The sequence below is a fragment of the Denticeps clupeoides genome, chromosome 20 (genome assembly GCF_900700375.1).
Source record: "Denticeps clupeoides chromosome 20, fDenClu1.1, whole genome shotgun sequence".
Classification (NCBI taxonomy): domain Eukaryota; kingdom Metazoa; phylum Chordata; class Actinopteri; order Clupeiformes; family Denticipitidae; genus Denticeps; species Denticeps clupeoides.
This window is the reverse complement of record NC_041726.1, coordinates 15,371,598-15,515,776: the sequence shown is the minus strand read 5'-3', so window position 1 is coordinate 15,515,776 and position 144,179 is coordinate 15,371,598. Positions and strand designations below refer to the sequence as shown.

The 144,179-nt window shown below is 41.6% G+C and overlaps 1 protein-coding gene across 2 annotated transcripts; it reads right to left on the bottom strand.

Annotated features, from left to right (window-relative positions):
* Positions 1–24,414: 24,414 nt before the first annotated feature.
* khdrbs3 (KH domain containing, RNA binding, signal transduction associated 3) lies at positions 24,415–138,728 on the bottom strand. Of its 2 annotated transcripts, XR_003743374.1 has the most exons (11): positions 138,319–138,728; positions 87,802–87,920; positions 75,188–75,304; positions 62,342–62,488; positions 61,191–61,330; positions 59,930–60,116; positions 46,204–46,286; positions 35,086–35,144; positions 30,797–30,916; positions 28,612–28,669; positions 24,415–26,355 (listed from the first exon to the last, which is right to left on the bottom strand). XR_003743374.1 is itself a non-coding variant. In XM_028964780.1 (9 exons), the coding sequence occupies exons 1-9, from the start codon at positions 138,407–138,409 to the stop codon at positions 30,825–30,827; spliced, it is 1,035 nt and encodes a 344-aa protein (XP_028820613.1). In that variant the 5' UTR covers positions 138,410–138,727; the 3' UTR covers positions 29,930–30,824. The 2 variants fall into 2 exon arrangements, 1 of the variants encoding a protein (XP_028820613.1); XM_028964780.1 differs by lacking the exons at positions 24,415–26,355; positions 28,612–28,669 and having other exon boundaries at positions 29,930–30,916; positions 138,319–138,727.
* Positions 138,729–144,179: the final 5,451 nt, after the last annotated feature.

The following is a 144,179-nucleotide window of genomic DNA, read 5'->3' as shown; positions in this document are numbered from 1 at the left end:
GACCTGCTGCCAGGAACCACTCCCCCGAAAGGACATCTCTACTCCCTCTGGAAGGCAGAGCAATTGGCCATGGAGCGGTTTGTGGCAGAGGCTCTTCAAAACGGCACCATCTGCCCATCGACTTCCCCGGCCGCGGCAGGGTTCTTCTTTGTGACCAAGAAGGATGGTGGCCTGCGACCGTGTGTGGACTATCGTGGACTCAATAAAATCACAGTCAAAAATCGAACACCTTTACCTCTAACCAACACCGCCCTTGACGCCCTCTCAGGAGCCAAATACTTCACGAAGTTGGATCTCAGGTCGGCCTACAATCTGATTCGTATCCGAGAGGGCGACGAGTGGAAAACCGCCTTCATCACCCCCACTGGTCATTTTGAATCCCTTGTCATTCCATTCGGTCTATACAACGCACCCGCCGTCTTCCAGCAGTTCATCAATGATACTCTCCAGGACATGCTGGGACGGTGGGTGTATGCCTACCTGGACGACGTACTCATTTACTCACCCACTCTGGAATCCCATATTCAACAGTACTAAAGAGCAGTACTAAAGAGATTGCTCACCCACCGACTGTACTGTAAGCTGGAGAAATGCGCCTTCCACCAGCGCTCCACCACGTTCCTGGGTTTTACCATCTCGTCCCAGGGTGTGGCCATGGAGCCCAAGAAGCTGGAAGCAGTGGCGTCGTGGGTAGGGGCCACGACGCCACTGCTTCCAGCTTCTTGGGCTCCATGAAGCAACTGCAACGGTTTCTTGGGTTTGCAAATTTCTATCGTCGCTTCATCCGTGGCTACATTTCGGTCGCAGCACCCCTCACTGCTCTCACCAAACCTTCACCACGTCCGTTCCGCCTAAGCCCGGAGGCCATTCAAGCGTTTAAATCTTTGTGTCGTCATTTCACCACCGCCCCCATTCTTCAACACCCAGATCCTACCCTTCCGTTTGTTGTAGAAGTGGACGCGTCAGAGGTGGGTGCTGGCGCCGTCCTCTCTCAACGCGGTCCGGACCGGAAATTGCACCCGTGTTGCGTCTTCTCGCGGAAGTTCACCCCTGCACAGCGGCGATACGGGGTGGGGGACCGTGAGCTGCTGGCAGTCAGGTGGGCCCTCGAGGAGTGGCGGCACTGGCTACAAGGCAGTGACACACCCTTTCTGGTCTGGACCGATCACCAAAACCTCATATCAATCAAAGCTACCAAACAACTGAATCCCCGCCAGGCGAGGTGGGCATTATTTTTCGAGCAATTCAACTTTCAACTCTCCTACCGTCCCGGGTCCAAAAATCAAAAAGCCGATGCTCTTTCCCGTCAACACGCCCCAGACTCACCATCCTCTGACCCCGAACCCGTTCTTCCTCCTCATCGCATCCTAGGCCCTCTCCGGTGGTCCCTCGAGACGAAGGTCCGGGCGGCCCAGGCATCCGACCCTGGCCCAGACAACACCCCACCCGGGTGCCTGTACGTCCCAAATACCTGCCGGCCCGATGTACTGCATTGGGGCCATTCCTCCGTCCTCTCAGGCCATCCAGGACGCCAACGGACCCTCTCCTTCATTCGCCGAGCATTCTGGTGGCCTTCAGTATGGCGGGACGTACAGGCCTACGTGGATGCCTGTGACGTCTGTGCCCGGGCCAAGACTCCCAACACTCCGGCTGCTGGGCCCCTGCATCCCCTTCCCATTCCTCATCACCCCTGGACCCACCTCGTCTTGGACTTCATCACCGGCCTCCCTGAATCTAGTGGTATGACCACCATCCTGACCATAGTGGATCGTTTCTCCAAAGCGGTCCACTTGGTCGCCCTGCCCGGCCTACCGTCCTCTGCCACGACCGCTGACCTCGTGCTTCAACATGTGGTCCGCCTCCATGGGTTCCCCCAGGACATCGTCTCTGATCGGGGACCCCAATTCGTCTCAGCTGTGTGGAAGGCGTTCTGTTGCTTTATTGGATTGACCTGCAGCCTCTCCTCTGGCTACCATCCCCAGACCAACGGTCAGGTGGAGAGGGCCAAACAACAGCTGGGACGATACCTGCGGTGCTTTGCGTCAGAACACCAACGCACCTGGCCCGGGTTTCTCCTGTGGGCGGAGCTGGCCCACAACCTGCAAGTCTCCTCTGCCACCGGCCATATTCCCTTTGAGATCTGCCATGGATATCAGCTCCCCATCTTCACGCACCAGGTGCCTGCAGGTGGGGTCCCCTCGGCCCGTCAGATGATCCGCGGTTGCCGAAAGGCCTGGAAATCTGCGCGGTCGGCCCTCCTCATCGCCTCCCGAAGGATGTCCACCCAGCACGATCGCCGGCACCCCCGTCGACTGCACTTCCGAGTGGGACAGAGGGTGTGGCTGTCCACCAAAGACCTACGTCTCAGGACTGAGTCACACACACTGTCCCCTCGATACATCGGACCATTCCGGATCCTCAGTCGGATCAACCCCCTCACATACCGTCTCCAACTCCCTCCTGCCATCCGTGTCCATCCGGTCTTCCATGTCAGTAAACTCAAACTCTTTGTCCGATCCTCGCTTCATCCTCCGGCTCCGGATCTGCCACCGCCACGCATCGTTGACGGGGGACCCGCCTACACTGTGGAGCGCATTATTGCCTCTCGCCGCAGAGGTCAGGGGGTCCAGTACCTGGTGCATTGGACCGGCTATGGACCAGAAGAACGGTCTTGGATCTCGAGTCGTTTCATCCTGGACCCTTCTCTGGTGGCTGAGTACCGGCAGCGTACCGCCGCCGCTCCGGGGCCATCGGGGGTCGGCCCTGGAGGAGGGGGTACTGTCACATGATTCCATCATGTGACCGGGAGTAACACGGAAACGAGGTAACGTGACTCCTATATATTAGGCTGGAGAGCAGCTGCCAATTGCTCGTCATTGAATGACGCACACCATTCGACTCGGCCCCGAAAACCTTCAACCCAGTAAGACTGTACCTGTCCTCTCTGTTCTCCTGATCCACGAACTCCTTCCTGTCGCCCTGTCCTGCCCTGTCTTGTGTCTTAATACGCGAACGACAACATCAGTGTTGTGTTGCGGCTCGCACCGTCCACGTTCGCAGATAAACACGGAGGAACTTACCTGCCTCCCTGCGTCCCGCCGCACCGAGGTCTCTCGTTTCCTCCTACACGTCTCTCTCGTTCTGGTCCCGGTTTGTGTTACATGGATCTCGATTTGAACCGGCATCCTTTTGATTAAGGTTCCAAGTTCAGTCAGCAGTCCTTGGAGAGAATTGTGGGGAAGATGCCAAGGCAGATTTCAGTCTGACCAGCAAACAGGTGCATATTAAACTTTTTTAAATTTTATTTCATTAATAAGAAAACTTGTTAGAGCTAATCAGTATGAAATGTAGTGTAAGAATGAGAGAATGACTGATGCTTCTCTGCTTTAAATTAAAAACAAAAATGACAATTAAATTGACTCCATGTCTATGAAGTGGTTTCAAAGGACACTAAAAAAACAACATCTCTTCTCCTCCAACAAATATTTTGTTGGAGGAGGAATAAATTGCGGAAGTGACAGAACCATTAGCAGCTCTTGTCACTTCTTAACAAGTTGGGTATGGCTGCACACTGCGTTATGTGGGTGGCCCATTTCTTTGGCATACCCAGGCGCCGTATCGTCTCCAAATCCGCCAGGCACACAATGGGAATCAGGGGATGCAGGGTGGAGGGTGAGGGGGTGGAGTTTCTCCCACTGAAGGATGAACCAATGTGGCATGAAGAGAATTTCCAGCCCATTTCCCCCCCTGATTACTCCACCACACAGTGCTTTAATAGCTTGTTGTGTGCCATAAATCTCCCATTACTGCCCTGGCATTGCAGATGTGTTTCGGTGTGTGTCTTACATATGAAACCCCTCTGCGGCTCCCATCAGAAAGAGAGGTGAAGGGAGAAGAGGGCAGGCAGAGGGCTGTGGAAAGTTCAAGGATTCAATGGTGATGTCTTCTTTTGATGCAGGGGATTCACATAAACTGCCTACATTAACCTTTAAGATTTGACCTATTAGGTTGGCTCTGTGACCTCTGTGCTGTCTCAGCATTCCTTGATTTCAGTGAAAATTCTCACTCGTCATTAATCTTTGACTGTTGACTGCGGAAATTCTGAACTAAATACCCACCCAGACCCTATTGTTGATGTTTAATTATTTCTGACACCCAGAAGATTAATTTTGATAACGTGTATATGAGCAAAATTGTAAATGGAAAGACCCAATGGGCATGACTGACAGCTCTCCAGCACCTCACTTCCTCATTCTGTAGTAACAGCATCACTTGAATGGTGCATTCATTTTTTTTAAATGAAACAAACAGCAAGCAGGTGTTGTAAAAAATTCTGTGATGGTATAATTAATTTTGATTTTCTTTTTTCCATGTGTTTCATATTCCTTAGATTTATTTTAGTATAAAGACATTTGTCAAGAGCAACTTCCAATCACTAATTACAGGGCCAGAGCCCTTAGAGCGGCATAGTGGGTACTATATAGTAGTGTCAGAGGTAATAATGGTAATAATTGGGACTTGGCTGTGGATCGGCTGGTTGATTAGAGAATTTTAATTTTATTTTACATTATTCTCATGTGCTGTCTCTGATGCCTAAGGGCCACTGAGTCCTGGGTCCTGATCACCTCAACCTGAAGCCAAATATGCACAAGTGGTCAGGACCCACTAAAAGAGAGCAAGCATCACTCAGTAGGTGCTGCAACATTAACGTGGACCAAGACATTGTTCCTTCAGTGTTTTCAGCTTCTTCGGGTTGGTCTAAGTTTATTTGCGTTTCCTTTTGGCCCTTGTGCCTTGTTTATTTTGTGTTCAATAAGTATCCCAACCTCCAAATGACAAGCTTCTGAACCCCCTTTCCTACCTGGAGTTGAGACAGTCTCATATGTAAATTTCTCTAAAGAGCACAGTGTGTGTCAAACATACTTACTGGCTATCTGTACACACATTTGCTATTTGATTTCAAGAGCGTTTTAAAATGTACATTAGCAAATCATATTTTAACCGTTCTTTACCAAGGGTGTAGCGTACCGGAGGCTTGGTTTAGGACTACTGGAGGAACCGTCACAATCCACCCCTGGGCTGTGGCTGTCATTGTCACTCTTGTAAAGAGGGATCGCATGATGCCCCCATCCCTGAAACAGTATGCTGCCATTCACGATTACACTGACACCGTGTTCATTCACGAGGCAATCTCCGGCATGCTCTGCTTGTGATGTTCTGGAAAAACTGTATTTGAAGACCATGCAGCCTCCTCCAAGGACTCCATCGAGCCAGCAGTGTCAAGAGCTCTTTTCCTCGGTAACAGACTCAGCAATCTGGGCAGAAGAAAGTTCAAAGAGAATCCCCTGAAGCACATGAAAAGACTAGTGATGACATTCTTCTGGACATTCTATGTGCTGCATGCATAATTATTTAACAGTAAGTCCTTCAATTAGGCTTTTAGGGTCTGTTTGCCCTGAATTAACTAAAGATAGAATCAACTGATGCCACGCCACATATTTGGCCTCACATTGTAGTAGGTCTGTGACCTGACATGAACATCCCATTGTAATCCAGTGCTGACCAGGGGAGGATATGTTCTCCTTGCTCAGCCTTTGTTTCCTCTCAAGGTTTCTTCAAAATCTTGCTTAGGGACATTTTCCTTCCTGCTCTATGGCTGATCACTAGGGGCTTTGAACACTGTTGTTAAATGCAAGACATTTTGTGCCAATGTACATTGTAAAAAGCGCCATATAAATAAATATTCATTGATTGATGATTTGAGATGTTAAGCATGTTTCTTAATATTGAATTAAATAAAACAATTATTACATTTTCAGATTAAGAAGAGAGATAAATACATTCCAAAATGTATTTATCCCTTAAACTCTAACAGAGGTCTTTGCATTACTTGCAACATACCTGACAGTGTATTAACGTATTTTAATCTTGTTTATTAACTGGTTATTCCACTGCTGCTCCCTTTCATCTTAAAAGAAATGTAGAATTTGTTGATCTTTGTCTGATGTAATAAATATAATCATGAAAGGATGGGTGCAGGAAAGCAATAATGACTGGAGAGAGCCATGGTACACTGTCACTGGATCTTGGCTGGTCAATAACAAATGAGCTGTATTAGATTAAAGTGGCCTCTCACATATATCATCATCTAGGCCTCCTCTCAAAATAAAAAAACATAAATTGTTTAGCAGGGTAGCCTATCAGATCTCAAATTTGTGTTTGCAGTACAACTCTAGACTTACCTAAAGACTAAGAAAAGCAGAAATGTTAAATCAGAAAATATATACGTATGGTATCAAGTCAAAGTCAACCGTAATACACAGAGGTACATATGGAGGTATATATTTTCTGTCCCGCAGTGACGGACTCCAGAACGTGGAGTCCGTGGCGAAGGAAACTATGAAGACTAAGGGGGAAATGACCAAACCAGAGACCACTTCAGTAGAAACAGTCCAGTGGAAAAGGTAATGAAAAGGCATGGAAGATCAGCAGCAGCACAACCCAGACGCTGGTGATACAGGTGACAGTGTATTTCTGGGTAAATAGGTAGGGTTACATCAGGAACGGCATCTGGCGTAAAACTTTTGCCGTGTCAATTGTGCAGACAATCACACAAATGGCCGTGGCGACCCCGAATGGGACCAGCCGAGGAAGAAGAACACAAGTAAGATCATATATATTATCAATATTTAACATTAACTGGTTTATTGGCATGACAGAATTTTCTTGTGTGAATGGAGGGTTCTTTTACTGGACAATAATACTAATAAATACACATTTTTATGTTCAAGCCGGTCCATTTTGTTTTTGTTGTTTTCCATTTCATCCTTGAAAACCCCCAAGTCGGCGCATCAAGACAAAAAAAAAAGTCCAGAGACATACTCCTCCTGACTGTCCACAGCAAGGAGTCAGATATTGACTGATGGATTATGGGGGAAGGCTCCTTTAAGTTAGGTGTAAACATGTCACTAGTGATACAGAAACTAATAAATGACGAGGTGACTGGACTGTTTGTCCAACTGCAGTGGGAAAAGTAGAGAAGAGGGGAGGACACCCTGGGGAGAAGGTTTTCTCCTGCACACTTTACACTGTCACCACTGAACTCCAGTTCACCCCGGCTGCATACAATCTGAAATCAGTTCTGACTTTCCTTCCATCAAGAGAAATAGACAAACAAAATAATCGGACAGTTTTTTTTTTTCTGTCAATAGGTTTTTTGTGAGATTGGTTTGGATTTTTAAGCATTTGCATTTCATGAATTCTGAAACGGGGTGGTGAAAGCTGCCAGATCAATTTGGCCACTGCTCGGGTACATTTCCAAATGGCTGTGCAAATGTGATTCACTCAGTTTACATTACAGATGATGGAAAAGGGGGGGTTTCAAACACCTTCAAGAAACCAAAATGCCACAGATTCAATAATCATGGTGTAGGTCATTTCTAGTTAGTTTATTCCGGCATGACCCTTTTTATGATACCTTGACCCTTTCTGCACAAAAGGAAAAACTCATAAAAACCCCTAAGAACTCATGGAAAGAATGTGAAAAACCTTGGGATGGAGTAAAACAAAGAAGGACCCCCATTCCGGTGTAGAGTGAAATGAGTGTGCTGTATTTCAAAATAGAATGACTGCAATAATTTATTTCCAGGTTGTTGGTTCAAATCCCAAACCGCCAAGGTGCCACTGAGGTGCCACTGAGCAAAGCACTGTCCCCACACACTGCTCCCTGCGGCGCCTGTCATGGCTGCCCACTGCTCACCAAGGGTGATGCAGGGTGTCACTGTGTGCTGTTTCACAATCACTTCACTTTCCCTTTTCACCTTCAAATGAAAAGACTGAAATATTTCAACATTTGACACATATGACACATTAATCAATTAAAAGTTTTTATTTTCAGTATATAAGTATATAGATGCGTTTAAACTGCTGCAGTTAAATAGGAGGAAGATTTTTGGATAGTGCAAAGGGGCACGTTGTGTTGGAAACTAATGATCCTTATTCCTCTCACTTTTGTGATGTGAATGCGGGGGGTGGGGGAGGTTCTGGCAGAGTAAAATGCTGAAGCCGGCGTCTCTGTGCCAGAAACGCTCCCTGGGTTACGCAAGGCAAACATCTCCACATGCTTCCATTCTGCTTGCTGTGGACCCAGGCGCACTACTGCCACGTGACTGGAAGCACAGCTGCTTTTACCCAGCATGCTCTGTTGATGTTAAACCCTTAACTCTTTTTTTTCTTCTGTCTTTTGGTTCGAGCCAACATGCAAACATGTGAAAATCTGCATATTTTAGTCCCAGCTGCTTCTTTTCATCCTCAAATCTGAACTATGGGGAAACAGGGGAAATTATGGAAACTTCAACATCAGATGTACCCTAGTAATCTTGAAGCTAGTAATCTACCATCCCAAAGGAATTAAGGTGTAGCCAGGGCTCCGGCCGATCATTATGTTTTGCAGGTTTTATGAATACCAGTTTCCTCCCATAAAACAAAAAAAAAAAGGTCTCCCAATCTGAGCAAAGAAAGTCAATAAGGAGTCATTTGGCTGCAGAGTTTAAATGACTTCGTCTTGCAAGAGCCATGTTTCAATTATTTCCGAGGATGTCTCAATTGGGCTGTATTTTGATACCCATAATCCTTTTAAAAAGTATAATACCCATACACACGTGTGAAATCCAAGAGAGGAGAAAACTCTATTTTGGAATAAGAATATAATCTCCAATTTACATATTTGTCATTTATTTACCCGTTTCATTCCATCTTTTTTGACCTGTGGGCAGTACGTTTATAATGCAGCCTCAGGAGCAGACTAGTTTATTCATTTAATCTCCGCCTTGGCCACTGTTTCTCCCCGGACGCTAATGCTTGCCCAGTATCATTGGGAGAGATTAAATATCGTTCAGTCTGAAATGTGCTTTTGGCTCTGGGATGTTGCGTCTTGCCTGCTGACTCTGTCCTTGGGTTTCAAATGTCAGCTGTAAAAAACAGGATTTCTTCCTTCTCCTTTTTAGTGAAAATAAAAAGCCTTGTTCAAAGACAGATGAAAAGTGCACTATTACATCAAAGTCTGTAAGTAACTTATTTTGTCTCAGGCCTTTAGGTGTTGATATAAAATATGAGAGGATGGAAGAACCTGAGTGCACTAAAATTTCATTTATTCCACATATAGCTTTTCATCTAATATTTTTGTACAGTCCAATAAAAACACTTCTTACGAGTCCACATTGTAGGACATCAGATACAGTATGTCTTCTGGATTTGCAGAAATTGTAATCTGCAACTTGTAGAGGGGGAACTAAATACCCTACCCACTTACTACCACGGTGTACACCATTGAGCAAGACACTTAACCCTGAGTGTCTCCAGGGGGACTGTCCCTTTGGATTACGGCTTCTGATTAATGTAAATGAAAAATGTAAACAGGGTGGAGCCCATAGTGATGACTGACAGTTCTCTTACACCCACACTTCGCATCTGTAACTAGACCTATTAAACCAAAACCTTCCAACTCAATTTTATATGACATAAGAAGCGACACAACCCAACAGTAATCTAATATTGCTAATTTCAGTTTTAATGGCTGGTTGTATAGTTACTCAGGATGTAATAAAACATTTTGCCCATAGGGTCATTTAAAATCTACCGCATAACATATTCCTTGAGACATTGTCAATGGGATTTCATATTTTCATAATCATATTTAAGACAATCATCATATGCATGTGTTGCTGAATCTGAGTCTAGAAAGATGCTGTCTTCTGCAAATGGGATGAAATGTTTTTTTTTATGTTATTCAAATGCATAATTTTTTTTATGAAGATAAGAAATAAGCATTACATTTATCTGGAAATGAGACTGGTGCCTCAATGGGATTGCATGGTAAAAAATCATGTTCTCCATGATCTGGCCCTACAGCTGAGAAACACATAGATGTGATTTCAGTCAACACAGTGATTGGGCGTTGTGCAGATTTTCACCTCACTTCAGTATTGTTATATTACAAGGTTGTATGAAAAATTTGAAATGTTGATTATTTAACATATCATGCTTATTTGAATTGGTCCAGTAGCTAAACATAGCATTTTTTCTGCCAATGAGGCCCAAATGTCCTGGCTGTATGAATGTGAATGTTACCCAACGCATCTTTGTTCCACCCCATGGAAGCGGTCATTTATGTAGAGTTCAACTGTAGTGCAAAGATGGCAGTCTTACAACTGTATTTATTTAACTTTCTTTGGTGTTTTATAAATCCACAGGAATAAGACTGACTGGATTCAAATCCCACCCAATTCAATAATACATTGAACCAGAAAGTCATAATTATAATCCTGCAAGTTAATTTGACCAGGGACAACCCAGCTATGCCAAGCTCAGCAAAAAAAAAAAAAAGAAGCACAGTAGAGCGCACTGCCTGATATGTCTCCCCCCCCCAAAACTAACTTATTTAGGATAAAAAGAAAAATGTAACAAAATTTAACATTGATTCCTGATATAAATAATAGTATAATAGCATATAGTAGTATTTTTTTTTACCTGTCTGGGACCGCAATCCTTTTTTCAGACCACTTGAAAAATTATGGCTTTGCAAACCCATTCCGTGGTAATGTGTTCTGTAAAAACATTGAAGCTGTTAGGTGGTGGTGGGGGGTGGGGGGTTAGGGATTTCTTTAGCCACTGACTGTCAGGTTTGACTGCAGCTGTGCTAATCACCGGTGGCCAATCCTGACAGCGCTTAAATACCCTAGTTTTCCGCCCCTTCGGAAGGGACGGCATTTTCGTGGACGTTAGTGCACGTATGTGAATGTGTATTTTCAGTTCTGGCAATCGCCACACGCCTGCGGGCTTGTTTACGTTCTTTATTCTAGTTAAATTGTTTTCGGCCACCGCGCCATTCTTTATTTGTGTTTATTGTTTGTTTTATAATAAACCCCATTCCCAGCATGTCAGACCTCTGCGCTTCCTTCCCCCGTAAGTCCGTCGTCGTGACACTGGCTCAACCCCGACTGACTACGGTTGTGCAGCCAACACTGTTTCCACTGACGTTTGTCAGAAATGGCCATCCAGTGTATTACCAGGCAGAGCTGCCATTGGATTAGTGCATTACCACATCCTTATTGTCTTCAATACTGTGTGAAAAAGTAGAATCATTGAATACTTATTTTTTTAGTCATTTATTTAATGAAAGTGTAATTTTACTGTCTCTATGCCCCAAATGAGTCTTGTAGCCCTCAGGATGGAAAAGTTGGAGGGAGACCAAATCCAGCAGCTCTTCTGTATTCGGAAAAAAAAAAAAAAAAAAAAAAATCTAATTTTACAATAAAAAGAACATAAATTATATAATTTGTTTGAAAGTGATATCATTCCACATTGCAAATGGTGAGAATTTCTTCCATTAATGAATGCTTTAATCACTGTGATTCATTTATTGATAAAATGCACTCCGTTTTGTTTACTTCCCATCTTTGACACTGATCAAATTCATGCTAGCCAGGCACAATCCCAATATAAAGATGGAGTTTAAGGTGATGCATCTTTTGTGTATGCATCTATGCTATTTTGAAACAGACGGCTGCCGAGTCGCTCATCAAAAAACGTCATCAAAACTCCAGATGCTGCACATGGCAGGTTTCCCCGAACACGACGTCCCCTGATGGGCTCAGGCTGTGTTGTAGAGGTTTTATACACATTTACCGGTAGGGAGGCTTTGGAACACAATATTTTTATAACATATTGAAGTGAAGATCCCTAAACTCCAAGCCCATGGCTCCTGAGACCTGAGGACAACTGTGCACTTCTGAGTCCACACCCCATGCAAAGGCGGGTGGGGGGGGGTGGGGGGTTTGGGGGGTGTGGTTTGCGATTGGCCTGTCCATCGCCCACAAGCTATGCAGCTGCAGCAATGGCGTGTAACGCTAGCATCCTGGCATCCTGGCATCCTCGGGCACCAATTAGAAATTGGGAGCGGCGGTAGTGAGACCACAGCCCCAGAGAGCGTGTCCCCGGGGGTGATGGTCGCCATGACGCTGATGTGGGCCAGCAGCTGCTGACGGGGAGGGCAGGAGGAGCTGTAACCTTTGAGGCGATGCCAATAAGTGTTTTAAAAATGACAGCCACCCTTTCTTTCCCTGCTACCTCTCTCTCTCAACTGCCATGGCAACAGAGTGCTGTCTGGTGGCAGTGTCCAGAAAAATATCACTCCATGGGTTAAACTAGTCTCGATCTTTTCTCTGTCCTGTTTCTCCACGTTCCGTTTCACTCATCCAGTAGCCTGGTTGGCCTTTCTCTTACAGCAGGAACACGTGCTGCCTCTCCAGGCCCAGATATTTCTGCTTTATGTTAATCAGGGTCTACCATGGTGGCTAGCAGGTTGACAGCGCTGGCAGCCGAAGAGCGGGTGTCAGTGTTCACAGAAATAAAGCGCTTGTCTGCCCAGCTGTTAGACCTACGGCTGCGATCCGTTTCCCGACAGATATCGACCAATTTTTACATGCCACCTTTCCTCGGAATTTCAGAAATTTCTTAAGCAAATTTCCATTCTTTTTTAACAACCATTGTTCTCTGTGTCTCAAATACAGCTGGTCTGGGGTATCATAGTTGAAGTAGCTACTCCAAAAAGTATTCCCTTACATATTACTATATCACTGCTTTAGGCTATTCATGGTTAGTAATGGATTTTAAATTTTGTAATAATTAGACTAGTCATAAAGAGCAAATGTACTAAATGAGCATTAGTAGATTTTTGACATGAATAAAAAGTAAACGTCCTGGATTTTTAGGGATCGGTTTGTAAAAGTTGTGTGTAAAACAGTGTTTTTTCAGTTGAAATTTCATAAAGATGCACCTTTCATAAAGAACACCGGAAAGGGGGCTTATATAGACCAACCAAATTACCATTTAATTGTTGAGTCAACAGAGAATGCGAGAAAGGGATGCATTAAACAATAGATCTGATATTTCATGCCTTATTATTACTATTACTGCTTTGGGAATGTAGTTAGCTACTAATTACTTGTTATTCTCTTGGATCCTTATAATTTGATTCTTAGTCACTCACAAGCCTAAAGAAACAATAATTAGCTGCAGCCCCATTATACTTGTAAATGAGATTTATTTTGTTTTGGTACAGTCAGCCAATGTTCGAGTGAACAATTAATGAAGAAATGCACACACCCTGCCCTGAACATACAGTCTAACCTGAAAACACCATTTCAGATTCCTGGCTCAGTCTGAAAACCACTGAAACAACAACATAAAATCAATTTGAAATGTATAGCGATGTGGTTTTATTCTAGAACTAGACCATGTTTGTGGCTGACATAATTATTGAAAAAAATATGATCAATATTTTGAAATAATATGTGACATTTTCACACAGTTTTGGAAATGTTAGTTGGCTGGTTAATTCCAGTTTCAGAGTTAGCATAAAATACATAATCCATATTAGTGTTGCTATGATTACCAAGTATACAGATCTGAAAAACAATGATCACTAAATATTGTTTTGGAATGTGTGGTGGAAGTGACAATGAAACCCATTGGCAGTGGTCAGATATTTCAGTGCTTGATTTGCATTTTAATTAACCCTAAAATTAAACTGAAGGTCCAAAGTTTGACCATAAGCATAATAAAATCATACATAATAGATAGATTATTACATAATAAATATAAGAATGATAATTGTTTTCTCCTATTATTTGACAATAATAAAAAAATATAGACTATAATAAAAAATGTTTTTCAGGGTAAAAAATATTCAGTAACTCACAGAGGTGAGTATACCCCAAAGTGGTCCATGTTCAAACAGATCTTTGTGACAAATATTTAATATGTTGTATTTATGAGATTCATACATGGGTTTCAATTGTCACAGTTTACATTCATGTACCATTCTGACATATGACCTCAGACATCATCCAATGGGGTACATGGGTGGTTCTGTAATCCATTCATGATGGATCCTCTTGGTGGTCCTGTATATTATCAGTTATGGCTGATCAGTTTAATCAGATCATTATTAGACCTATCATTAGTTGGGCTGTGTCTCGTGTAACTGTGCAGGATAATTCTTCACCGGGAAGCACTATTATAGATGAGTTAATCAGACCTTAACACCCCCCCAAAAACAAAAATATGTGCTCAGTTTTAAAAAATAAACTAATTAGTTAAATCTGGTCCAAACAGCTTGTGTTTATGCAGAAATATGTATCCACATTGCCAAGAACAGCCCCACAGAGATTTAGATGAGGCCAAGAAACCCCCTCATGCACACTTTACCTTCTTTCACCGAGACTCTTTCGGGCTTATTGTCACTTTTAATTATATTTGAAGAGGGTGGGGGTGGATGGGTGGGTTAGAAACTAATTGTTTTTAGGCTGTTCGGATTATAACACTTTTTTTGAGACTCCAATTACGTACATTTTCATGCTCTGGGTGAGCACCTTAAAGGACAAAATACTACTGACAAAAGCCTTCTTTTGATAAACGTTTTACACTGATTGATTCTCAATTATGAGTGCTTGATTAATACCTCATCATTGGGAGTACTGTTTGACTTATTTTATTGGCATAGGACCATTCAAATGCCCCAGTTTTCCAGACATCATGATAGGAGTAGCATAACTTTGCCATGAAAGTGAAATAACAAGGTATCTGTAAGGTTCCTTTATTTAAACCCAACAATCAGTCATGTAGATACTAATGTAGCAGCTCTTTTTAAGCTGATGACCTTTCACAGAGACCACCGTGTGATCTGAAGTTGCCATCCTGCCTTGAAGATATTAGATTTTCTCCCAAGTGAATTATTAAAGCAAGGGTGTTACCATATACAACTGGGCGGGCTGTATGGGGGAGGGGTGTCATCTTCTCTCCTTCCCAGGATGTGTGTCTGCGGTGCCAAGCGCTCCCTGGGACTTGCTTCTGTGTGTTGGATAAAGAGCCCCTCTCAGGAATTTCATTAGATATATAGAATCCAAAAAAACTCTGAGAAAATTGCTGTAATGACTGCAAGTCACCCTGCACGTGCATAATCACCTTTAAATGAAATGTTTCCATTCAGATGACTCAAATTTTGTGTCTGTTTACAGAAAGAGTTGCAGAAACGTGGGAGCAATGCAGTTGTGGTGTGTCCTGATGCGCCTTTGATCTGGAGGTGTCTTTTTTCAAGTGTGGAGAGTGGAAATCCAACAAGTACCACGTGACAAGTGGTTGACAGTGTTTTGGTTATGTAATCTGAATCATCTGTAAGCTTTTATTTCCATTTTTTAAATCTCAGGAGTTATTTAAAAAGAATAAAGATTTTTCTTGCCGTTTATCATATCCATAGGTTTTCATTTTGATTATACGTCTTAAGAATTTACTACAAATCAAGATTTAATTTACTGACAAGCTAAGTTTAGGGTTGTAAAACATTTATGCTCTATTGATTAACTAATGGTTTGTCTGCATTCAGCTATTTCCAAGCATTTCCGGAAAGGATGACTGATATGAGACATGTGCTGCTGTGATGAAGGCAGTAAAGGGTAAATTTGTAATACGTAATTCAAAATGTGTCATCACCACCTCAACCTATACAGACTGAACAGAGGAAATAGTGTTCAGCAGCAGGCCTGTGTGTCAATCAACTATGATGCCTTTAATGAGAATCTTAAAGGGTACCTGCGGGTGCCTGCGGGATGCATTCACACAGGCCATCCAAGCTGGCTCCACTGACCTCAAAAAATTTTGAATGGCTCAGGTTTCCATTTGGTTGTGTTTTCATGAATACATATCGAGTTCCCAGTATGGATGTATGGAGCCTAGCCGGTGGACCTGTCACATAGAGGAGGATTTATGCTCAATTCAATACAGTTCAATTCTATTTGTAAAGAACGAGCTTTAAATAAATGACTTGGCCCCAGTGTGCCTTTACAGACAACATGTAGTCTACCTCTGAATGCCATCCGGCCTCTACATCTAATACAGGATGCAGCACCATGACTAGTTTTCAACCTTCCCAGAATCTCCCACACCACTGGCTCCCAGTAGCTGCCAACTGCATCAAATTCAAAATACTGATGCTGGCCTACAAAGCCGAACATGGGGTAACACCATCCAATCTCAGAGCCTGTATTAAACCTCATACTGCACCTCGTATTCTCCGAGCCTCCAGTACAGCTCCCCTGGTTCCTCCTCTGCTGAAGGTACAAGCGAGAAACTCATCTAGACTCTTCTCTGTCTTGGCCCATTAGGTAGTGGAATGAACTTGCCCTCGAGGTGAGAACAGTACAGTCGCTGAGTATTTTCAAGCAGCATCTTAACACCTTCCTCTTTAGAAAATACTTAGACTAACTTCTAACTTACATAGAGTCTGACTTATGCAAGAAAACACGAAAGCACATTGTAAGTAGCACTGGATAAGGGTATCTGCCAAATGTAAATGTAAATGCAGACACGCACAGACTGGAATATGGGACTGTGGTGAAATCAGATAGCTTTAGATCTATGTGGTCTTTTGTTAAAGTGAAATGTCTTTGTCGTTGTCTTCCTCCACTTATCCGGGTCCAGGTTATGGGGGCAGCATCCCAAGTAGGGAATCTCAGACAACCCTCTCCCCAGCCACCTCCACCAGCTCCTCAGGCAGGACATCGATGCGTTCCCAGACCAGATTGGAGATATTTTTTCTTCAGCGTGTCCTGGGTCGACCCGGGGCCTCCTGCCAGCAGGACATGCCTGAAACACCTGCCCAGGGAGGCGTCCAGGAGACATCCTGACCAGATGCCTGAACCACCTCAACTGGCTCCTTTCAATGTGGATAAGCAGCAGTTCTACTCTGAGTCCCTCCCGAATGTCCTAGCTCCTTACCCTATCTCTATGGCTGCGCCCGACTGACTTAATGCCGGCCATGCGGACCAAGTTCACTTTCCTCATGCCCACATTACTCCTCTAGTACTCCCCTCTTCTCCAGTACGTTGGAGTAGACCTTTCCAGGGAGCTTGAGGAGTGTGATCCCCCTATAGTTGGAACACACCCTCTGGTCCCCCTTCTTAAAAACCACCACCCCAGTCTGCCACTCCACCGGAACTGGCCACAATGTCCACGCAATGTTGCAGAGACGTGTGAACCACGAAAGCCCTACAACATCCAGAGCTATGAGAACGGATCTCATCCACCCCGGGGCTCCGCTGCTGTGTAGCTGTTTGTCTACCTCAGCAACTTCTGCCCCTGAGATTGGACAGTCCATACCCAGGTATCCCAGACACTTGTTCCTCCTTGGAATGCCCGTCAGTGGGATTGAGAAGTTCCTCAAAGTATTCCTTCCACCACCCAACTATAGGCCCAGTCGATGTCAGCAGCTCCCCATCCCCACTGTAAACGGTGTAAGCTAGTTGCTGCCTTCCTCTCCAAAGGCATTGGATGGTTTGCCAGAACCTCTTTGTAGCCGACGGTAGTCTTTCTCCATGGCCCAAACTCCTCCCACGCCCAAGATTTTGCCTTGGCGACTGCCACTGCTGCAACCCTCTTGGCCATCCGGTACGCTTCTTCTGCTTCTAGAGACCCTGTAGGGCTCCTTCTTCAGCCTGACGGCACCCCCTTATTTAGCGCAAAAAGTGCCCCAGACAACATGGGCTCTCAAACTCCTCCACCACGATAAGGTGACGGCTCAAGGAGGAGTGAAGTGAAATGTATTTAAAAAAATTTAATACCATGTTCTCTGTCATGCCAAAATCTGGTCCCAAGTTTGGAAGGGCATCCAATGCAAAACTTTTGAATTGTCAACTGTAGATACAACCAGACTGGCAACCCCTATCGAGAAGAAGAAGAAGATAACACAGTGTGTTTTTACCTGTGTGTCTCGTGTAAGGCCTTTGTGCTGATTAAAAACAATCATAAAACATATTACCCAGGAGAGGTACAATAAGGTCTGTATTTGGAAACAAGGTCCAGAAATGTATTGCTAAGTCACCAGGCTAACTTAAGAACAAGGTCACATGCACTTTGGATAGACTACTGTGGAACTATTGTTGACCTTAGAGCTTGGAGTAATCTGTGATTTTTGTTCTACGTATTCTGTGAGTGTTCTAAGATCAACATTTTACCATGAAACACTGTGGTGAAGCAGCCCAGGAAGTAAATTGTGTGTGAGAGAACAGGAAAGTTTTGAAATGTCAGCCTAACTCCATCTGCCTTGTGGCAAATGTCAGCAGGAGGAACAACAGGTGAGAGGGGAACCCATGCACTTATGCTTTATTGAGCCATTGTTCCCTTCAATTATTCAAGGACATCTTCCATTAACATGTATTTGAAAACGTCAATGCCAGTGGAGAAGCACAAAAAAGAAATTGCACTTTGACGATTTTACACATTTTCCTATCTTGAAAAGTTCCATACACCATGATATCACACAAAATCTTTAAGCATCTGCATGAATTAAGATGCTTTAAAAAGATGGCAAATTTAAATGAAATTAGCAAATTCTTCTGAAGACCACCATTCCCACAATCTTGGAAACATATCCAGCTCTCTATGAATTGCAGGCTCTGCGGGCAACACTCTCAGGGTCCCACCAGAGCCAGCATCATTTCATCAGGCCCCTGTTGGTCATGAGGTGGGACCTGGTGGAAGCCACACGTCGCATTCATGCTGTATGCCCTGGCTACCCTTCTTGGTGTCCTGTCTCTGCTTCCGTCATTGTCATCTCCAGCAGCAGTTGTTTGTGCTGATCGGCCCTTTCAATGGCCAGCAGACGTTAAGATTTAAAACTTTGCAGGCATTACTTCAGATGTAGCAGATTGAATTTGTTCAGAGTAAAGATGTATGAGCCGAGCCTTTTCTCTCCATGATAATCTATCTACACGTTTGGATTTGTAGTAAGAGTGGTCCTGAGATCATGTTTCTGATATCTGCTGAAGGACAGAACCTGGAAGAGAATATTCAGCTCAGTGTAACCAGATTGTGTACATTTAACATTTTAGTATGAATACGTATTGAGGGACTCATGTGTTAAGTAGTTGCTGTAGTTAATGAAGTATTGGATAGTTTGACCATTTTTGTGTAAAATTTTGACAAATTTGGGGCTGAAATGCACTCATCCAAACTGACAAATATTTACAAACAAACAAACAAACAAGCAAACAAACAGGGAGGTTGGTTTCATCCAATCAAAAGACGTTTTTTTTTTACATTTTTTTGAAAAATGGAAACAGTGGGGATAACCTTTCCAAAGGCCATCAGACAACTGAACACTCCTATTTGGACTGACACATACACACACACCCACGCGCACACACACATTAGCTCTGTTACATTAAGTAATATTATTTATTATTTCACTGCCCATTTTTGCACAGCGGTATTTGCACTATTTTGCACATTTATTCTTCATTTCACTAGTTTAACGCTGTCTGTCTCATTGTTGTCTACACATTTTTGTTAAATGTTATTCTTGCACTGATGGTGTCCCCTGTTTGCATGTAGCCCAGTTTGTTTATGTCGCACACATGCAGTTTATGTCAGTATGTAACTTTGTTTAAATGTTACATGTAGCACCAGGTTCCAGAGAAACGTTGTTTCATTTCACTATGTATGTAACACGTATATAGCTGAAATTGAACATGTCCCATGCATTACATCTTCGACTAACATATATTTTCAATAGAGTCTATGAATGAAAAACTGTCTCTCAAAATCAACATTTGGTGTTTTTTTTTCTTTAGAGCACTGTGAATTTCTTTTGGTTTGCCTTCCAGTTTATTAGCCAAATAGAACTGATGTTGGCAGTAGCCAAGGACACACACCATATGCTTGTGAAACCTCCCGACATTTTACTCACTATCAGTCATTTGTTGGTATGATGCTGTATGGCATGGGATTTCGATTGCACTTCTACAGTGTCAATAGAGCTGTTTTCTTATGTAAACCATGAGAAGCCTTAGATCTTACACTGGAAAGCAAGCAAAATAGGAACTTGGGGCTGTACGGTGCCACAATGGTGACAATGATCAAAACAACATAATTTCAAGTTTAAGTTTGTTCTGTAATCATGGAGTCTTCAGCACTTGTCCTCAATTTCATCCTGATCCTTCTTGTCCTCCTTGCTCAACAGAGAGACATATCAGGCTGGAAGTTAGACAGGCACCAGGACTCATTACCAGCTCTGTTGCCAGGAGCTGTCTGCTGAAAAGGCCAGGTTGACTGCACAGCTCAAGCACAAATCACCCAGAGAGCCTGACTGGCCCAAATCCCGACACTCTGCTTTACTGAAAAACACAGAGTCTTCAAGAACAAAGAATCTTCACCCAAAAAATGAAGCAAATTCCGGTTGTGAATATTTCAAATCATTTAGACCTGGGTGCATATTGGTCACTGTAGTTGAAAATAAAGACCACATCAGTAATGACTGCTGCATGGTCCAGTTTCAGCACCATTAAACCACTTACTGTTTACGACACACACCCAGGAACACAATGTGGTTGGTTGTTTTGCCATGTCAACTGCATTCAAATTTGTGATGGCTGAACTGAAATTTCAGTTCATACAAATAAAAATTTGTGTGTGTGTGTGTGTGTGTGACACAACACAATCAATGACTATATTAATGAATATATTTAATTATGGCAGAGTACAATAGTTGAGAGGGCAGTGTAACAATATTTTGGCATAATTTGGTACCTGTATCCAAAACATGGCGCAAATTCCTTCAATCAGATAACCCAGAGGCTCATAATTATACAGCAAGTTCAATAGCTCAGAATTTATCTTTTAATTCTACATGAAAAATAATGCCAGACACTTGAGAAAAAAATATTTACTGTAAAGGCCTATGGTTAAAACACAACAAATCTTGACTCAATAATCAGCACTTTGTTACACTGCCACCCTACAGAGAGGCATTTAATAATGACCATTAAAGTGACTTCATCCAGTACTTAGCCCACCAGTCATGAAGAGTGTCAGAAAGCATTCATCAAAATTTATTGAGTCTGACTGAATTCAACCTTGGGGTAGGGTGTATTTTACTACTGCGGGGGTGAATAGGGCCCTGTAACACAGAGCCCAGTCAGCAGGAATCACCTCTTCACTTCCCCTCTTCTAACAACATGAACAGACAGACTTTTAGCTGGAACTGCAGCCAATGGATGCAACTATAAACACTGTCATATGTGAAATGATGGGCTTTAAGATGAAAGAAGACATATTTTCATTCTGAGAAAAAACAATATATATATATATATATATATATATTCATTGGATGCCATGGGTAAGGAACATGCAATATTAAAACAGCCCTGGAAAGAATCTGTTTGATCTGCAGATATTGTTTCAAGGGCACAGTGGAGTAAATAGTGCTGTAGAATTATGGACACTTTCACAGAGCGGTGTAGATCCACCGTGCATTTACCTAAGCTGCACTTCGCACAGCCCTCATTATGGAGCCCCTGTCCACTGCAGGTTAGAGGCCAACGTACGACACACCACGGTCACATTGCATCTGAAGTCAGTAACAGGTTGCAGACACAAGCTGTCTTCGGAAGGTTTAGTTCATTAAAACCGTCCAGAGGAAATGTAAATTAGGCCCAGAAGACTAATTAAGTTGCAGATTGCATTTACTGTCAAATATTCAATCTTTTACTCATTTGTCAGAGGAATGAGAGAGTAAATGACTGATTCCAGTTTGCCTTGGCAGTGGCAGATCAGGTCTATTTTCAAGAAATCTAATATATCTTCCTGTGTGGAGCTCTGATTGCACATTAAAAAGAATTTGTTTATTGGCTCGGTTGTCTTGCAAGTGGAGGGGGGATGCAGTTCTCATGGAGATGTCTGTTTTAAGTCATTGAATAATGGAAAAGCACAGGTATGTCTGCGTCCCCAGCGAGAGCCGGGCACTTATTAAAATGTCATGTGTATGGATTTACCAATAAGGAGCTCATGAAATAATCATAAATAGCATCATTTATTTGCTCAGACATGGAAGTGCTAACAACGGCACATAAACACAGACAAAGCAGGGACACTGTAGATCGAAAAATAAACAGAGAAGAGATTTTATTCCCATTTTAAACTTAGCTGCAATCAGACGTTTTATTGAGGCCTGTGACAACTTGACCTTTCTTCTAAGCAGAGAGGCATTTTCTAATTGATCACAGTGTTTTAATCAAGAATAGCTCAAGAAGCACACAAGGTAATTACCAAATGAAAGGCAGGTAGGGTACCTGCAAGCTCTTTGGCTTAATTAAAAGGCACTCGAAGCAATCAAATAAGCCCATGATCCACCTTAAAGTTCATTTATTACTTGGAAGACCTCTTGAAGACCTGGTGAGCATTATGAACCGTCTTTTATTGTTTTAAGACCATTGACTACACCCGCTATTTCAATATATATCACATATATCCTGCCTTTATAAACTGCATGTGCTGCCTCTGTGGTGCTACCTCAGGCTACTGACCACAGTTCCCATCCTTCATGCCAGCCTCTGGCAAGGAGGTCATACCAGGATGTGGAGATGTAAAGCACACCTCTCGCTGCTGCCGTCTCCAGAGTGCAGTCCCGGGAGCCAAAACTGGAATCACTTTCCCTAATGGAAAACTATTGTCTGCCGCAGAGGACATTAAACTGTTAGGAGCTGCTCTATCAAAAGGCTTTCTCTGGAGGACCAGAGGGCAACAGTCTCTTTAAAAGCAAAGATGATGGAGGATGAGAAAAGAGTGGAGATGGGGGAGATGCATTTGATGGCTGAATGAGAGTAGTATTCAAACCTGGGTGATTCAGGAAGGGAAATTAACAGGACTGACCATGTCATATAACCTTAACACATCTATTAAGTGTAAGTTTACAGTTTTGGGGATGGGTAATCACAACACATTACGTAGCAGAAACGCAGTTTCTGGGATGGATGAACATATTGCTATAATATCTCCTCTAAAAGTATTCATTTGGGATCTGATTGGTCAATGAAGGCCTTAGAATATGATTGACAATTTTCACACTGATCAGCAACTCCTCTACAGGCAGCCAGCCTGTCAGACCCACAAAGACATTCATTCCCTTGTTTATACAGTCTTAAGATCTGGTGGGCCATCAAAATCACATTTCCTGTATTCGATTCACCTACAATAATCCGAGTTAGAACTGATCTGATGTAAAATAAAAATAAGGATGACATTTGCATATTTTTTTTCAAACATCCAGTCTGCTTAACATGTTAAATAAGAGTTGAGAAGGTTTTACATTTCTGCATTGTGCAGAGTATATGATGACTGGGCTTTCTTTGACATCTCTCTTTGAGCAGTCCAGAGTCTCCTCTCACACAGGCCAAGACTTGTGATTCATTCACTGGAGAAGATTAGAGAGTCCACAATGAGCAAAATAAAATGTAATTAGAGGTCTGTCATTTCCAGCAATACACTGTCACGCCCGCAGCTTAGTGCAATATTAATCTGGTGGCTGGGTTGAGCCCCCGCAGCGAGCTCTGCCTCTCTGCCTGGCTGGGAAGGAAACGGCATTTACAGGCACACAGGAGATGTCTGGTTGTGGCTGTTGCAAAACGCAAAGAAAATCTATAAAATAATTGTATAGAAAACAAGTAATAGGTCACAGTGGTGGGTCACAGACATATGAAGTGACAGAAAGAGGTACTGAGGTTTCTATGCAACAGAAAGTCTTGATGAAGGAGTACTAATGGCACCTCGAAGTGCTTCCTGTAAGATCCTACTTCCCAGTCTGGGAATTACATTAATTACATTTTGCATTCAATGCATTCAAGTGCTTAACAGGGAAATTCTCTGAAATGAAGAAAAAAACTGGATGGACTTTTATGGTCAATCTTTAGCTGGCTAGCCAGTTAGCCATGCTAAACCAAATTCCCTGACATGTAAATGTCACTTTTGTGAGATTATATAACATAAATACGAGGTCCCCTAGCCTGCCGATAGGTCTAAAGAGTGCTTTGGTTATTCTGCTTCACCATTCAGAGAGCAACAGATGGGCGGATCTGGAATTTGTCCCCTTATTACGTCATAAGGGGAAAGGTTACCTGCCATTTCATATGCTTTTTCGCCCAGAGAATTTCCCACCCCTCCCCTAAAATGTTATCACCACTGACCATCAAGGCTTCCAACCGTGTAAATCATTGCAGTTGCTTGGTGATTGCATGTAAAAAATTATTATTATTATTTTTTAGTTTTGTCACGTGAGACTCTGAAGAACCAATGGGTACATTTTAAAGCTGACAAGACGCCGTTTCTGCGCCAAACGATGTTGCTGGTGAATCGGGTTGACATAATTTCCGTGAATGCCTCCTCACTTTTATAGGCCGCTCCCGTCCTTGTCCCGCCTCTCTCCTCTTCATTAGCATTTAAAGCTACAGACACCGAAATGGGGAAATCTGATTATGGGACTGGATCAAAGAGGCTGTAATTCTGCACCAAGGCTGAATTTCTGAAAGAGACTTCAGATACAGTATTAGGGGACCACTAAAAGCAAAGTTCAGGTCAGGGGACCTTTAATATATTTTAAGAAAATAAGCATGAAGAAAAATGTATTCGCTTATATACTCTTCTGTATATGAAACTGAATTAATAGTACTAGATAGGTGTGTTATAATTACCAATTTACAATCTACTTATCTACTGAAGATGTGAATCTTTACTGGCCAATCAAAATCAATAACCTCCTGAAGTCAAGGCCTGGATTTGGATTCAAGGTCCAGAGACAGTGTCAAAGATTTCTCTTTCGCCAAGTAAGTTTCAGTCATCTCCTTACCAGTACTCTTCATACTGACAGCATTTTGAACTCTCAGTTTAAAATGCATGGGAACCATTGAGTTGCCATAGGAATGACATTACCTGTCACTGAAGATCAGCAGCCCACGTTTCCATTGTTACTGTCTGTAAGTTACTGCTGATTTTCTTCTAATAGGATATTGGATTTGTGGACAGTTCTCAAATTTTTTAAGGTTCCATATATCAATGCCAGGCTTTTGCCAGGAAACACTACCTTTTAGGGAAAATGTCTAATCTGCCCCCCTAGATGCCATCAGATTTCTTTATAGAGATGGTAAAAAGCACCATTTTTGTCAAATATGTCAAGGGTGGATTTATTAAAATGTAAGAAGTCTCTTCTCAGCTTCCTGCCACTCGTCCAGTTAAGCCCCTACATCAGTAGGCGGAAACTGCCCAGTGGCATAACTCTCTCCATCTGGGTTGTCCAAATAATCCCAGACACGGCTCAGCAGGGAAGCACACATTTCATCCAGACACGCTGTGGCCCTGCAACTGTCCACCACCTTCCGCAGTTGGCTGCCCAGCTTTATATAAAATGGCCCTATAGGGACAAAACTAACACAAAAGAGCAATATTAAGACCTAATTAAAGTGACTTTACATGTATTCACATTTCAAACATGAAATGAAGTCACTGCTGTTGGTAACATTGCTTGCATTAAATGTTGTTTACAGAATACAAGCATCATAATGATTTATGCCAGAGTGGTTTAGTTGAAGTGAGTGATTAGCTATGTGGATTGTGTAAAGTTCTTCAGTGTTGTGTTCTACGTCGATTATCATTGAATTGAAGAGGGTGAGATTGGTGATGAAATCAAAACTGTTGGAAGGATAATTGGTCTCTATTCAAATGTGCAGAAATTTGCAGGTTGGGACATTTGTTCGAATTGTCCAGAATAGTGGACACGGTTTCTCAGAAGAAAACATGCATGATCTCAAAACCAACTTGTGCTCCAAGCTTTTTTTTGCAATTTACTTGTTTTTTCAACGTGTTCACCTGTCAACTTGTCCACTGTCCATTGTCTCCTCTTTTCATTTTATGCCCCAAATTCAAGAAATATCCACTGCGTTCCATAAGTCACATGGAAGTACGGTTTGTTGTGCGACTTTAAAATGCAAAATGATTCTCTGTAGGAACTAATTTTGTGTCTGCACTTCTGTAATAAAATGAAACCATCATTCATCTTCTGTAAACTCCCAAACTCACTCTGAAGTTTTCTCTAAAATGCTTAATGAAGTGTGGAACATTTCTCAAGTTTAAATGGGGTACCAGATTCCTTTTTCAAAACGGCTCTACCTCATTTATGCTTGATACAAGCTCATTCATTCTTCCCAGAACAACATCAGAGTGAGAACCGAGTCCTTTTCAGCATACTTGTTGGTCAGTCTTTGCTGAGAAGTTGCGAAAGAGGCATTGAAAAGAGAGACAGGAGAAAAAAAGTGTATTGGGGAAATCCTGAGGAGCGTCCAAAATTTTTTTTTCAGATAGTCTCCAGACGTCTTCCGGGTTTCTCAGCATGTCTCGTTTTGTGGTTATTGCTGTTGTGTTGACTGTCCTTGTCACTTTGGCCCTGGGTAATAGCATCTCATACCTGTCTCTTTTTTTCTGAAAAAGATAAGGAGGGGGGAGAAGAGAGGAAAAAAAAAAAAAAAACAGCATGAGGGGGTTCAGCAATAACAACAAACAACAGCCGCCACAGTGACAGCCACATAAAAGGGCCAGTCTTTAATCACTTATAACATATGTTCCTCTTGGAGATACATTTAGTCGACCATTCTGTGAAGCTAATGGATTTTTGTCAAAAACAATCAATAAGTCATTATCTCGTTGGGTTTTAAAAAGGCACCCGGCTCTCTCTCTTTCTCTCTCGAGCTCTCATTTGGCCTGAAAGGCTTCCTATCTGGGCTTAGATGACACAAAAAGCTGGTCCTCAGAGGCCGAAGGCAGACACTAATCACCGGGGCACAAAGGGGTGGCACTGCCCCCACTTGGCACTGAGGGGTGCGTTGGGCCTGTATTAGACTAAAGTGATTAGCAGGGGTCTTGTAATGAAGGGCCCAGTAGGGGGTCTGTCTATAGGATGTTGTCTGGCCTTTTTAATGGTGTTTCCTTTAGTTCCCTTTTTCCCTGTTCCAGCTATTCCTCATGAATAAAACATGACTTTTGTGTGTGTGTGTGTGTGTGTAGATGGGTTTGCGAGAGTGTTTTAGGGCTTTTGCTTCTGTGCATAGTCTATGCACATCTGTGCACATTTATATCTAAGCAGTTTGTCTTAAATGTGTATATTTGAATCATTCTTACTGCATGTATGAAGATTAACCAGTTCCTTAAAGAATCTTTTTTAATTCACATTTAGTCTAACTAATGAAACACAACTTTGACCTAAGAGAAAAAAACAGCATTGCTCTGAATGTTCGAAGAAACTTTTCCAAACAGCCCAAGAAATAGAAATATGCTAAATAAAAATATATAGAAATATTTCTTAATAAAATGCACATTAAAGCAACAAAGTTGTTTTGTCAATAAAATTACTAAAAGAACTGCTGACAAAATTATAAAATGGAATTAGAAACCAAAAATCCAGGAAATATTTTTAAAGGGCCCGTCTGGGCTTGGTTGCAGGAGTCATAAGGCGGTCATAATAAAGTGGCCGAAGGAGCAGATGGTCGTAATAAAGTGGTCGAAGGAGCAGGCGGTCGTAAGAAAGTGGTCGAAGAATCATGCATCTTAATGAAGTCTCAGGTTTTGATTGTGTTGAAGGTCAGTGTTGGTAATGACTCTGTAGTAATGTATGTAATGTAATGTAATTGGGGTGTTTTTAAAATGCTACCAATGCTAAAATTAGCATTCAAATCCTTCCTGTGGGAAATTGTCTCTGTTTGAACGTTAATAACTTCGCCACACCCACTCGGATCATTATAAAAGTAATAGCACGCATTAAAGAGGACACATTTAGAGAGGCTAGATCCAAATTGTTGTGCATTTCAGTCAAAGCGTCTATAAGCAGGGCATGTTTTCATAATGCTACCAATGCTTTGCTTTGCTTTACTGTACTTTACTTTTTAATTTGCTTTACATAGCAGACACTTTTATCCAAAACGACTTACAAGAGGAAGACACCAGCAATTCTCATTCAGTTTCTATAGATTTTGAGCCCTGATAAGGCCTAACTTGTCAAGAATAGAACATGCTAGGGTATTGTTAATTTTTTTTTTTTGGTGCAGTGTGTGTGCATGTGTGTGTTAGTGTTAGTGTTAGACTCGTCTGAAACAAGTCAGTTTTCAACTGTGTCTTAAAGCTGGTAGTAGTCTCGGCTAGTAGAATAAATGCTAAAATTAGCATTTAAGGCCTCTCTGTTGTTTCTGTGCATTTCAAAAGCTTAGTGTGGCGGCATTGAACGCAAGACATGTTTTCCTTTGCTTTTTCCCTGGCTTTACGTGTATTTTCGTGTTTTTCTGAATGTTCCCGACAGCCTGTCATACTGACAGGCCCAAATAAATATGAGTCTAATTAACTTAATAATTAATTAATTAATTAAATGTTAAAATCCATAGAATCTCACAGTAACTCCAGTATAAAAGCTGATTTAAGAGCACAGCAACAGTTTTTCTTATTTCTATAGTCAAATTTGCAGAAGGGTTGCCCTGATTGACCAAAATTTGTGGAGAATTCTTGAGGGTTGGTTGAAATGATACTGTTGATCCCTGCCATCCCCACTGCTCACTTTGGCCGATGGGTTAAAAGCAGAAGACACATTTTGTTGTGTGCACTGTGTGCTGTACTGCAGTGTATCACAATAACAATCACTTAACTTCCATCACTTTCATCAATCATAAGTCAAATGAGCACCTTTTTTCCTACCTGTGAAAAGTCCATGAAGAGCAGTCTTCTGATTTCATGGCCCGTACGTTCCAGTCCCCTGAAAAAGCATAGGCAGCACGATTTAAACAGAAACAGTGAACATGTTAAACATAGCAACAGATAGCATTAGAAGCAAGACAGCCTCTGACACCTCATGTACGTTCATGTTCATTTCACACAAAAAATTATTGCTGTCTTATAATAAAGTTAGTGCATACGAATTTTTATAATGTTTTGTTACAAGTTTAATTACATCTAATTATATTAAGCAGTGTAATTTTGAAAGTTTTCTTTTCTGTTCTGGTTTCTTTCTTTTTTGTGTGTGTTTTAATCAAAGAACACATCATAATTACACAACATTAATTTTCAGGCCTTGCGATTGGGTTTAAAAACAGGTTTATGTCAGTCTATTAGGGTATGGTTAAATGGCTTGGGTTTGATTACCTTGAGCAATGGAGGGTCTTTTTTAACAGCTACTGCCATCCTCGCTGTACGGAGGCCATCGGACACTTTTAGAGGAGCACGCTGTTTAGTCGACTGGGAGATGGTAACATGACCAGAGGTCGGGAGAGAGAGTAAAACAACAACAGAAATAAGCCCCACCCCACCTCCAACCAATTGTTAAAAGAAGTCCACCCTAGAAATTTGCCATTTTCTTTACATTAGATTCAATCTCTAGTATGTCACATTAAAAAATATATATTTTATATATTGTCATATCATACAGCTGTCTCTAATGCATTATCGAAGCATCTGTAATTTCTTGACAAATTCATATATCACTGGTGTAAGTGGAATTTCACCTGCATGACTTATTGGGCCCTCTGTAGCGAATGGCAGCTTGCACTGACTCTGCACTCTCAACACAGCATGAATGTGGTACAAATACCCGGATAATGCATTATGCATACACAGCTGGGACTTGACTTTTCCATTAGCTACAAGTATTGTTCAAACTGACGCTCAGGCAACTGCAATACATTAAAAAGCCTGATGTTCCAACTGGATGAAGAGCTTTAGTTTGAATTATACTGTATAGTAAAATTTTGAAGAATTAGGTGACTTGTTTTTTTTTTTACAAAGCAACTTCAACATAAAGTACATAGCATAGAAGTATATGTTTTCACCATTACTTGTATTAGAAATTAAATTGGTTAATTGTTTTAATACCATTTTAAGCAATTTTACATGTTTATTTTAAGTTTTCTTTAACTTTGTTAAAAAAAATCAATTCAACAAAAAATGGAATTCAACAACATTAAATATTAGTTTAGATTATTTATCTCTTCTTCAGTAGACAATCTCTCAAACACAAGGATTTTCTTTCAAAAATTTTATTGTAGAACTGGGCTTAAAGGGCTTACACAAGCAGACAGTGATAATATGTTTACATCTCTGGGCTTTTTGGCTTTTTGTTTTTATGAGGAGATTAGGAGATTATCTGAATGTATTTCAGTTTTTTTATATATATATATACATAGAGTCAGCCATTCTACTCTATGAACCAGTTTAATCTGCATCTGTCTGAGGAAAGGAGAAACAGTACTGCAACACTTCTTAACGACAGATCAATTAAGGACAAAAAAGTGAGAGATCCTGTTCACGATGAATGAGGAAAGGGAATAACGGCAAACACAAAATCATATACACCTATGCAAACCCCCCACCCGCCCCTTCAGATTAATCAAAAATTCAATTTTAATAACAGCTACACACAAGGAATTTCACAACATGCTTCTATAAGCCCCTTAATACTAAATTACAAAAAAGAAGGATTACAACAATAAGTAGTTCGTTTTTCTTCAATGTCATTTTCATTAAGGTAGAATTTACAAGGGACACACTTAAAACCGGTTGGCCATCAGCAAAAAAGTATCTACAAAGACTTCACCTCTATATCCTAAAGAGCTAACAATGTAATGATACCCTCCCTCAACTGTGTGCTTGCATTAGGAATTTGTAAACCGGGACAATATTTGTGATTATGATTACGTTTAGAATCTGTGTTATATACGCATGTTCCCTGGTACAAACAGTAAATGGCAGGTTGACCTAAAACTCATTTATGGCCCAGATGTCTTTCTCTTCTCGCCTCCTCTGCTCTTCACATAATATGTTATTTTTGTCTGTTTTGTTAGATATTTTTCTAAAAAAGAAGGGGGGTAGTCCATAGAAAATCCATTACTTGGGGTGACCTGGTGTGGATAAAGAGTTCAGTATCTGCTGTACGGCTGCTCTCTGTAAACGCCTTTAGTGGTCCGGGATGGGGGGGCCTTATTCCGACTGTTGGTCCACTCCTCCTGACCTGGTGAAAGCAAATGATGAGGAATGATGGATAATCCCATTAGGACATATATTAATGTGAGTTGCTTGATTCTAGCAGTGCTGGAAAAAAAAAATGTAAAAAAAACAGGAAATAAACAAGACTTGGCACATTAGGCATATTTAATAACATCATTGTTAAAATGTATGAAAAAATGTGGCAATAATATGCATAAAATAAGCAATAGAGCTTATTAATAAGATGGACAGATCTAGCATCAGCCAAATAAAATTTTTGAGGTGATCAGTGTCATTGGATAGCTCCATAAATGTTGTTTCATAGCATTTTGCTTTTACAAAGATAAACAGTTAATGTAAAAGGTAGTAAAGTTCATATGGGATCAAGAATAGGATATATTCTTGATCCCATTCGACTCCATATCATAATTCATAATCACAGGCACTAATTCCCTCATATGTACACTGACATCGGCCCTGTTCACCCTCACCTGCTGTGTGACTCCTAATATTGAGAGATCACCTGTACCTTGGCCTTTGCAATACCCTGCACCACACTACATAAGGACTCATTTTTGATCACTTTAACATATATCTGAACCTCAGATTCATGACTCTGAATTGGTATTCGTGAGTTCTGTTTTTGTGCTGTTTCGTGTCTACTTCCACCAGGTTTTGAGGAAGCAGCAGTACTTTGAAAGGTGATGGAATAAGCCTGCCACTCTTCATTGTCCTGGAGCTCCTTGGCAGGCCAGACTAGAATGATGAAGAAGAGAAATAGATGTATCCATGGGAGGACTTGTGGTAGCTAGTGGACTGAATATGAGCTGGAACCAGAGGTGGAGTTGGAGAGGACCTGATCAAAATTTTCCCTGAGATCCTGGAAATTCCCCATCAGGGGACATGGAACCCTCCACATTCAGGTTCCTCCTACGTTTTCACCAGTCCAAGCCTGAGGTCAAGGGCACAGGGACATGCCCATGACTCCAACCTGTCCTGTGCCCTTGACCTCAGGCTGTCCCTGTGCCCTTGACTTCAGCCCGTACCTGTGGCCATGACCCTAAGCTGTCCCTGTGTCCATTGACTTTTTTTAAATAAAAAGTTCCTTTTGGCACCTGTGGTGCTAAATCTCTCTTTCGCCCAGTATCCTTAATTTTCTTCTGTGCTTGTGTCTCATTTGATGCTTGAACAAAGAAATTAATGGCTGAAATGCCTGACCTGACTTTCCTTTTAAAATTGCCAATAAATTCATGTGGAGTTTACTGCATATTTCAATCATGCAAATTACTGATTATATAAATTAAATAACAGTTCCTTGCTCAGCCAAGTGAGTTGAAAATTAATTATTTTGTTGTGACTGCATGAGGAACCATGTTTACTTGACAAACCTGACTACCAATAACTTCAACAGCTGTCGACTGCAATGTGTAATTGTCTTAAGTTTTGAAAAAAAAATTTTAAACCAAAAAATAAATGAATAAGGATAGCATAACATATACATTAAAAACAAAATTAGGTTACCAAGAGGCACGATTGCATTTGCAAAATGTATCTTCCCAAACTAACATAAATTTGAGATGACAGTATAACTGTGGCCCTTTTCCATGTTTGGTAATAAAGGCCTCGCAAAATAAAGTATGACCCAAATGAGTTATGCAGCATTTAACTCACACGTGTTGATATGATGTTTATTCCCCGATGCCACCGAGTGGTTTTAGGCTAACGTGCCTCTGAGCTTCAGTTAATGTCAACTGTTTAGCCTTCAGCACACTCACATCACTGTCACTACTGAGGATCAGTCTCGCTTGAAATGGGGATTAAACGGAGTCTCCACACGAAAGGTTACAGGCGCCATTAGCCAAAACCAGTTTCGTTCAGGCAGCCAGTGGCCTTCTTTGTGTTATCCTGAGTCAGCTGAGACTCTTGTTTAGTTAATTTTTTTCCAGACCAATAGCCTTTAATGAAAGCTTCCATCCTTGCAGGGTCTGTCGCATTACAGAAAGGCTTGACCAGCATGGCCTTGTGTTTGCTGAGTGAGGGTGCTCTTGCACCAGCATGGCTAATCTTTTTTTTTTTTTTTTTTTATCTCTAGGCTTAATAAAATTATTGTATATGCATGCATATATTTTAATAATAGCATCTGTAGTTGAGGACAGTGGCACTAACGCAACATAAGCCCATTAAAAGCACACAAGGATGTCACCTGTCCCCTAAATTTTTATTAATTTATCCATTTTGCCAAACGTGCAGTAACGTATGGTGTTCATGTTTCAATATTGCTGTTTCAATACTACTTTATGCATTTTGTAAATGCAGGATTATTAATTGAGATTATAAGAACACATTATAAGCGTGGGGCAGTGGCCTAGCGGGTAAGGAAGTGGACTCGTAACTCAAAGGTCACCGTTGTGATTATTGTGCATTTCGTTTCCAGGAACCCCTCATGTAAATCCTGACTCCACAGCCAACCAGGCTGTCAACTTTGTCCAGGCTGGACTCCCCAGGCACGATAAAGCTCCTCGCTTGCTGGGTTCAGCCTTCTGTCTCTCCCTGATTCCCCCAGAGACTTTATTTTGGTATTGTAAATTAGTTTTAATGCGAGCCTGAGGTGGGGCGGTGGATTTATTTTACTTTGTTATTTGAGGGCGTGTCTGTGTTGTTTTTTGAATACAAACTATGCATGGAGAACCCTGCATCTGCATCCTCAGTACACAGCAAACATGATAGGCTGTTAGTGAAAAAGCAGAGAACAATTGGCTGTCACTGGAAGGCCATTTTTTGTCACTCAGGCACTTTGTTTGAATGCACTACTTTATGTACACAGGGTTCAATACTGAAGCCTTCTTCATGGTGACTGTGTGCATTTTAATCAATCAATCAATCTTTATTTATATAGCACTTTTTAAAAAGTACATTGTCACAAAGCGCCATACAAATAGAGCAGTGCTTAAAGCCCCAGCTGAGCAAGCCAGAGGCAACAGTGGCTCTTCCTCTAACAGGAAGAAAACCTTGAGAGGAACCTAGACTCAGCAAGAAGTACCCATTGTCCTCTGGTCAGCACTGGATTACAATGAAATACATATGCCATATGAAGGCTATTGCAGTTAACTTGTGTATAATTATTATAATCCAGGTAGTGTTTGAACTACAGTGACTGGAATCCTCGCAGATCAGACCAATGTGGCGTCTATCATGGACCCCACTGTTCACGGTACATATTTAAATGGAAAAAAATCTAAAGAACATATTTTATATACAAATGGTATATTGAACATATCACTTAAATGAACTATGATGGGTGTAGCAGTTTGCATTGAACACATAACCTAGGCACTTTAACCACATCACAGCACACCTTTGTTTTTTATAGATGTGCATTTTGTATGTTTAGTTCAGTTTGATTCGTTATTAATTTAGCTGATACTCCAGAGCAACTCACATTGACTAATTACTGCTATCAGGAGCAATTTAGTGTCTTGCTCAGGGACACATGGTATTTGAACCTATGGATCAACTGGCTAATACCAGCTCATTAAGTAAGATTTACATCATCTACATGGAGGGATTTACATGCATCGGTGAATAACTGATCGTTTGTGATGTTTCTTGCTGTTCTTTGTATGATATTTTGAAGACAGATATTTTCTGGCTTCCATTTTTGGAGGGCGTGCATGCTGACACGACAAATTCAATATTAAATTCACCTTCATTACATGATTCCAAATATTCATAACAAACATATATTTTTTAAAGAAATACAAGAAAACACTACTGATTTAAATTGTGATTAAACTTGAATAATCAGAAGCTGGAAGTGTGATTAACCAAATAAATTTTCTATTATTTTATTGACACCAATAAATAAATAATAACTCATAAAAAGATCTAACACATATATCAACAAATCTTCTGCAATTCCTACAGACAAATATATTGCACATTTCCAGCTCAATCTATAGAATTTCTTGCCCAAGAAACCCAAGTATCATTACAGCAGGAGTGTTCAGTGTTAAGACAAATACTAAGACCACCAAATCCTTCTGTCACATAGAAGGGGATATCGGCTATGATCACATTAAATAATGGAATCAGCGGGGAAGATTCAGAACGACAAACTAACGACATGCAAATCCACCCGTAATGTGGACAGGATAATCACCTTCATCCTATTATGAGGAATCTGGAAGAACTCACCGTATGCTTCATAAGACTCGCCGCTGATCCTGTGTCCATATTCGTAGTAGTCATCTGAGCTGCAGAAGAACAGAAAGAAGACGGTGTTAACCAGTGGATGATTCTCGACGTGATGCCTGGGACATTTTGATATTAAAATTTCTTTATCCCCATAACTTGTGGTCAGAACTATTAACAAGTGTGACATGTATGTGGTGCTTGTCGTGCCTTACTACTGGGTAGTTTAATATAAAGTTATGACAAAAGCCATAGAAGCAGTTTGAACTAGTCTCACTTGTTAAAACCAACTTCCACAATATAAATATGTGAACTCTGCAAGCATTCAGACAAAACTATTGCACCAATAAAATAATGTTTATGCAATACTAATATATGCAACTAAAATAACCAAGACGGTGTGATGCACGAGACAACAATGTCACTGTTTTAAAAGCTACACGAGTGCTGGTAGCCAGTACTAAGAGTTAAACTGTGGTGCATAGTGTGAATATTTTAATTAAGCCTGATGTGCTATTCAATATAACATGTATAAACAGAAGTTTGAACGTCTGGGTTATGATATTAATTTGCCTTGAAAATCATTGAAATGAGTAAAAATTTTAGATTGCGAGAGCTAACCATGATTCAAATGTCTGCAGAACATTCCGGGTTTTTTTTCAAACAATGAAATAAAATGATGTTCCACATTATCTAAGTACTCATCTTAAATATTAGGACAGGTAAAAGTGCAAATATTCCAGAAATAGATTTCATTTTCCAGATAATTGCCCCAGTAACTCTACCTTTCCATTTTTAATTAGTATGAAGATGCTAACATTGCACACAGCTAATCTGGTTATTTAGGTAAATGTGAATTTTCTGTAAATCACTGAGGACAAATGCTGCAATATAGCTTCTGGTACATCTTTAGCTTTTGATTTATACTAATGTGTGTCATCATGGTTCTACCCGCTCCATACCATTTCCCTATTCAAATTAAGCTCTGGCTGGAAAGACATATCCAGGGGGTTTCTCCAGTAACAGGGTGGAGAACCCTTGATCTACATACAAAATCTCTGGATTTTGGAGACATGAAATGGATTTTTATTTTTCTTTCCCGACTGATTACCAAATTTCAGAATTATCCCGGTATAATTCCAGAATATCCATGTCTTACTGTTTAGCCTGGAATAAAACTAACCCCATTCCTAACTCTAATCCTTTACAGTATTAATGCAATTCCAGGATTATCAGGAAGGCATGGGAAATTGGATCATTCAGAGGTGGCAACCCAAACTGAAAAGCTAAAAAGGAGGAGGGCATGATGACAAGTGTAAATGAGACTCAGACAGAAGAGTCTTTAGCTTGGAGAGCAACATAATCATTTCCTTGTTGAGATGGAAAACAATTTCCTAGAACAAAGTCTAAACCTTTGCCTGGTTTGCTCAAAGGCCAGAGAGTCAAGTGCATTTTCCTGTCCCCAAAAAATGTACTAATAAACCACCTAATTACCTGATAAGTGGTATTTAGGGACTACCACAAAATCTGAAAACAAGAAGCAGTGAGACATCAATCATTTCAAAGAGAGCCGTCCTACATCTACAATCAAATAGCTTGTGTTTTTAGCAATTTCCTTCTGCAACGTTAGTATTCTTGCATGCATGCATACGAATATATATCAGAAGTGGCAACAGTAATAGGAAATAATAATGATAAAAAAAGTCTGTCCCACATTGTGTTTTCATTTATTTAGCTTCTATTGTTATATGGTTTGTCCCCCTCTGGATGTCCAATCACTTTTTTGACAGGGCAATACAGAAGTGGCGATGTTCAGAATCACTGCCATCACTCAGGCTCCGAGAGGTAACACATCACATGGCTGCCATGGCGATCGGTTGAGGTGTCCCTCACAGCTGAGTCCCCAACCCCCCCTTCATCATTGTGCTGTCAGTCATGGGCACGAGTCTCTGATGGCAATGGACCAGCCTTGGCCAAGCCGGCCCTGATTTCCTGTTTTTTATAAGAACAAACAGCTGATGAGTAAAAGGAAATTTGAGGGGGGGCGAGTTATTCCTGTTCAGGTTTTATATAAGATGTTTTTCTTTCCCTTTATATTCAAAGGCTCCGCTGTATAAGTATGTCATTCGTTTGTCTTAAACCTGCAGTGGCTGAGAAATAAAAGGAGTTGCAACAGACAGGCACTTCTTTGACTTGTCATTGTGTTTGCTTGAGGGGGTTCACTGGGACTGTCTTCCTAAAGACAGGCAGGTATGGGAGCGTTTGCCGTTTTGTTGCTCCATGAAGTGAAGCATCTAATGTCACGTCCATTCATTTGTCAATCAGAATGCTTGAAATAAAGTGTTGAAAATCAGCATTTTGGTTTGGTGGTGGGTGTGGTCCCAAGATGACTAAAACGGAGATCCTGTTTCTGGTGTTCTTTGAAAATGGAACTGTCAGTCATCCTATCCTCACTGGCTCCTCCAATTTTAAACTACTTTATAAAAACATAATTAATGTCTGTCTTCTGGGTGTCAGAACGAGTTGCACAAACAAAAAGGGGCTGGCCAGGTATGTAGTCCCTCCCCTCCCCTTTATCTGTTAATTTCTGTAAATCCTGAACACATTTGTGTCTTATATAATAGAAACTGAGCGTGGAGCATCCTGGTGCTTCCTGTGTTCTGCATGAAGCCTCCCTCTACCACTCACTCCACCTGGGTTTGACCAGGGGGTTGGTAAAGGCAGCATTGCTCACTGGACGAATTCAGGTACTTCCTTTTGGATCATAACAGGACTGATATGTATCAGATTTGCTCTGAAGTCAGTCCGTTTTCTCTGAGCTACGTGCCAAAAAGCCTTTAGGCACCCCTAATTTCCGCTGTGACATTTCGTCGATACTGACGCAGGGCCTTGCTCTCTCCTTCGCGCTTCATCGTCCATCAACCTGCACATTTACTCCAGATCTAGAGCTCGGCTCTCGTCTGGGAAGCTCTGCACTGATTCCCTTTAGCCAAATACGGTCAACCAGCCAACCAACCAATCGCATCACTGCGATTGTTCACACAAGCCAGAAATGGACTTTCCAATACAAACAGCAGCCACGCTTCCTCTAATGAAATCAGAGACATGTTTTCTCTCTGCTGTCACTCAATACCTCAAATGTGTCTCACAAAAAGTGTCTCACAATACCAAAAAGTATCTCACAATATGCAAGTAACTAATTGTAACAGTGGTTTTTAAAGGAGGTGTATGTTCAATTTTCATTATTTTCATTTTTGTTTTTGGACAAGGGACTTTAAGAGGCCCATTGATTTATTTTGCCTCTGTAGTGCTTTGGATCTACTGACACGTGCAGTTTCAAGCTTAGTTTTATTAATTTTTTTGTTCAATGCAAACAAAACAATGTGAATGTGACCTGTGTTTGTGCATACCAAGTCTGAGAAGTAAAATCATAGTGGTTATGATTGATAAAATTGGTTAAAATGGAGTAGAAAATTAAAATCAATCTATACTAACATGTGTTTTCATGTGTTTTGTATAAAGTACAAATACAATTGCTGCAATCTCAACTGGATACATTTTTGGGGGTTTTGATAGCATCTTAACATTTTCTTTACTTGGTCAACATACTGCCAAATTTAAATCATATCAAAATGTATTTTTAGAGCACAAAGACAATGGCGCGTAAATACGTAAAATGCAATACAGACAAACATACAAGGATTTGTCACACATTGTATAAAACATGTTTTATGTCTAGATTTAACAGATTGAATCGAAGGTGCTAATGTAATTTTTGGAGTTAAAGCATTCCATAATTTCTGAGCTAAAAATGTGAAAGCACGATCACCCCTAGTTTTCATGTTTGACTTTCACAGTAACAACAATTTGTCCAGAAGAACAAAGAAAGTGTGAAGGTATGTATGAGACCAGCAGTTCAGACACATAGGATGGTGTATTATTTTCTATATTCTGCCACACTAATGAATCAGACTAATCCGAAACGAAGCAAAATCATTGATATATTAATTAGAGTTCATTAATAAAGTGAGTTACATTAGTTAAGTCACAAACAAATAAAAGCTGGACACATGGTAATCAAATCAGAGTGGGATTGGAATGGCTTAACTCTAACAAGTATTCTTAGTTGGTAAATGCAGCTCTTAACAACTGAGGATATCTGTTTATTGAGGAATCTTTTAAAGCTGGGCTTTAAAAAAAAAATCTCTTCTCTGTCGCCTGACATTTGCTGGATGTCTCTTCTATTCCATCCATCTAAACATGAAGTCCTGGTGGCCACCAGTCATCCTCAACCGGCTGTTATCACGACAATAAACATGAACGGGTCACTCGTTAGTTAACCTTAGGCATAGGCAATGAGACAGGATTCCGGCAGCCATCTACGCTTGTCTTCCAACAGGTACCGTCCCGGCCCGGCCCAACCTCCTTCAGCTGCACAGCATATGTCATCGCCACAAATGACTGGGTTTAAGTACCGATGTGGCTGCACCCGCTGTCGTATAACAGATGGTGATGGTAAATCTGAATGATGTAGTACATGTCCCCAGTGGACGATGTTTGCTTACAAGGCTATTATTCACCCTTTTCTGCGGGACATTTCTATAGGGTTTCTACACTGTCTTGTCAAGTCTGTCTGCTTCATCCCTAGTAGCTACACCCCGAGTAGCTGTAGAATGGGTGGCATTTTTTTATATGAACCAATCCACCTACTTACTGGATGTGCGTACCCTGCCCTTTTCATGCTCACACACACACACACACACACACACACACACACACACACACAGTCCATGTGCTGAGAATGACAGACTATTGAAAGCTACATTTGACCTTTTTATACTATTATTTTTTTAACCACATGGAAATTCTGATTGCTTACTTCTACACTGGACCTATTCAAAGACAGACAGAAGGAAGAAAAAATCCTACTGGGTAACAATGCACCCTATACAAATGGCACAAAAGGCTTTTCTTTTTTTTCCGGTTGCCCTAATGATCGTCAGGCCCCTTGTCCAAAATGAACTCTGCGTGTCCCACTGATTGTATGACTGCTGATTGCATGTCAGTAGCAACAGCTGGACAGTTCATGACATGACAAGAACAGAGAGAGATAAAAATAAATGGGTTTACACACATTCAAGGTGCAAAAAGCAAAGCCATATTCTCGGGGTGAAAACCTGTGACTCCAGGATAAAAAAAGAGCACAAAGCAACCAGCATAAATCACTCAATTGTTTCTATTTTGGCTATAGACAGACAGCCAAATTAACATGGTGTACAGATACATGGATAAAGGTAAAGTAAAATTATGCTGAATATTTAATTTAGAGAAAAGCATCACATTTTGAAAATGGCAGGAAACCTCCCTCGCCTGGAATGACAATAGAATAACCATTTGGTATATGACTGCTTATGCGTTATCATCCATGCATTTTATATGATCTAAAATGTACATTAGATGTGTAAAGTGTGTACTTTCATACCATGTCTGGGTTTATAGATTTCAGAGGGAAATATAAAATCTATAGTCTTAAACAAATTTGCAATGAAGACTGGTGACATATTTTCTTTTCAACTTTATGCATTAGTGCATAAATGCAACAACTTTCCTTTTTGCAAAAAGTAATTACTCTTTTTATTATTTAAGTAATAAAGTACAGACTGCTAGAAACCATTTTAATGCATATAAAAAAAAAACAGGCTGCCATTGTTCTCATGAAGGAGCTCATAGAATTTGAAGAATGTTCTAAAACTATTTGGACCGGTAACACACAAATAAGGAAGTAAGAAAACATTAGCTTGTAGGGAAATGAACAAAATGAGTCCTCAGGCGCATATGCAGACATTAGCGGTCATAGGAAAAGTCAAAGGAGAAGGAGGCCTGGGCACAAAGTGGCTGGAACAGGACACTGCAACTGGGGACGACGGGAGACTGGAGGGCGCAAAGGAGAGAAGTTAGAGGGGTGTGGAGAGAGCGATGCGGTGCAGCACAGGAAGAGGGAGAGTCCAGTTCGGCGGGGGTAGCGTGGGCACTGGGCAAGGAAGGGCATCTGGGACTTACTGGGGCAGGGGACAACACATAGGCAGCGGGATTGATCAAGGTCCGGAGGTGTGGGCCAAACTCGGTAGCGTCAGATGTGTCAGTGGCTGCTGCAGTAGAATTGTCGGGGGCGAAAAAAGGGTTCGGCAACATCCGTTGCGGTTTCCAGAGAGGGCGTTCACAACTCGGTGTCGATAAATAGGCAGGGGTCAAAAAAGTTCTTGTTCCAGAGAGATAACTTGGTCAGAAAGCAAGTGCCGATGTGGAAAAAACTAACAAAGAGTGGGTGGCTCTTACTGTTCCTTTACTCATTTCTGACCCTGGCAACAACATCTTGAGTTTGAACTTCTGTCAAAATAAGTATTGGGATGAGCAGCGTCTAGACCAGGATCATGTCAACCCTTAATCCTGACGCCATCACATTTAATACATTCTGGCAGATGCTGAACTCTGACAACAGACAGGAACTTCCTGCTTTTCAGTGTCTGTCCTTTATTCTGCTCTTTATCTTATTTTCTTTATTGTAGGTTTTTCTGGAAGAGGACAGAGCTGAATCTAACAGACGGCTTATTGGTAATTAGCAAATTTGAAATAAACATTCATGAAATAATAGTGCGATCCAGTCATCAAAAAATATGCTGCATCCTCTATAAATTGCCATTGTCTATGTAAATGTTCTGTTCTCATATGAAATTTCTTTTTTTTCTTTTATACTGTAAGAATATACGTGACAGGAGGCTTTGGCTGAAAGAGGCCGGCTGCAGCGGGGGGCAGGTCTACCAAATGAGAAGGTATCTCATTTCTACTGTGCTGTACTGTTTCCAGGATTGCCTTCTACAGACAGGAAGCCATTAGATCCATGGCCGTGTGTGTTTAAATGACAACGATTCCATTACGCTCCTCCTCCCAAACCCGCACCACTCAACCAGACACTATCTAACTTTTAATACAGTAACAAAATAAATGCTGCTACTTTGCAACTTAACAGAATCAACATGCATCATTTCTATTATCATTAGTAAAACTATTGGTAAAAAATTTGCTCCAATGTAATTTTACTATATGAATGATTACATCACATTTGTTGAGCAGATTCAATGGGCTCTTTTTAACATTATATGGAACCAAGACATGGAATAAACCTAGAACATTTAATCTGACCTGACCACAGCAACGCTCAGGTAAAGCGAGTGTTGTTGGCACAAGGCAGAAATCTTGTAAGCTTGTTGAAACATCACAGCCCAGAGGCTTATTACAAACCCAAGTGCTGAATATTATTTCAGCAGTTCTGCCATGACACATCAAGCGCTGCATTATACTTCCAATGCCTTCCCATGCACTGTACCTATCACCTTTATTAAAAAGCGAGAAATAAGACACTACCTCCCCAACAAACACAAGAGCTTGTTAGGAAAGAGATCGGCTCCCCTCTGTTACACTCACAAGAAAGACAGAAACTGCTGCCCTTGTTATCCTAAAGCTGCTGAGGACTTGCACTGTGTGGACGCAGATCCTCAGGGTGCTACAATGTGCTGATGCGAGATGGGTGAGTCATGTGGAACCCCCCCCCAGCAACTCTTCAAGCCTCTGAGAAAATGTTGTATGCTTTATACGTTCCTCTAAAAGGGCATCCAAAACCAGGGGTATCTTGCTGTGAAAGGGGACAGACAGAATTTTTTTTTTTTTATTTCTTATCGCTCCCTTTTCTTTGTGTGTCATTGAAAGCATTAAAGACTGAATCCAAATGGACAGTTCGAGGGCCACTGCTGTGTAATGGCACTCCAATGGAGCCAGAAGTGTCTTTTTTGTTATTAAATGCATTGTGGCTTTCATCATTGCTAACCAGAAATTCAGAGAAGAAATAGAGGGTTCTGTCCATAGAATATCCAGAGCATATCTAGATTCTCGACATCTAGAATATCACATATCTAGATTAGAATATTTAGATTAGATAGAATATTTCGATTCTAAAAACATTTTTCTAGGTCAGGATCACAGGGTGAATTCACGCACAGATCAATAACAATAAATTAAGCAAGTTGTGTGATTCAGAAGATGCATCTTAAGACTGGATGTGATGTAAGCCCCTGAAAAAGCTTTCTCAATTCAGACAGTCATGTTTTATAGCCAATAAACGTGTCCTACTTTTGAGAAGTAGGAGCCTCTGGTTGAGATGGCCTCTGTAGTCTGACCTGTCATATAAATCATTGTATTATATAAATCAGTGTTTCATTTGTTAACTCTTCTGTTTCCATTATAGCTTATTAAGGCTAAAATCCTCAACACTGTTAACAAATAATTGTTTTTACAGTTTTTATGTTACAGCCTTATTCGGTAATTGATTAAATATTTTTTTCCCTCAGAATTCTGCACACAACACCCCATGATGACTACTTGAATAAAGTTTACTTGAGGTTTTGGCAAATTTATTAAAAATAATAAAATGGAGATATCAGATGTACACAAGTATTCACAGCCTTGGTGCAACAGCTCAAAATTGAGCTCAGGTCCATCCTGTTTCCCCTGATCATCCTTGAGATGTTTCTGTAGCTTAATTGGAGTCTAAGGTACCTTAGTTGTGTAGGAGCACAAACCAAGCATGGAGTCAAAGGAATTGTCTGTAGACCTCCAAGACAGGAGTGTCTCCAGGCACAAATCTGGGGAAGGTTACACATAAATATCTGCTGCTTTGAAGGTCCCAATGAGCACAGTAGCGCCTTAATTTTCCGGAGTGATCTTGGGAGAAGTGCCTTAGTCAGAGAGGTGACCAAGAACCTGATGGTCACTCTGTTTGAGCTCCAGAGGTTTCCAGAGAGCCTTCCAGAAGGACAACTAACTCTGCAGCAATCCACCAATCAGGCATGTATGGTAAAGTGGCCAGACAGAAGCCACTCCTTAGTAAAAGGCACATGGCACCTGAAAGACTCTCTGATCATGAGAAACAAAATTCTCTGGCCTGATGAGACAAAGACCGAACTCTTTTGTGTGAATGCCTCACGTTTGGAGGAAACCAGGAGCCGCTAATAGGAACCAGGCTAATACCATGCTCCAGAACCGGCTTTAGGACTCTGTGAATGTCTTTGGCCCAGCCAGAGTCCAGACTTGAATCCGGTTGAACATCTCTGGAGAGATCTGTGAGGCATGTGCATCCACACTTCCCATTCAACCTGATAGAGCTTGAGAGGTCTTTTTTCCCATTGTCATTATGGGGTGTTGTGTGTAGAATTCTGAGGAAAGTTTTAGAATAAATGGTTTTTCAAGAATTCTACTTTAGACAAGAGTGAAGAACCTTTGTATTTTTGAATGTATTGTACACCCAAGGGTAGAAGGATAGAAAGAGAAAGCAGGGGACAAAGTAAATAAACCGAATCAAGTGCCTCTGGGGGTAGCAACTCCAAAGCCTTAGCCCATTAGCTTCAGTGTCTGGAGCCTGATAACTGATCGTAGCGTTGGCGAGGCCTCTGGATATCAGCGCTTTCATCACGGCCCCCATTTTTCTCCTACCCTAAGCCGCTGTGATTATTCTCAAAGCTGCTTTTAAAACAAATAGTTAGTGCGACCCAGGGCCCAATTCTACATCGTAACTAGCCCTCCCCCCAACCTCCATACACACTCCTCTTTCCAACAGCAAGAACGTGAACATTTTTCGCCACCAGATAGATAGAGGGATGAATAATATTAAATGAAAAAAAAAATGTTAAGCATCCTGCAACAGAAAAGCTTAAGAAAAAGCTAAAACATGTCTCTGTAATTTTCCCTTTCTCTGCCACAACTGCAATTCTTTTTATCTGTTTGTTGAGGCTCCTAATGCAATTTTTGACATCTTAAGTGCAGTAACAACCATGTCCTTTCCCCCCGCTGGTCAACTTCACTATAAAAAGACTTAGAAAAAAAGGTAAAATAAATAAAAACAATAAAAAGTGTGGCATAAAAGGAGAGGGATAAAAGGAGAGAAAAAGATTGATGAAACAGCATGGTTCTGCCAAACAAGCCGACGGGTGAAAACAGAGCCTTTGACAGTGGGTGACATGCAGGGGCCGGTCGCCTTCGGTATGTAAGAAAATCAATAAGCCACATTTAGCACTCGAACAGTCCTCCACAGAAAAAACGGAAGGAAAGGCATGTGGCGTTTTCCTACAAAATGCACTGGTTTTTCCATTTTTAAATTTGATTAAAATGATTTTTCTTTGGATTGGGCAAAAAAAAAATCCACAGATTAATGTTTTATAATCATTCCTAATTATTTACCATTTTTTTTACTATTTTTATACGTACTGTTTTTTTTTTCTTCAGTACAGTGAAAGCAAGTAATAAAATTGCTTTCTCAAAATTTCAGCATATCCTCCTTTTTTTGAGAATCGCAAGAGGTCTCCACACAGCTTTGTTTTCTTGAAGATCTGCTTTACTCCTAAGCCTTCTGCTGACAAGACATCATAAAGCTATTTATAGGCCAATTTCCCAATTGGCCACATCATTTAACAAAAAGGGATACATTAAATTTCATGAATTAATTTAGGTAAAATTTGTAATAGTTTGCATTTGCTCCAATACGGAAATGACCCACTGACCACTGAAACCAGCAACTCCTATTAGACCTCTGCACTCTAGCTGGTAATTCAATAATGAACAGTCTCCCTTCAGTGATGTCATTATGGGAACTCTCAGGCTGATAAATGACCTCTGTCTCAGACTGGTTTTTCCGAATCTAAACCCGAATAAATTTCATATGACTGTTTCCTGCATGTGAACCGCCCATCAGCTTGGCATCTAACAATACACTGTCTCAATATTTACATTAAAACAGATTCGATAACATTAGAATTAAGTGTACAGAAAATTTTACTTACATATTTTAATGATAGGGCAGACAGTTGACCCAAGCATGAGTCAGCATAAGCAAAATACCCTCATACTTGCTGTACTGTAGGGTACTATTATAGAAGTGCTACAATAACGGTCTAATTATTAATAATGAGAATTACATCAGTATTAGAGGATTTTCTTTTGTTTTTTTTCCAGAGGCCATTGAAGTTCAGAAGGACTTCTTGGCTAGGTGAATGCAAGCTGACACAGCTCTCTTACTTTTGTCCTTGACTGCTGTAGTTGTTGTCATAGGAGTCGTATCCCTGGTCGTCGTAAGCTGTTCCGTAGCCATCGTCGTATTCCTGGAGAAAGATGAGAAGGAACAAGATGTTCAAATCAATAAATCTCTTTTCAGATTGACCAGAAGGTCCACGTCAGGAAGGAGGAACACACTGAGCCAGAAGGGTTCTGACATTTTGTCCTACCATTGGTCAGATTCCTGTAAGCATCATGCATTTTGAAAACAACATCAAGGGCAAATGAAAGGTTTTTAAGTTTGGATTTCCACTTATTCAAGATGTTGGAATGCCATCTACGTGAGAAAAAACGAATTCATTACATGATTTCTCACTGTCTCTGTAGGGTGTTATGTCTCTGCCTCTTGTCCCGTGGGAGCCCTGCAGGTGGAGGTGTGCTGCATTGGTTTGACAATGATCACTTCCTGGGGTTTGGGGGTAAAAAGGAGGTGCCATGTAGAGGCTGGGGGAGAAGGAAGGTGGCTGCCACTCTTTGTCTCCAGCACAACAGTAAGCTGATGGCTTTACATGTTCAGTTTTTTTTTTTTTTTTGGTATCTTTAATAAACTTCTTTTGTATTAGTCGTTCATGCGTGGTCTCCATTCCATGTTACTCTTGCTGTGAGCCAGGCAGTTGTAACAAAAGTTTCCAAAGTTTCAGACAGATGCAACAACCATAACAACAAAACTGCTGCAAGCATTCTGCAGCAGTTTGATACTCATGGGTCTTCAAATGAGAAAGTAAGATGGCTGACCCAACGTGTCCCCCTGTTCTGGCCTGGGGGGGTACGCAGCCCAAGAAATGTTTGGGACTATTGTTGTAGGGGCTTGCGGACTCAGTTCCAAGGCCTGAGGCTGGAAGGACAAAATCTATGGATGAGAGCGTGGGGGAATTTGTGTTTTTAATAGGGGGGCAGCGTTTAAAGAAGTGGCCCTCGTTATCATCAGGTTGCCGGTTCGAATCCCGATCCGCCGAGGTGCCACTGAGCAAAGTCCCCTCCCCACACACTGCTCCCCGGGCGCCTGTCATGGCTGCCCACTGCTCACCAAGGGTGGTGGTTAAAAGCAGAGGACACATTTCGTTGTCACTATGTGCTGTGCTGTGTATCACAATGACAATCGCTTCTCTTGCAATAAGAGATGTCATTCATGTGTGCCTCATGCTTATTCTTTCATATTATGTGAATCTTAGTGTGTCCGCCAACGTAAACCCTGTGTACCCTTGATGTCGAGGTTCCATGAAGATTGCTTCTGGTGTGTATTCAGGTGTGTTTGTGTGGTTCAAGAGCAACAGTAAATCCATTAAAATCTATGAACTGTGAGTAATGACATTACAGACTCTTTGCATTTATACCCTCCATTAAATCTGATTGGTACTGTTTGTCTCACCGTGGCACAGAACAGTTTTATTGCATTGCATTAAACAAAGAGCAACCCTTTCCTACAGCAGCGTGTCACTGATCATGCAAATTCATGAGAATCAATAACTTCTTGTGACTACAATGCTCTGAAGATCTACACGTAATGTCAAGCACACTGAAATGTTTGTAAGGATGGGAGTGTGCACTGTGTATGGATGAGACTGAGGACACTCCTGTGTGTGTATAGTCGCGGCTGTAAAAACCCAGTTAATGTACAAAGAATCTCTTGTTTCATATTCCTTCCTGTATTTTACCCACATGAAAATATCAGTATCCTAATTCAGTTTGTGTTCTACAAAAATTAATGCCACATATTTACACTAATTCAATCTAATTCACCCCCACCTCGAGCCAACAAAAGACCCAGCAACATCAAAATAAGCGGAGAATGAAAATCAAATAAATAAATGATTTATGTATTTAAAAAAAATGTAAATAACTATATTTTCAGTTGTTTAATATTTAATTCTGAAAATGTATATTTTCACCAAAGACGCAATCCATAAGAGCCTCAGAAACATATAAAGAATTTTTGTTCTCTTTTTTGAGAGCCATGATCTAAATTATTTTTTAAAAATATAGGGATATACAGTACTGTGGAGGTGTGAATTGTTTTTTTTTAATGTTTAAAACCATTTAAAATAAACTATTAAAGCATTCATTTATTTGGTCCGAAGCATTCGGGAACTCACTGCCAGACAGCTTCATCCCACAGGCCATCAGACACCTGAACACTCAGGGACCTCTGTTATATGGTGTAATATTATTTATTATTGCCTTGTTTCATTTTGCAGAGCAGTTTTTGCACCATTTGTACTTTACTTTACTTTATTTTACTTTATTTTGCCGACGCTTTTATCCAAAGCGACTTACAAGACACCAGCAATTCTCATTTGATTTCTATAGATTTTGAGTTTACAAAAACTAAGAGCCCTGATAAGGCCTAACTTGTCAGCAAAGAGCATGCTCGGAGATTGTTATATATATATATAATTATATATATTTGTATTATTTTGTGCAGTGTGTCTGCATGTGCGTGTTTTAAGTGTTAGACTCGTCTGAAATACTTTTTGAACAAGTGGGTTTTCAACTGCTTCTTAAAGGTGGTAGTAGTCTCGGCTAATCGAATGGAGGAGGGCAAGTTGTTCCACCAGCCAGGGACAACAACGGAGAACAGAGTTGATGGGAATCAGAGACCTCGTGATTCATTAGTTTACTGCTGTCTGTCTCATTGTTGTCTACATGTTTTTGTTAAATGTTATTCTTGCACTGACGGTGTCCCGTTTGCTTGTAGCCCAGTTTGTCTGTGTCGCACACATGCACTTTATGTCAGTCCGTAACTTTGTTTAATTGTTTGAATGGTACATGTAGCACCATGTTCCAGAGAAAGATTGTTTCGTTTCAATATGTACTGTATAACATGTATGTAGCTGAAATTACAAGCAGACTTGAAGTTTGTAAATACAAATGCATCGCTAGTGCTTGTTTTTTTTTTTGCTTTTTTTCTAGCAATGGGTCTGATTGAAACATCTGAATTCAATAACTGTTAATATATTGTCAATATATACAGTACAGGCCAAAAGTTTGTACACACCTTCTGATTCAATGTGTTTTCTTTACTATGAATGAACACATGTATTTATGTTATGTATTTAACAAAAAATTCAGGTGACGACCTCTTGAAGCTCATAGCAAAGCAGTAATCAGAGCAAATGGTGGCTATGTTGAAGAAACTAGAATATAAAACATGTTTTCAGTTATTTCACCTTTTTTTGTTAAGTACATAACTCCACATGTGTTCATTCATAGTTTTGATTCCTTCAGTGAGAACCTTTGGCCTGTACGGTATATACTCAATATATTTTGTATGTCAACTTTTCAAAGACAAGGTAAAATCCAAATACAACAGGCTTGAATTTAAACCTTTGTTAAAATCTTGCAGTCTCAGTGGAACCATAGGCAATCAAGAATAAAACATATATATTAAAAAAAAAAAGGCAATTGAACTGAAAACTTTTAAATAGGCTGTTCACTACACTCTTAAGATCGTAGCGCTAACTCATCACTTCAGTTATATTACCTTTAATGTAACTTTTTTTTTTTTCATTGTGCCAATGTTAAAAAGGGTTGAAATATACATATAAAAGTGGAAAAGCAGATTTCCTCCCCAGACTAAGAAAAAGTTAAATTGTCATCTCACTTGATCATGTATGCACAGCTAGGTGCACTTATCAAATAAATGAGTCTCCTCAAACACGAAACGAAAGCACAAGATTAAATCCAGAGGACAGGGGGAACATAATGTGGAAAGTGTGTGTGTGTGTGTGTCTGCGAGTAGGTCAGTTCCTTGAAGTAGAGAAACTCATTTCCAACTTGTCTTCGAACAGCAGAAGGATGACAACACCAACAGGCTGTTTTGATCAGCTACGTGTCAGTTTGCTTCATGCCTCTGAAATTAGATATGTCTACATCATGAAGCTTTGTTCAAAGAGCATTTTACACTCCGCGTTTGTCATCCCAACACCAAAGCCAAAGGCCTGGACTACTGCCTTCACATGCTAATTGCCTCAGATTCAGTTGTTAATCAGCCTCTTGGAGATGGCAAATACTAATAATAGTCATGTTTTATCAATATAACTTTAATGCTTTGTCCTAAATATACTGTATGTGCCTCTATTGTAAGAAATTTAAAATTAGTGTTGATTGGTCTTGTTCACAAAGGTGTCCTCAGGACTTACTTAAATAGTTAAAACAATAAATAGTATGTTGGTGTGTAATTCATTCTGGCAAAAGTTTAATATGGTATAGGCCAATGTTTGACAACTCTCATGTCAGGATTGCCTGCAGCTGGCCTCCACACCTGACTTTAATCCTGACGCCCCATAAATGCCGGAAGTTTCCGCCCGTTCGGGGTCGCTGGCATTTTCGTGAACTCTATGCACAAACTTGACCTTGTTTAGTTTTATGTGTTTTGAGTTCTGGCAATCGCCACACGCCTACGGGTTTGTTTCAGTTCGTTATTTAAGTTAAATCGTTTTCGGCCACCGCGCCGCTGTTTATTTGTATTTCTTTGTTTGTTATAATAAAACCCCCTTCCCAGCATGTCAAACCTCTGCGCTTCCTTCCCTCGTAAGTCCGTAGTCGTGACAGAATGCCAGCGACCCACCCAAAAGCGCAGAGACGCGCCGCCCGTTCTGGTGGAGGTTTTCTCCCCGAGAAGCCGTGGTACGCGGCGCCGAGTGATGACGTCACCCCCGGGAAACTCCGCGAAACCCGGAAGCGACAACGTCGGCGGGTGAGTGGGCGGAGCGAGGACGTTGGCGTCGGCAGCAGCGAGGAAGTGACGTGGGCAGCGAGCGCAGAAGATGCGACCCCCACGATCTTCGGCATGTCGAGCCAAGAACTCTGCGCTCTGCTGGCAAGGCTCCCCGTGGACTGGGACGACACGGACGACGACGAGAGCACGGGAGACGAGAGTTGGGCTCCGCCCATCGCGCCAGTCTGCGATCGTCGCAAGGTCCGTGGGGACCCACGTCACTTCCAGGGGGGTGAGAAGCGGCAACAACAACGACGGCGTTCCTCCAGCGAGGAGGTGGGCAGCCTCCAGCCCGAATGGCCAGAGTACTGCCCATGGGAGCTTATCGCGCCATGGGTCCAGGATGTCCGCAGGGTGGACGACCCTCGGAGTCACCGGTGGGAGGACACGGATGACGAAAGCGATGATGACGTGGATTTTCGGTGGGCGGTCGGTGCCGGGATGGCTCCGCCCAGCGTGCGCGTCCGAGATCATCGCAGCGTCCGTGATGACCCATGTGACTTCCGGGGGTACGAGGTTGACACGGACGACGACCAGGATCGTCACGAGGTCCGTGGAGACCCACGTCCCTCCCAGCAGTGTGAGGAAAGCTGGTGGAAGAGGGCGACGGGATGTCGCCAGCCAGCAACTGCGCTGCCGGGACTGCCTCGCAGGGAATCCTCCATTCCTGCTCCAGTCGCCGACCCGCCTTCCCTCTGCCCGGACGTTCCCCAGCGAAAAGGCAGCGCAGCACCAGCGTCCACACCTGCTGGAGAAGACTTCCACCCCCCTCCACACCACACACCTACCACCATCTCCAGCAACGTGCCCAGCCCCATGTGGGACAGCCCAATTGTCCCGGGACCCTTCAGTGGGGCAGCAGACACTGATAAGACCACCACCATCCTCTCGTGTCTGCTTGGGTCAGCATGGGGCTGGAGCGCAGCCCTCTGGCAACAGGGAGAGACAGACAGCAGTTTTCGGGACTTCCAGCAGAGACTGAGGGCGGAGTTTGATCGGCCAGAGCCTGAGCCAGGGATCGAACTCTGCCCCTCCACCACGTCCAGCGCCAGTCAGGATCCGGGGCAAGAAGACCAAGCACTGGCGGGCGACGAGAAGGTCGCACCTCCCGAGATCCTGGCTGTGCCCCCTGAGGAGGTCCTGGAGAGCCCAGAGAGGGAGCCAGACGACCCTCTCTTCTGTCTGTCTCTGTCTGTGTGTGTCTGTGTGGCATATGTGTCCGTATGTCGCCCCCACTTCCCCTCTTTGTGTCCACCAGATGGCGACCCAGCCGCGGAGCCGAACCCCAGGGAGGAGGTTCCTGACCCGAATGTGCTGGTCCAAGGCGAGGTGGACAAGCCCCAAGGTACCCCTAAGTCCAGCCGGGGGGGGTGCTCCCCCAAAGAATTTTTTGGGGGGGTGCAGTTCGGGTTGGGGACTCCTCCTGAGGGGAGGGGAGGTGGGGAAGCGATGGAGCTGGGTCCTCCGGTAGCCAGTGAGGAGGGCGGGCCAGGCATGGGCCTGCGTCTGCCTCCAGAGGGGTGGAGCGCCATAGAGCCCCCGGGTAGGCATGAGGACCCAGCTGGGACAGGCAGGAAGAGGGCCTGCTTGTCCCAACGGACGCAGAAGGGGCTAGCCGGATGGTCTGGCAATGCCCCCCCCTTGGCACCAGGGCCGTGCAGCGAGAGGGGCTGCATAGTCCCAGAAGGCACCAGCCTGGGGTGCCTGGAACAGTCGCCGGAGGCTCTGGGACAATCTCCCTGCGCGGTGCAGGGGGTGACACAAGAAGTGTCAGAGGGGACGTGTGGAGACAGGGCCCACATGTACCCAGATGGATCGGCCCTGATTATTGTGTGCAGGCACGGGAGTCCGGGGCCGTCATGCGGGACCACGCCGGGGAGCCAGGCCGAGGGTCCGGGGCCACCATGCGGGACCACGCCGGGGAGCCAGGCCGAGGGTCCGGGGCCGCCAAGCGGGACCACGCCGGGGAGCCAGGCCGAGGGTCCGGGGCCGCCAAGCGGGACCACGCCGGGGAGCCAGGCCGAGGGTCCGGGGCCGCCAAGCGGGACCACGCCGGGGAGCCAGGCCGAGGGTCCGGGGCCGCCAAGCGGGACCACGCCGGAGAGCCAGGCCGAGGGTCCGGGGCCGCCAAGCGGGACCACGCCGGGGAGCCAGGCCGAGGGTCCGGGGCCGCCAAGCGGGACCACGCCGGGGAGCCAGGCCGAGGGTCCGGGGCCGCCAAGCGGGACCACGCCGGGGAGCCAGGCCGAGGGTCCGGGGCCGCCAAGCGGGACCACGCCGGGGAGCCAGGCCGAGGGTCCGGGGCCGCCACGCCTGACCACGCCGGGGAGCCAGGCCGAGGGACCGGGGCCGCCACGCCTGACCACGCCGGGGAGCCAGGCCGAGGGACCGGGGCCGCCACGCCTGACCACGCCGGGGAGCCAGCCCGAGGGACCGGGGCCGCCACGCCTGACCACGCCGGGGAGCCAGCCCGAGGGACCGGGTCCTCCAAGGGGAGGATACAGCAGGGCAGGAGCCCTGTGGTTGCCGCCGTCCACCCCGCCGCCTCCACTGATGGTACTGTTGGGGCTCCGAGGACGTAGCCCTTGGAGGGGGGGCTCTGTCAGGATTGCCTGCAGCTGGCCTCCACACCTGACTTTAATCCTGACGCCCCATAAATGCCGGAAGTTTCCGCCCGTTCGGGGTCGCTGGCATTTTCGTGAACTCTATGCACAAACTTGACCTTGTTTAGTTTTATGTGTTTTGAGTTCTGGCAATCGCCACACGCCTACGGGTTTGTTTCAGTTCGTTATTTAAGTTAAATCGTTTTCGGCCACAAATTTCTTTGTTTGTTATAATAAAACCCCCTTCCCAGCATGTCAAACCTCTGCGCTTCCTTCCCTCGTAAGTCCGTAGTCGTGACATCTCACAAGCTATTTTCTAATTCTGGATGATTTAAATGCGCACCAAGATAAGTCAAGATTGCGTTTCTTTCTGGCCTAATATATTTAATTATGTATATCCTAAAGAAATCTTGGACCTCATGTCTGTAGCATTGTCCTTACCACCATCATGAAAATGGTGCACTATGTACTATGCCGTGGTATAATGCAGGTATTCTCAGCATCCATTCAGGCTGACCCCTGTAATGTAATTGGATTATATAGATCATTTAATGAGTATGGCTCCGAGTGGCAGGGCATTATCCAGACGTTCCTGACGGCTCTGCTCAACGCTCTCGGTGAGACCCCGGCATTGACAGATATGCAACATTAACCGAAGTGACGGCCGAGTTTGTTTCACAAAGAAAGCACTTTGTGTCGAAGAGAGGAGAGGAAGATGGAGTGTAGGGGAGAGGAGATCCGTAATGCAAGTTTAATTCCTTTCCTCTCCCGGCCATTGTTCACTTTATCTGCAGTCTGTCCGCTTGGCATTCAGAGGCTCGTCTCGCTGTGAAGTGCCACATTAAGGCTTAACAAAGCCATGTAATCGCCATTCATCAGACAGCCCCGCTCGGAGTGCGGTAGAAGGAGAGGGACGAGTACTGAAATAGAGACGATGAAGTGGCAAACATGCAAAATGATTCTGTTTCCTTTTTTTTTTTTTTTTCTCGACTGCAATTTAAAATCTAAAAAAGCGCGAATGTGAACAGCCCTGCCGACCCTGGAAAGCTGCAAAACTGCCACTTATTCCTAGAAAGGAAACGAAGCCGAAGAGCTAACCTGCTTCATGATGGTGCCGTTAATGAGCGTGACACCACTCCAGTTAACCGCAGCAAGAGTTAAGGGGGCGCCACGGACACATTTGCACTGTTAAAGAGGTCGGAAAAGCGGGACATCCCTCGCGTGTCTGGATTAGTGGGAGGCGGAGAGTGAAGTCTGTATGAGAGGGAGGGTGTTTTTCGCCCAAGATAGCGCCGAGCTGGATTCGCGAGCGGCGGAGACGCTGGAGGAGTTGCAGAGGGCACGCCGAGGGAGGGGCTGAGCGAGAGTGAGGTTTTCATTAGCATGCAGCGGTATGTCTGAGAGGCGTGTTGTCGAGAGATAAGGGCCCGCCCGCACCTTCGATTTGCCGAGGGCTGGGGCCTGCCGTTCGAAAACAATACTCAGCCCGACGTGGCGGGAGTTGCTACAATACCCTCACAAGTGATATCAGCACACCCCCGAGTCACTGTTCTCACTCCTGACGACACTCCTGATGCCACATGTTGTCATATTCTTGTGGGTCTTGGGCGACTGCAGACTCATCAGGAAGTTAAATACGTGACTTTTTTTTTTTTTTTTAAATCGCAGTAAGAGCAACAGCTCTGTTCTAGGATGCCCTCTGGACCCAGTGGAGGTGGAGAGTGACAGGAGAATGGTGGACAACATCTCCAACCCCATGCAGGAGACCCTGGCAGCACCGAGCAGCTCCTTCAGTGGCGGGCCTGAGAGATTCAGAAGGTCTTTCCTGCCAACCCCTGTCAGGCTCTACAACAGCTGACCACACAAACACACACATCCAGTACACCATCTCTACTTCTCCAAGTGCAATATGTGTATATCTATACATATATAGATATACTGTACATATGTAAAATCTCACAAACATATCTTTCATTACACTCAAATTCACTGTTTGTTTGCTTTTTTTAATTCTATTTATTTGCCTATTTATACATTTAACTTGTATATTATACAGTCAACATAGTGTCTGTGCTATTGTTTTTTGCTGCTCTTATCTTCAATTTCCCACTTGTGGGACTAATAAAAGATAATCTTATCTTATCTTAGTCCTTGGCCATTTCATTTTGAAGTGTCTGCATCAGAAAATTCTCTATTTGGAGAGCCTTCTAATCCTTGTGTTATATGGCATGAGGAATGCAGCTGCAAGTAAACATAAGATTTAATGCATAATAAATGAAAAAAAGGTTCAAGGAGGACATGGCCACAAAAAGCAGAATGCAGAAAGCGCTGTGCAGGTATTCAAACACGTTTAGGGCATGTCTCGATTTAAAAGACAAATCCTCGAGAGACACCATCTGAGGACAAGGCTGTCGCAAATGCAGCTGAGTAGCATGACCTTCATCACCGAAGTTAAATATACTGCATTCTGATCTATCCCACAAGTCCTTTCCACAGCATGGCTTTTGTCAGTTGATGGAAAAATCACATGTTCCTACATGACAGAAGAAAAAAAAAAGTAAAAAAAAAAAGTGATTATAGACAGTATCCTCCAAAGGATTCAGACTCCGAATTGAGAGATACTCTATATACTGTAGGTCAGGAAGAGAAAGAAAGCACACAAAACAGGAACCAAGAATCATACAGGAAGAAAACAACCTACTCAAGAAACCACAAAAGGACTCAAGTCCCATTTATACACACACACACACACACACACACACACACACACTCAGAGACTTTCAGTTGCATCCTTTCCACCCATGTGACACCCATTTCACATGAGTGTTGGGTCCTGGTCACTCACAGCTTCCACGCTCATTAGGACTGGGGGATCAGGACCCTTCAAAAATGCACCAGCGGGACACACACATTGTCCTGCATTGTGTGCCATATGCTTTCTTTGAATTTTATTTTGTCTGTTTTTCAGCCATAAAGCCTTTCCATTTTGTTTATGAAAAATCACCATCCGTTGGCGAGCGTCTGTGCTTTCCCTTCTCGAACTGCAGTGGCATTACATCAGTCAGGGAGTCAGTCACAGATTTTATACTTTTACAGTTTACGGTTAAGAGTAAATTATTAAGCAAATTAGGATCTGACGATATTTAAGAACTTTATTTAAGAGGCATTATTGAAGTGTCTTAAGGGTTAAGGTACAAATCCGTGCCAACAAAGTACATCACATCAGGATACAATAATGTCCAAGGTGCATGGGGACATTTGTTTGGTGACACAGTAGGCTTTATAGCATTTTTTAGCAGTGGAGCTGACTGCACATTGCATGTATAAAGCCAATCTTTTTAAATTGTCACCACTGCTTTTTCACCCACTAACCAGTCCAGATTGTTCAAATGAGCTTGTTTTGGGGATTTAAATAAAATAGATTGATTGAAGCTAAGGAATGGCTTGACAGAAGTGTTGCAATGTTGTATAAATCTTAGGGGCACAGAGGGATTAACTGAGGAATTGAGATTTATGATTCTGTGGATTAACTAATCAATAGTGGAGTTTGTTGACCACTAAACTATTACAACCTCAAATGTGGAGCAAATAGTCAATACTTGAAAAGGTAAGAGTAACAGACGCCTGAGGGTTTCATTCCATGTAACTTTCCAGCACTTCCTAAGCTCCTGATCCCAACATATATGACTGATGCACTACATGTCTGGGTAAACTGGTTCAAGAACTTGATAAAATTCTAGTACACACTAGAGGAAGTATATTTTACAGGGTCTTGTTATAGTGTATTTTTACATGATAAGACCATATACTGTACCTTCTAAGTATACTAATCTTATACATACACTAAATGAATTTTTCGGACTGGCTTCTACAGAAATAATAAATTGAGTGTTCTTGGTAAAACCTAACAAAGACCAGGAAGAACTCCCCCTCTCTTCCTTTGTCTATTAAATCACCGTAATGCTATTTCACCGTAATGTTATTTCCATGCAGCTGTTGCATATTGATACAATAAGATAATAACGTTGTATCTAATCAGTTCTTTCTGACTAGCTGGATCACTGTATGAGCTGTAAATAGCACGTCACATCAGATTATCATACATGTGTATTGCACAAACATGCACAGACTAAAATACGTAATTTATGTCGTGTCTTCAATTTGTATGCATGGCCAGTAGTCCTTACTAAATGGTAATCCAGTTAAATCAGATTTTTAAAGGCAATACCCTTTGGAGCAGACTGCTCCACCTCACCAGTGCCACTAAATCTGTAATCCTCCGATTTGGATGATTATGTCGAATGGAATACAGTGCAAATGCCTGAAGCAGGAGTTCTAGTAAATACAGTGTGTATTATTTCAGATTACAGTATTTTGGCTATAGCTTTTTTCCAGAGTTTGGCTATAGCTTTATACTACTGGGTTAAAAACCATTGACAAATACTGACTATTACAGCGTGTTCAGTCAACAAGTAGGACATCTTTCAGTCCATAAGAATGATAAGATACGCAGAAAAGACACCAAGTGTAATGGATAATTCTAGGTGTTAAAATTAGGAATAAACAGGACTAAGTTAAAGCAATTAATATTCATATAGTGCCGATAAAATTTGTTGAAAGTCACATATACTGACCATTAAAAACCTGACCTTGCCAGGAGGAGTCTGCTTCCATTCTGTGGCAATTAAATGACTCCATGTCACTCTGTGTAACCCGGGACGACTGCTCATCTCCTCGATCTGCCTGGTTTTAATGTTCGGTATGTGTAGTCACTTGTATTGTCGAGTCGCAGTTTGATATCAGTGCCTAATTGGCATATGGTGCACACTGCATCACAGCCTACAAAAGAAAATGATTTCTCCTCTGTTGTGACGGATTTAAAATAGCACTCTTGGGTCTTAACCTCAGTCTGTGCGCTGGAACTGAGTTGGCTAATTACAGCACCGAATCTGGCGCGCAAGGTGAAACTGTTCAAAATAACATCTTCGCTGTCGGCAGCTTGTGCGCCCGGAGGAGACTGATGAGAAAGTGAGTGAGACACACAAACCACGTACATATTTCCCAACGTTTACATCATAAAGAGGGCTGCGAGGGTAATGTACACAGTTTATTGGCTGTTACATTTACATTTACATTTACGGGATTTGGCAGACGCCCTTATCCAGAGCGACTTACAACGTGCTTTCAAGTTACCATCGACGAAGAGATCAATTCCGGTTCACTAGGACCCCCAACTATGAATACAATCTTTTTATTCACTCTGTTCACTAACCCCAATCATCAAAGACCACTGTCTGGCAGACTGGACTCAGGGATCTGGCTACCAAGGAGCAAGTGCTCGAGTTCATGTTGAGCCAGCTGTAAATATAAATGGTTAAGGTGCCTGACATCAGCTGCCACTGGCCCTGTGGACAGGAAAGAGCGACCAGGTACAAATCCACGTCTCTGAAGTTTTCGAAACCTCAGCAGCGACATACATTCTGTCCTAACCGCGTCAGGGATGTCAATGGCTTCAGAAAAAAAAAATATGCTTAACACTTAGAATGCCCATTTGCACATTGGCATCCGTAAGAAAGAGGCTCAGACAGCCTTAACCAGTAACCAAGCCAATTTTTCACGCGTCTGACTGAAATCTCAAGCCATCCAGGGCTTAGCTCTCAAATGGGTTAATGCAGAGCCAGCCTCCTCCACTGGCTAATGTGCAGTGATTCCTTCAGGCTCTTCCTGGGCCGGACGCTGGCTTCTGCTCGGCTCTTCAGCGGACAGGTGCAGCCGTCACGGAGCACCATTTACATGCAGCACAATGATGGGCGACAGCTGATTCAGGAGTTGTTTTGCGCGACCTCTGCGCATTGGCGCGCTGACCTCAGAATAAACCTGTCAGATGCTGTTAGCTATGGGCTAGCAGGGCAATTTTCCCGGCGAGGCCAACACTTCTCACCTTCCACGTCCCGCTAAATATGCAGGCTTTGAGCCAACTTCCCCTGAGACATTCAAGGGAGAGCTATCCTGGCAAACAAACAGAGACACTCTATATCATAGATATGTATATAAAATATATACACGCATCGGCAGAAATGACTGGAGGGGAATAATATTGTTCTAGAATGTTGGAGGGGTTCAATCCGAGGTCAGGCAGGAAGCTTACCATACGCCCCTTTCACAATTAAACGGTCTGCCCAACTCAGGCTACACATGCATAATGAATATTTTAACCAGACTGTAACCTACTGGGAGGCCAGGAGAAGTCTGACCTACATTGTGTGAGAGTGCAGGATCCGACAACTCTTCTTCGCTCTGTGGGGTTTGGGTCAGTGTGTGTGTGTGTGTGTGTGTGTGTGTGTGTGTGTGTGTGTGTGGATACACTTACATATTCTCCATATGAGTCCTGAACGATTGGCGGAGGGGGTCTGTAGCCAGAAAGGGGCGGTGCCCCTCGTGCCCTTGGGGCCGGCACCCCTCTGCCTCTGTTGGAGGGCGCTCTGCTAAGGGGAACCCCTCTGGGTGCCACACTGCGGGGTACAGCCGCTTGAGGAGGTGGCACACCGCCCCGAGTCCTGCAAGGGAACAAATTTCAAGATAATAAGCCTCGCAGGATTTAAACCTTTGGTCTATCAGAATGTTCTTATACTGACTGGGATCAACCCTGCTCCTCAGCTTGGATGTGTTCTATGTAAAAGGGACAAAGTTGTGGATCCCTTGAAAAAGTCTGCAGTCTGCAAGTCTCATTCGGGACAAAGGTCATAGAGAAGTAGGTCACCTTTTAACCAAACTTTCCAGTTTTGGTGCAGGCTTCGATTACAGGCACTAAGATGGATCTGAACACCAGCCAGACATGTTCAGAAGAGCCATGGCAATCGCAGTGGGAATTTTCAGTCTGATTATTATTTTTTTTTTATCCTTGTGAAAAGTCTTCAGAAAATTTTCCAAAGAAGCGTTTAGATGTAATCATTACAGCGAATATATATATATATATAGCTTACATGTACCCAGGAGGAGCCTTTTTCTTATCGCACGCAAATTAGCCACAGTAAATGCTAATTACAGTCTAATTCAAAACAGATCCAATTAAATCCTGACTCAAAGCCACATAAAACAGGCCACAGACAGGGATGTTTCTCAATGTGCACACGCACTAACAGTACACAGCTACACTAACAGAGAGCGAACACATCAGTCACAGTTTAAATAGATAGGCAAGCAATATAGATCTATAATCACAAACATAAAATCACAAATACACAGTAGCATCCACCTTCTCAACAAAAACACACCCTTTAAACATGCATACAAACCAGAACAACATGCAGAGTCAAGTGGACGTATAAACACACAGAGAGTGAGCACTGGCGCACACACACACACACACACACACACACACACATGCTGGAAGAGGCTGACACTCATAGAGTCACTCTGTTTGTTTAATGTATTTTTAATCATGAGCACTTGTGAGATGGTTTTCAGCCTTGCTCTCTCTCTGGTAGTATTTTTAGAAATACTAAATACAATTTTTTTTTTTTTTTTTTGGGAAACATCAACATTATGCTCAAGGTTAGTGAATCTCTATGAAATGAAACTTCTACTGGTTATAATTATTCATTTTTATTATCTTGCAGAATAATAAATACCTGGGTGGACCAGGAGCAGGTGTCCCTCGTGTCCGGGCTGATGGCTTCCCCCTCACCACTGGAACCTTGGCATCCTCGGAGCCACCATTCAGATACGTGAGTTCCTGCAGCTGGGCCTGTCGGATCTCATCATTGTAGTCCTGCTCAGACAAGGACGAACACACGTCGATAAAAAAAAAAATTCTAACCATTCTAATCTGAACCTCTATACTAACCTAAATAATTACACACCTATATACTACACTACTGAAGAAGCCCCATACTTTGAGCACCACTTATCAGTGGTTTGAAAATAGTGCCTTATGACTTGGTTAATGTGTCTGTCATGATCCGGACCGGCAGGGGTTACTCCGGATCCAGAGTTCGGACCAGAGTTTCATGTTAGTCTTGTGTAATGTTCCCTGTTGTATATTTATATAATTGTATAAAGCTATCCTGTTCGTGTCTGTTCGCCGTCGGGTCATTGTGTGTTGATGTTCCCCTGTCTCGTGTTATGTATTAAATCATCTGGATTAATTATGATCCAATCTTATCTGCTAAGTAATGTTTGTGCGTTTTAGGCCCATGACTCTTTATGTCTCCTAGTGAATAAATAGACGTTTTTGTTTTATTACTTGCCCCTGGGGCTGTTGTCCCCTGCCGTGACCCCAGGGATCACACAGGTCACTATTTGCAAGATTGCAACTAGAGATGTTTTACCATCATGCTCCTGGTGCAAATGTAATAAAAAGAGACACAGTTTACAATAGAGTGGTGACAGAAGCAGCTTTTGGAGAGTCTGTTCACCATGTTGATGTCACTGACAGAACTAGAACAGAGACAGGTAAGGCTATATGGCTAAATTAAAAAACAGAATGTATGTGCTGAAAGCCAGAGGATGGAATTGCCATTCCAAAAATGTTTACCTTTATTGGACTTAGTTATAAGTGGGGGTCTTTTTTGTGAGACAAAAAACAGTTGCTCCAGATCAGATGCTCTTATCCAGAGGGACTTACAATCAGTAGTTACAGGGACAGTCCCCACTGGAGACACTCAGGGTTAAGTGTCTTGCTCAGGGACACAATGAAGTTATTCAGTTCTCCAACTGACTTCATATGTTCAACCATTTCATAAAACTATATACACAAACACACACAAAATCAAAGTCATACCGGAATGAGAAACTTCTTGATCTCCTCCAGGGCATGGCCCATCCTGGCATAGGCTTCAGAAGGTGGGGCAAACACCTCTATGAGAACATGTAAGTCCTCGTTGAGGTGATGATATTTGGCCTCTCCACTCTTCCGCAGCTCTTCTTCCTGGCAGACGTAAAACATGTGGCGTCACGACACACAGCAGCTGGTTACCTGCGGCAGGTGTGATTATTTCAATAGTACATCTTCAGCAGACAGCTTCGCCAACAGCATGAGGAACACGCATGCCATCGGTTCAAGTGTCAACTCATGGATAATGAAGCCCTGAAGGACAAAGGAGTGCCAAATTTATGAATAAAAGACTTGTGGAGAAAACACAGACATGCACTTCTCTTCTGTTTGTGGGAACCAGATGTCACATCCTGGGCAACATGCATGCATTGCTGTATTGCAGTGCTATAAAATGCCTTAAGACTGTGCATCCAAAATGAGAAAGAGCTGCTTGTTATGTACCTTTTATAAGACCCAGTCAATGAATGGCTCCCGTATTATAAAGACGTGACAAATCATGGTGAAGCGGCCCGAAACAGAAGATAATAATGTAAAATAATAAGCTCTCATGCAGGCTACCGGCGAAAAAATTGCTAAAAGTAATGTCATCAGACCATATGCGTCCACGTGTTCTTGTCCCTTTATGTGTGGGTCTGTCTCTTTTAGGTTACTTTGATGGGAGGAGATGTAGGCTCACTGGCTCCACCCACTGCTGACTGATTGGATGCCCCAACATATAAAAGGTGACCTCAAAACTGGGTTCAAGAGGTCTGCGTGAGATCTCACCCTGTGGGTGGTCTGTTAGTGCTGTAATGATGCTAGGTATGTAAGATTCGTCACCTCTGTGCTGGTTTGTTGGTAGTTGTCCCCTTTGCTAGGAGTCCATATTGTGTGTGTTTATTTGTGGTAACAGCCTCGTTGGATCCTTAGTTTCACTGTAAATAAATGCCCTTTTGTACAGTTTGTTCGCCTTCGTGTCACAATACCCCTTTACCAAGCCCATCCTGGTCATGGTCCTCTCCACCCCTTGACGAGAACGTGACAATAATGAGAAGAAAGGACAGGGGAAGCACTCATTATATTTGGAGTGGAGTGAAAATGGACATAAACGAGGGGAATGAACATAATAGAGCCCCAGCCCACCTGGTTGCCTTATAGGTAGCAAACATGCTACTTTCATAAGTAGCAAACATGCTAACTGGCTAAGTATCATGTAAATCTACATTTTAATATCTTAAACTTTGTAGCATTTCAGGATTGTGGGGAATCTGGACCGTTTCCAGTGAGCATCAGAGAAGAACCACACCTGCACCAGCACCAATTTAGCTTCACCGACTAATGTAAGATTAAGGGAAAAGGGAATTTTGCCTCCAGCTTACCTAGTAGCCACAGGCAGTGTATCTCTAGCTAAGGCCTTATAAAAAGTGCTCATGCCAAGAGATAAGCGCCCACAGTTCTGAGGTGAAACGTTACGACAAGTAGATACAAGCTCTGGAGATGCGACACAGTCTGATGCCCCTTTACAGAAAGGATTAGAATTATATATCAGTCCTCATCCTGCTGGCTTTATAGTTTCCTGTTTCAGACGCGGTCACCACTGCTTAAGCAAGTGCCTGCAGGCATACACACACACACACACGCGCATGTGAACACACACGTTCTGCCTGCCTAACCATTCTGTTCTGTTTAATGCCATCTCTAGCTCCAAGTATATTGCACACCTGCTGACTGCGATCCACGTTGCACACTTCACTCGCTTGTGTTATCAGTTCACACTCCTTTTTTTTTTCTCTTTTTTTCTTGTAAGGACCAAACGTCTCCAATGGAGAAAAAAAAAAAAAAAAAGTCACCTCAGAACACTTCACTCCCTGGAGACAACCTTTTTTGACCTCCTCCCTCTAAGAGGAGGAGGACAGAGAAGTCTGCACGCCCGAACCAGCCAACATAAAGATTTTTTTCTGCCATGTCATCACTCTCACCACGCTTTAGGTCTGATCACGCATGATAATTGCACTTTTATGATAGATTGCTTTTGTCTTTATTATGTATGTATGGTAATGGATCTTATTTTACAATTGCACTGTTTTCTATTGTGCTGTCCTTTACATTATGTATTGTATTGAGTTGCTGGTGAGACACCGATGGATGGAACCAAAAAAAAAGCGATTCTGATATTTACAGTATTTAAGTGTATTTAACTATATTAGTGAGGGTACCTATACATTTGACAACAGATGTGCAAACACCACCAACACAATTCAATACAGAAGCATATACACTGTAGACAGACACAAGTGTATCATAAAAATAATCTAAAGAATGATCATGCACATAAACACACACACAGAAGACATAAGGTCACAAACCTTCAGCAACACCGACTATCAAAACACATACACCGACACCACTGTGCATCACTGACAGAAATGAACATACAGCATATCCACTCCAATACCATTTCACACAGTACACACACACTATGCACCATTGCATGGAAACAACACACAGCGTCACACACAACAGTGCTAGATAAAACACACACACCTGTCCAGAAGGCCAAAAAAATGAATTAATACCACTGTTCATAATTGTTTTTTTTTTTATTTTTATCAGCACATCAATATCGCCACTGCGCTTTGATAAAAAGGAATGGCACCAGAAAGGCTTTTCAACGCTCTGATGGCACTAGACATCTGAAAATGCCAGCAGACATCAGAGGGACCGCATAAGTACAGATAGGAGATGCCAGATATGGTGTGCATACCAATATTTACACAAGGCCAGTGCCCCTGTCAATCACGCCGAACGGACCACAGGGTGGGCACCTTTTAAATAAACACCCGTCCCATTAGGACAAATAAAGGTGCCAGACAAGTGGTGTTTAACTGGACTGCCAGACCTAAATAAAACAAACACATACACACACACAATAGTGTGTGTGGAGCACACAGGGTATTTGTGTGTGTGTGTGTTGGGTGAGAGGAGTGGGTGTTTATTTGTGTGGGTGAGCATTTATGAGTGTAAACACACACTCGTGCTGGGACACTGGAGGCAGTCCCTGTCATGTCCTATGATTATAAATAGCCCACTTTTAAAGAGTCTTGCGTATGTTAACCAGATGCTAATTTAGCCTATAAATCTCCCTCTTTACAGGCAGAGGTCTGCACTGTGCAGCCCATGCAGCAGACACACACACACACACACACACACACACAAAGGACTATTGGACTATTTGCTGTTAGTGAAATTGTTTGCATAGTATTAGAATATGTTTTTGCTGATGCGCCCATCTGAGATCACATGCTGAAAATCACATGCTATACAGTATGTGTAGTCATACACCGAGGTTAATATTCCATTATTGCCACGGGTTTATACACTACCAGGGTTATAGCCATTTTGATCTTCTCTGAGATTTTCCGCACCATTATACAAAAAAAAAATCTTTAAAAATCATACAATGTGATTTACTGGATTTTTGTTTACATTCTGTCTGTAAGTCATAATATATAGTATAATACATCATACATTAATATATGTATAACAAAGTAATATATATATATTTTTTACTTTGTTATACATATATTAATGTATGATGTATTATACTATATATTATGACTTACAGACAGAATGTAAACAAAAATCCAGTAAATCACATTGTATGATTTTTAAAGATTTTTTTTTTGTATAATGGTGCGGAAAATCTCAGAGAAGATTTACTCCTATATATTTAGGAGTAAATGGCCAACCTGCTACGTACGTGGCTTATCACTCCAAACATTACAGCAGTTGTATAGATTTGATAACGCTTTGTTGAGAGCTTGGATTGTTATTGAGTGTACGTTTGGCATTGTGAAAATATGTTTCAGGTGCTTCGGCAAGTCAAGGTGATACATTTCAGTAGAATACACAGGAAGTTACATTCCGTGTGGCATGTTGCGTTTTACGTAATATTGCCACGGACAACGGACTGCACCAAGGCATTTCAGAGGACACGTTAAAAAGTCAGAGACAGGCTGAAATGCATGGCCAGATAGTGGAGGTGGCCAATCGGAAATGAGGTGAGGAGTAGAAAGGAGTGGCGAGGTACAGGCAATTAAACTTTTTAAAAGCAGATACACAATAAGTGACACTCTCCTGCAGAATGTTTTTGATTCACTAGGAAATTCATCTTCCCCTCAATGATTGCAAGCTGACCAGGTACTAATGGGCAAATCATGATGTTTCCTCCAACATACTTCACGGTTGGCTTCATGTTTTCATGATGATATACAGTGCACGTTTTATGTTGTGTGGTGCTTTTGCTCTTCCCAATGTTCAATCAGTCCATAAAACATTTTGCCAATAGCGATGTGAAGTGTCTTTTTGTGACCTTTTGCAAACTTCAAGCATTTTACATATTGTACTGTAGACACTTGAACACAGATTGAACACAGGCAATTTGAAAAGTGAAAGTGAATCGATTGTCATTGTGAAACACTGCAACACAGCGGAATGTGTGTGTAAACCGTGCCCAGGGAGAACTAGTGGGGACTAGAGCTGTTAGAAAATATCGATACAGCAGTATGGTGATATTGTATTGATCCAGGGACATCAAATATTGATATTTTTGTATACCAAAAAATGGTGCTGAATCAGTCGTCTACAATCATCACACTAGCCCCTCAATAACTGACTGGGCATTTTCAATCTTATGCATCTTATCTTAATGTTTTTGGTGTCCACTATTTCAGTGTGTTAAAATACAAAGACAATACAGTTAAAATTCAGTTCCGAGTTATGTTGTTTTAGCTGAATTATGAATGTAATGTGATCCACCCAGATCGTACACAGAAACTATATTAACTCTGTTAATATAAAAATGTTAAATATCTGTTAAACTGTAGAATATTAAAGTATGTACAGTATCACAATATATCTTGATATAAATCTTGATATATAATATATCTCCATGTATCCTTTCCAACACACACTTCTAGTGGGGACGGTGTTTCCTTACCTGCTAGGCCAACCACTTAACTAAAAGGTTCAAATACCTTTTCTAGTAGCATTATGAGATGAATATGGTTGTTCCCAACAAAGACATGGAAGATCATAATTGTGCTTTTTGTTATTTGTCAATACCCTGGATGTAGATGAAGACCATTTTGGAACGTGAACATGTGTGCATGCTTTTGAGTCTGCTACGCTATGTTTGTGAGCACAACCCCATCATTAAAATCCACTGATAATCCCACCCTCTCTGCCTCTGCCTGTAGCAGTAGATTAGCCAGGCCTCTTCCATTTACAGCCTCCGCCCGCCTGGCAAATGTTCTCATAGAACGCCATTCTTTTCCTCAAAATCACAGAGCCTAGAAAGTGGTACAGACAGCGAGAAAGGAAGGAATCTTAGTTGTAGCAGACACAGAAACCTGCTGACAATAAGGGATCATCCATTCAAACATCCTACTCGTTTGCCAATGAGCAGAAAAGAAAAAGGGTTCTTTTACCTCTTTTTCTTCCACTGGAGGCTTTAGAAATGGAATGAGTTTCTGTGTTTAATACGTTCCAGGGGGTGACATCAAAGACAGCAATTATACCTTCCTGCAGGTTTTTCGGCTGGTTTTAAAATGTCATTGTGAAGCCCAGGAGGTCACACCGCTCAGGCAAGACTTTGGTACAGATTGAGGAAAATGCATCAGTTTTGGGGGTGGGGTGTCTACCTGGGGAGAGGTCATGTTTGGGGTTGAATTTTAGAACTGGAGATGTCAAACACAGACACCAGATGTACACCACAGAAAAACGGAAAACACTTCCACTTTCCAACATGTCGCCTTCCAAAATCATGTCATTACCATAAAGTCGACTGGACTTTATTCTGAATCTTACAATGCCCAACAATAAAAGTACTGCAGATCACTGCCAAAACACCTTCCCATATAAAAATAAGTAACATCTACAAACTTCCATATACTCAAAGATCGGTATGCTGTATAGTGGAAAGACATATTCCCTTTAAATTAGACTGTGAATTTTACGACCTGCATGCTGTCACTCACAAACAAGGCGTGGACAGCAAAATATTTATTTACAGAAGTTAAGAGAAAAGCTTTTTACTCTAAAGCTTTAAATCTTGGCCCGAGGATGACCCGATAAAATGTTAATTTGATTTGCAAATTTTGGCCACAAAATTTTTGGTTGTGTAGTACACAACCAAACATGCAAAAAACTACAAGAAGTTGGCTGAGGAAGAGTAGTTTTAGGGAGTCAAATGCCTTTAAAGTTTAATTTCTTTGATTCACACATGCAATGTACATCTTACAGTACTGGAAAGAAAAACCTGGGTCTCCAGGGCTCCATTCATCCAACTCACTGCGTTGTTCCAGCCTCACCCAGAGCTCACTCTCTAGTCACTGTTATACCAATAAACTCGCATCTGTATCCACATGTGAATATAATAATAATGGTCCTATGGAGTGGCAATAAGTTCTTTTTACCAATATTTTAACTACATATATAACAAAATTTTTTTTTTCATTTTTCCATTTTTCTCGGGAAGTGAGCAGTAACACACTTTTAAAAAATAACTTGTTTCCTCCTGGGAACAGATAAATTAACAGTTCGATATACTGTATAATAACCCTGATTGTGATGGCCATACATGCTGCCCCACAGCCACGTTATGCACCAGACACTCTAGTATTGGTCTACATCTTGGGTGGACCAGGTTAAAAGAGGAGCCTTGAGGTACTAAGTTGTTTTATGGACTACACCATGGGAGGCCACTGATGCACCCATCTGAGATCACATGCTGAAAATCACATGCTGTACAGTATGTGTAGTCATACACTGAGGTTAATAATAGGTTGTTATTTGGTTGAAATAGGGTTGCATTAGCACAATTTGTTCATTTAATTGCAGAATAAATCAACTTTTTTTTTAATTCACCTGTGTCCTAACATTAATTGATTAGTAGTCACTAACTAAAGAACAGTAAAAGTCTAAAGTTTATTCAAAACTATTTGCTATTAAATAAATGATAGAATGTAAATACAAAATAGAAAAAAATAAAATAAAATCGAGATGCTGTGTATAACAAGATAGCTCACATGCTGCCTCGAGATGGACAGATGTGCAAAGGTGAACTTAAACTAGCCATGCAATCTATGATTGAGGGTGAAATATCTGATATGGCAAGCGTAAGGTATCAATTCTTTGGCCAGATCCCGACCTGACAAGTACAGCTTTTAAAAGCATGGCTTTTTAAAAGCCCGCTATAAGAGAAAAAGAAAATATGCATGTTTCATATCCTCTGTTTCACCTCTTCAGTATCCATTTTTGTATCCATCTTTAAGTATCCATCTCTCTCATGATAATTAAAATGCATCACCTGATGACAATGGCCCAGATGTGCAAATCAAATGAACAATGTTACATTTAATAAAATGAATTTACTACTTGCAAAATACTTTCACAATTCACAAAAGAAAAAAATTCAAGCAGCAAATCATACAGAAAGGATAGATACTATAGACCAGAAGGTCGTGCTTAATTACTGCTCTTACTGTGAGCTTGACCCGAACATACCTGACCTAACCAAAATCAATGAGAGAAATTGAGTGTGATCTTGCCGAGAATTACTGCTCCAACATGAGGAGTGTTGCATTGCCTGGACTGCTTTATGACTAGGGCTTCACATCTCAGATATATTTGTTAGAAGAAAATTGTCCTTACAGGCTTTTCTGTTTATGTGAGGTAAAATGTTTTGTTCATAACACAGATGAAATGAGCACTTCCTAGACATGTACTTCAATAATATTGTGTTAATAATCACATTTTTTGGCTGTACTGCATGAGGGCCACAAACCAGGATAGTCCTTTCTGATTTAAGAAAAGTCCCTTCACTTCTGGCTCTCATAAAATGATGAAGTTGAATGAGAGCCTTGGCAGCAGAGCCATGAGGAGTGATCAACATGTAACTATATCATCCTCGGATCAGCTCTTACAAAGGGACCTCTTCATCAAATGATACCTAAAAAAGCGAACATAGTAGGAAACATGCAGAAGAACGTGCTGTTCTTCAGCCCTAATGAACAGCCACAGCTGCTCAGATTTTATAATGAACTGAGAAACAGCCTGCAAGGTCAGTGTTTGGCAGTGTCTATCATGTAAATCAAGTGAAACTAACCACAACTGCTGTATTAAACACATCATTTAAATCAAAGTGAATGAAAGCAAAAGCATAAAATAAACCCCTGCATAAATCACCAATGTACCTGATTCAACCTCAGTTCACAACTCAGTATAGAGTATTTAATATGATGATTAAAAATCTTTCAGGACTGAAAACAGACTAAATTTGGGGATGGCCACATTCAAAAACTGATCATTGATTTCAATTTTAGATAACTGAAATGTATCATTAACATTGCATTTATTATTCATTATAATTTAGGTTTTACTTTGAATTAGCATATGTATATGTAATAAAGTGGAGAAATTGGTTATTTATCAACTGTCCTTACCTTTCAGTAATGCAGACAATTGTTCTTATCTTACCTCCTGCTCACACTGCCCTTAGAGGGCTCATTTTAAACAGTAGATTTAATCCTTTTGAAAACTGCATTAATAATAGTTCTTCAACTGGTTATTAATTAGGTGAGACACTTTGGAGCACTGGACTAGAACAGAAACAAACCAAAATTTGGTTTTAACTCCCCAAGGGTTTATCTCCAACATTGTCGACAAAACTTGACAATTAAATTAGTCCCAAACTCATGGTCCCCTTAAAAGAGCCGGCTCTTTCAGTTCCCAAGTGGCTCTTCAGATTTTCTTTGGTGCTTGAATTAATTTATTCTCAAAATCAAAATTGAAATGAATTAAAAACAAACAAAACATACATTATATATTATCATATTTGTTTATTAATTATGTGGCTTATACAATAATACATTTTATGGTACAAATTGTTTATCTGTGGGTGCGACTTGATGTAGTTGTTTGAAGAACTGGCTGAAAGTAGTGCATTCTGGTCCCAACTCAATGCATCATGGACAAGGGCATTATGTCTGTGATGCAACTTTTGAAAGTGATTTTCCTATCAAATATGACCTGCACGAAAAGGAACTCGATTCTTTCCAAAGCAAACCCGGCTAATATATTTGCTCAAGCTTCTAACTTGTTTCCGGATTCTTCTCCTGCCTAATCTCTTTGTAAATGAGAATCATTTTGCTAGTCATAGTCTTCCTATTTCTGTTATATTTAAAATACCCAGTTCTGTCAAAATCCAAAGAGGTGCATTTCGAAGTTTAACTGGCATCTACCCCAGTGATTTGGTTTTGATTGTATTTGATTTTATTTTGGGGAAACTGATGTTGAAATAATAGATAATTTATTTTATTTTAATGCATTTTTAGTAATGCCTTCTGGGATTCTTTACTGGTTAATCCCCAAACTTCCAGACCTCTAGGACATCTCCTTAAACCATATAAAATCATAATTTAATCGTCAATATTATTTTTCATCAATTATACTTTAATGTATACTGATATTTTTAGTTTACAACTGACATCAACTATTTATTTGTATATTGAACTTTTTAAATTTAAATTAACATGGATGTTTGATGTGAATTGCGAAGAACACTGGCTCTGGTCTTGCCTCAGTAAATCTCTGCAGAGATGGCCCGGCACAGACTGCTTAGACCAGCAACACTTCAATGACAGGCCATCCTTCCAACCGTGGTTAAGGAACGCGTCTTTTTGTCGTGACAATCAAAAAGAAATGCTTCCGTATGAGGAACAGAATGATCGTGGCCATATTTCAAGGCTGCCAAAGACATAGAGAAGACAGTAACATGGAGTATGATGTTTACTGCGGACTGTTCAGTGTCCAGAGCGCCAGTTTCAACTGGCCACTGAACACTCCGCAGTAAATACTGTACTCAGTGCCAGTGGCCCTCTATCCTCTTTATCTCTGTGTCATTTTCTCAAGATTTTTTTCATCTCCTCCTTTTTCTTCTTCTCTTCCTTCATTCCTCACAGCAGCTCATCATCAGGAACCTCATGGAAGAGTGTGGGAATGATGTATGGTTCTAAAAGAGGCATGATTGTCTTCTCCGCATATTTGGCAACTGTGATGTGTGGTCATGATGATTCTCTCCATCATATGGAAGCACTTCTTTTTGACTGTTACGATCAATAGGTGACATGTTCATCGACAGCTGCAGAAGATTCTTCACCTGAATGGAATATTCCAACATTAGAACAAAGCAGCCAGACCAGTTTAGAACCTCTGTGTAACATAATCAATGTGTAATCAATTTTATATATATATATATATATATATATACACACACACACACACACACACACACACACACACACACACACACACACACACTCCCAACCCAACTTTGTGAATAGATTAATGGCGATATTTTTTTTATCGCCCAATAAGAGTGGTGGGCCGTTATCGGCGTTAACGTGCTGTGTTAACGTGAGACTCTTATTGGGCGATAAAAAAAATATCGCCATTAATCTATTCACAAAGTTGGGTTGGGAGCTGGGTCTATACTACGCAAGCTATTGTGCCGGAGTTAAATGGTTACACTAGATTTATAAGTATATTTCTTCTTTCTTGTGTCATTTATTTTCTTATTTTCTAAAGACTTTTATTTTGTTTTTGAGACTTGGTTCTGGTCTCTTGGACACATGGCGGGAGCATGGGGTTATTTCTTTCATTTTAATTTATGTACATATTAGGAATATTTTGCATGTGTGCTATTTTGTGAATATTTTTTTTATGTTCTTTTAATACTGCATATTGTAGAGAGAGGTGCAGAAAGACGCAATGTGTGACGCAACGTTCTGACGTGACCTTGCTTTTTGTACAGGAATGCAGTATTGTAAATTGTGAATGCTTTATGTTAATGTTCAGTTCTCTTGGACACATGGCGTGAGTTGTGAGAGAGAGAGGTGCAGAAAGACGCGATGTGTGATGCGATGTTCTGACGCGATCTTGCTTTTTGTACAGAATACACTTTGCACAGAAAATCTCTTGGGTGTCAGCTCATCATTTGTGGTTCAAGAAACGAAATCAAAAAGTTACACAAAGTTACAGAAGCGCTACACTATGATGACTTTCACCTTGATATTTTAGCGCGGATGTATACCTAGCCGAATTGCACTGTAGGGGGCGAGAACAGTCTGCTAACTGTGAAATGACCACATCAAACGTGACGTGGTAACATGGATGCAGCTATTTAACTGAATAAACCGTCAGTAAACACAAAGTACATCTTATTGAACATAATTTATTTCCATCACCAATTATCATAGTAGAACAGCTTTCTCAAGCAGGTTGTGATGCATTTTGGAAACAGGAGATGAGCCCCTGGTCTAATGCGCCACCTGGCTTGAGAAACCCGTTCTCAAAGTTTTCAGTTCAGTTTATGCATCTAAGAAGATGCTACACCCTATTACTGCTGCAGCAAGTTCAAAACACATCAACATCTATGTAGCCTCATCCACTCCACTTATCAATGCAGTGATGGAGATACAAGTGATCCCTTATCTAAAACACAGCTTCAGCATCATACAACACTCTTTTATGCAACATTCAGCTTTTTTAACTCACTAGCCCTCTTCGAGAAGTGGCATTAATGCCAATTCCTCTAGTTCATTTACCCTAAGTGTTAAATTAAAGGTCTGGTATCAAGATCTGGTATCTGCACGTGTAGTTCTGATATTTACATTTAAGGCATTTGGCAGACGCCCTTACCCAGAGCAACTTAAAACGACTTTACCATTGATGAAGTGATCAATTCTGGTTCACTAGGACCACCAACTATGAATACAATCTTTTTATTCACTCTGTTGTAGTTTCTATACATAAATCAGACAATTAGAAAGTTACAAGTTAATCTAAATGTTCTCCAAAGAGGAAGGTCTTGAGCTGCTGTTTGAATGTGTTCAGTGACTGAGCTGTTCTGACCTCAAGGGGAAGTTCATTCCACCACCGAGGGGCCAAGACAGAGAAGAGTCTAGATGAGTATCTTCCTTGTACCTTCAGAGATGGAGGGACCAAGCGAGTAGTACTGGAGGCTCGGAGTATACAAGGTGCAGTGTGAGGTGTAATAAGGGCTGTGAGGTAGGATGGTGCTACTCCATGTTTGGTTTTGCAGGTCAGTATCAGTATTTCGTACCGGATGCGTGCAGCTACTGGGAACCAGTGGAGGGGTGGTGTGGGAGAATTTGGGAAGGTTGAAGATCAGATTCAGACAAGGACATTACTAGAACAGCTGACATTGCATTTACAAGTGTAATTATGAGCAAAGGAAATAACTCAACTGTCAATTGCTTTTATTAGAACATACCAAAAAATCTGCTCACCACAACTGACACATACACAGTCCCTCCCCCTCTGAATGCAAATAACTAGCTAGCGGTACTTCCTTGTCTGAATCTGTTTATTCCTGTAAATCCTGAAGACTTAATTTATGTCGCAATGCACTCCAAGTGCTGTCTATTATTGCACCGAGAAAACTGGGCTCTCAGTTTTTGACATCCAACTTGCTGTGTAAATCTTCAAACTTGTATGTCATGTCTGCATCTGTTTAAGCAGTTGTGGTGTGTAATACACCGTTCCACCCTTGAGCCTGACTTGAGCCACAGTTTCTCTCATTCACATTAATGGAAAGACGGTAAATATAGAGGAAGGCCCGGCTGAGGGATACACAATTGGGTGAAAATATATAAAGAGAAAATGGAAAAAAAAAAAAGACAGACAAAGATCAAGGACAAAAACAATCGAAGAGGGAATTGCTGGTGTTACCTTTTCTTTGTCTCTCATGGATCCTTTTCCCAGAATTGACATCTTGGTGAGCGTGTCTTCCTGTAGCCTCTTTAACGAGTTCCCACGTGGACCCAGGAGTTTCCCAACAAAGTTAAACTATAGGAACAAAACAAAGGCAGAGGCATCCGGCTTTTATTCAGTTGGGGGAAATACTTAATTCTGTCATAATCCATACACATACATGAAAATATTTACTAGTCAGCAATGGTGGTGGTAAAAGACATCTAGTAGATGTGTAGAAGACGTGGTAGAAGACATCTAGTAGATGTCATCTATCCAACTAATGAAGAAACATACCAGTCTGGGCAAGTAAAAAGTATCATTAGAGCCATTGGTTCTACCTATTGATTTTGTTTTAGATTTATTCAACATAAGAATCTTCAGGAGGCAAAAAGCATAGTGGCAAAATAAAATAAAAAAAATGAAAGCCTTCAAATAGAGGATTAATGACCCAGAACAGTAAGTCATAAAACACATAGCCACAATTTTCTGTTTTTATGAGTACAATACAATCCAGGAAATGCTGTTACCCTGAGCTGAGAGCCAGAGTCTGAATCTTCAGATAATGGGTGCTATGGTGACTATAGCAAGGTACCATGTTGTTGTTGAAATATGGTATTTTTCAGCAGAAGACGCAGAAGTGGCCACAAATGACATATAAAATGTGTATGGGAACTACAGGTATTTGTAAAAGTCCTGTTAAAGTTCTATAATTGAATAATGAGCAAAACAAAACTCTTGTATAACTCAAGTATAACACTTAAGTAAACATACATCAATATATTAACAAATAAATGTATGATTTTACTATTTTTATCATTAAAAAATCTTGAGTAGTAGTAGTTACTGAAGCAGATGATAATCTTAATTTAAATTGTTATACATATCAAGGATGAAGATTATGGAAAAAAAGAGTGATCAAGGGACAATTCATTGTTTTTTTTTGCTGGACTGAAACTTCTCTGTCATGCTGATTCAGCCTTGTACTGGTTACTGTCACCATCCCGTCACAATCCTTGGCTCCTGTAGGAAGCATCTCCCATTACAGCCTTCAGAAATCTAGCTCCACCCGGAAACAGCAGGTCTAGGAGGTCAATGAACTTTGCAATCAACCAGGTTGGAAGACCACTGCTTTTTCCATTGTCTTCCTGGGTTCAGATAAAAGTTTATCTTATTTATTTATTTACTTATTGTTAACCATCCTAGCGTACAGTGAGGTACCCACTCTTCAGCTTCCGTATCCATCTATAGTTCCACACAATTACGCATGCACACTGTTCACGTATTCGCAGTGGTTTTAGTAAATGTTCCCCATGGAAACGCGCGCCATGGGAGAACGGGGCCTTTATAGACCGGCTTGGGACAGGGGACAGGGTGCTTGATGTAGGGGGGTAAGTGTTTGTCTGCTGTATTTATTTTGTTAATGTATAAGTGTTCTTTGTATGATTTGAGTCATGTCTTATGAAATGGTGAATTGTGAATATGTTCTTTTAATATGTTATGTTCATATATAGAAATCTAGAGTTGACCTGATTATGACCGCCTGCTTGTCCCCCTGCCATCTTGAGCTTACCCGATTAGGCTATGATTGTGGGTTGTATTTAAGGGGCCAGCGTAGTAGGCCGGGGGCCTTCGTGTGGGTCAAGGTCAGGTTGGTGGTTCAGGTATTTTGGAGCAGTAGTGTAACAGCTTGATTTGAGGCTGTGTATCTTTTGCGCATATGTATATATTTATGCGTTTTTTGTTTGTGTTTTTGTCTGAATTTTTGATCACTTCTCACACTGTAAATAAACCTGCACCTCTTTTTCCTTCACTACACCTGGTGTGTTTGGCCTTTTTTTTGGTGGATGCACCCAGTGTAGACATTACGTGGATGTTCCTGCCTCGCAAGATGTTCTTAAATATCTTTTAAGATTGGACTAGTGTGCAACACAAGCTTACAAACTCAAATAAAGTATCCCGATTGTAGATTTCCACTTAAAGCTAATGTTACAGCCAGAGGTGGGTAGTAACAAGTTTTATTTACTTGGAACAGCTTTTCGAAAAATAAAAAAATTTACTTCTAAGAGTAGTTTTACTATGTGATACTTTTTAATTTTACTTGTACATTTGTGAATAAGAAACCTTACTCTTACTCTTACATTGGTCAAAAGTCTACTTGTTATTTTTTAAAACAATATGTATGCCTTATTTTTGCCAAATAGATGCTGCCAGTAGATCTAACACATTCACCAATCAGTCATTGCAAAAATATCATTTGACCATTCAGACGTTGCCATGAGCGGCACAAATTTCACACAGCGCGGATGTCTTCAGTGCTAAAACCAAAGGTTACAGAAAAAATACAAAGTCAGTCCCAGTCTTTCATAATGATGCTTCTTGACAAATGGTTCCATGAGCTAAGCAGACCTCTATACATTTTCTGTAGAGGATGGATTTTAACTATTGCTTAGTTGTTATATTTAATATAATTTTTCATGCTAACACATATAATTAACATATATATATTTTTCTTTTCATTATTAATGAAATATTAATTACTACAAATTATACTTTAATAAGTTATTAATAGTATTAGGATATACCAGAATTTGCATATTTATATTTTTTTTCTGTCTGAATACATTGTTTCTAAAAAAATTTATTAGATATTAAATTCAAACCATTACAAAGTGCCTGAGTAGTCGTATCACTAAATACTTTTGTTCTCTTACTTGAGTATTTTTTTGGGTGACTACTTTTTACTTGTACTCTACTCATACTTTAGTAGAATGTTTGGCTTCTCTACCCATGTCTGGTTATAGCTAATGACATTTAATCAGTATGGATGCTCAATTATTATTTTTTTCCAAAATCAAAACAAAAAGTATGTAAGGCCTGAGGATGCCTTTAACCTTACACAACCAAAAACATTTCTAAGGCAAACACATCTTTGTAGATACATTTGCAAGCTATGATATGATATGGATCTCTCACAGATGTAGCTATTTTAACAAAACCAGTCTCTTTGAAAACCACTGCTAGTCATGTTAGCTGAGAAACTCAAAAATCAATGCATCATTCATATCTCTGGTTCCTATGCATCAGGACAACTTAGTGGTAAAAGTCTACTCTGCACTCCAGAGTGCACAACCAGTGATTGTAAAATGCTCTGGATGACAGCATTAGCTGAATAAATTCATATGAAATGTTAAAGAACAGGGGACCAGTTGTCATCCTCACTGTGCATCATTTTATTGAGCCTTAGCCAAAAGTGTTGTTGGACACCCAGAGGACAGATCATTATACAGTTTAACAGATTTATCAAAGAAAGGATTCCTGGGTGGGTTGTACAAGGTACTCATGAAAAGATTAGCTGATGGAGGGAAATTGTTGAATGTCCAATCAGAGTTAGACGTTTCCCAAGTGCTCTGAAGCACTGTGTTCCTCAAGGGAACCAGTCTGCTTTGCTTAAAAATGCTATTGGCATTTTTTTGACCAGCCCTGAATGAAAAATAAAACATTAATCATGGAAAATGTGATGGCCTAACCCCATGAGATCAGCGTAAATCTGTGGACGCAATGAAAACCGACTCAAAATGCGCATACACAGGATTTCGGAAAGTCGCTGGTTTGTTTATTTCATTATTTATTCATTTAGTTTATTTATGCACAGACAGATCATTTTCCACTCAGGCTTATGTCTGAGTGGGGAGTAATGGCTGGAATTGGCACCAAGCTCTTTAATCTTGCTCTTTAAATAAGACGCATCAGTCTGCGAAACTGGCTTTTAACTGAGGTCTGTCCACACATGTGGCTAATGCATCTGGCCCGATTCCTGCCGCTGGAGCATTCAGTTTGGTGGGAACAAACAATGCCTGTGTGATAAATCTGTCGGGCGCTTCACCTACTGTCACGGAAGGCTCAAAACTACAAATCACTGGACAATGGCTAGTTACTAAATCAGCCGCTTCTGAGGACACTGCTAAATAAAAACCTATCAAACAAATGAAATAAGATATTTATTAATCTAGCTGTGACGTCTGTGTGTGCAAGCCTTAAAGTTCCATGTTCTATGCAGATCTGTCATCTGTATTAGTTGCTGGATTGGTAATATTTGCTGTTTTAGGTTTTAGGTTTGATTATGGCACGCATTTGCTGTGGCATTTTTTTTATGAGCTTCTGCACAGTGTCACAACATTTACTTCGGTCCAGAGTTGCATTCATTTTTTTGCCAAAATATTGTAGAGATGTGCAAATTCTTCTGCAGCACATCCCAATGGGGTTCAGGTGTGGACTCTGAGGTGGCCAATCCATGTGTGAAAATGATGTCTCCCTCAACCAGTTTTTCACGAGTTTGAGTACGAGGAATCCTGCCATTGTCCCCCTGGAATATGCCTGCTGATGGAAAAACCTGGTAATACGGGTTTCAGGTAGTCATTCCTTGGGGACATAATGTTGCTGAACCTCGACCTGACCAACTGCAGCAACCCCAGATCATAACACCGCCCCCCCAGGCTTATAAAGTTGGAACTAGGCACAATGCGCCTCCATTCTTACCCTGACGTGCCCATCACTCTGGAGGTGGGTAAATCTGGACTCATATGACTATATGACCATATGATTCCATTCTGTATGCCTACTATCATTTTTTTTCACAATTATCCTCACGGATCAGCAGTTTTGTTAAGAATACACAGCTCTTTAGTCCCAACACCCTGAGTTATCTTCACATTTTTTTTTTCGACCACATTTCTGATGATGGTTCCTCACTATCCTTCCTGTTTCTAAAAGTCTGAGCACACTACTTAGATGTTTTCTTTCATTGATGCTGGTACAGACTGACTGAACTAGCCAGTTTTTAGCATGTGAATTTTATTTGTAGAAATAAGTCCTTTGTACAAATTTCCTTTGTACAAATTCTTATTAATTTAAGAAAAGAAAAAAAGCAACATTTCCAGAACTATTAACTCAGTTCATGAATGGCCTATGTCATTTTCATTTCTGTAAACTGTGTGATCTTAGCTTTTTATAGATTACATTTGTTTTGTGTTTTTTTATGTGCTTTGAAAGCTGCCGTAGAGAGATAATGCTCAGTTTGGCATAAAGCAGTCCTTCAACGTTGACTTCAAAATGTTTAATGCTAACGCTTTGAGTTATTATCTTAGACACAAATTGTAAATCTCAATTGATTCACTAGTATATCTGCTTATTTTCATCATCTTGATGCAAGTTAATTCAACCACTTGGCAGACAGTGAGCAAACATTTCTGTGTCAGTGTTGATTTACATTTCCTGTGCCAGTTTGGTGAGATCAGTCAAAAGTCCATTTTTTTCCACACGCCCTTGTGAATGTATGTGACGTGAACAGGGTTTTATTAATAAAATTCATCTTACATTTACAGCTCTAACAACACTGCAAGGAACAATGCATAATTATGTGTTTAAAAACTGTCAGGCATTACAGGTCGGTAGAGAAAAGATTAATCACGTGTGACAAACGAGGGTGAGAGAGAGAGAGAGCACATCCTACATCTTTTCACCATTTCCCGCATCCATTAATGTGTCCTGGCAAAAGAGGGAGCACAGTTTGTGCTGCGGTCAGCACACAGCCATCTCCGACAATTACACATATTCCAGTCAAACAAACTGGAAATTTCAACTCTGGAACTCCTCAGCATTTCCCTGAACATAAGTGTATGTGTCTTAAAACACAATGTGCAAGTTCTTCCATAGATTTCATTTTTTTAGAAGAGTGGATCTGTTAAGAACGGGACGCTTCTTCATTTCAGGAAAATTATTTAATTAATGCATTAATTAATGGGACAGGATGACATCGTATTCCATTTGCCTGCTTTTGTTTCTTTGATACAAGAGTGGCAGATTATGGTTCATCACTCAATTTAAGTTAGATTGGTCATTAGAACAATGTTAATTCAATCAAAGGTGTGAGTTGTAGTGCGCCCCACTAGAATTTGTCCCTTATGCCATCTTTTCCATGTAGAGGAAGAGGTTTTCATTAAAGACTGAAAGGGAGTTGTCTTTTGAAATTTCTCATCCTCTGAGTTGTGGAAAATAATCATTTGGTCTGGCTATTTACACACAAGACAGTAATTTAATCATTTAAAAACCTGATCTAAAAGCACATTGTGTGTTCAAGCAATACATTCTGAGCTAATATGGAGACATTAATCCTTAAATAATTCAATACATAAGGTTATTTTTGAGTCCTTTTTTATCTCAATCATCAAACATCTCTCTTAATATGAAAATGTGAATGAATAATGCATGATAGTTGGAGTGTTATAGTGATTGTTGTGCATGTCTGACATTTACATGCATCCCTCAAACGTGCCCCTGAATTATTGAGGACCATCTGTCACCGCATTTCCGATGAGCCCATAACCCTGCATTGAGTGGAAGCCACAGGCCCAAGGTCTCATGCTCGCACATCTCAATAACAGACCAAAAAACAAACAAAAAAAAAAGATCATCAAGTACTAGAAGCACAGGAGTGGAAAGAAAGTTGCCACTTAGTTTTGTGATAAAGGACATCTTTTATACCAAGATGAGGGTGTGAGGGTCATGGATCTGCTAATAACACAATAACTGTAATCATCATGGCAAAATGGGACCACAAATAAAATGTACTCTTAAATTCAGTTCATCTTAGACGCTGTAGATGAAAAGACAATTTGCTTGAGGATGGTGGAGGTGTGAAATAGTATTTTTTCATTGGGGCTAGAAGGTGCTAAAAAGTGCAAAGCAGGAAGTTCAATATTTAATGTATATTTTACATAATGACAGTATTCACTGTAAAAATTAAGGCAAATATAAGACTTTTTAAGTACTCTGCAGTGTAATAGCATATAAAACCATTTCTGTGAACAGTATTAAACAAAAAATAAATAAAAATTGTGATAAATTTTGTGGTAATCTGTATAATCCCTTCTGGTCCTTGCCCAAATCGACATCACACTGAGGAACCACCCAGTGGGATTGAACGTGCTTTCTTGCTCACTTGTCAAAAACCGGCTCCACGGTAACCCTGACTGATTCTTATTGATGACCCGCCACCCATCGCAAGACAAATTGAGCCGTCTGAAAATGGGCCAAGAAGCCTGTTTGGTGAACATGCACCTTCAATGCCATGTGTAGAAAGGTGACGGTTGGGGCTCGGGGGAGAAGCCATTGCAGGTTCAGTCATCAGTCCAGTCATTGTTACCTGTCAGATTGAACAAATTGAATTTGTCTTCCTTCGGTGGTTTGCTACAGCCCTAAACAGCGCATTAGCGGCTCCACTTATCAAACCTGTCAAAGCAAATCTGTTTAGCAGCAATGCCAGGAGTGGCACAGAGGTCTTTGTGTGACATAACAGCTGCCCCCTCGCACTCTCTGGGCCAGAATAGCTCTGACACCTGAAGTGGACGTTTTATTTGAATGGCAATTGCTGTGCAAAATCGCTGTCCAAGCAGCGCAAGACTTTCCAATTAGTTGTACACCACTGCATTACAATGTAAGTGTGATCACAGATTTGCCAGCACAAACTAATTTGCCTAATTTGTTATCAACATGGTGCAATTCTGTGAAATAACCTTGAAAGGTCAAGGCAGCAGAAGTGAGATTGGACTAATTGAGACGCTGCATCAAGCATTAGCAGCGCTTGTGAGGAAAAAGGTCCGTAAAATTGTTTATTTCTTACACAAAAATCCGAATTCAGAACAGCAATTCTTATCAATAGAAGAACTAGCTATTAAACACTAAGATAAATATAACATGTCTACATAATTCTCACAATAGCCCCCTTTTTTTCATTTGTGCCTGTCATGAGGGAATACGCGTCTGGTAGTATGTGAGAAAAGGCATTTGTATGTCCTGGGATTTAAAGCACTCCCAGTTTGTTTCCAGCCTCTCCATCCCTCTCCCAGTGGGAAGTGGAGCTCTGATCGGAGAATACACGCCGCCCCTCCCACCCCGCACCCCACCATTCTGTCCCCCCATTACTTTCACTTGCACGCGGGTCTCTGTGGGTTTTCCCCCCTCATAGTGCACACATTAGCACTTCCTCCGCCTGTCTCTCTCCACAACAAGGTCATTCCCCGCCTAGCCTCACTTTTTGTGTGCTCAGATATTTTCTCCCTTTTTCTCCCTTTTCTCTTTATTCAATCAGGCCACCATTATATTGCCCCATGGCGTTTATTAAAAATAACTAAACACTGTGGTTCCAAAAATTAGCCAAGGAACACAGACTATTTATTATAGATTCCATAATGAAGGGTAGATATTTGTCACGTTGTCTACCAGAGACATATTTCACATCTGGAGGCCCTACACTGGTTTACTTTTGTCATCTTTTTTTTTGTCTTTCCACAGTGATAACGGGGCATAAATTAAAACCTGAGCAAACAAAGAAATCCACGAGTCCATTGGGAGCCCATCAAGATAAAGCTATTTAGGAAAATGTACACTGGGAGACAGACATAGTCTTTGCAAAAAAGAAATAAAAAAATGATGCATGTGTCACTCATCAAGGTCACAGTGTCCGCTGAGATGTTGGAACAGGGTACAGTCTGTGACTTGGGTACACAAGGGAGCGCAGCGCTCCGTTAATTGCTGCCGCAGGAATCACCAGGGATTAAGTAACACTTTGACAATGACGAACACATGATCATTAAATAACTTGTCATCTGGGTAATTTTTTTTATATCAGTGGTGAATTTTTTTTTATACCAGTGGTTACATTTTTTTATATCAAGTGTTTAAATTTTCAGAACATAAATGTCATAAGTATTTTATGTATGTGGCAGTAATAGTTGGTGGTGTTTAATCAAGCAGTTTTGATCATTAATTGTAGTTCCTCAGAGGTTAGGGTGAAGATAATGGCTTTACAAAATGCTAACCACACAAACATGTGTACAACAAAACCCAAAAAATTCACCAGGTTGCCCCTTATATTAAGTGGATCCCAAATCTCCACTGAAAACAAAAATGCACATTTAAAAGATGCCCCAAGAACATTCTTTGCTCTTACTGCACTCCCACCCATTAGAGAAGTTTTTCATGCACGGTTTAGGTGAGTGAGGTTATAATGCAACATGGTCATTAAATTGGACTGCTGGCCAATTTTTGTTCCCGATATAAAAACAATAAAACAGCAGACAAACTATTTAGTTAGCTGTGAACTAGCATGTTGGGGGAGTAATCGAGTGGTGAATTACTCTTTCATGCATGCTGTACATTTGCATATTCTGCACTACATGTTATCCCATGTGGTTATGGTACCCGAAGGCAGATGTTGCCACTTCCTGGTCAAAACCCAGGGAAGGAAGTGTGGTGCATGCACAGAGTACCTAGGCTTGTTTGTTCCAGCATGTATATTTTTCAACTGGACCCAGAGCCTCTAACAGTCGCATTGCCTGGGGTTGTTAGTCCACCTTTAGTCTGACATTCCATACAGGGAGTGCAGAATTATTAGGCAAGTTGTATTTTTGAGGAATAATTTTATTATTGAACAACAACCATGTTCTCAATGAACCAAAAAAACTCATTAATATCAAAGCTGAATGTTTTTGGAAGTAGTTTTTAGTTTGTTTTTATTTTTAGCTATTTTAGAGGGATATCTGTGTGTGCAGGTGACTATTACTGTGCATAACAAAACAACAAAAAACAAATATATACCCATTTCAATTATTTATTTTTACCAGTGAAACCAATATAACATCTCCACATTCACAAATATACATTTCTGACATTCAAAAACAAAACAAAAACAAATCAGCGACCAATATAGCCACCTTTCTTTGCAAGGACACTCAAAAGCCTGCCATCCATGGATTCTGTCAGTGTTTTGATCTGTTCACCATCAACATTGCGTGCAGCAGCAACCACAGCCTCCCAGACACTGTTCAGAGAGGTGTACTGTTTTCCCTCCTTGTAAATCTCAGATTTGATGATGGACCACAGGTTCTCAATGGGGTTCAGATCAGGTGAACAAGGAGGCCATGTCATTAGTTTTTCTTCTTTTATACCCTTTCTTGCCAGCCACGCTGTGGAGTACTTGGACGCGTGTGATGGAGCATTGTCCTGCATGAAAATCATGTTTTTCTTGAAGGATGCAGACTTCTTCCTGTACCACTGCTTGAAGAAGGTGTCTTCCAGAAACTGGCAGTAGGACTGGGAATTGAGCTTGACTCCATCCTCAACCCGAAAAGGCCCCACAAGCTCATCTTTGATGATACTCCACCTCGCTGGCGTCTGAGTCGGACTGGAGCTCTCTGCCCTTTACCAATCCAGCCACGGTCCCATCCATCTGGCCCATCAAGACTCACTCTCATTTCATCAGTCCATAAAACCTTAGAAAAATCAGTCTTGAGATATTTCTTGGCCCAGTCTTGATGTTTCAGCTTGTGTGTCTTGTTCAGTGGTGGTCGTCTTTCATCCTTTCTTACCTTGGCCATGTCTCTGAGTATTGAACACTTTGTGCTTTTGGGCACTCCAGTGATGTTGCAGCTCTGAAATATGGCCAAACTGGTGGCAAGTGGCATCTTGGCAGCTGCACGCTTGACTTTTCTCTGTTCATGGGCAGTTATTTTGCGCCTTGGTTTTTCCACACGCTTCTTGCGACCCTGTTGACTATTTTGAATGAAACGCTTGATTGTTCGATGATCACGCTTCAGAAGCTTTGCAATTTTAAGAGTGCTGCATCCCTCTGCAAGTTATCTCACTATTTTTGACTTTTCTGAGTCTGTCAAGTCCTTCTTTTGACCCATTTTGCCAAAGGCAAGGAAGTTGCCTAATAATTATGCGCACCTGATATAGGGTGTTGATGTCATTAGACCACACCCCTTCTCATTACAGAGATGCACATCACCTAATATGCTTAATTGGTAGTAGGCTTTCGAGCCTATACAGTTTGGAGTAAGACAACATGCATGAAGAGGATGATGTGGACAAAATACTCATTTGCCTAATAATTCTGCACTCCCTGTATGATACAATTTCAGAATGTATGCCATCTACATGTTTTAGTTGTACTAACATAATAATTTTGAATCACAAAATGCATCAGGCTAAAAAAGGTAGGTTCCTAATGTCATCTTCAACCATACAAAGTCCTTCCATTACAAATACTGTATTGAACCATTATGGCATAGATAAAGAAGTTTACCTTTTACACTGAAAATAATCAAATTACACTAATAAATTAAATATGCTTCCATGGTTATGGATAAGTGGAGCATAAACCTGGTATAGTTATATAAGAAATCTATAAAAATGTAAGACTAAGACTAAGACAGACCTAAAAAATAAATCAGGACAAACCTCTGGCAAAAATTATATATATTTTTTTTACAGTTTATCTTCTGTTAGTGTGTTGCATGTGTATAGAAATAAGTGCTCATCTTGTCTTCACCACGTCATTGCAGCATCCAGAGCATCTCTCACCAAGATGTCCTAGTCGCCTATAAGTTCATCAATAAATTCTGTGAGATCCTGTCTTGTACAAAATCTGCAATTTTTTTTTTAACTTCACCTGCCAGACTAAGGCTCGGTTCACAAAAGAATGCTTTTCTCTAAAAACGGGCTTTCGTTTTTTAAAAACCTTGTGTCCACACGGGAGCGTTGTCTGAAATGTTGTCATGCACACGGAGACACAGAGAACGTCCCAAACGCTGTTTTAACCCTGTAAGCGGCACTGTAACTCCCCACTCTCCTTGTTTGATGTCTTGTTCTCACATTGTTGTTTTCCAGCGGCGTCTTTTCATTAGAAATGCCCAGCGTAGAGAGGATTTCTTTCAGTTGCTTTACGAGATTCTGAAGGCGCTGCAGCACAACCACGAACGTGTTATCTGCCATTGTTGTATGTAGGATGCATTTGGCCTTATAGGTCAGGTTGGAGGTTGGGCTCCACACAGATATGCGGAAAATAAAGATTCACTCGGTTCAGAACAGTTCTGGGTCCCCTGAAATGCCCATTTCCATGTGAACACCAGGCCAGATTGAATAGAAATTTTAGAGAAAAATGTTCTCAGCAGTTTCTGGAAATTTGTGAGACACACACTGGATTCCCTTTCAGTGAGATAAAGGGTAAGGACGTACAATATCTTAAACAGCGATAATATGACAGTATCACAGTAATGCTGCAAAAACAAAATTGTAAAAATGTGGATACAAAGCATGGATTAAAGAAAAAAAAAATGTATTTATTTTCTTAAACCAAATCCTCTTGTCCCAGGCATGTGGGTGGGTGTAGTTAACCCGCTTAGATGCTTTGTTTAAATTGGTTATCCGATAATGCACCACAATAATCGAGGTCAAAGTTCAACATTCAACTTTGAACGCGGTGTCAACGTTAAGACGCTCTTCAGCCGTATATCCCATGGAAAACAATGGGATTCACAGCACAGAGCTGGACTCGTTCGGTCCGTGAAGATCTTTATTGCCCTCAGTTGACAGAAACCCACCCTAGCAATGGAAAACTTTAATCCATGATAAAACATGGATTGTGTGAATGACCAATTGAAAATGTCTAGAAAGAATGGTTCAGATCTCACACAGTACAGTAACTGTAGTAAAAATGGAAATATCACAATGCTGCTGAGTCTCCAACTTACTTTGGGGAACTGTTTAACAGGTATCAACACTTTCTGGCCAAGCTTCATATTCTTGTTGATGACAACGTCAATGAACTTCTCATCTTCTTTTCCGTCGTCTTTCTGAACTTTTTCAATTTCTAGAAAAAAAACAGGTAGGGAAAGAAAAGAGAGTCTGTCAGTCAAATCATTATGAATACATTAAAAAATGAATACCAAAAGGTTATTATGAGGACGGGAGATGTCTGTCTGATTAGCAGAGATAATGGACTTGAAGTTTGTGAGTTGTGGCTCACGACCGCACCTTCACATGGGCTCACTCGACTGTGAAATGGGGTCTTTTTGCCATGCTGTAATTTAATTGGCCACACTCATAATCATATCAGAGATTCTTTTATTCGGTCATTGAGTGAGAATTTCTGGCGGTGTGTCAGACATCTTTCCATTGGCTATTATATTCCAATTAAGTCTTTCCAGACACTGGAATAATACCTGTTTGTGTTGGGGACTTGCCTGCAATATTGATTGCGCTGCTCTTGTGTGATATGACCCTGACCCTGTCCAGACTGGCTTTGGTGCACAAATGAGTCTGAGACTCTTGGATCTTAAGAAAAAACAGCATGTGACGACTAACAACACAAATTATGTTAGTGTCACAATAGTATGGATATTTAACTACTATCAGTTTAACTACTATTTCAAAAATAAATGTACAAATTTAAGTAGAAGAATTTTGGAAGAATTGTGTCATACCCTGCTGTTTAAAAAAAAAAAAGACATTTTGCTCTTTGACTGAGCATGAAAACGTAAGAAATTAGTATCTGAAAATATACAGAATCTTTGCCACTCAGTGAACTCACACACGATTAAAACATTAAATGCAGCAGTGAATGGGCTAGCGGGTAAGGAAATGGACCTGTAATCAGAATGTTGCCGGTTCGAATTCTGAACCTCCAAGGTGCCACTGAGCACTGAGGCCGAATAATTATAATTTGTGCACATTGTAAAACAAATTAACAGTGGCTACGGATTCATATTCTGGGCCAACGGTTGAAAAAGCAATAGACCTGTCAGATTATAAGTATATTGAAAAGAAGTTAGTATTTTAGACTAATTTTATGAAACTGCAGCATTTGTGGCTCCTTTCTCACTCTGTCACGCATAGAAAACTTAATTTCTGGAAGTGGCACATTTAAGTATGAAGGTTTGTTGATTTATTGTTAAAACAGATGGCCAGTCTTCAGGCGAAACACATTTTAAAGTCGATATTTAACAGCTCCAACATTCGAGCTTTGAACAGCGAGACGTTTTAGACACTGCTAAGGCATCCATGGTCTCCACTTAAGAGGAGACAGAAGAAAAGGAAGACTTGACAGTGCCAAAACATTTGCCTCCCATCAGGCAGTGTAGGTCATTAATCCTTTGGATACAGAAGCAACTTCACTACGGGAGAACGTTGTCTGTCTCCCGGACTTTTAGGAAAAAAGGGGGAAAAGATGTCTCAGTGGGGATAAGCAGGATGGAACTGCAGGAAAGATTTGCTTTGATATTTTTTGGTTAACAAATGTAAAGGAAGGATAAGTAATCCAGCATGTCTTTAGAGCTCCAACCCGTCCCATAGGAGCAGAAATCCTTCCATTTCTGAGAAAAGCCAAGATTAATATTTATTCAAAGCCAGACACCGTTCCGTACTTTAGAATTTCAATTTCCCCAGTCTACTTACTGGCAATGTTCACTATTTTTTGCTCCATTGGCTGTTTCATTTCAGGTTACTGTATAAGTTGACTGATGATGCCAATGGCGAAAAACATAAAAATGAGACTCTAAAAAGAAAGAAATTGACTCTTTGACCAAATCCATTAGCTGTACACACACACACACACACACACACACACTCCAAAAGGGGTCAACTTTGATTGTACAGTGTTGACTTCATGCAGGCACTCATGGACAAGGAACTGGATCGAGAGGGGTATTGTAGTTGATTCCCTGAAACTATGTTCACTACATAGTCAAAGTACATAAAACATATTATTTATTATAGATTACATGCTTATTTATTCAGAAAAGCCACACTTAAAAGACAGGGAAAACATACAAAACACACATTGACCTCTTTCCTGCTTTATTTTCTGTGTAACCTGCACAAACACATATTGGTATGGGAAGTATGAAAAGGTCATTTGTAAAAAGAAATTTCCATAATGAGTGTGTTTTGTTTGCATGTCTGTTGAAAGCGTTCATCTGTATATAAAGAAGATCTACAGGCTCTACATCTTCAATAGGCCATTGTAATAACCATGTTGTTTTTACCTTTACACAAATCTTGTACAACATATCTGACATGCTTGTATGACAACACTGTAGAAAAATTTGCAAAGATTTTTCCTTATACCTTTGGATTAGGCTCCACCCCCTATTCTGCACCCAACGTTTTGTTACAAAGTAACTCTGTCAGAACAATTAGTGCAAAATAAACAATGGAAACTCTCATGACATTATAGGCAACAAGGCATCGCTAGCTTTTTTTCTGTATTAGGTGTAAGTTGCACAATTGTCAAAAATAATGTAGACCCAATTGTGAACCACCGTCATGCACGATGGGTTCTTTGACAACTGTCTGAATTTTTTTTCCTCCAACTGACAGTGGGGCATGGGCACCTTGGTTTATGATATGCATATGTGGCTTTGTGCTATTTTCTTCTTAGTCTTCTTTTAAAGAAGGTAAAATAAAACGTCTTTGTTTAGATGTCTAAAAAAAGTTCGAAGGCAGAAAATGCATACCTTTGTGATGCTAAATTATGTCAAGGTGTTGATTTACACATCACAGAAACAGATATACAAATGGGACACAGCGTTCCCTGAACATACCGTTACAAACAAAAATAATTACAGTTGCCGTGTTGACTATTTCAGAGCTCATAGATAAAGAAAAATGTGCAACACCCCCTTATAGCACAGCACTGTTTTTTAATGAAATTGAGTCCAACACCCGGGCACTTAAGAGGTTTAACCAAGCAGAAAAAAATGATACCAGCCTCTTTCATGGTAGGTTTCCTGGAACATTTTTCAATGTTAGAACCAAAAAGATACAGCCCTGCTACATTCTCCTGCTGTGTCAGGTTTTTGAGACAGGCCATTATTTAAAATAGTACACTTTGGGGGTGGGGGGTGGGGGGGGGGGGGGTGGTGGTGCATAAGCAAATGTTTTTGAAGTTTAAAAACGACAATTTGAAAGCAGGTTATATACAGTTTATGTTTTCCAGAATTGGGATCTGATGGAATACATGTAACAATGTATTAAAAATGACTGAATAATCTATGTTCAGTCTATGTATAATTCAGAATTTAGAAATAATTTTGCCATAACCAATAGCTGCATTTGAACACAGAGGTGGCCTAGCGGGTAAGGAGGACCACCCATACTCAGAAGGTTGCCGGTTCAAATCCTGAACCACAGAGGTGCCACTGAGCAAAGCACCGTCCCCACACACTGCAAACTTTATGTTATATGTATAACTTTATATTATATGTAAACTTTATATTAGATGCATTATTTTCATGGTGTTATTATAACCATTTTGATACTGATCTCCCAGTTGGGAACTGTATTACTGTATTACCTGGGAAGTTTTCCTCTTCACATATTTTGGCTGTGACACGCAGAAAGCAATTTTAAGACACTATCAGAATACAAGTATTCTGAAGACAATACTTTTTATGAACACATCTGTGGCAATGTCTTCAGCACTCAATCACTTTTCAATTAATTTGAAGCAACCCTTACAATGAACAAATAATCTTCTAGTATGCCATACATTTTGATTAATGCATTCTTTAACTGTAATAGACACAGGACATTAAAAAGCTAATTTTAAGCAATTATAACTTATATAAACTGAAAGTAATAAATTATGAATATTAGTTGATTAAAGAGCATTACTTAGCAGCCCTTAAATAATACTGACATCATGGCTTAATTTCATTATCCATTTAAATGAAGAAAAAAAAACATATTTGGAGTACTGTAGAGTAGACATGAGTTAATGTCACGACCACCTATATAATTGGTAGTTCGACCGAGGCTGTGAGCAACGTTTTAAAAACCTATTGCAGGTAAGCAAACAGCTTGAATGTTTAGACACTATTTCCTCACCAAAATGCATGGAGACAGACGAGTCACCATAGGGGCACTAGATCTGACTATTTTTCAGTTTAAGATTGATTGATTGATTCTTGCAGACATCGTTATACAGAATTTGACAGCACTAATTCTTCCAGGTCTGTGCCGCCCTTTGATAAATACCAGTACTCTCCACATACTTATAGATGGTCATTGTTCCAGGTCTGTCAGAAAAACATGGCTACAGTTTATAAATGATATCATTACAAGCACTGACATCAAACCTTGTGTTGTTTCAAAGTACAAAGAGTGGATTTTTTATGGAGACCAAGGACAGATCAATACCAGCAGAAAGCTCAAATATTTTCAGCATGTTGTGTTCCAGTGATATTTCTTAGATTTCATCCATTTCCCACAGCAGGTTTCAATGACATTGATGTTTTCACATAAAATTCTTCTATTTCTTTCATAAAGAATCAACCTTAAACATTATTTTGTCCATTTGCCCTAACTAAATTATAATGGTCCTGGACGCTAGGCAGACCAGAAGTTCTTGGCAGGATAAATGCACACAGACACATGCGCATCACCAATGAATCTAATCAGTAGCTCTATGTCAGGGGTCGGCAACTTTTAACACTCCACAAAAGAGAAAGCACCGGGAGCCACAAATTTCTTTGGACATGAAATATAAAAAAACCCTGCATACACTGTTTTTACTTTTACGCTATGTATAAAGATAAAACTAGGCTAGTGTATTGCTTGTGAAAGAAGAAGTTGCAGGGGTGGCTGGGCTTGGAGTGCAGGACAGTTGTTTTTTTTTTTTTTTTCACCAGCATGAATATGTCTCTCCATAGAGCAGAATGAAGTGATGGCATGATGAGACAATTGTCCACTATAAGCAGAGATCCACTATAAGCAGAGGCGTTAGAGGTAGCAGAAAGCACCCAAGCTGATAGTCGAACCCAGGCCTGCTTGGTTTTAGTGGCCAAAGTCAAAAGTTGCACCACGTGGCAACTGCTGGAACCGTAATTACTGTGACTTTTAATGGAAAATCCTATTTGCCTTTTTTTTTTTTTTTTATAATGAACTGCTCATCCATTAAATGGCAGATCTATGACAGAACGACAGGAGGCCTCTCCTCCATCTTTATTCAGACAGATGTTGATCTGCAGGCCCTGTTAAATCAATTTCACGCAAAGGCTGCACATCAATCCGCATTTGCATATCAATCGCCACACATATCTCCTTTGCACCAGGTTTGTAGCCTATTCTGCGCCAAACCCGTGTGAATGGTGACTGCTAGAGCTCCCGCTGTCTCCCGCTGTCTCACCAAGCTGGCATGGGTCCAAGTGATACGATGGCACAAATATTTTGATGCTATTATTCATTTGCATTCAAATTCAGTACTGAATTGTAGGACTGAGCAAGATGAACCCTGGTCATTGACATGGCACAGAACGAATCCCCTTCAAATGATATTGAACATCTTGCTGATCACGTTCCACAGGAGTCCTGCATTCTTCATGATAACAGCTTTCCCTGATTCCCTGACTAAAATTCTCCAGGAATGGAACCGAACACCACCCCACAAGACGTAGATTTTTCTTCCGAAGGTTTCCTGTGGTTTCTGGAACCAGAACATGCCAGAGCTGATCTGGTGCCATGAAAGGCAGTTACATCAACTACAACATTAAAACTACCAAACTAACATTGTGTATTAAAAAAAACTTCGGAGTATTTTCAGCAAAGTCATCCCCTGTGCCCAAAAACCCTTCCCAGAAACCACACAAAAAATGAGAGATGAAAACAAAGAAACAAACTGACCTTGAACAAAAATCCCATTCTCCGTGTCATTGGAGAGGGACAATGTTATGGTGTGTAGTATGGGTTATGAGGACTTTGACTTTCACCACTTTCACACACACACAGACACACACATGCAGACTCACAACATCATGCCCGGGCCAGAAATCTCAATTTCACTCTGGCTCCTCCACAGACTTGACAAGGTCAGACAGGCGACAGGAATTTGTCTCGCTCCGTAATCTGGAGATTACATTCTCCGCGCTCTGGTCCCTCCCTCCTCCCTTCCCTTCGAGTCCCTCTTCTGCCCGCTGTCCCCTCTCTCCACCTCCATGTACCATTGTGCTCCATGCCAGCTCAGCCCTCCGCTCTAGGGTAACGAGCCAGATCCCAATCACAGTGAGGAGATAAGGCAGAGGATTAAGACGCCATGCTCCCTGAGTTCCGACTCTTTTCCCCTTCAGCATCCTTCCTCTGGGCGCCTGGCTTCTGGCATTATCCTGCAGCCAGAGAGTCAAGAGCGCATTATAATGTCCTGCCATGTGTCAAAAAATCAATCATTTACTTGCTTTCATTGGAAACAGAAAAGAACACGGAACACTCCTGTCATGTCTGATGTGCTCTCGGAATTCTCAGCTCACTCTGGAACGTTTTAATAGACAAGCCTCCAAAGGACAGGAAATACTTCAGCACTCACTGTCTCAGTGAACATGACAGAAGAACATCAATAAGAAATTAGTTGATTATTGCCTTAAATAAAACCACTCATTGACTAAATTGTCAGTAACTATTAAACATTAGATCACATGAAAAATACTACTTTTACAAACCCTAGTGTTATATATGTATTTGTTTATTGGTATTAACTAATTAATATAAGATTTATATTTTAGGACACTCATTTCAACACGTATTGTGTAAAGAAAAATACCTCAGGATTAATGAAAAGAAAGAAATAATAATTTGATGGTTGCACATGTGATATATTGACAAGTGTGAGTTTAAATCATCCAGAACGAGGAAGTGGAGATTGAGTAGTGAGAGCTGTAAATCATGAATCTCCTTCCATTTAAACTGGAAGTGACAGAACAAGAAATAACTTTTTGGGGTATTTTCATGCATCTAACTTGCTTTTTTAAATATAATTATTTATATCTATTTATGAAAATTGTTCCCACAAACAGTACCCAGAGTCTGATTTTAATTTCTTTCAGTTAATTGGAATTAATATTCAAACAGACGTTGGGCAACCTCACATCTACACTGTATACAGCATTAGCAGACAATAATCTTTGACTTTGGAATATTTCTTACTGTACGTTAACACATAGTCTGTATATCTGACACACATCCGCATTTTCAGTTTATTTCAATTAGTTCTCATTGTAAGATGGATGTGTCCAATCAATGTGCTGGGTTTAGTGCCAATAGTAATGTTAGCCTTGTCCTCTATTTTGCCCTTAAAACAAGAAACACCATTTTAGTCCCAATTTTACAATATCTTACTAATGTAACAGTGCTTTTGTGGCACCAGCAACCCTCAAGGACTATAACTGTCCTAGTGATATAACAGATGTTACATGTTTAATGTAATGTAACTAATATAGGATTAAAATAATTCATTAAATTTGCAGAAATAAACAATTAAAAAGAAAAAAGGACTGCTTTCTGTACTTCTGTATAGGGAAAACTCACAATTAAAAAAAAAAAAAATAATAAGATGTACTAGGTACTAGAATCAAAACTAGATTCAACTTTTTTTTTATTATACATACCATTAAATTAAAGTAACATGTTTATGAAATAAAAAAGGACATTTTTTGGCTTCTATACAATTTTGGACTAAAGGTCTTCTGTGGAATGACATTCATAGTGCCACTGAAATATCTTCTATAGTAAACGACAAAAGAAAAAATTAATCTCAGAAGTTTATTTCCTTTTTATTAAAGTTAATGCAATGACGAAACATGCTCTGAACTGAAAGTTTCTATTTCAAAACTTTATTTGTCTCCGAGGGGCAATTTAGAGTTTAGTTCACGTATAACACTTTTTACAATTGACACAACATATGACACAAAATAACATTTTCCTTGTATTGCACTATGAACGACGATAAATAACTGTACATAACAGGAGCAGTAAGGTGCATTATTTAAAAAGTGTGCGAGGTGATAATGGTTGTTTTGGGTAGATGTCCAGAGTTCAATAGAAGAACACCGTTAGGAACAAAGGTGACCTTCCTCCTCTGTGTCCTGCGGCCGGGGCATTGGAACCGGTGTCTGGAGGGGAGCATCTCAAAGGCAGAGTTCAGAGGGTGTGAGGGGTCTCTAAAGATCTTGAGTGCCAGCCTGCATGTCTGCTGCTCACAGATGTTCACTTTCAAATGTTTAGGTGCAGGTCTATTTGGAATCTTTCTCACTTTCGTTCTAAGACTGAAGCCCGAACAGTAATTAAAATACAATTCATCAAAACTCTCTGCAAACTCTCCGCACTGGAGTTTTTCTAATGGTTTAGAACAACTCCTGTGTTTCATTAACAGGTCTGCCAAGCACTGACGAGACGAGAAAAGAGATGCCTGACACACATCGCTGTAAGAAGAAGCCGCCGGCATCGGCAGCTTATCTGTTATGCAGCTTTTTTTTTTCCACTTTCCAGAAGTTCAGCCATGTGAAGGACTTGTGAGGATTACAGCAAACTCATTTGCTTATATTCATATCAGAAAAAAATGCCATCCTTAGAGAGTGGGCATCCCTGATCTCCGCAGATTTACTTTCAACCTCAGTCGCGAGGGCAGTACAGAGAATGAAATATGCTGCAGTCTCTTTTTACAGATGTGGAAAGTTTCTTTTTTTAATTTGTTTTGAATAATTATTCGCTGGTCTTTTTCCCATCTTTTTGTGTTTCAGAAATTACATTATTAAATTGCTTACACACTCATCTTCCCCTCTCAGTCTATGGCACAACATACATTTTTTTTAATTCATATGTCTTTGTTTCGCTGGAAAATGTCCTGACCACCCAGTGAAGTCATCTCTGCTTCACCAGTCAAACGCTTGTGCTTTTTCCGGGTAGGTTGCTTGGTAACAACACCATTATACAGTACTCTTTCAAAGCACAGCTCCCGCCGGGTGAAAAGTCCTAGCTTCTTCCGCAAAGAAACCAAACGACAATGGGCTGCTAGGCCACGGGCTTATTTCTGTCACATAAAATCACACTATGCAAGCTCCTCCGTCTGATTAGGCCTTCAAGGATGCACAAAGTCTTATCGTCTGCCAAGCCTATGTCACTTTAATTGCCACAAACATTATATTGCATATGTGCTGGCCTGACTGTTTGTGACAGTAAGAACAGCTCAATGGCTCTGATTTAACTCCAGATTAGACTTGTGGCGCTGACCCACCAAAGCTTTGGGTTCACACATGTGCCAGGAGGCAGGCTTGTTAGAGTGAAAAAAGGAAGCATAAAAAAGCTCTGCAACCAACACGTGCTGAGATTTGTTCCATTAGAAACTGAATTTGAATGGAATATGTTTGAATCTGAATTCAAAAGAAAACGAAACTGCAAAAGCCCTTTTTTGCAGTGGTGGCCTAGTGGGTTTTTGGTCAGTGGTGGCCTAGCTGGTAAGGAATTGGATTCATTATCAGAAGGTTCAAATCTCGAACTGCCAAGGTGCCACTGAGGTCCCACTGAGCAAGGCACCGTCCCCACACAATGCTCCCCGGACGCCTTTCATGGCTGCTCACTGCTCACCAATGTGTTGTGTTGTGCTGCAGTGTTTCACAATGACAAAGTCATCATGTGCAGTAGTGTTATAGTGAACAGTACAATAAAAACAGCCAGATATCGCACATCTGCAGGTTTCTCCAGATTATTACTCCATGTCTACTCTCCCCACATTGGTGCAGCTTTCGTCCGGGTTCTCTGGTTTCCTCCTGCCGCCCAAAAGCATGTACACTAGGTGGGTGGATGGGTGACACTAAATTGGTCACAGTGAGTTGTGAGCTTGTGCCCCACCCTTGGTGAGTGCCAGCACTGTGTCCAATGTCAGTATTAAGCTTAATTATTAAGTAAATCACATGCAATGAAAAGGTAACCTTTGTGATTTATGTCTGCACACTGTACGGTCTGATACTTCAAACGCGGTCATTGAATAAGAAGCAGAAAAAGAAGAACCTCAACGAGTCGATCCTCCTTGTGCTGCGTCCACAACACACGCTGTGCCACCAGTATGGAGCCAGAATAGTGCCATGTATACAACCGTAAAAAGAAATTATCTTCGCCCTGAAATCAATTTGTATTTGCAAAATACTGAACAGAAATATGCGTCAAGGGATCTGTTTTCATCAGTTGCATTTATTTCAAACCAAACCCACCGGCCCGTTCTGACTACTCGCCAACTTGCCGTAATATTGTGCTCTGGCGTCTTCGGATTGGTCATCAGGGCTGGTTGTTACCTTATCCGCAGTTTTGTGATTGCTAGAAAATGTATTAATCTGCGGGCAAATATGTTCCTGCCAGCGGCAAAATGAAGTGTGAATTCGCACTCGCAGGTGGGTATCTGCAAGAGTGCTTGGATTCCTGAACGCAGTTTCATATTTTGTGAATACGAATTGTTTTCCACGTGAGAAAACTTCTTTTTTAATTGAAAAGTACGGCACTATTCTGGCTCCATTCGTCAGGCTACAGTTCTGTATGTGTGCGTGTGCAGTAAGGACAAAAGTAGAATAGGCTATACGACACACGATGCACGATTAAGCTTAGATTAAGCCCGACTCCAGGAACCTTTGCACAAGTGAAAAATCGGCACACAGTGTATAACCAGCTATAGTGACCCTGATATTGAGATATGAAAAGTGCGTGTGTGCGACCATTTGGTCATGAATATTGTAATGTATAAATTCTAATGGAATCTAATGCCTTTTAAATTCTGCATGACACATTTGCATGGGCACAGGGAGACCAAAAAAAACATCTTAAATAATGAAAGAAACTTTAAAAAGTAAAGATTGCACAATTACTCAAAAAATTGTGTAATGCTCATCCAGCAAATGTTAACTTATCTGTTTTGGTTAGTAAAATATTTCACCCAAAATCTAGGGACAGCAAGATGGTGATTCAACACATTTCTGTGTGTCTGGCATTCCAGAATTACAACATTCCGAAGTCAGATCTTCAAGGTCCTTCAATGTAGGTCAAAGGAATTCCCAATGCATAATTCAACATAGTGTGTTACTTTACTTATTTATATATTTTTGCTACAAAACAATACATCAATAACAAAGTAGGAGACAGAATAAACGCAGCACTGTGTTGCACCAGTCTCACATCACTACGGTGAATGCTGATGACGGTAGGATCAAAGCCTATGCCGTGGGAGGTGGGACTTGTGGTCCACCAGCAGACCGGTCCATCTCAATCCCCTTCCCTGACCACCCACTCCGGCCTGCTGACTTGACATCTCCATCCTCCAGGGCTGTGCCGGCAGAGCTTTGAAGGTGTCTGATTAAGCATGCTGCTGCATGGATGGTGGGGAACCAGATGTGAGCGGACAAGTGCTCTCCCATGCAGGAGTCGCTCTTGTCAGATTACATCTTAAATAAATTGCTATCTTTTGTGCAGCTAGTCTTCACAACAAACGCTTTCCTCTCATCGTAAAAGAACTGTCAGGGTGGCTTCCATTCAGACAGGTATGGAAATGAGAATAAAGAAGAATGAATGAAGTAGAGCATGGAAGTTACAGTACAGCTCAGGTCCTGATCACCTCAAATCTGTGAAATGTTTCATTGCAATTAACAAGCTTCTGATTATACTTATGACAACGTGATTTTAAACCAGATGACTGTTTTTCAGCAATCGCAAATCAGTAAAACCATGTCAACCATATCTCCACTCACATTTCTATTTTAAAATGAAACTTACATTTACAGCATTTATCAGACACCCTTATCCAGAGCGACTTACAATCAGTAGTTACAGGGTCAGTCTCCCTGGAGCAACTTAGGGTTAAGTGTCTTGCTCAGGGACACAATGATAGTAAGTGGGATTCGAACCTGGGTCTTCTGGTTCATAGGCGAGTGTGTTACCCACTAGGCTACTACCACCCCAAACTTGCCAAATCCTGTCTTTATGTTGCCCATGACTATAATGGGAACATTTTTCTCACCACTTAATCCTTGTCCATGGATAAATGACAATAAAACTTGCAGCCGAATGCAGTCAAAATCTTTACGTACAATTAACTACGGAACGAGTTCACGGGTGAGACATCTCTGTAGCTAATGAAGTTTCCCGTTAAGTTGTCATTAGTCAGAGTATTAAAGGGAAAAGATTCCAAAATGAAAATGAAGCCGTCAGGGCAATAGTGCGCATTATTCTCAGAGAATTCCTCTCAGGTTGTAATGATTTTTGAAAACACTGCGAATCATCAGAACTGCTTAACGACTGACCTGTCTTAATTTTTCATCACCATTACTCATCCCAGTGTCAATTAAAATTGCAGCGCTGCAGAAGCACGCATGCACTATTAAAAGTCTGCCAAACTCCCGGAGCCCCAATCCCTAAGCATCTTATATCATTTCGCAGTTCTCATCACACCCCACCCAACAGGGAGAAGACGACCTCATTTGTTATTTCCTCAACATTGAGGAACCACTCATTTACAAGAGATCCAATTTTTTTGTTTCTATAAAGACACTCTTGGATCTCACTGGTGGGTGAATTTTTGGTGGTAAAAAATTCTCTGTGTAAAGAGAATGCAGAAATAAGCAGGTGAAATTATATTTTGTGAGTTAATAATGTGATCACGTGATGCAGCCTACTGATCTGCTTAAACCCTACACACAATGGCAACTTGCAGGTAGCGGAAAAAAAAAAAAAAATAGAAAGATTCTGAATTTTGCATTTTTGCATTTCTAAAGCCTCAAGCAAGGCTGCTTTCCACTCTGCATGAAAATATGTTCCCTTCACATTTTGATTGATCAAGCAGAGAGAAGTGGTATTGATGAGATCAGCAGTTCAGCAGTGAACCTATGCACACTGTGGGAAACATTATACCAATGGGGTGGTCTTATTAGTGCCAGGACAATAATAAGTGCAATACATAGAAGATCATGTAAAAGAGCTCATTATCAGGGGTTGATGGATCATCAGCGATAATTGGGAGCCAATATTAGGTATTTGGTTGATTATCTGTATCAACCCTTTATTTTAACGATCACCAATATTATGCAATTGGGTGCTGAATCAGTGATGAAGCTATGAAGCAACCCTAAGCCTTATATCAAGAAAAGATAACACTTGTTCTCTTCGTTTCCTTTCATGTAAATGAAAAGCTTGAGCACACACAACTTTTTCTTGCACACATAAACCGATTTTATCTTTCATATCCTTGTTAAAGCTCACACATATACTACTTTTACTTCGCACATCTTTGGTTTGTTTTTAAAGTAGAATTTTGTAAAATTCAAAAGTCAAAAATAGTCACAGCTGCAGTGGTAGCAGAGACCGGCCAGACTTTGTGCGAAAAGCTGTCACCCTGCCGTCCTCTTCAGTCATGAGAAGGGTTAGTGCTTCCTATCTGAGAAGCACTTTCCGTCACAACCGTTATATTCAATGTTGTGATAACTCCAAAATGCTCAAATAAATCATGAAAAGCTCTCAACCTATTAATTTTAAACTTGTTTTTTTAAACTCTGCTGTTCTCCTCCCTCCGATCTACATGCTGCTTCTAAAATCTCCAGCCTATCACGTCAAACTCAAAATTGAACTAATATTCATTCCAGCAGATTCTTCACCACATCAGGATCTCGCTATTTACCTGGACAACTCACAGCTCTCTCCTTCTACAACAGCCCGCAACCTGTAACAATAGACAATCAAATCTCCTTCTCGGACTCACATCAGCAATCATTCCTGCTCATGTAGATTACTGTAACTCCCTTCTAGCTGGTCTACCTCTATGTACAATTCGACGTCTACAACTCATACAAAATGCAGCAGCACGACTGATCTTCAACCTTCCCAAATTCTCCCACACCGCCCCTCTACTACGTTCCCTCCACTGGTTCCCAGTAGCTGCACGCATCAGATTCATAATAGTGATGCTGGCCTTCAAAGCCAAACATGGAGTAGCACCATCCTACTTCACAGCCCTCATTACACCTCGCACTGCACCTCGTTTACTCCATCCATCTAGGGTGGTAGTAGCCTAGTGGGTAACACACTCGCCTATGAACCAGAAGACCCAGGTTCAAATCCCACTTACTACCATTGTGTCCCTGAGCAAGACACTTAACCCTAAGTTGCTCCAGGGGGGGACTGTCCCCATAACATGCGGAGTACCACAGGGTTCCATTCTTACCCCTCATCTCCATTCAATATATTTACTCAATTCTCCGCAAACATAACATTTCTTTTCATTTTCATGGTAATGATAGTCTTATTTACAGCCCGTGGAAACAAGAACATGGGTATTAAGCAAAACGGTTACTGGACTTCATTACAGAAATTAAAGCATGGATGGCACTCAAACTCAGAGGTAGTGATGTTTGGACCGAATGATAATAATATGGTCAATGCTGATTTTGGTTTCCTGAACCCATACTCTGTTAAGAATTTTGGAGTTATTTTCGACTCAGAGTTGAAATTTGAAGCACAGATAAGCTCAGTACCAACAACTAGCTCCTTCCAACTAAGACATCTATCAAAAGTTAAACAACTTTTCTCCCATTTCCACTTTGAAATCTTAATCCATGCTTTTATTTCCTATTGTTTAGACTACTGAAAGTGAAGTGACTGTCATTGTGATACACTGCAGCACAGGACATGGTGCACACAACGAATTTGTCCTCCGCTTTTAACCATCATCTTTAGTGAGCCATGACAGGCGCCCAAGGAGCAGTGTGTGGGGATGGTACATTGCTCAGTGGCACCTCAGTGGCACCTTGGCGGATTGGGATTCGAATCGGGATTCTGATTACAGGGTCGCTTCCTTAGCCGCTAGGCTAAGTGAAGCCCAAAGGCCAGCTCACTGCAATGAGCTATATGCTAGATATCTTTAGATCAACTACAACTGGTGCAAAATCACCAGAAAATACAAGCACATCACCCCAGTCTTAGCCTTCTTGCACTGGCTCCCAATCCGCTACAGGATTGATTTTAAAAGTCTTTTATTTACCTTTAAATGTCTGAATGGCCTTGCTCCTCAGTATCTATCTGATTTGATCCAGCCCTAGACTCATTCACGCTCCCTTAGGTCAGCTGATCATTCACTCCTTGTTGTTCCTAAAACAAGGAGAAAGCTTAGGGGAGAATGTACTTTCACCTCCACAGGCAATTATGGAATGCAGACAGAATCACTTCCTGCTTTTAAGAGTTCTCTAAAAACTTTTTTCCATGGCTTTTAACTAGATTTGGGATATTGGGTTAACTATTATTATTTGTTTACGTATTTTATGTCATGTTTTACCTAATTTATTAACTGTTGTTGTATCCTATGTGATTTTATATATGCTTTGAATTGCATTCTGTACAGCACTATTCAGGTCGACTGTTGTTTTTAAAGTGCTTAAATTAAAATTAAATTGATTGATTGATCGATTGATTGATTGATTGATATAGTCAGCACTATAACAAATAGCACATCATTACTGAACTAATTGCTGTCAGTCAGTTAATTCTGAAATAAGAGTAACAACGTGAAAGGGAGTGTAGTTGCTGCACAGAAACAGTAGAGAAACCGTGATCCATGCCCAAGAATGGTGTCTTTTTTTAGCCGCAAATATTAGTTTCAGACCTCAGCATACGTTTTCAATATTTAGACAGTTTAGATAGTTCAGTGACATGATCTAAAAATTGTATTAATTGGCAGAAACACACAGGAATGGGTAATATATATATATATAAAAATGTGTACTGCAGTCAGCCTGTAGGAGCGGCAGACATACGGTGGCTTGATTTTTGCTCGAGTTGTCCATTCTGGAGAGATACAGGAAAGCCTTTTAAGATAGAGCTGTATGGAATATACTATTTATTGTTTCATCGGATATGAATAGTCTCACTGCAGGCCTTCTATTTTAAACGAACTAATTATGAAACTCCACGGCCAGTTCAACCTCCAGCCACGAAATCTCCAATTGCGCCACACAAAAATAAACGTGCCCAGAGCTGCAATGCATTTAAGCTTATTCGAAAACTCTGAATAATTTATATGAAGCCTGGGATGATTTATCCAAGGTATATATTTTGGTTCCAGCATTGTAGAACATGACTATTTCAGAAATTATTATTTAAAAGTACTGGAGTGCTGTAGCTGACTTTGGAGAACTTCCATGTTGTGGAATGGAAAAAACTACTGATGTTTTCTAAATTTCAAGGCAAAAGCCTGGACAGACCCATCACAATTTCTTCTGGAATTTTGGTTTCTAGTTTTATAATTTGTGTCAAATAATATTTGTGTCAACACTGTATGTGCTGGTGTCTTAATATTAATATTTTCAAAACCCTCAGAACCCAAAGGCATTTGTGTTTCGCCAGCTTTAACCAATAAAGCCGAAAGATAACATATCTGTATCATGTATGATATACGCTAATTTCTCTGCGTATTTTCATTCGCTCCTCCTCCTACTCTCAACACTTGGTTAATTATTCAGCAGAACTAATACAGTGAGACTTGGCATGCCTTGTCCTTTGAAGAGCACCCGGTTTAGTTCTTAGCTCTGGAAATTCCAAGGAGCGCTTTCCATGCATCAAAATATCCAAGAAAGGGAGAAATCAATACCCTAATTGTAACATAGCACTTTGTGCTCCCAGGTGATGATGCACTAATGCCTGGAGACAACACTGGATCTGACAACATGAGGAAGGCGCGGCCGAGCAGCATTAACTACCATGGAGTCTGTTATACCACTGTTACCGCACCTGAGGAGCTATCCGTTTTTCAGACCCGGCTCTTAAGCAAATGATGGAAGGTCACAACGGTCGCCTGGCATCCGTGCAATCAATCCGACTCATTTCACTCTGTGTCAAGGTGAGATCTCAAATCTCTGATCTTTTTAGAACGGGTGGTAGTAGCCTAGTGGGTAACACACTCGCCTCTGAACCAGAAGACCCAGGTTCAAATCCCACTTACTACCATTGTGTCCCTGAGCAAGACACTTAACCATAAGTTGCTCCAGGGAGACTGTCCCTGTAACTACTGATTGTAAGTCGCTCTGGATAAGGACGTCTGAAAAATGCTGTACTATCTTATAGGCAACGTAAGCATGACCTTCAAATATCTGAGCTGCAAAATGGTGTGCTACAACTCTTCCCAAGGCCCAAACATTGAGAGAGAGAGAGAGAGAGAGAGAGAGAGAGACCACGTGAAGGCAGTGTCAGGAGAATTACATGTTCTGACGAGTGGAGTCTCTCCCTTAATGTTAACAGAGCTCCATGGCCACAGAACATCGACTGATTCATGCTGAACAAGGAACCATCCATGTCAAGGAACCATAAGCATGGGCCCCACATCCATCCCAGGGGCTGATGATCTCATCACAAAACCAGGAGGGTCTCGCTCGCTCTTGACGGTGACTCAGGCAGATTTAAGCAAATATGGCAAGCGGATGCATTACAGGAGACTCACCCTGAAACAGAAGGCAGATGGCGACTCGTTTCAGCAGCACATGTCAACACTTCAAAGGACTGTTACCAAACTCAGCGATCACCACATCTAAAAAGTGCTTTAAAGCAACAAGCTGTCTTCACGGAGCTCAATTCATTACTTTAATGCTCATTACATTTGTTCATTTTAATGTCCTCATAAAAGCTGTCCGCGTGAGCACAGATACACAAATTACTATTCCAAGCATGCATGGACAAAAAGAACATCGGTAAAGACTAGATGATATCTGTCGAGGCAGCTCAAAGTGGTCTGGGAAAACCGGCGTCTCATTTTCAGCGGCCTGATTCAATCTGGCAGCCGAGAGGAACAATGTTTCGTCGATGCAAACCAAGAGGGATCCGGATGAACATGTAGGCAGTGGCCTGAAACAAGACCCACCAGCCGAAACAAGATGTCATGATAAAGCGTAGGTCAGGCCATTCGAGAATCCTGCCAGAAGAATAAAAAAAAAAAAGTCCCATTTTCTCCAGGGGTTCGGCCCGTGAAAAGGAGCCTCTAATCAGCGGCAGACCATCAGAACAGAAACGATTAAAAAAAAAAAAAAAAAAAGCACGGAATGGACAAAGCTGTCTCTGCAGCCAAGCATTGTTTGAAGCTTTAAAGTGGTTAGGCACTGGCTTCAATGGCACGACACCAGGCAATGTTGATGTACAAAGACACATTTTGACACATTTCTTGCTTTTATCTATTTCTGTAAATTCTGAGTTGTACTAGACCCATACTTAGCACCTATCGCTAAGCCTAGCATCCAAGATATATTAAGATAATTAAAGGGATCACATTAAACCTCATCCTTTAATTACATTTTTGACAGTTTGTTAATTGCAATATTAAATTATGGATTATTAATACAGGGGCTAGGATAATGTCCCTTCAACCTAATTATTTTATGTTGACTATCGAGGAGATTCGTTTCTGTTTCTTTCTTAAAATTGATTTAGGTTTGATCTGGTCACCTTTCCTGAATTAGAAATCATCATGTTTGGAGGCCTAATTATGAAATAGAAATTTTATCCTACAGATGCTGAAACTTGCGGTTTCCCTTATAAATATCTGAATAACACTTTTCAAAAATAAATGATTGTGTGGCGTGGAAGTAGCGGCCAGTGCCATGTGAGACACTCTCATGCAAAGAGAGCTGCCTAATAAAACCGCAATGAGCGGACCTGGAGAAGTGTGAACGCCTCATCTAATTGCTCTTGTCTCAACCTACAAGACAGTTGGGGAACCTGATCCATGGAGGTGGTTCTGGAATGATCTTTCAAACAGCCAGTGCCTGACAGCCAATAAAAGCTCCTGATTCTGAATGGCTTCGTGGCTAGATATGAATGATATCTATTTTCAGCAAAATGCAATGTTTTAAGATCTCCTGCTTTTCCTTTAAAATTGCTCACATATTGGTAGACATTCAGTGGCATGGTTCCCATGTGCTAGTACAGTTAACATTTGTGCCACTGAGAAGTAATGATTTTCAAATGACACAAATGAAAATGAATGAGTTCATACTGACTTTGTGCCATGCCTATGGAGGCAAACACATAAGTCATGAGCAACTAGAGCTGTGTGATATTGCAAAAAAAAAATAAATGATCACAATATACTTACCCATTCTGAACGGCAACATTTTTCCCATTCATTTTTAGAAATTTTTTTCTGATATTGCCAGACTCAATACTGAAGATACTAGCGACAATAAACAGTTTATTAACATATAAAACTGTGGCTATCGCTGCCCTCCTTGGCTACATTTTCAGCTATTTAGCTTTTAGGCGGCTTTACACGGTGAACCACGTCAGGAAGTACTGCGTGCATTGCTTCCATATTCCAGTGCCTCAACAGTGCAGACATCCCAGCCTGCAAAAATTGATACTCCACTGAACCAATAACAGTAATCATTTTTCAAAGGTATCACAACTTCGGTCCTCGAGAAGTTAAATTAAAGCCCGCTCGCGCTGAATTGGTTTACTTTGCAAAATAAGCCAATCAGGATGTTTCTTTGTTTAACACAGGCAACATGAACAGGCATCACACAGTGATCCATACATTCACACATTCTCTCTCTCTCTCTCTGACTCTTTCTTATTCTTATTCCATCGTGTGCACACTTGTAAAGTTATTAGTTCAGTTTCATATTCATATAAAACATGTGTTCAGTGATGGTCGCTTCCAGCTGCATACTGATCATAGACCTGTTCTGGTTGGATCCATGCATGCTGCATGCCTCAAGAGTTTATAGTGTTATAAGTGTTTTTTCCTTCGGTGCAAATCAAAGCGGCAAACCAGACAATTCACAATCTTTTGTCAGACTGATCTAAGAAAACTGCCACAGAGACGACAAAGTGTATACAATTGATACAATTTGGCCTGCCGACTGCTGACCACTTCAGTGTCCACTTACGGTAAAGCGATACCCCTTGAACGGGCAGGAGAACGCGACCTCCAGGGTTTCTCCTTTCCAGATGCACTCACTTGCAAACTCGCTCTGCTTGTTCCATGTGCATTGCACTTTCTAATGAGAGTGGCAGACGGAGGCTACGAACAGCAGGTTGCTGTTATGGCACTGAAGGTATAGAAATTTCTCCGCCTTGAGAAATAAAAATTCAACTTATTTGTACACACAATATTTGTTACGTTTGTCAGAATCATAGTCATGACCACACTATAGTGAAGTGAAGTGAAGTGAAGTGAAGTGATTGTCACATGTGATACACAGCAGCACAGCACACGGTGCACACAGTGAAATTTGTCCTCTGCATTTAACCATCACCCTGAGTGAGCAGTGGGCAGCCATGACAGGTGCCCGGGGAGCAGTGTGTGGGGACGGTGCTTTGCTCAGTGGCACCTCAGTGGCACCTTGGCGGATCGGGATTCGAACCGGCAACCTTCTGATTACGAGGCCGCTACCTTAACCGCTAGGCCACCACTGCCCACAAACTTATAATATTGTTTTTTTCATTCATTCTTTTATGCTCATATTTGTTTTCTAGCAAACTCAGCAAACAGATTGACTCCTCAGATGAACCCTATCATTACACTGCTGATTCACTGTCTTGCTTTGCTGTTCAAAGCAGGGCTGGTCCTCACATCTCCAAAACTCCCTGGCAAACCCTAGCTGCATGAGGCGACATGGAGGACGAGTGTGAAAGGAAGGAGCAGAGAGAGAGAGAATGGCAGCTGGCCCGGTATGTTCTGAGTATGCCGGGAAAGCCAACACCGCCTGCCATCTTTCCATCAGCGTTTCAGGAGCTAGACAGGCCTCTGTGGGGGGTGGCAGGCCCTCGTGATGTCATGCCGCTCTATTCTGCTCTCCTGTTTTCCTGTACTACTCAAAATGCCCCCTCTGTTAGAATTCCTTTACTATCAATGATTAGTCTATACAAGGGGTCACCAACCCTGAACAGCTTGGCTCTTTCTAAGTTCTCTCAAGTGTTAAAAACATGCAGGATGAATGTCCTCCAGGACCAGAGTTGGATACCTCTGGTCAATACAGAGCTAGACTATGCAGATTTGCCAATAAAACACACATTATAGCATTCACACTGATGTAATAATCTAGAATGACCTGCTGACCATGGCTTGTTGTCCACTACAAGATCAACATGTATATCAACATACTTAGCACCTATACATGTTGATTGGTGGATTGGACTGTTTCACAGCTGTGTACCTGTAACGCGGGAAATCAGGACAACCACAGGATTGCCGTTCCGTGGATTTTTTTTTTTATGTCACAAAACAATGAGGCTCTAGTGAACTCCCCTTCTACATTTACTGCATTTATCAGACGCCCTTATCCAGAGCGACTTACACTCAGTAGTTACAGGGACAGTCCCCCCCTGGAGCAACTTAGGGTTAAGTGTCTTGCTCAGGGACACAATGGTAGTAAGTGGGATTTGAACCTGGGTCTTAGGCGAGTGTGTTACCCAATAGGCTACTAACAATGGAACAGCCGTTCACTCATTTCACCCAGGTCAAAGATGAACTGCATCTGGTTACCGAATGAGACCCATGGCAAGCTAAATTTGTAATTTCTAACACATGAATTAATATACGTAATAAATTACGTACAAAAAAAACACAAATTATAACGCACATAAAACATTACTAGCATTATTTACAATATTTACAGTTACACCACACATGAAATACTAAAATGAAACACAGTTGTACAACAGAGCATCATTTACTCCCACCTCACTTCTCCAAGGTCAAAGACAGACTGGGGGAGGAAGAGGCGTGCCCCACCTTGTCCTTCCACACACGTTTCAAGTATGTGGAAATAAAATAATAATAAAAATTATCATTTTTTTGTATAAGGACTCATGCACATACATACACAATGTACACTGTTAATAATGTGCTAAAGAGATACATGTTATCCATTGTAGTAAAGTCCAGAGATCTTCCACAACTGTCCTACTAAAAGTACAATGAGCATGAAGAGGAAAGAAACTCTCGAGTAATCCGATGGGCTGTTTCTTGCCTGTAATGCTGGACTGTCTGCAGGTGGTGGGACTGTGTTGTGGGGGAGACGGAATGGTAGGCCCCTGTATCCCTGCTTGCGTATCACTGTTCCATTCGAATCAGCAGCACGCCCCACCTTCAAACCCTCAACCCTCCATGCATCCAAGGCAGCTGTGATAGTGTCAGCTGGCTGATTCCGGCAGCGGTGAGCCACGTGCCGGATCCCCGTGGCCTGCTTATCGCATCCCCTGGCTGCCACATCAAAAACTAAGATGTTGGCAAATGGGAATGTGAGGGAGGAGACCGGCCAGGAGCTGAGCCAATGATCAACAGAATGGCAAAATGAGTCAAGGAGGAAGGGGGGTCAAGAATTATATGGCCGTTTTTTTGGGGGAGGCTGATTGCAGCGGGAGCACACAAGTCCCCCAGGCGGCCTGCTGATCCCAGTTCAGCGCAGGTCACTCATTGCGCGACTGTAGGACTGGAGGCAGAGAGGCCAATTAACCACTTTAAATAGAGCTGAGCTGAGCACATTAGTCCCAGGAGCCGTTATTACGAATCCTACGTTACACAGCATGTTTCATTCACTTTCACAGAACCTTACTCACTCATTCCATCCAGGAGGAACGCTGTGTAATCAAGCAGGGACAGATAAAGAAAGATGTATGAGGAGTGAGTTGACAGGAGGTGGGGGGACACATAATGTCTCATTGTTTCCGCACAAGAGGAAGTGGATTAAGAAAATGAATCCGGGATTACGGCATGTTGGTTAAGGGAGGGATCTTATTCAGGGGACCATGGTTGGAGAAGTTCATTCCACCACCTTGAGCAGTCTACATGTCTCCCTTCAGTCAGACATCTTTCAATTAAGCATCAGTGAAGTGAATTGATCGTCATTGCGAAACATTACGGGACATGGTGACACACAACAAAAAGTGTCCTCTGCATCTAACCCATCACCCTTAACGAGCAGTGGAAATGCCCTGGGGAGCAGTGTGTTGGGAAGACACACACAGAGACATAAAGGTACACAGAGGGCACAATATTAAACCTCAAGGGGACAAAACTTTCAGTTGATTGTACCTTAAAAGGTACAGGACCTGTCCTTCGTGATACCATGTTTTACCTATAAAGTACATGATTTGGGAAAGTAAAAAGTTCCATGAACCTGCACCACATGCAAATGATCCCAATTAACCCGACATACCAACAAAAATGCTCGTAAATTGCTAGATTTCAGCTGCACAATAGTGACAGAATCTGTGGATCTGACCAATTTTTCCATATTCATGTCATTTTTTCACAGCAGCAGCATAACACAACAAAGGACAAAAGAAATGTACATCATGAGAGAACAAAAAAAAACCACAGACAGGCAGATATAGCAGCGTATAGCTCAGTGGACGGTGCCTGTGAGTTCAAGGTTGCCGGTTCGAGGCCAGCCTTCCCACGTCTGTGGGTCCTTATGCGAGGTCTTTAACCCCCAGCTCCCTGGGCCACACAACAAGTGTGCTGACCTTTGCAGACCACTACATTATTGTACCTGTATTCTACATTATCTTCAGAAGGGTGCTGCCCCAGCAACATGCATAAAAACCTACGTACACTACGTATAAAAACCTACGTACACTAAAGTGCCGTCAGCCTTCAAGCACGATCCAGAATCCAGTGTAAATCTCGGCATAAACCGAAGACTTAAAATATTCCTGGTCTGAATATTGCTTCCTGTTGCTAAGATGCCCTATGATTTGGATCTGAATCCCCTTTTTTTTTATAAGAAGAGCTGTGTGGCAAAGATGTTAAAAAAACACAACACACAAACATACTCTCTCTCTCTCTCTCTCTCTCTCGAATCGGAGATCTGCTGATATTCAGAAAACGGACATGATGGGCGGGTATCTGTGCTGTGGCATCATCTCTTTTTTTTTACGTGTAACTGACAAACAGAGAGTGCTGCAGCTGTAATCACCATGTCATTGTTCTCTCTCTCTGGTGTCACTGTTCACACACACACACACACACGGTGGAACAGGTGACTCACTATGCGTGGGCTCGTGAGGCACCGCAACCTACCTACCCACAATCTCTCGCGTTGAGTTTAACGAAAAGGAGTTCAAACCAATTCCCCTCCCTGAGTGACGCGCGGTGACGGCCGGCTCCTCCGAACCGAGGCGTCAGAAGCGCTCAGACAATACGGGGTCACGCCGATAATCGCATCTGCTTGTCACTGCTTGAGCGTAATTAACGGTGCATTGTGCACTAAGTGGAGCCTAATTAAACTGGAGCCATTTCTGTTTACACACAGTTGTACAGAATCGTCGGGAGGGAACGCCGAATTAGCATCTATCTCCCGTACGTGTTAAATATCCGAAATTGACAGTGGGAGTGGGAGAAACGTAAAAGAAGCGAAAAAAGAAAGCGCATTGATTGGATTGGATTGGCTTCTTTTGGGCTCTTCGCTGCTGATGTTCTCCGGTCCGGCGTATTCAGGCCCGGCCGGCGTAACCAATGGTTACGGCGGGAGGCAGTCTGTCAGCCGGCTTCATTTAGAGCTGCGAGGCTCCCGGGGAGATAAGGAACAGGTAGCGCTAATGGACTACTCCGGGACACAGCGGGCTGTCGACTCAGCACCGCCGCCGGCTGCCTGAGTCCCGGGGCCCTCTCCTCTTCTACGCTCGCCCACCTGGCTCCGGAAGGTAAATGTTTATCTGGGCGCGAAAAGGTCCGATTTCGAGGTTCAGGTTGACAGAAGGGGAAGTGGTGCCGTCCGTTACCCCCAAACGGAGGCGCCAACGCTGGGAAACGACAGAACAAAAGCATCCAGGGACCTACACACGTGGACAAAATTGTTGGTACCCTTCAGTCAATGAAAGAAAAACTCACAATGGTCACAGAAATAACTTTTATCTGACAAAAGTAATAATAAATAAAAATTCTATGAAATTTAACTGATAAAAGTCAGACATTGATTTTCAACCATGCTTCAACAGAATTATTAAAAAAAATTCAACTCATTAAACAGGCCTGGACAAAAATGATGGGTACCAACAATTGTGTCCACGTGTGTAAATAATGAACAGAGGTTGTTCATTGAATCCCGACTAAATACTCCCGGAGAGGAACCGCTCCATCCGTCGCGTTACATACGACGCAGCGGGCTCCGACTCTGTGACTTCAAAACAGAAATGAACAGAGCGTTTTCAGCCTGATGATGGACTTTAACTGTAACCTCAATTCCCAAACTCGCGGTCGACCACATGCCTGAAATCACTTGCAATGTGGAGGGAAGGTTTTTTTATTTCTTTTCTTTATATATATATATATATATATTTTACTATGACACTGCCATCATTGGCTGGATGACACGTCTCGGCAGCCCACCAGTGATGCCTCAACCCCGACGGAACGAGGCTTCATACTGCTCTGTGAAAATATTCATGGAATCATCCAATTTATGAGTCTGAGAGGTGGCAGGGCTCGGAAACACTCCGAGATGGAGGGACTCAGACTGAGAGGCACTCGGGGTAGTGGTGACATGGAAACGAAGACATGCTGATTGGGGGAGAAGCAGCCTTTTCCACCATGCCAAGAGGCCCATCATAGTGGAGCAGGTGACTAATGTGTTAACCCGGGGTGGAACTGGACCTGGAAAATGCATCTTGGTGCATTCATGAAGCTTGCATGCATTTCTTCGGGAGACATGAAGTACTGGTATTGGTCCTGCATTCCCACAGGCAAGAGAGCTGGAATAAGGCCACGCCATTATACTGATGCGGGTGAGGGTTTGCAGATAATCATGTCTGAGAACAGCTACATGTATATTTCTTCATAAACTTTTTACTTGATCTGGTTGGTCACAGTAGTTACACGTAAAACCGCTAAAATATGTGGTTCTCCATTAGACAGTCAGAGGTTCTGCAGCCTAAGGCATGTTCTTCGACTTTCGGAACTCAAACAAGTCGTGAATCAGCCCTATAAGCACCTTGGTGGATTGCAATTTTCCTAAACTCTTTTATGTTTTTAGACTAAGGGAAGATGAAGACGGTGTCTTCAGATTACCTTCATGCCCTTTTCCAGCCTGGACATCATTATCCTCCAGGACCATGTCCTCTGATAATTAGCTGTCATTAGAGATCTCTCTATCCCTTCAGCGATCTGCTAATGGCTTTGTGGTCTTCTGGATGTATTTTCTGCTATGAGGTAATGTCCATGCTGTCGTGTAGAAAACGTGTGTGTGTGTGTGTGTGTGTGTGTGTGGGGGGGGGGGGGTCCTGTTAATAACATGTTTTTCGGACACTAGAAAAGCACTACTTCACTATTTCAATGACAATGATGTGATTGTCATTGTAAAGCACAGCAAGCACAGCACAGTCGACAATGTACAATCAATGGTAGCAGTACAAATGACAATAATACGCTTTTAATCTGAATATGAGACAAATATTGACCAATTATTCCAAAGGGAGAATGCTTTTTTTATCATTTAAATGAAATCATTAAATTGTTTATGCAAGTGAAAAAAGAGCTCATAAGTTTTTAGTGGGTTTTGGTGCTTTTTAATAATATGAGGGGAGTCTTTGTATTCAGTCCAACATATTAATATTTGCATGGTTCTTATAAATAAATACTATGGGAATATTGTCAGTTTTATCTGTTTGTTTGGTTATGTATGGTCTGATCCACAAAGTGTGTAAAGGGATTAATGTTTTAAAAAATATTCTAATTTTCTACATTTTTGCTTTGTCCACTGCACACTGGTGAAACGGACCACGTAAACGCCTTTTTCTTCATTTAATGTCACATCATATTTAAATCAGTTACAAAGAGTCAAATCCTTTTTGCCTTCTGTCATGCAAAACAGGTAGCCATATTAAATGTATTGAATCTAGAGGTTTGGTGCTAGAGGTCTGATGAGAGACATTCTGCAGAAATATAAAGCCTATGAAAATTGGAAGATATTGTGTATCAACATGCCCAATTGAAAAAAAAAAAAAAACTGAGAAAAGGAATAGTGATAGCAAGTGTAAGATTAGACTGTTCATAAAGCAGTGGGATTCGAGACCTATCTCAGTCATCCCACAGCCCAGGTTCTGCTGCTTTAATTTCCCTCTAAGGCACGGATTAGGGGAAGTGTTCACAGTGACCACAGGACTTTGGGAGACACACATTTACTGTTGTGCATGGCAATCCAGTTCTCTGGCGATTCCACCATTCTTGCTTGGGGAGGTGGAAGCAGCTTTAGTCAATCATCTGTATTGAAAAGTACAATTTTGTACAACTGCAGTGCATGGAAGGAAAAAATGTATTTGACACCCTGGTTATGTATTATACATGATATATATGTGATATGGTTAGGGGTGTACCTTAGACAGAATTTTCCAAAAATATCAGCCTTCACATTAAAAAGAATGAAAAACAGTGAACACTGGCTAAACTTAAATCTGTCACACCCAATTTTTTAGCACTGTCGTAATGTGAATTAACCAATCAAACCTACTGTAATCTGCTTAATTACATTGTCAATGCTTAAATATAAAGGGTGACAGATTACTATATTTTTATAGCCAGTGTTCACTTTCTTCAGTGTGTGACAGATCATAGCGGCAAAAATTTAAATCGAGGAAATGTCACGGGATCTTTGACTCTTTCAAAGAATGATGAATCTGACCCCTATAAATGGAATGTAATTACTGAAATTAATCATTTTAGTCACAGAAGTTCAATTTCTATGAGCCCAGAGATAAAAACTACTCAGATAAATGCAATAGAAGTGTCCACATGTGTGCACCTTATTTTGCAACTTGCACTGCTCCACACTTGATGCCATTGCATTGTTCGTTGCACACAAGACAAACACGAAGAATGCCGTGAGCGGTTATACTACACCACTGCACAGAAGATTTGGGATTAACACAAGAACACAAGCTTCCCGGCTGTAATATGAGAACCCACGGTGTTCTCAGGGCGTTACAGATGTTCTTCCAAAGTACGTTCACCATGAACATTTTATAGCTATGTGTATACGTAAAATTAATTATTGTATAGATTGAATTGATGTTACACTAGTAAACAGCATCTCAGCTTTGAACACAGTCATGTTCATCATTGCCTGTGATAGTTATAGATATAGATATAGATATTTCCTTCCCGCTCTAAAAAAAGCAAATGTTACTGTTATGATGTGTAAACAATTCACAGAAATGAACTATGACAGTGATTAAAACAAGAACAAATCTATTGGGGGTTTTGGTGTATAAAGTTCAGAAAAATAAAAAATAAAAATATATTCACCACTGACTGCAAGCAGGTGCTCCTCTCTGTGTTCCTCACATACAGACCGAAAGGTTAGAGTGAGCCTGAATTTCAAATTTCCAGACGGGTGAGATTTCGACAGCACCTGCTTTGTTCTGTCAGAACAAATCTTTAAAGTGTCAATTCGGTTAAAAACACAGGCGCCAGCGTCTTTCACCGCAGCAATTTTCTCCTCGTTGCTTGGGGTGAAATGAATAGCTTATGCAAGAACCTTTTGGACGTGACTGTGCTGGATGCTACAAATAAATAACAGCTGTTGAAGGCCACATTTGCGTATACTTCATAATGGTCCGAGACACAAGCTGCGCTTGCCAATTGCAGCAAAATTAAATGATATAAGGGGGTGCATTTTAATTGCGGAGCAAATTAACAAATGCATAAACAAAAGTGCCAAATGCACTTCGCGCTCGTGTCTTGAACATAGATTGACTTTCTGAGCTGTGTAATTGCTCCTTAATGTTTTTACCTAAGTGAAACTGTACAGCCATTATCGTGACATAATTACACCGGGGTGTGAGGGCGGGGTGGGCTAACGTCCCCGAGTGGTGGGGAGTAAGTGAGCTATAATGGATGATTCAGTGGCGTCGCTGCGCTCATCCCAGGCGGAGTTGGCGCGGGAGGTGTGGGTGGACGTGACAGCTCGCTATCCGTCCTTACGGTCGGGACCAGCGGCTGGCTGGCATGTTGAATGGCCTTCCGGGACTAATGACACGACGGCAGAGAGCGTGTGGTAGATTTCGTAAGACTGTTTTGTAATGATGCATCTTTTTCTTGAGAATATTTGGGATGGTTATTGAAAGAGAAGGGTTTCATTTTACAAGCCAGGTAATGATAGTGTGTGTGCTTAGGTCCCGTCCACACGAGAAGGCTTTTCCTCTAAAACTGCCACACGGGAGCGTTAAAACTCATCGCTCTCCTTGTTTGGCGTCTCCTCGCCGGTGAGTTAAACCCGTCGTTGTTCTCCGGCCTCGTCTATTCACTGGAAATGTGCACCGTAGAGAGTATTTCTTGTAGCTGCTGCAGCACAACGGCGGACGCCGTTAGGGGTTAAAGGTCAGGTTGGAGGTTGGGCTGATACGTCCTGTTTCAGAACATAACCGGTCTATGGCCCCTGAAATGCCGTTTTTGTGTGGACGCAACGTTCCCATTTTAGAGAAAAATGTCTCGTGTGGACAGGGTCTTTTCAGTGTGATTGTAGAGTTTGGTGGTGGGTTGTGTTGCCTCTGTGGTTCTGTCTGGAGGGCCGATGCATGCTGTAATGCATCCTTTCTGGATCGGCAGATTTGTGGCCCAACCTATTGGAGCCGGCTTTCAGTGATGTCAGGATTACCTTTACTTTTATCAGCGTGTTTCCCGACCACATTCCTTCAGTCCTGTTGCTATTTTGGCTGTAAATAATCAACACTAATAAATGTCTAGACAGCACTAATTGCCTCGTTCTGCTGTCTGTTCCTGTGTTAGTAGCTCGGGTAATCGGTTAAGAGTTACATTTGTCACTGGATCTGACACTAGACAGGGACATGGCACTGAAACGTAATTTAACAATCTGTTTTACTGCCATAGTTACAACTATTGAGCTTTTTCAGTGTTGACAATATCAGTGTTGACAATATTTGTGTGTGTGTGTGTGTGTGTGTGTGTGTGTATATATATATATATATATATTTTTTTTTTTTTAATTTATTTTTTTTTTACTGCTGTACTCAATCCAGCATATTTGTGCGTCCTGCTGTTCGATCTCGGATGATTTCTGATGAAATGTGCATAGAGCATTGCACCCTCATGTCATTAACATTTGCACTTAACACATAATGTTTAAGCCCCTTGAAATTACGGCCCACACAGCATCTCTCAGCAGTTCAGAGTTAATGGAAGTATCATATATATTTAATTTGCTATGACTCTATGTATCGCCAAGTATCTGTAGTGAACAAAAGTAAGAAGAGTGCAGTGATTTAGGGTGCAAACTGCACTGCGGCTGAACGCAGCTGCCTTCTCCGTCCCAGTCGGCCCATTGTGCGAGGGCACACCTCCGTGTGTCTTTAAAAGAGTGCGTGTATGTGAGTGTGTGTGTGTGTGTGTGTGTGTCTGAGTCAGATAGACTCATGTGTGCATGTGTGTGTCTCCTGCTGACACCCACTCCGTGTCTGTGGTTCTCCGGCTCCCAGCAGGCATTACTCAACACTGGCCGAGCACTCACAGGAAGATTAAACAGGCCCCAAGCTCATTAATTCATCTCCCCTTCTCTCGCCAGCTCTGCAGACATCAGCCCACGGGCCACGCTGGCCGAGAGCGCGGTGAGCTAACAAGGCACGGAGCCAGAAGGACTGGAGACCGTACAAAAGCGAGGAAGAAGACCGAGGTAATGAGAGACAGGGTGAAAGAGGCAGAAAGTAAATGAGTGTGCGAATAGAGAAAAGAGCAGAGAGGGAATCCGTTTACGATGAAGTGTGTGTCCGTGAAGGAGAAAGGGAAGATGAGAGAGTGAGCTGAGTGCACAGGAAAGCGAACAGAGAGAAGGAAAGAGAGAGAGAGAGAGAAAGAGAGAGAGAGAGAGAGAGAGAGAGGAAGGGCTTAAGGAAGAAGATGGAGCACTTCGCTGCTCCGCTGCGCACAGCTGTAGAACTCTTCGGCTTTAGCCCTGTCCAGGCAGCGACAGCAGACAGACATTAACACGCACGGCAGAGCGCAGAGTGATGCCTTTTCTATGGATCCTGTCCTGCACAGACACCACTCAGCACCTCAACATGCCCAGACACTACCAGCAGAACACAGGAGACCTCAGAGCAAGCGTGTGTGATAACCTCCAAACTCGAGGCATCCCAACCAGGACTGTCATCATCATGCAATTTAGCTGACGCTTCATTGTCATGTAAATAATTGCAATGAACTATTAGGCCTTTTAGTGGCACTTGGCCTAGGGCTGGTTCACTAGTGTCAAGGGCATCCTCAGGATTTACATATGTATCAAAGGAAGAAACTCCACCGTTAATGATTCACTGTAGAAAGTGAACACTGGCTAAACCTAAAAAAATTGAAGTAATCTGTCACACCTAATATTTTTGCATTGATATAATGTAAATAAACAGAAGGTTTCAGCAGGTTTGTTTGGTTTATTTACTTTATGTCAATGCAAAGATATTCGATTAGATTAGATTCAACTTTATTGTCATTACACATGTACAAGTACAGAGCAACGAAATGCAGTTTAGGTCTAACCAGAAGTGCAATAAGCAGCAAGTGCTTATGGGTATATATACATAAGGTGATAAGTACAGGAGATGGATAAATATGAACATATTTATAAAAAAAGGTGTGACAGATTACTTTAATTTTTTAAGGTTTAGCCAGCGTTACTGCGTAGTTGAAGACATTGCCGAAACATTGCAGAAGTTTACATTTACGGCATTCATCAGACGCCCTTATCCAGAGCGACTTACAATCAGTAGTTACAGGGACAGTCCCCCCCTAGAGACACAATGGGTTAAGTGTCTTGCTCAATGGCACACAATGGTAGTAAGTGGGATTTGAACCTGGGTCTTCTGGTTCATAGGCGAGTGTGTTACCCACTAGGCTACAACCACCCATATAGAACCATATAGAACCATAGGTGCCACTGAGCAGGGCTCCATCCCCACACACTGCCCCCCAGCTACCTTTCATGGCTGCCCACTGCTCATTAAGGGTGATGGGTCAAAAGCAGAGGACACATCTCATTGTGTTTCACAATCACTTCACTTTCAGTATTTTACTTTTGCGAATACATGACAATCTTTGTCAGATTTAGGAGTTCTTTCTCATATTTTGACGACACGAAACGCAGAACTTGTCAACAATCTTGTAATTTGTTATCTTCCATTTCATGGTGCTTTCTCTCCAGATGCCTGGTGAATGTAGACGTTGTCCCAGCTGTCTCCGTCAAAGCGGTTCCACAAAACGGCATACAGCCTGGCGTAACTGGGCAATAGAAAATTGCGTGTGCCACGGTACGTAAAAAAAAAAAAGGACATTTCCGGATATTTATTTGCCGATTTTGCTATGACCACCAAGCAGTTCTTTTTTGATCTTAGTCCTACTTGAAAAATAATTATTTCGGTAAATTTGAAGATTATTTTAGAATTAACCGAATCAACGGTTTAATAGAACCCCACACATTCACCGCATGAGTAAGACCCATTTTTTTGAGCCCCAGAAAATACTACTAATAATTGCATAAAGAATAAAATGTCAAATTTTCATTTGACTTCACAAAAACCTATGTAGGGTTATTTCTGTTTGTAGACATTTATAATTATGCATACATTTGCTGAATTAACCTCCATCAAGAGATCATGTATTAATTGTGACAGTCCTTATTTCCCCTCACCTTCACTCTTTCTTGCCACCTCCAGCAAGCCAGAGGGGGGCTGTCGACACGGACCACAAACAGTCCTGCAATATTTATCACTCCTACACTGACGGGCAAATGAGACACCAGTCTGCTAGGAATACATTTCGCACTGAAAGGTACTTTCAATAAAAAAAAAAAAAAATGATGACCTTGAACAAATTGGTGAAGAAAGATCTGACTCCTGACCCACATTATAGACTGTGGAGTGATCGGATCTGAACTGTGTGTCCATGTGGCAATGCCAGCCCTTTTCTTCTAGTCCAGATTTATTGCTATGAAAGATTGACATTATTTCGCCTGGCTTGTGTGCTATATACGTCACGCACCAAGAATGCACTGACAAATGACTCCAGCATTCTTTAGGTGTGACCGGGGCAGACAAGGGTCTCAAAAGGTCAAACAGTGCCAGCAAAATGTATCGAATTGATTGATCACCCGAAAGAAAACAATGCTTCTGCCTTTGTGCAAATTGAACAGACCCATAAATTTGCAAGGAACAGATCAATATGCTGGATGTGGCCAAGCCCAGAAATGTATCCCGGCGCATGCCTTCTCCGTCTCTCCAGGAGGAGACAGGACGTTTGCCTGCCATTCAACAGAGCATGCCTAATGCTGTATCTGCAGGAATTTAAAAGGCCGATGTCACCATTAATTGTTGCGTTGCCTGTCGCAGGCTAGCCGTTCAACTGATTTCTCTTGGCACTATTGGTAAAACAATCAGCATCAGTCGACAAGGGACCATTAGGTCGGTTGGGTTACAAATATTGTGGGCAGAATGACTTTGCCCTCCTATCAGCATGGGCAAGGCTTTATGTCTTGTGTCTTGCATTCACCAGTCACTCCCCATCCTCATCTGTCCTGTTCAGTTGGGGTTTCTAATATCGTTTTTGATGTCAGTCAGTAGGTGACAGACATCAAGTGTTGAAAGGTGATGTTTTGTTGCGGTGTTAACTTATTGTTTTGGGTAACTGAGAGGTTAGGGCGAGGTTATTGTCTGGTGTTGTGTGCTCTTCAGTCTGCAGACTGTGTAGTCGTCACCAGAATGCATATTTTGTGCGTTTCGGCCCTTGTGCCGTTTGCTTTTGTTTATTGAATATTGCCACCGCAGATCTGCTGGGCTAGTTGGACCCCGAGGAGCAGGAGGGCCCTTGGGTGTAGGAGTACCCATGGGAGGAGTTTTGGAAGCCAAATTTACTCCATTTTTTTTTTTCTCCATTGGAAGCTCCAGAATTATTATTTTTATAACATTACATTTCTTTGTGAAACATTAAGCAAAAAATTATAGAGGAGCTGTCTATGGTGCTGATTCATCCGAAAAGACAATTAATACCATTGTGCCCCTGAACAAGACACTATGAGAAATGTCTATGTAGCTTGAGTTTTTATAAGATCATCAGCGTAAAATATCTGTTTACACAGAGTGTGACTCTTCTCCTGATCAAAAAGTTCGAAATACTGAAGAAAATAACAAGTTCATCTGGAATAAAAATACTTGTGTGTTAAATATCCGCTGAATCATAGTTCCACTCGTTCACCAGTGCACACCGTGTGCAAAATAGGTCATGTGATACTTTAAATTAATATTCAAACAAGGCAGACGCATGATTTGCCAACATTTTCTTTGGGGGTAGAGCTGAACGAGACCTGTGTGTGTGTGTGTGTGTGTGTGTGTGTGTGTGTGAGTGTGTGTGTTTGATATGGAAATTGTCGTGCATAATAAGATGCACTAGCCCCCTCAATGACAAGCAACATCGAAGATTTCAGTACGGCTTTGTCACGCTCCTCTGCCTGTTTCGCACAGCTTACGCATTCGTGGAGTCTATTGAGAGGGTGAGTGATTAATTAATAAAGTCATATTTTTGGAAACAAAAGCCCAGATTGCTTTGCTGACAGTAGTTCCCTTCCTACACAAAGGCTCATGGGTGCGCAGCGCAACGCCAAGTGAACTGATAGTGTAGCCCGATCATCAGCCAACACAGACACACCATGGAAATGGGCCACGTTGGGGTTTATGCTTCCTCTACGGGACTCACAGCCACCTCTGTTCTTAACCACATATGAATATTTTACTCTGCTTCATATTTTACTCTCCCCTCAAAGTAAACCCACCATCTCCTTTCACTCTGAGGAGAGCATCTTTTAGGAGCCCTTCATAAAAATCACATGAAACTCAAGATTTGGTATGCATAAGCTTTATTTTGATCAACAGATCTTTAAAATAACCTATATTAAAAAGAGGCATGTGAAACAAATGTGTAAGTAAAAAGTAAAGTAAATGAATTGAGCTGATCTTCGACTCATCCTGGCCCGAGACAATCTCGACATACAAGGAGACACTGAAACAGGAGCAACGTGATTACAGTCCGTCCGTGATGCTTCTTTTTACCAGGCTAGCAAAGACATTGACATTTACATTTATGGCATTTGTGTGACGCCCTTATCCAGAGCAACTTACAATCAGTAGTTACAGGGGACAGTCTCACTGGAGCAACTCAGGGTTAAGTGGTAGTAAGTGGGATTTGAACCTGGGTCTTCTGGTTCATAGGTGAGTGTGTTACCCACTAGGCTACTGCCACCACCCAAAGAGCATCAATCAGGGGCGTTCACATGAACAATCAAACTAGAGGAGTTGAAATTGATCCCACAATCGATGCATCATGATGAAGACGTGTACGGCGGCGGTATAAAAACTGTAGTTAAAAAGTTGAGTGGGTAGTGACAGTCGGAGTTCGGCCTCGTCCACACAGACACGTGTCCCTCTGAACGCCATACACATTTCTGCTGAGCTTTTACGCTACGTGCGATTGTCGTTTCGCTGGCGTACGCTGTTCAACACTCGTCGGGATTTGACAAGTGTTAGAGAAATTGACACGTTGCATGCAGCATTTATTTGATACCATCTGAACACACTGAATGCTGGTGCTGAACGCTTGTGTGGGTGCTTTAATTTACTCCAATGAGGAGAAAAACGCAACAAACGTTCAGACATCCGTAACTCTCATGTCACTGACGTACATGAAAACATAATGTGAAGCAATATAGGAAGATTTACGGTATGCTTAGTGATGCATCGATAATCGTGGCATTGATAATTGGATCGAATGGAATTGTGAGACCAGTGAAGGTTCACATCTCTGTTTCTAAAAATGCATGTATATGCATATAAGGATTATACTGCAGTAAAAACACATTTGACTAAAATGTTTTAGAATGTAAAAGACGAGCGAAAACTGTAGTTTAAAGTGTACATTAAACCTCCAGCTAAGCTTTCCCTGCAGAGGTTTGATGGGACAATGCTGTGCAGCAGATGCTGGGATGTCTGGGAAAAGCGGCTCATTAGAGGAACTGTGAGACGTATACAAGGACGCAGTCCATCTGCTTATTATCAGCTCCCAGCGACTTTGCTCACCATGCTTTGTTTACTTAATTCAGACCACTGACAAAGAAATCAATGTATTTTTGCCTCATCGGACTTTTATAATGAGTCGACTCATGTTCATGCATTTGTTCATTTAAAATGCACATTTTCTTTATTACACAGACACAGATTCTCACTCATCTGCACATCTGCTGTTCGCATTTCTTTTTTTCTGTCCCCGACCCCCTTCTCGAGGTTCTTTCCGTTCTTATACGATATTGTCAGATTCTCCTCTGCCTGCACTGGGTGAAGCTACTACGTGCAACAGATATACATTACATAACCCCCTTCCCGGGCCCCAGCACCCTGAAAGAGCTCCAGTTTCCCTGCCTGTAAGGCGAGCCACTCTACACCACATCCCTGTGGCTCCCGGATCCTTATCAGTCCCTGCAAGACACGGAGCTGTTGATATAACACCCGCCAATGAGGAAAGCATGAACCACCACCCGGCTACACTGTTTCCCCATCCTGCCGGCCCGACTAGGCCCAACCACAATCAGGCAGCAATTAGAGCCAGGGTGGCTCCCCGACCTGACTTCACCACCGATCTATAGCCTTGATTGGTTTCTATTTCTCTTTTTTTCTGTCGTTCTACCATTCTGCCGCCAACCACCCCCCACCCCCCTCTCACACACACTTTCTCCATTATGTCCTTATTAAAGGTGATCGTCAGCTAAACTGCTGCACATCATCAGTGTCACTGTCACTGATTGCTGGACATGACAACAGTCAACCTGGATGCCCTTGCCTGTGGAAATAATGACCCCATGTTGCTAGGATACACCGCATTCCGGGTCTAATGACACACAGACGTTCAGAAGCAGGCATCCACACAAAGCCAGGGCGTCTCGGCTGATGGCGCGTTAGCCGGAGGAACCCAGGAAGAAAGGAAAACAATAAGCACCCACGTTGGAAAAGTTTCCCGCGATCAACTCCGAGGTTTTTCATGAATCGCTGGCACTAATGAGCACCGGGCCCTGACCAGGGTCAGTTCTAACAAGCCCACCTTCGGCCTGCACTTTAACGAGCACCGTTCGCCCTGTAGCGGGTCAACACACAAATGGGCCGGATTGCTTACAGCCAGTGAACAGCCTCTGCACGCTGTGATGGAGTGGAATTTCATTAGCCGCCAGAGAAATCTATGTGGCCTCTTAATGGACAGAGATCAGTGGCTTTAAAATGCCTTGTTTCTCCTCTTTTCCACAGGCCCGTTGTTGTCTAAAAGCAATCTCCTGAGGTCCCAAAATGAGATTAGCACCAAAAGATGCCCCTTTGTCATGCCTATATCCTACATAGAATCCAATATTAGTTATGTTATGGATTTATATGGATTAGAACCAATCAGCAGTGTTGTTCCCTGCTCATACTGAATAATATGTAGTTCCAAGGTAACTTATAAATAAGAACTAGTTCAAGTTCAAATGCATGTCAATCTATTAAAAATTAAACGAATTAATTTATTGATATAACATTTTGCAATGTATTAATTGTGAGTAATAATGACTATATATATATTACTGTAATGTGAGTAATTACTGTAAGACTATGAAACAGACAATTGTGAGAAAAAAGATCAGACTGGTAATGAAGCAAGACTATTTCAGTCGGGCACCCGCTTCTAAAACCTGTTTCATCTGGTACTGTGTGCATGGGAACGTTGCTTCCATATTTGTGCATAATAAAAATGCACACGTGCATTAAATATTTAGCAATTAATCCCTGCAATTAATTTTGATATCCCTATTTCATAGTTCATTTTATACGTGAGCCTGTACCACTAGAAGCAGCCATGCTGGGTGTCAGTCCATGATCTGTCCCCGGTGCCTGAGACTGGCACGTGCACAGAATCCTCCCTCAGTCCAGTCTGCTGAAAGGATCAGGTCGTTGGCAGAGTTCTGGCCATGCCCGGCAAGACTGAACGGCACCCACGTTCACATTCACGATTTGTTCGGTTGAAGTTTCTCTCCACTCTGCGTCTTCACGCTATTCTCAGTGTTTAACAGTGTGGTGGAACAGACAGAAGAAGAATTAGAACACAATTACAGAGACTTACAGAGAAGCTGGGAGACAGCAAACAGACTGGACCATCAGAAAAATAAATGCATTTTAAAAACGATGTCCCTCGAGGACACGTGTAAACAGACGTCCACCTTCTCTGCATATCGCTCCGCTTCATCCCTGTCCCCCTGTCTCTTTCACTCTGCCTCTCACGCCAAAACAGCGCAGGATAACTTCCACTGCTCCGAAAAGCCCAGAAAATCCACTTAACTTTCATTTACTGATATCCTATTTCTCTACGCCCCGCCATTAAAGATTCATGGCCGTCGCCGCTGAACGCCGCGCTCTGATCTCTCTCTCTTTGTCCGGGCTGTACGGGCAGCCACTAAAAGCACAAAGACGGATCCGGTTATTTATTCATGCGGCTGCGACATCGGCCCGGGTCTGGGGGAACTAATCCTGTGAGCTGGAGGCGGTACCTGGGTGACCTCCAGCATGAAGATGGCCGGGGTGGAGAGGAGGCCAGGCGGACCAGGAGTTCTCAACATCTGGTGTTTACCGCACACCGTCATGCCGACACCGGCGCCGAGGTGCGCGAGGGGCGTGGGCCACTTCCCGCTCACATAAAAGAATCCGAGCTCCGGTAGCCGGAGGGGCCAGAGCTTATTTAATCTCATAATCGCTTTCCAGCAGTTTACAGCGCATCAGATGCGCCGGCCCCTTCCTGAGTGCAGGAAGAGAAACGGTGAGGAGCGAAGCTGGGAAAGTTCGAAAAGTCCTCCCAAGCCACTTGGCTTTAATTTATTTCCAGAAGCTCCTTTCTACAAGCACAAACTAAAAAAAACAGAAAGAAAAACTTAACAAAAAACACATTTTAAGAAGATATTTTGACTTTTCCATATTGCAGTCAGAGGGATTAGGGAAGACAGACCAATAAAGGCTTTTTCTGTCGTATTATATTGAGATGGAGAGAAATAATACTACCAGAAAACCCAACAGAAAAAGGTGGAGAGTGTGAAGGAACGTGTTTTCAGTAGTGGTGAGCAGTGGTGGCCTAGCGGAGTGCCCACTGCTCACTCAGGGTGATGGGTTAAATGCAGAGGACAAATTTCACTGTGTGCGCCGTGTACTGTGCTGCTGCAAGTGACAATCACAATCACTTCACACTTTACAGGATTCGTACGGTTCGACGCTCCTATTTACCATCACAGACCTAATGATACACTAGACAGTTCCTCAAGGAACTTTCCATTCACAGCATGCATCCAATAGACAAGAAAACGTGAAGGTCTAAGGCTACTTCTGAAAAGAGAATGACTGGCCTCGACACATGCAGGTGCCACTGAGGTGCCACTGAGCAAAGAACCGTCCCCACACACTGCTCCCCGGGTGCCTTTCATGGCTGCCCACTGTTTCACATTGACAGTCACTTCACTTTTACTACTTTGGGACAGGGAGAATGGAAAAGGGGAAAAGAGAACTCAAGCTAAAAAACACAGCACTAAAAACCATGAACACACACCAAGACAAGACCCAGAGCCTCACCGACGATGACCATGACCAGGACCAAAACTATGACCAAAACACCACGACTACGACTGAAATAAATGTTCAAGGTGCAAAATCGGAATCCGGAGCACTGATGCAGGCACGCTGAAATAGGGAAGATGTCAGGTGCAGAAAACCAAGGGGGCGTGGCCTGCAAATATCGCTCTTCCCAGGATCCACCATGACATACGCAGGCCAACATTTACATTTTATCATCATTGTATACAACGTGATCAAACGTGATTTGGCATTGAATCCAAATTAAACGCGTTTCATGTTTATTCTTACATAATCAAATCATTTTCTTTCATGCATTGTGTAGGAATCATTAAAATATTAAGTTGAAAGTAATTCATTTGAGTTCATTTAAATAGGAAACCTTCCCTTTTTTCAGTTCACCCGGTTCCAGGTTACTGACTATTACAGGAGCTGCATTTATTGTTGACAGCACATTTAAGTATTTTACTTTACTTTTTCTTTGATACAGAAGTGCATCCAAGAACTCAAAATGACTCCAATTGTAATGAATGGCCCACATTCATTTCAAATCAGAGTAAATCCCCACCGAGAGAGGCGTGATAGGGGCAAGTAGGCCTACACCATAACCCCTAATACCAAAAGCCCTCTCTATGTCGTGTAAGTCTATGTTGGCCCTCCTTGCCAAGTGCTCTTATCTGCCAAAAGTTGCCCGAGCAGAGGAAATGCTGGCATACTGGGGCGATAAACGTAATTACACAAAACTGGCTCCTCCAGAATGGATGGGGTGGGTTAGGCAATGGGAGGTGAGCTAATCCTCACAATCCGCTCAGTGGAAAGGTGACAAGCACACAAAAGGCTGTAAATGAAGATAGTACCGCAGTGGGAGGGGGGCTGTTGAGACCCGAGCGGCAGGCTTTTGTGAGCAGTAGCGATATTAAATTACTCCCGAAGATGCACGTCTATGCACGGCCTGGCAATGCGAGGCCTGCATAGACTTACGCGATGTCCGACGCACTGGACACGATGCCACGGGAGAGAGTGATGGGAAATATGGTTTCCTAAATCTCATTCACACACACACACACACACACACACACCCAAGCTGGGAGCGCTGTTTTGCCTCCCTGCAGAGACTGTTGGATCTGTGAATCTAGCCCCAGCTGAGAAAAAATGAAACACCTCGTGAGGTGTGAAGATGGGCAACACATTCAGCTCTCTCACTCTCTCTTTCCATCACAAATCATACTCTCTCTTCAGGGAGAGACTTCAGACTGAGAAATTTATGTGCTGCTAAAGCAAATAAATGAGCGAAAAAGTTGAACATCACACACAAATGTGTCTCTTCGCCATGCCATTGTTGGCACCCTCCGCCGCCCAGTTTCAGCGGCCTCGCCCCTGAAGAGAAGAACTTTTCCCCGCAGGACGTCCATGTGATGTGATGGAATCAAAGCTCTGACACTGGTGTCCCCATTTCTGCATTCATCAGACGCTGTCATCCAAGGTCACTAACGAGAGTCAATAAATGTCAGCAAGCAATAAGGGCAGATTAAGATTCATAAGCAACTGTGAGCATGCTGTGCAATTTTGTTAAATGATACTGCACAAAATTGCACCGATTCCATCTGCATGTAGCTAGTTTAAAATGTTCAAAGACACGCTTGAATAAAACACACCTTGAATATACGCCATACGTATGACAAAATCACCATTGAACCTTTTTGTTAAATTTATCGTCACACAGATGTTGCTCTTTCTGTCTTTTTAACAGGAATGCCACAATTTGATCAATATTGCAGCAATATTATCAATGTGCAATGATTACACCAAATTACCCCTAATTCCCCTTCTTATAGTGCAAGCAATTAGGGGCAGTGGTGGCAGGTAAGGAATCCATAGGTTGCATCAAACTTGCTACTTTAAACCTGTTATGAAATAGATCAACTATTAACCGGATCTTCCAATGAAACTATTATAATTTTTTTACAGGTGCAAGTGTGACCGTGACTTTATGAGGTCACCACCCAGTCAATAATCTGGCTGTGTGTTACAATGAATAGCTACACAATACATTAATATTCAAAAACATTTTTAAATGGCTGTTGAATAAAACACTAAAAATAAAATGTAATTAAATAATCAATCTGGAACTGAAATAGCTGGCCCCATAAAATAAGACACAGATGATTAGATGAAGGTGGATTATGGTTTAAACAGGATTTATAAGATGCTGTTCAATATTATGCCCAGCAGTTAAGCAAAGGCAGCAAATGGTTTCGATCTCACTTTGCCCTACACGCGAACTAATGAAACCTGTCAGAGGACAAATTACCTCTGACTGCATTAAAGGCTGCAGTGGGAGTGAGGTCTTTCATTTGTTCTTACTATCAAATATCATTTGGCCCGTTAAAATTCCAGCACTATGGATATTATGTGACTTCACTGTACAAATGAAGATTTAATATATATATAATAATATATATATATAATATATATATATTTTATACTATATTTTATACTAATTTTATACTATATATAGTATAAAATTAGAATATATGAAATGTCAGAAACAGTAAGAGCAGATTAGGCTTTATATGTGTGAAAGAATTGTGCTGAAGTAATTGGTGGGTTTGTGTCACATCATACATATGGCCCTATTCTCAAACTGGTGCAAGGTGCACAAAACATATGAGGTTTATTTGCTAGTGTAAGGTCAAAGATGCTCTTGGGATAAAAAAGACGCAACACAATGCGCCCTCTGCATTTAACCCATCACCCTTAGTGATGAGTGGGAAGCCATGAAATGCACACGGGGAGCAGTGTGTGGGGACAGTACCTTGATCAAGAGGACCTCAGTGGCACTTTGGTGGCTTGGGATTTGAATCTCCATCCCTTCGGTTAGGAGTCCACTTTCTCACAGTGTCATGGCCACATATTATTCTGATGCTATCATTCATTGAACTCTTTATCTTATTTATAATTCAATCTGTAGTCATTACTTTCCCTTGGTGTTGCTTTTTTTCAATCAAATTCAAAATTTGCCATCATGAATACCATTTTCACTCTCATTTAGCCGGCAGCCATAGAACATGCACTGAGCCTGTCTCTGTCCCAGCGGCTCAGCCTCACCCACAACTTCCCTTCACACAAAACACACAAGAGCACCCCTGAGTGCATTAACATCCAATAGAAAAATGATTAATGGACCCATAATTGAGGTGCAGGAGCCAGAGGGAGAGTGCCTTGCTTTGCCCTCAATTAATGCACACTCTCAAACAGGCAGAAACAGCGAGTCCGTCGCCAAAAAACCCAGCGGTGCTATAACCATCACCCTGCTGCTCTGCGCCAGGCACAGCTGCTGTGGCGCAGGGTTCCTCCTCGCACGCTGCGTTTAAATGATCTCATTAATGGAGACCCGAGATCGGAGGCTGAGGCGGGTACGGCTCCCCCTGCTCGCTCTAAACAAGCAGAGTGTGCATTATTAAAAAAAAAAAAAAGGTATGGGGATGCGGGACAAGTTTACAGACCTGGACCCGGAAGACAGTACGGAGACCGCTGAGTTACAAATGTGCAAACACAAGTATTTCATCTCCCTGGGACCTGCTTTAAAAAGAAATAATGAAGCCTTTTGTAATGTTCGCTATCGAAATATTTAAAATTCATAGTGTGTAAATGTGCAAACGATCGCAGGGCTTAATTTGAGTTCCGTGTTCCCGTCCTTCACAGAGGCCCACCCATCCGTGCGGCACTAAACCTGCTGAGTCGGACAACACCTTTCATATTACAGCCTTCACTGAAAAAAGGGGGCCGGGTTTACAAGCCCATAGACCTTTTTTTTTCTCTCTTTCCTTCCGAAGGATGCATTGAAAGAGCCCATATCACCGAAAACCTGGAGCGGCGCTTCTTTAACTCTGGGAGCTTATTGACCCACACCGTGAATGCCAGTTTCAGGGAATGCGAATTAGGAGGCCAGCTGTATTCAGCAAAAATGGTTTATTTGTATATGTTGAATAAACAGTGTTGAATTGAATTACAGTTTTAAAAATACATACAATCATAAATGACATTTTTCACATCTGTTCGACTACAAATCCGTCCTCTCTAGTGTTTATATATCTGTACGTATTCTTACCAGACTTCGTAAATCATGGGAAGCTACAAGCACGGTATGACTCAATGTGAGTGTCAATCCGCCCATAGCAGGAAAATCGAAGAGGCCATGTTGGCTCATGACCGGCCATTAGGACTCTTTACAAGAGTCTGCGGTGTCATGGCCGTCCACAGGGAAAGAGGTGTGACATCTGCCAACAGGATTCTCCAGGAGTGCTCCTATCAACACTTCCATCCATGCTGCAGGCCGTAATGGATCACAAGGGCTCCCAAAGGTCCTCCTCTGCAGACTCGCACCTCCTCCCCTGGCTCTTTCATGCATGTTCAGATTTTGGGCATCTGACCCTTCAAGAGATCAGAGCCACAGATGACTATCGCAATCGGCCGCCGCTTCTGTCACTGCTGTGATGTCACACCCGGGTCTGTTTCTTTCTGTTTACCGGTGGGGAGGTTTTGGGTCTGCAGCCTACCCACTTGGGCAAAGGTTTACACAAAAAAAAAGCCACAACGCCTTCAAACAGCACTGGAGGAACAACAGTCGCATGACCCTCGTGTTGGTGCTGACCCACCAGACAATAGCATCTATGCACAAAGCCTTGTCCACACATATACAAAACACACGAGATAAAAGCACCCGCTTCTTTCCCCTCACCTTACTTGCCGACTAAACGTTCCTCGCAGCGCGATGCCTCTAATGAAGTTGTAAATGTCATGCTGCACGCTGTTTACCAGCACAAAATGCCTTAATCAATTTCAGTCTAAGGAAACCATATCCCGCCTCGCCAACCACCCTGTTCTTCACAAAGAAATGGCAGTTGGATGCAGGCCAGGTCAAAACAGAAGGAAAAATCTTTTGGCATTTTCCACTAAAGTTTGGAATAAAGTTCACGTAAGCCATCGTGTGCTGTCTACTTCTGTATGTATTTGTTTAACATGTTTTTTTGCGAAATTTTGTACTAATGTGTGTTCTGGCTCGCACACAATAATAACCTAAACACACGAGAACATTTACTACTTTTACTAATGTTTCGAGATCCTGTTCATTTTTCTCCAAAACTCTGTCTCACTGTGTGCTGTGTAATTATTTATATGTTTTTTTTTGTGCACATTTGGCACTGAAGTTATTGACAGAGGCTGACTGCACTCTGGCTCAGACTCTTCCACAATCATCTCAGCACAAATGTTTTACTAATGCTTGTCATATAAAGATAAAAAAACAAATAAATACATACATTCGATACATAAATAATTTTTTTATTTTAGTCATTCGTTCAATCACGTGCATCAATGACTGTAATATAGAATTAGTATTATTGCTGTTGATATTGTTTATATGTCAGCATTAGAAAAAAAGTATATGTATATATTTTTTTATGCTTCATGTATGTTCCATGCATAGAAGATAGCCCTTCTTCTTGCATTCTTGTTTTCTAATGTAACCGGTCCAGTATTCTCATTTCGAGCCAAGCAGCAGCCTGGCTGGTCCCGCAGCAGCCGAGCCGATCATTAATACAATATCATCACACTTTCATCATGCCGCTCAGCTTCAGCCCTGGCTTCTGTTCTGTACCTGCTTCCAGAGCCCCCTCCGACCCCCACAGCGTGGCACAGGAGTTTTCTTCTCTTGGCATCAGAAGATGTACGACCCTCCTTCAGGCTGTGTTTTTCTTTTGCGGCGGGTTTTCACAGCAATGCTGCTTCAAAACCGCAGCATAAATATACAGTTTAGCAAAATAAATACTATTCTGCTTTACAAAAAAATGTTGCCGTTTTATAATGAAGCCAACCATTAACCATAAAGCAAAAATGTGACATTTGTCAGTGGAAATGTGACCACTTTTTACCATCACTTTCACACCTTGCGGCCAGGTCAGAGGACCAGGTTCATTCGTATGTAAACAGCAATGTTAATTATGGGCTGGAAGGCTTTTCATGTCAACACACGGTGCTTTTTGGCAAGGAAAAGAAAACACATAGAATCAGTTTAGGGCCTGTCCACACGAGAACGTTTTTCTCTAAGAGGAAAAAATTCTATTCGATTTGGCCTGACGTCTACACGGAGTAGCCGGGGACCAGAGGACCAGTTATTTTCTGGAACAGGTTCCTTTTTTCTGTGTATCTGTGTTTGCCCAGCCTCCAAATGCATCCTATATAAAACAATGGTGGTTGTGCTGCAGCAACTACAAGAAAACCACGAGAGCGGGGAGGTGAGGAGGGCAGTTAAAAAAGGGCCGTTCTCTGCATCTCCGTGTGGATGAAAACACTTCATCCACGGAACAAAGCGTTCTCGTGTGGACAGTGGAACACGGGTCTAAACTGGAGATAAAGTCGGAGTCTTTTCTAATCGTTAATATGCATGACACAGTCTGTGCACATGTGGCAGCATCACCTCAGAGAGATTGTAACGCTGGTGCTGTAAAACAATCAATTTCCATTCTGCGTGCCACATCTCATCCTAAGCAGTGGCCTTACTTGGTGGTAGTAGCCTAGTGGGTAACACACTCGCCTATGAACCAGGAGATCCAGGTTCAAATCCCACTTACCTCCATTGTGTCCCTGAGCAAGACACTTAACCCTAAGTTGCTCCAGGGGGACTGTCCCTGTAACTACTGATTGTAAGTCGCTCTGGATAAGGGCGTCTGATAAATGCTGCAAATGTAAATGTAAATGCTGCAAATGTAAATGGTAATGTCACTATGCATAGGGAGGCTATGTGAGTGTGAGTTCAGATTCTTCCATTAAACAATAGGCAGTCAAGAAACAGGTGAATACAAAGGCCTCAGCATTTTCCTCGGTTTCTCTTTGGCTGTGACCCGCCAAGAAAATGACCTTACAGGGGATGGGTGGGATTTTTCCATCTTCGGACCAAATGGAGGCTGACAGAGGTTAGTGTTCTGGGCTGTACCTGCTTCCTCTCCAAAAATGTGTTTCTGGCTTTAAAAACAGTCTTTAAAAAAACCGAGACATGAAATATTGCGTGAGATATTACAAAAACATCAGTGAATGGGAACATTCCTATTCTGTTTTAAAAGGCAGTCAGAAAATATATCACCAAAATATATATAAATATATAGGTAATTCCATTGAGTTGAAATGACAACAGAGAACCACAGTGATGACCTGCCTGGCATTTTGATGGCTATGAGGGATCATATCTCATGATGCATCAGGGATGGACCCATTTCATTCTGTAAGCTAACCTGAAACATTTTTCATTGAGTTTACCACCAGTGATCTGATCCATCAGAGTCCTTTCAGACATAAGGCTAATCGTCTTGTGTTCTTTTTATATTACCTGTCGACAGATTTTTCTTTGACTACATTCAGACAATCGAATTGATAACAATAGCTTTAGGAGAGACAACAGGATATTTAGCATGCTAGATATATGCCTCAGGCAGTGATTAGTCAGGGATGAGACGGTAACTGTCTTTGACCACCTTCGTAAATCGCGACTGACACTTGCTGTCTGGGGATCACGGCCAACCATAATTAGCTAAAAATTATGAACTAGGCGTATATCGCTCTGGACAAAGGAATCTGCCAAATTCCAGAAGGGATTTTCAAAAGAACAACAAGGACACTGAGATGTGACAGAATGACCGATGGATGCTGAGAAAGCATTTTTGGGTCAGACTCGCATCCTTCAGCATTACAGCAATAGGCGTTGAGTCGTGGGTAGGTGTTCATGTTCGCACAAGCAAGGACGAAAATTATGCATCTAACAGTGTCCAGGTATTTTTACAGGAAAGGAAGCGAGGAATTTTTATATTTGGATAATTGAATAATGTTGTTTTTCGTCAACAAAATTTATGATGAAATATCTTTGTCAACAAATCGTTATGACATGACAGAAATTAGATGAAACACAAGGTAAATGCTGGTCATTGTGACTATAACTATAATGAAATATATAATGTAATATTGTCAATGAATAAAAATGAGACAAAATGTGGTTTACAGAATAAAAACTAGACTAAAATGTCTCTTAATTTTCATTGAAAGAAAATGATATATATAAAAAATTATATATATAAAAAAGATAAAAATGAGTAGGGTAGAATAAGTAGAAAATATCGAAACAGCAATTTGTGATATTGTATCAAAACAGGGACATGAAATATCGATAGCAGAGATGAGAATCAGCATGTAACTACAACCTCCACTCCTGTAGATGGCGCTCTACAGCTGGGTACCTTGAAATACTGCCTGGCATTTCAGGCAAAGTGAAAATGCAAACATGACAGACCAATAACAGCGTTTTTTGTACAGTATGACAATACATCACAATATATCATATTGTGACCTGTGTATTATGACACATTTGTGACATAGTGTCAGGGTGATGGGTTAAATGCAGAGGACAAATTTCACTGTGTGCACAGTGTGCTGGGCTGCTGTGTATCACAAGTTACAATCACTTCACACTTTATCTTACATTTGGTTTTCTGAGATCCTTGCCAATAACATAAGCTTGTTATGAAATGTTTTTGATTAAAATAACCATTTGTCTATTCTTCTATGTACTTGTACTATATTGACTGGGTTAAATAGAATTGCATTACTAAAAAGGACTAAAATACAGTCATTGACTTAAGCTAGATTGAAATGTCATCAGTTTTGTTGACTAAAACTAGACTAAAATATTGTTATCATGGATAATTCAGAATAAAAGACAAAAATGCTAGGTCCTTTAGTTGACTGAGACTAGACTAAAATGAGTACGGAAGTGATTAAGACTAATAAAAAATAAAATAACAGACTAAAACTAAGACTAAGACTAAGACTAAAACTAAAAGACAGGCCACCAAAAACAACCATACAACGAAATTTGAAATACAACACGAAGTAGACGTACACATATTGTCCAAAGACCCATGGAATATATTCATTCTATTAGATATTGGTTGAATAGATTCCCATGGAATATATTCATTCTAATCTATTTGAAAACTAAACTTCCTGGAAACTTCAAGAACGAACATTAAGAGGACAGGACATTTGACACATTTCGTAAATTCTAAAAACCACAGCTTACACAGCAATACAGAACGTATTGAACGATTCCCGCCTAATTCGATTTATCAGTGTTTTCAAAGCGCTTGAAAGCATATTGTGGTGTGGCAGAACTGCGTCAGTGTAATAACAGCGTGCCCCGCACAACTCTCAACGAGGTAATCACTTGAGTGTCAAGCACTCTCCAGAATGGCTGGACTCAAGCATCGTGCACGATTGCTCTAGACACACACACACACACACACACACATTTTCATTCTCATTTAAATTGTAAAGCCATAAAGCGACATAGGCTGTCTGTTAATTCAAGCTAAGTGAAACCATGTACTAAAGGAACTGTAGTCAAAGGGAACCTTTACACTGAGTGACCCCACTGATCATAATGCACTCAGCTCAGATCGACTGAAGGTCTCCTGGACAGAGAGGAGACAGACGTTATTGAGCCTAGTAAACGCATTTATACTCTAATAATCAAAAGAAGATCAGCCCTTCCCTGTACCAATGAACGAATGAATGCATCCAAATCCTGTCCGGTCATTACATGGTGAATTTGACATATTGTGTCCCACAGGATTCCCGACAAATATAAGGGTCTAATACATATATGTGTATAAATATGTGTATAAAATGTGTATTTATTTTTTTTACATTTCTGCTGTGGAATTCGGTTTAATTTGATCCTAAATGTCCTCAAACTGGTCAAGCATATGTGCCCCCAAATCCTTAAAGCTTGTTTGTATGTGTTGGAGTTTTCTTATATATATATAAAAAAAATAAATAAAAAATCAGTCCCACAGCGTCTCCGCACGTCAAAAGTGTCCGTTTCAAACGTGGCCAGATGAGACTGTCTGCCAATTATGATAACTGGCTAATCCGAGCAGACTCGCCGAGGAGCGGCACTCCAAGGACAGGGGGTGGGAGGGTGGGTTGGGGGTAGGGGGGCTTTCTGCAGCGTGCCAGTGGGAAGCTTCCCGACCCGGGCTTCAAAGCCAACATCTGCGCCGTGCAGCCTCTGCCTCGGATTAATTAAAGCGCCTGGAAAGTCACAGTGGACGCTGTCGCCCACCCCATTCAACTTGCATTGCCATTCCCAGAATCCTCTTTAAAGGAGGGGGAACCAACCTTATTGCGCAGGGGAAATGTTATCATGTACGGTGATCAGATGTGCTGCTTCATCCCACAGCCGCTTCTCTTCATGAGACAGCAGGTAATATTAGAAGAAAAAATTCCCACTTTTCAAACTTTTAAAAAGTTTTCCAAAGGAAGGTTTACTCTCCGTTAAATTTTAAGTTGAGTGGTTTTATGAAAGCAACGTGAATGATTGCAGAGATAATATGAACGAATGGATGAATTGTGACGTTGTATAATAACATAATAAGGCTATAATAATAATTAGTGGTTGATTGATTAGTGATTGTTGCAGGTAAGGTGCGGACATTCACCGTAATGATATTATTTACGGGGTGTGGACCACCCCCTCGCCACAAACTTGAACGCCTGTACTAACGCTTAATTCATGTTGCCACAACGTCCCCCGGCATCTCGGCGTCAGTTCGGCCCGCAGGCGATATGGAGAAATAAATAAATAAATAAAAACCTAATTCGATCAGCGTTACGCGAGCGTCTGTCCGAGACCTTCCTCGCATGAAAAGTAACGGTCCCCGGGCGTCCCCCACGTCCCCCACGCACGACGCGCCAGTCTCGGAGCGCTTTACCTTGGTCGAGGAGCCGCAAGCAGTGCTGGAACGAGGGGTCAAGCGAGTCCTTCTCCGCCAGGAGCTCCGGCAAGTACTTTTCGTCCTCCATGTCGCGCTCTTCCTCTTTATTTCTGTCGGTATCGGAACGGAACGAATCTCCTCGTTTCAAGCGGCGACGCGATCTGTGCGTAAAACGTTCGGCTGGGAAACAAGACAAAGGGAGCAAAGCATCTCCTGCCAGCGTTACGGCAGAACGAGGAGTCGCTCTACGTGGCAGCGGCCACGGGAGAAAAAAGACACGTTTCCTCCAGTTATCCCCATCCGAGGTGCTCCGATCCCGGCACAGTCTCTCTCGGCTCTGCCGACGAGCGCGTCCGTCCGCCCTCGTCCCGGATCCTCCAGCGATTGGTCGCCGTCAAATCTCGTCCTCAATGACCGTCCACGCACCCACCCACCCGCCCCGTGTTATTTACGCGGAAGGGGGCGGACGAGAGCAGGACTGGGGTCTCTGCGGAACAGGTGGAGCTGTCCGCGGTGCTGGAGCCTCCAGGTTGAACAAAGCGGAGCACGTTTACGCTTCTCCGGAGCGACTTACAGTCAGTGGTGACAGGGACAGACCCCCCCCCCCCCCCCCCCCCCCCCCCCCCCCCCCCCTGCTCCGGGACACGATGGTAGTAAGTGGGGTTTGTGTTCCTCTGGTTCATAGGCGAGTGTGTAAAACAAAGTTATGTAGGTAAGTCAGAGGTATTAATATGGCATATCAAACTTAATTTGTTATAAAATGTTAATATTAAAGCAAGAGTTTTTTGGTGATTTTGATAGCTATTTTATTAAAATAGGAAATACACTGTTTACTGTACGTGTATATACATCTAACACAATGCGGTTCCCAACCTTGAACTGTTGAACTGTTGGATCAATTTAGGACATAATAAGGTAATAATAACCTGGTAAAATACCGCAACAGAAAACGCACTCGGTAAACGTACAACAAAAGAGCATCTGAAATGAGCATCAGTTTGGCGCAACATGACCAAGACAGTGACATAAATAAATCAATTCTAATCAGCTACACACAAATCAGTGACACTATTTTTTCTTTTATAGATTTATCATAAAATGAAATTGTTCATCACTGATTTCTTCATTATCTTTAAAGTTATTGTAAATGTTCATTCAGCATATTAAAGACCAACATTATCACAGTTCAGTTCATTTTTAGCACCTTGACACAAAATATGTTCAGATTCATTCCTTTTTCAAAGTTAGCTGATACTTTCTGATGTATCAGACCCATAATCCATAACTATCGGATCGTTTCTGACATCTGCTCCAGATGTATGACCAGTTTTGGTTTCTGTATTTTTTAGGTAGCCAACAAAATGTTTCTGTTTTTGTTTCTGTCCTGTCAAAAAGAGGTAATATTTTGTTCTGATTGCCCCTGGCTCTGATTTTTACTGTGGTTCTTATAGGACGTTTCATTTACAAAGAAAAAAAAATTAAGCTTATTTGAAGCTAATTTCTGACTTGGATATTAAGAAGGCTTTGCAGTTTCCAAAGAATTGTGTTGCTTCTGATCATGACACAGCTTATGCAAATATGGAAATATTTGGTTGGGGTGAACACAGCAGTAGTATTATGCAGCTGCAGGGCCCATTTAAAAATGGAAATGTGAAATAGAGTTTGTGCACTTCCACAAACTCAGCGAGATTTCAAGTGGTCATCAGCAAGCTCATGCAAAAGCCAAACGATTGCAGGTCATGCAGCACCCCGAAGCACTGGGCGAACAAGTTGGGTCAGAGATCCTCTGTGCCTCCGGGTTCAGTCATGATGCATCTGAGAGTAACGCTGTCAAAAGTAGGCAGCTCCCCTAACCACATCCATTGAAACTACATGGTCCTAACTAGATTTGCAGCCCTAGGGGACATTTGTTCTTGTCACAGGAAGGCCTTTCATATGCTATTATCAGGCAAATCCACCAGTTGAACTGTTCCTTTTAATGCCAAAAGAAACATTTGCCACTGAAACTGGACTGTGTTTGAATTACACCCCCTAGCCAACCCTATGTTAAAGTATATACTACATAGAATAAGTAGAAAGGATTTAGAAAATACTAAATCATTTTGCTGTAGGTATATAAACCTAAATCGCTTGAACTTCCTCACAAATGTTTTAGCTGTTTTAACTGGCGAATGCTCCATTAGCCGCTGTAGAAATATGATTTAAGGTTCATTACTGTCCAAAACTCATAGTACCAAAATTACAGTCAGAAGTTGCATTGCACCCTGTGTTGTATCCCCAAAATACACGAGTCACAGTTTTTAATAATCAATGCAAAACTTAAATAGAAATTATGAAACTGACCGAGCACTATCTTTAAATTAGTTCTTTTTAGCTTGTGTAAGAAACAGTAGGCATGAAAGTTGCAAATACGTGCAGATCTAAAGAAAAAAGCAAAGAAAGTGCAAGTTTTCCATCAATATTTGAGGAGGATGGAAAGGAAAATGGTTTAGTGAATGTAGGCTGACAAGCATTGGTTATATAATTCAAACTACCAGAGGTTGTAAGGGTCTTTTCCATTTTCCGAGACTACAGAAGTGGTGATGCAGAGGAGAGAGATGCCTCATGTATATTTTATTATGTATATGCATATATCCTCTACAAACTTATATTGTATAACTTGTATAGAACGATTGTTTATTTATTTCCATTGTGCTCTGAAATGGCTCGATAAAATCAATAAAAAAAAGAAAAAAATCTACGTAAAATCTGTGTAAAAGTGCACAAGCACAACACAGTACTGGGGGAAAAGGAAAATAGCAACATGAATGAGCTCTTAGTTGTGGCCTAGCATTTGGTGCTGTAATAAATTGGTCGTAAAAGTAAAATGGCACTGGTGGACTGCTGTGTGGGGTACGTGACCGAGATTACAGGTTCAGGTATTACTTACTGAGGAGGGTTATTAGTGGGATGGGATTTTTCATGATATGCAAATGTGGCAAAGACCTGGTTATTGAAATATCTGGACACATGCTTACAAATGTCGTGCAACAGGAGGAAAAAAACAGCTTATGTTTTAATCCCACTCCTGAACCATAAAAAAAAAGCTTAAAACCTCTAATCTTGCTTTCAGATGACCGACTTATTTGAGAATATTCTTGCCATCTGTTCTTCCTCCAGATCTTTGCAGTGAGCAAAGCTTGGTTTCTCTGTCCCTTATGTGGATATGGTCATCTATAAATAAATAAAAAACAATTTTTAGCTTTGTGGGGTTTGTGATTAACCGAGGGGACAGGCCATCTAGGTGGGAACACTCATAAACTAGAAGAATGTGCAGTCAACGTATTTTGACAAAGGCCGACTTTTACATTGACAAAGTGTCATTTTTATCATTGAGGAGGCCTTTTACCAGGACCCAGCTGCTCCAACGTAGCTTCCTGTTTAATGCAGGACCCATAAATACTCAGTTAATTATACCTGTTGGTGGATGGTCCAGACCCAAAGATACCATGATTTCCTTCAGTTTCACAATAATAGTCAGGTAATTGTTTTCTTGGGGGGAAAAAGCTGAAGCACTAATTTTCAATTCATTAAAAAAAATCGAATTTGACAATGCAATATTGTTTTTCCAATCGAGTCAATGAAAGTCTTGCATGATGGCAATAATATAAAAAAAATTATGCATTTGTGATATTTGAATAATATCACAATAAGAATTGCAAAAGGGTAAAAAAATTTTTTCTAGAATTCAACATACATGTCCTGTTAAAATGCTGTGGGCTGTTTTAAACAGACCGTGACTTGACAAAGTATGCTTCACCTCCTGCTTTTTGTCAAATTGTGCATTGTGCTGAAAACACCCACTGATGAAGAGCAAGAGAAAATCATCTTAACTGTGAGTATGAGTACCAGCTAATGAAATTCCTAAGCATAACTGGACCATGAACAAGTCCTCCATCTTTAGGGTTAGGTTGTTGTGCTGATACGTGCCTTGAGGCTAATTGGTAGAAGTGCACTGAATCATAAGTAGAATTTAAAATGTTTTTGTCTTTGAATGATATAAAATTATATATGTATTTTTTTGTGATGACCTCAGTATCTAAAACTGAGACTTCACAGATAACGTGTGAACATTTGCAATGTTATGGCAGGTTGGTGGGTGTAGGGTTTCGCACTGTCTGATATGCTGTGAAGGGCTGCGTGGTTGGGCTTTGGAGAGACGATGCTGCCTCCCAATGGCTGCCCTACATGCTTTTCCAAGTCACCGGGTGAGAAGACTATATATCAGCCACTCTGTCAATGTTCCCATTATAAAAAATGCACTTTAGGACTAAAGAGAGAATGACAGAGTGACAGAAAGGGACAAATGTTAATTGTGCAATGAAGTGCTGTATAATTAATAACCTTTCCAGTATCCCTTAATACAATATATTGTACAATGTCTACTATACAATGTGTACAATATCTACTATCCAGCACTCCAGTACCAAATAAAATTAACATTAGCGTTATCAGAATGATCTGTTTATTTCACAATTAAGAAGAAAAAAATCTAAAAAGTAAAAATACATTTAAGTATATATACAACCATTGTATATTACTACCACAACTTACTACCATTGTGGCTCTGAGCAAGACAGTGTAACTACTGATTCTAAGCCTCTATTGATACGAGAGTCTGCCAAATATAATTCTAATAGCTTCAAAATGATTTTATATTTATATTTTTTCTGTAGATTTTTTTCTAAAAGAAATATGATTCTATGAATAGAAATATGATTGTGTGGAGTCTGTATTAATTTATTTTAGGTGCATGAAGTGATAACAACTCATTGTCAGTGACTGCCTTGCAGTTCTCAAAGAACAGTGTGTGCCAGCCGTACTCGTGGGTGGTTGGCGGTGAACGTTCACTAACCTCTCAAACCTTTGATTCCCCCCTCAACCGTTCTGTCCCATGGTGTGCTGTGCCATGCGGAACATAATGGAGCTATTGTTAGCAAAGGCGCTTTGGTGGCCTGTCAATTGAGTGATCACACATCCGCTTTAACAGGGTATTGAATGGAATCCCATTGCCAGGCCGATCCATCAGATGAATTGATCAAACATCACCCCCCCACCCCCCTCCCATACACCACCTCTCCCTGCCAACCTTCCCCTCTTCTGCGCCAATTCGTGGACACTGCTCTCCTCCTCTGGGAGTGTTGTGTAAAAGAAACTTATCAATGGCAGCAGAGTGGCCCAAGGTCGACTGTCCTCATCCATTTCTCCCCTCGCCCCTGCTTCCAGTCAGTGTTCAACACCTCCCGCTCGACTTAAAGGGCACGCTCTAATAGTATCGGATAGAGGTTAGCCAGGATTTTATCCTTGCTTGACCTTTTCCTTGTTCCTTACAAGGCATGCTAAGAAAAATTCACTAACAATTTTGATTGTGCAGTTTTTTGTGTTACCGCTGTTTCTGTTAATGGTATGAATAGACTTTTTGCTAGTTTTTCCTTGGCTTGATAAAGCTAGTCCAGCAACACAGAGCTGAAGAGAGAAGCCCTGGAAGAGTAACCTTGCTGGGCAGGACCTGGTGACCTCACACCAAATAGCCAGATGGGACCCTGACAGCATCCATCAAGAACGAAAAAAAAAAAAAAGAACTTCACACATAGTTCAGTGCATGTCACCATTCCGCCCCATTAGAAGAGACCCAGTGCCACTGTCAAAGCGCATGACTTCACAGTCACTTTATAAAGGTCAAAAAGGTCAAGACCACATTTAACATTCTCTCAATCCTAATACATACAATTTTGTAATTACTCTGCTGACATAGATCTAATAAACTTGGATTAGACAGGGCAGGGCAGATTACATGGGCAGTGGTAGCGTAGTGGTTA

Bases quoted from the DNA above. Each gene is read 5' to 3' on its own strand.
- khdrbs3 (XM_028964780.1), bottom strand. From the start codon at position 138,409: ATGGAGGACGAAAAGTACTTGCCGGAGCTCCTGGCGGAGAAGGACTCG. The intron at 60,117-61,190 runs GTATTTATTATT...GTTCCCTTGCAG, and splicing joins CCTGCTCCTGGTCCACCCAG to GACTCGGGGCGGTGTGCCAC. The intron at 35,145-46,203 runs GTAAGAGAGCTG...GTTCTTCTGCAG, and splicing joins TACAGCAGTCAAGGACAAAA to CTCAGATGACTACTACGAAT.